The sequence below is a fragment of the Dermacentor variabilis genome, chromosome 10, assembly GCF_050947875.1.
Source record: "Dermacentor variabilis isolate Ectoservices chromosome 10, ASM5094787v1, whole genome shotgun sequence".
Lineage (NCBI taxonomy): Eukaryota > Metazoa > Arthropoda > Arachnida > Ixodida > Ixodidae > Dermacentor > Dermacentor variabilis.
This window is the reverse complement of record NC_134577.1, coordinates 62,132,343-62,276,521: the sequence shown is the minus strand read 5'-3', so window position 1 is coordinate 62,276,521 and position 144,179 is coordinate 62,132,343. Positions and strand designations below refer to the sequence as shown.

At 45.2% G+C, this 144,179-nt stretch overlaps 2 protein-coding genes across 2 annotated transcripts; one reads left to right on the top strand and one right to left on the bottom strand.

Moving 5' to 3' along the window:
• Nucleotides 1–33,579: 33,579 nt before the first annotated feature.
• On the top strand, nucleotides 33,580–38,131 carry LOC142559568 (uncharacterized). Its single transcript, XM_075671149.1, has 3 exons — nucleotides 33,580–33,793; nucleotides 35,999–36,113; nucleotides 37,883–38,131. Exons 1-3 carry the CDS (start codon nucleotides 33,618–33,620, stop codon nucleotides 37,976–37,978), a joined length of 387 nt encoding a protein of 128 aa, XP_075527264.1. The 5' UTR covers nucleotides 33,580–33,617; the 3' UTR covers nucleotides 37,979–38,131.
• Nucleotides 38,132–50,650: 12,519 nt separating this feature from the next.
• Nucleotides 50,651–129,132, bottom strand: LOC142559567 (uncharacterized). The gene is made up of 8 exons (XM_075671148.1): nucleotides 128,944–129,132; nucleotides 119,824–119,963; nucleotides 117,440–117,611; nucleotides 116,066–116,167; nucleotides 112,447–112,620; nucleotides 105,376–105,548; nucleotides 84,754–84,922; nucleotides 50,651–50,886 (listed from the first exon to the last, which is right to left on the bottom strand). The coding sequence occupies exons 5-8, from the start codon at nucleotides 112,526–112,528 to the stop codon at nucleotides 50,822–50,824; spliced, it is 489 nt and encodes a 162-aa protein (XP_075527263.1). The 5' UTR covers nucleotides 112,529–112,620; nucleotides 116,066–116,167; nucleotides 117,440–117,611; nucleotides 119,824–119,963; nucleotides 128,944–129,132; the 3' UTR covers nucleotides 50,651–50,821.
• Between the last annotated feature and the right edge of the window lie 15,047 nt (nucleotides 129,133–144,179).

Sequence of the window (144,179 nt, the reverse complement as noted above, 5' to 3'; positions counted from 1 at the left end):
AGTATTTGAAAGTCACAATCTCAACACTAGATTGCACAGAACCACACATAATATTACATTTATATTATAATATAATATATATATAATAATATATATATATATATATATATATATATATATATATATATATATATATATAATATAATATCATTATTGAGTCTGTCGGCTCAAAAACTTCCGATTCGTTAACTGAAAACTAATGTGGCTCCTACTTAGTCAAGTCTCTCTATTGTAGCCTCGTATCAAAATGTGCAGCTTGAATTATATAATGGTCGATGGCCATTATATGTGGAAATATGAAGGACGCCATGGTAGGTAGCTGCGGACGAAATTTATTTATTTATTTATTTATTTATTTATTTATTTATTTATTTATTTATTTAAAGATGTCCTTACAGGCCTCGTATGAGGGATTGTGTAAGGGGGGCGTTACAGTAGGATTAAAACAGTATATAGCGCATATAACAAAACATAATAGACATAAATTATTAATAGACAATGGAAAAATGTATACACATCTTATACGAGCATTAGATAATTGTACAAAATAACTGGGTCCGTAAAGTACAAATTAGAAAAAGACAAACGATACAGTTCCTTCAATAAAGAATGAAAAAAAAAACATGTAGCCACTCCAGTACGAATACTAAACAATGCTAAAACAAATACAAGAATAATAAGCAAAATTATGAGCTCATAAAAAAAAGAGCACATAACTGGAAAAAGAAGAAAAAGCATCTTGCACTTTATTGAAGTTAGGCGGTGTAATATTAACTGATCAGCTGGCGGAATTTATCGGGATTAGGTTCGGACACGATGAAATTAGGAAGAGCGTTCCACAATCGAATGGCACGAGGAAGCGTCGACCAGTTGAATGCATGTGCGTTCCCGTAGATGCGTGTGAAGCTGAGGTGATTATATAATCTGCGAGATGTGAATGGCGCAACTTGAAGCCGTAAAGAAGATTTCCTATCCGCATGAACGTACTTGTGAAATAATGACATGAGCGCAAAATCACGCCGAGTACTTAGTGGCTGAAGTGAAATATCAAGTTTTATTTGTGATATGCTTAACTTGTAGGTGTAGTTACGTGAGATAAACCTGGCGACCCTATTCTGAATTGATTCTATTAAGCTCATTAGGTTGTTATGATGGGGTGACCATATTGGAGAGGCAAATTCGAGTTGGGGACGAACAAACGCTTGATAAGCTAGCTTACGGATGTTAGAGGGCGAATTATGTAGGTTTCGGCGTAAGTACCCCGGTGATTTCGAAGCATTAGCACATATAGTAGTAATGTGATGGGTCCAGGAAAGGCTTGGTGCGAGATTAATGCCTAAGTATTTGTAGGAAGTAGCTGTAGAAATCGGCTTATTAATTACGTTATATTGGAAATAAGAGATTGAGTGTTTTGGAATGAAGGACATTACTTTGCATTTAGACGAATTAAGAGTTGTTAACCAAGTGTTACACCAATCCAAAATAAGATGAAGGTTGTTTTGAAGAATGAGGTGGTCATCGGGGCTGGTTATAGGGCAGTAAATAATGCAGTCATCTGCGAATATTTGCACTCGAGATGCTAAGTTATTAGAAAGATCGTTAATGTATATTAAGAATAGTAGCGGCCCATGAACGCTATTTGTGGGATGCCGGAAGTGACATAGGAAAGGGGCGAAGAAAAATTGTTAACGATTGTAAATAAACGATTGTAAAGTTAACGATTGTAAAGAAAGTTCCGAAGCCAAGCTAGTGTCAGTGAATCCAATCTTAGTGCGGTTAACTTTGGAATCAGGCGGCAATGGGCTACGCGATCAAACGCCTAGGAAAAGTCAAAGAATATGCTATCAATCTGTACATTATGCTCCATGTCTAAATGTACGTCAGTCATGAATGTTAAAAGCTGTCTCTCACATGACAAACCCTTCCTGAACCCGTGCTGATTAGTGAAAAAAAAAGTTGTTTGATTCCAGATGGTTGTATATGTGAGATGTAATTATATGCTCGAGCATTTTCCAAGAAATACACGTGAGCGAAATTGGCCGGTAGTTATCTGGTGAGTTTCTGTCACCGTTTTTGAATATTATAACTACTTTCACAGTCTTCCAATCTGACGGGAGCGCTCCTGAAGGTAGTGAGTGTCTGAGAATGTGATATAGTATTTTGATAAAGTCATAACGGTGTTCTTTAGTATGTTGAAATTAATCTCATCAACGCCACAAGAATTAGATAACTTAAGATTGTTTATAAGAGATACAATGGGGCTGTCGATATTAATGTCGATGGGCGTTATGTACTGTGATCTTCAGTACTAAATATAGATGAAAAATATCCGTTGAGGCATGAAGGACACTCATTGTCTGGAAGGGGCACGTAGTCACTGTCATGAAAAACAAATGTGATTAGTGTCGTGGTTCGTTGAGATAATCTGCCAGAACTTCTTAGGTTTATCATATAGGGTTAGCAATTATATGGCGAAAAAGCGAAGTACGTCGAGAAGATGGATTATAATGCTGGGTTGCCTGTGTAAAATATAGCTATTGAAGCATAGCACACAAATCACTCGTGATAAGCGAAAGATTGTTGGAAAGGCGCCTCAAATGCCCGCGCACACGGTGAACAACGCAAATGATTTAGCGCTATTTTTCGGGGAAATTTCAATTGTGCGCCAAGGCACGTCTATTTTATTCGGAATGTGTTCCTCTTGCGATCCTCGTGTGGATAAGTTTTAATTCACCCAGTTTGTATTTTTTGTAGAGATAATATTACTGAAGTAGCATAACTGTGGCTGCGCTAAGTACACCTTCGTATTTATAATAGCGTCTTCTTCACACTTGAGTGCTAATCGTTATAAGAAACGTTGAGATACTCGAGTTTATTAAGCGCGAAATTGTTTTTTTTTTACAGAATTCTCGTTACAGAGCAAGAGGCAATGGAAATATTAACTTGCAATAAGTAACGTCTTCAATGCACTCACTTTGCTGGTCTGGCTGCTGCACTCGGCTGCCGTGCTGTCTCTCAAGCTGGCCCTGGTGACGATGCCCCGAAAGCCCAGCATCGTCTTTGCTTGACACACGGGTGCCCGATACGACGAGGTCGTTCGTTCCCGGCTCCGTTGAAAAAGAAGAAAAACACGTCGCGCACGTAGCTCAGAAGCATGGTGGCAGAGATGGAGACACGAAGCCTTGTGGTTCCATTCTGGACGCCGACAAACGCCGGCATGGCCTATCGAACATTAAAATTTATCAACAGTGTTGAGTCCTCCAAGTTGAACTCCTGGCTCAAAACACGCGAGAACGCCTGGTCAGGTACAATGACATATCCAAGCAATACCAGCTAGGCAGGCGGTTGCTGCCCCCACCTCACCCCACGCTGAAACGTCGCCAGGCAGTCATCTGGCGACAATTGCAAACACAAACATTCCCCAGTCCGGTGCGATTGCAGCACATTTTCCCCGCGCAATACCCGACTGCTCTTTGCAAATTATGTCAGGAAACTAGAGCGACGCTGTCACACATGTTGTGGGAGTGTCGGGTTACATCAGCTACAATGGCAGTAGCTCCGGAGGCTCTTGCGTCGAAGTGGGCCGCCGCTCTGCGCAGCTCCAACCTCAAGACACAAGAGTGGGCTGTCCAGCAAGCCCGAGAGGCGGCGACGAGGCAAGGCCTCGAAGTCCCCTCATGGGAGACCTGAGTCCGGGTTGTCAAATTTGCCGGATTCAAAATAAAGTTGTTTCCATCCATCCATCCATCCATCCAAGTTGCAAAACTCATTAGGACATCCGTCGCTGTTTTGAGCGGGAGAGAAAGACATCGACGCGTCTATTAGCACATCCCTCACGTATGATTGCATAAGAGCAATATATTAAATGAAATGACCGGACAACCAGCCCCGCTTGTGCCCACCATTGGCAGTATGTCTTTACTAAAGCAAAAGCTTTAAGTGGCTAGTTGGAATGGCTCATACCCGCAAAAAGAGTGGCACCTAGTTCCGTGAAGCAAAATATAATCAGGAATGGCTCATGCCACCGTAAGCAAGCAAACATGCAATGGCTGAATAGTAATAAAGGAACGAAAGAAATAACGAATTAAAGAACGAAAGAAAGAACGAAGGAATCTCTGGGTAGTGCATTAGGTGCTGGCATATGTCGTTCCGGTCGACACACAGCATTATACGTGTACTTCACACTGTGGCTTGTTATGCCATGCAAGATCTATGACCCGGTCGTATAACTTAATGCACTACCACGTGTGCAGTGGGCTTTCCCTCTTCACGTGTTACAGGCATCTAACACGGTGCCTAATTTTTGTTCTGTTCTGGCCGTTTTGCAAAAGTAGTCGGTTATTCTTGAGCGGTCACTTACGGAGGTAGTTTCGCAAAATTTCGTAAAACTCAGCCCCGGACTCAATGAAGTATAAGGCTGACCCCACAGCCCTCCACTACTATACTATTACTTAACTGAGCGAAAAAAGTTAAACGCAGGAACAAAGCCCAAAATAGGTTGTGCGGCAGGGCCAAGCTCATGATTCCGCAAAGGCCCTTTGTTACCCCATTCCTGATGCGAGACAACCGAATCCATGCGACGCTAACACACGACAAATGCAATCACAGGAGTGTTTCCTCTGTTATATCTCTCGTCTTACTTGATTATTGTGAATGTGCAAGAGGCTACTTTCTTTGAACTTTCGGCGATGACTCTATGCCTGGAAGCCGGACGCCAACATAGTATTCCTCTGACATTTGGCGCATGCTCATTCGACCTTCCCTTAAGGCAGCGTGCGGATTTGCGTACATGATGCCTGCGAAGAATTGTCGAAAGTAAGATTTCATCTTCTGCCCATGCCATGGCAGGAATGCGGTGCTTCTAAAGAGTTTTGCTAGGAGGATCAATTCTCGGTTATAACCTTACCAAATTAGTTGTGCCGAAATTATAGCGCTTATATAACTGCCCTGTACATTCTTTCTTTTTCAATTACCGGAATTCTTAAGTAAATTATGGCTACTATGGTATGACTGAGCCGCCAGAGCGTAAGAGTATAGTTTAAGATTAATATGCATAACATTAAAGTAATGTTTTATGGCTTAACTATGGTGGCTCATCATGGCAAGCAATATTATAGGAAAATAAAATCTGTTGGGTCCTACACGGTGCGCATTATCAAATCATTATCGGCAGCTTACCGCGAATCCTTGGATTTAAAACACCCACGTATCTAATTGCGCAACCTGTGGAATGTGAACATCAAACTTGCTAATAAATATTTAGGTGCCTTACTATGCGATTACGCTATCTGTCATTGTGCGAGCAGCGGCCTACTACTGTATGTGCGCGCGTGTGCGCGCGTGCGTGCGTGCTTGCGTGCGCGTGCGTGTGTGCGCGCGTGCGTGCGTGCTTGCGTGCGCGTGCGTGTGTGCGTGCGTGTGTGTGTGCGTGTGTGCGTGCGTGTGTGTGTGTGTGTGTGTGTGTGTGTGTGTGCCAGAGAGAGAGGAAGAGACAATGAGAACACAGTCGCACGACAAGGACCTGCGATAATGTCACTAAGACGACCACCATAGAACGACTACACGGCCACAATAGTGATGATGGCCATGAAGTTTTATAGGACATGAACATAACTGCGATGACACAACCACCATAGTCGTCCGACAAAGACAGAAAAATAACGATGACACTGAAATACGGAAACGACGACAATTAGATACGGAAACCACAACGATGGCACGGAGACACGTAGATGACACGTAGATGACACCAACATGCATGCTGAGCACAACAACCATTAGATTAGAAGACGAAGGTGATATGACGACTATGTGATGATTGTGACGACTGTGGCATAACTACTTCAGTTCTGTGGCAAGAAAAGATTGAGCAGAAATCACCGATGATGATTGGCAATGTAAGCCAGTAGCACAAACGAAGCAACCATACATTGAAGGAACGAACGAACGCTTCTCTGCTGAGTACGATCACCGACTAACCACGAACACGAGTAACAGAGGCTAAAATAACCACTCGCTAAGAAACTTCCAATTATAAACAGTACCCGCTGCTTAGCATTATCTTCAATGACGATGCACGCGCTGCACACGTTTAAAGTTGCAAGTTTTTTCCTGCCGCAGCAGTTAGGTAATCCCGCCACCGATAACACAGTCATAATGACCTCGCCAGGCCTACGTCGCTGTCTCGTAATCTTTTTGACCTTAAGGATGCCGCTGTCGTTTATTATTATTATTCTGAGTATCTGATGGTAAGACACAGCAAATTACCTGGGACCCACAATTAACTCTTAAAGTTTGGCGGGACAAAACTAGTGAAAACCAAGTTCGCGAAAGCTACAAACAGAAGTAAACAAAGAAAGAGGCGGTGCATATTCCACACAAAGCAAACGTTCAAGGAACAGAAAACAACAACAACAAGGCAGACAAGGAAAGGGTAGAAACAGAACGTTATGTGATATACCGATATAGTGCAGCATAGGCAAGGGAAACGCGTTTGTTTCTCATTTTAGCAACGTGATTTGACCAGCGCCGAAGAATTCCCCACATTGATACAATCACTGATGAGATGTGCTCGGGGACATAAGTACGTAGCCATCAGAGGGCACATGGCCCTTGGTGAACGTCTACGCAAAGTAACCAAACAGCGCTTTCTCAACATTACAGCTGGCTCAAATAAGCCCTAAAATCATATTATTCCAAATCTGTTCTACTTGTCTGGGCACACGCCTGTCGTCAGGGTGCTTTCCTCGACACCACATCGCCATAGCCCTCATGACATCGCTACGCAGATATGTCACACTGTGTATCCTCTCGATTTGGTGTTTCCTTTTCGGAATAGCTTCTGAACTGCGTAGAGCACAAATCCGAGATTGTCTGAAACGAAGCTTGTGCATAAACATTGCATAAGTTTACTCGTTGCGTAGGATGCAATCAAACAATCGTGTGCACCACCGTTGGTTGTATGTCGTTTACTAAAATCGCTTCGCTTCAAATAGATTATAACAACTGCGTTGGATCAGCATTATTCTCCACTGATGCTGCCATGACAGAAACGATAAAAAACAACGGGAAACTTCAGGAATGGTAAACTTGCCTGCATTATTTCTTGACTGCTCTATCGGAAAGTCTAAATTGAATTTAGGAATAAGGGACGAACAGGTAATTCTTTTAACTACGTGACATGAATTCCATAATACGCTGCAGCGAACAGGAAACTGCAGTACATTTGTCTAACGACAGATATGCCTACTGTTCGATCACGAAAGAGAATGCAGTTGCAGCAAAAAGCAGCGGATGCGACTTCTCGTGGCTGTTACACCAAAAGTTGATTGAGCTTAATTCAATATAGTCGCAATCATTGTGCTCACCCCCTCTGCCTGGAAGCGGAACTCGGCCAGGCTGTCCACCCCTGCGCTGCTTGAACCAAAAGCCATGGGATGGGCCTACATAAACGAGCAGCCAGCGGTGATCCAGCCAATTAGTGATGTCTTCAGGAAAAGGGGTGCAAGTTGGGTTCGCACGTTATAGCCTAAAGGGATTCACAAAAGCAGTTGAGAACTCGTTCTCACAACCACATGCACCGTCAATGACAAAATGACAGCCAACGCGAAAGAAACCCGCGATATTAATTCAGGCTACATCATCCGTTATTACAGCGAAGGCAATATATTCAAAGAAACGGCCGAAATCAAACAAGGTTAGAAGAACGAAAGTAGCAGAAACGATGATTTTGCACATGTTAACCAACAACCCCGCCAACTTGTCTTTTAGGTAAAAGCTCGTATAGAAGAAACTTTTGCCACCTGCGATTCCTTAACGCATGCACGATTTTCTGATCAGCAGCCGAAGAAGCCACGAGAACAGCTGACCACCAGATCCACAGCGGAGGTGGACATCAAGACACCAGGCTGCTAAAACAGCTGGCCAGCAGGTCCTCGGAGAAAGCAGCACGACGACGGGCCGCTAGAACATCCCAGTGACCCAAGATAGCGCAAAACGTTCACTGAAATGTGGTGGATACGCCAACGGCACATATCCCTGAAGTTACGGAAGTTGGCGTCAAGAATGCTTACTGAAAGGTAGTAGGCCCCCAGCAGCGCACAAAAACTTAATTCTGGGTCTTTACGGGCCAAAACCACGTTGTGAGTATGAGGCGCACCGTAGTGTGACACTCTGTAATAACTGACCACCTGGGGTTCTTTAACGGACACTCAATGGAGGGTACACGGGCGTCTTTGCACGTCGCCCCCATAGAAATGCGGCCGCCGCGGACGGGATTCCATCCAGCGACCTCGTGCATAGCTGCTTAAAACCAAAGCAGCTAGGCCACCAAGGTCGGCTCGTGACTGGAATTGCCTTTCCATCCATATCGCTGCAATCGCCGACCCTGTAGAATTCAAATCCGCCAATGAAGAAATCACGTGCACCGACGATAACACAAAGGATCATCGCATATGTTGCTATACGTCATTATATTACTTATTGTGTGCTGTTTTCGCTGATTTCTTTGAATTTTGACCTGTATTCCCCTATTTTTCTTCACTGTAATTACGTCATTGTATTCCCTGTACACAGCCCTCATGTAATGCCTGTCACGGGGCCTTGGAGGTGCAATAAATAAATAAATAAATAAATAAATAAATAAATAAATAAATAAATAAATAAATGGTTATTCCATGGCCCATAGACTGGACCAGTTGGCTATCATAGTCAGGCCGGAAAGAAGACATCTAGTATCAGAATCGGTAGTTTTTCCCTAAAATTGCCACACTCCTCAGCACAGAGTTTAACGTTAGAACATACGTATCAAATTAGGCCGTTCGTGTTATATCACGAACAATAAGGGACTGAGAACCGATGCATTGGGCACACCTGAGTCAACACAGCACATCGAGAAATTATAGCCGTTAGCAGTAACGTATCTTGAGCGATGGAGTAGAAAACATTTCACCTATTTTAAAAGATAATTGCAAATATTCAAGTGGCTTATTTTGTGAAATAAAATCATGTCATATTATTTAATGCTTCCTAGAAATCTAAAAAAAGCCATTCAGCGTATATGTACGATTAACAGTCAAAATTCCGCACGTATTATGTGTAAGGGTACGAATTGAGCCTTGCATAATTAAATCTTGAAGCGATACTGTGCAACTGAGCACGAACAAAGGGTTAAAAAAAATTGACAAGGTTTCTCATTACACCGTTCTAAAAGCTTGCAACATGTGCTTCTAAGAGAAATGGGGAGGTAGTTGATAAATTTTTAGCAGATTTGGGGAAGTTTTCATTCGAAATCATTCAAAAGTTTTGGTTAGTATAATAGGAATGTAGGCGAAAGTGTTTTTGAAGAAGTTGGTGTTAATATAGTCGAAGCAAGGTCACGATTGGTAATCGAGTTTGTAGATAGTTTAGCAAGACCAGATTTGTCGACTTTCACAATAAATGTAACTGAAAATTCAAATTTACATAAATTAAGAACTCTTTTAAGAGTTCCCGAAAAGGTTTTGAAGAAGGTTTTGTCACGGTGAGTTTCGGAATAACTTTTGGAATATGGCTAAGCAGAAATGTCCCCCAATAAGGTTATCACAAAGAGGCTTAATTACCTTAAAATATTTTTATACTTCATTTAAGAATGGATAGGAGAGTAACAGTAAGAAAATTTAGAGTAGCAGTAAAACGATGTTTTAACGGCTGAATTCATTCTTTCGAAGACGCCTTCTATGCCTTCCAACGACAAACACTGGAGGACAACTTGGCTTAGCGGTTAATGCGCTTTTTTTTCCGTGGTATATATGTATTTGGTGTATGTATTCGTACATGTGAGATGGAAATTATTGTATAGCTGGGAACATCCTTGATCCTTAGTTCATTTACATTGTCGGTAAATGTGTGCCACCTAACTTGAGCTTAGTGAGAGGGAAATTGTTTTCACGCAGATGCACGGAAATAGATATGTGGACGCGAAGCCTTGCAGTTCTATTCTGTGCCCCGTCAAACGCCGCCGTGATCTAGCGAAAATTGAAATTTATCAACAGTCTCGAGTACTCCAAGAAGTGTAACTCATTATAGTATACGATGCATTTCTGTGCGGGAGGGAAACATATCGACACTTCTTTTGGCGTTTCCCTCGCCTATGACTGCGTCCGGTCCAAGTAAATCAAACAGCAGGACAACTATATCCGCTTGTGCCCGCTATTAGTGGTATGCCTTTATTTTTACGTTTGCGACGTTTCGTAAACCTAGGCGGTTATTCCGGGGCTATCACTCACGGAGATAGTTTCACTTGCGCGATATACTGAGAGACTCGCCACCGGACTCAATGATAGCGTGCTCGGCACATCGCCAGAAACACTCTAGGTTGTATACAACAAAGAAAGAGACAAACGTATGCGAAGCACACAAACAAAGCGCAACCTCCCAACAAAGGAATCATTCTGGAAAAGGAGAACATAAATACTACGTCTTATCTGAGAGAGAAAGCCAAACCAGAGAGCACCACAGTAGGTTGTGCAGAAGAGCCTAGGCCATGACTCCGCTATTCTTGACGGTAAACAACGGAAGACCTGCTGACGCGTGGCAAACCCAACCGCCATAGTCTTTTACCTCAATTATTTCTGCCATCTTATGTGATTGTTATGAATATGCAACATGCGCATTTCTTTCAACTTCTGGCGAGGGCTGTATGTGTGAAAGTTTGACGCACACAGCATATTCTCAGTCATTTGGCTTCTGCTCATTCGACCTCTGCTTAACGCAGCGTGTAGGTTTGTCTACGTGATGCCTAATGACTTACTGCCAACTGTCAGAATTCACCTTCCATTCATGTCACATAGGGACTGCGGTGCTTGTAATGAGTTTTGCTAGAAGGCTGAATTGTCGGTTGTAACCCTACCACAGTATTGGTGCCTTAATTATAACGTGCGCACCCTTACATTGCAAATCTTTTTTCGATCATGGAAATTCGTAAGTAACGTGAATGCAACTGTTATTATATGACTGAGCCAACAGACTTTACAAGTAAGGTTGGAAAATAATATGCATAACATTTAGGTAATGTTTCATACCCTAGCTAAGGTGACTGATCATGGCAAGCAAATTAACAGGAAAATAAAATTGGTTCGCCATCATACTTCACTTTTATTTCCTTTAAGACCCCTAATTGGGGGTATTACATAAGGGGTGGGGTTTAGAAATGTTTATTCTAATTAGTGGCCACATGAGTTCAATGAACAATATTAGTATTAAGCTTATCAGAAAACGTCGATGAACGAGTGAGTTCGGCTACGTGACGGGGCAGGCCGTTCCACTCGGTTGATGATCGGAAAAATAAAGATGCAGAGAAGGTTGTAGTATCGCTGCGCGGATGAGTTACTAGCAAGGCATGCCCTATAGGCAGGGAACGGCTAGGGGGTGGGGCCATAGAGTTTCATATTAGTATAACTAGAGGGAAATCTGGCGCTGCGATCGTTCAACCATCATAGGAATGATCGGAAGTACAGGCTTCGGATTATCATTCTGTTGACTGGCAAACTAAGCTACAAGTACTTTTTGGCAGTTTTGGTTTCGCTCCGAACGAAATTACTATAACCTGCAGTGGGACAGTGCCACGGAAAGCTCTCTGCCTTTGTTCTGTTGCTCGAAGTGGTGATAGCGCGCTGGGTCACCGGCTGGGATGATGTTTGCGTCGCGGTGTGGTGTCGAAGCCCTGACGAGAAAGCGACGGCATCGTGAACGTTGAAAGAACATGTTTTCACCGCTCGGACCTTGGTTTGTTAAGTGTGTGAAGTTGGCGCTGTAGCGTTACGTGCTTTATGAAACTTCAGAATAGGAAAAAGAAGGCACTACTGATACAAGACATCGACAGTTGTACTTCTAGTGGCTTGACAATCAAATTTTATTGAGGGCTTCATTACGCATTGCAAATTTATGTGCTCATTGAAATGCGTGTTTTAGGACTTTGAGAACACAAACTTACTTGTGGCAGGAAAGGTTGCTGCTTCCAGGTTGTAGTCTAGTGTCGCAAAATGGGTAAGTGCGAAGCCACGTCTTAACGATTCGGAAGCGGTACGTCAACGTAAAATAAAATGAAGCGCACTCGTAGAATGCCTCGAGCATCCCTGCTAGCAGTGCAGCAGATGTGCTTAAAGTACTTGAAGACGCTCAGCAATCGTGACAGACGACGCAGCCTTTCGAAAGAGCGAGAGTGTTCGCAACTGCCTGCCGTCTGCGAGAAAAGTATCGCGTTCGCAGCGAGCAGGCGTCGTAGCAGACGACACTTGTAGCATTCCTCTCGAAGGCGCAACATTTTCTCACAATACAAAATTCTTATTTCCATAAATACTTGAATATTATTATTTAAGTACATGCACGGTTGTTATTGCTGCTGTAAAAAGAAATAATTATTCTCCGGCGTTAAATCGGGAACAGAATTGCACAAAAATGCATACTCTGGTGTGTCCTGGTGTAAACCACAGTCAACTGTGCTTCAATCACAATGTCACACAATGTTTATGTAACGTGTTGTGCATTATGTAAGACATTGCAGAAATAAAATTATATTTGACGCGATAATATTTAAGTACAGCTTCGTTTACTGCGCCGCAAACAAATTCCACTGGTCTAATGATCGAAGTCAATCCGAAGCATGTACTTCCCATCATTCCCATGTAGGTTGAGGCAACGCTCATGCGCCACATTTCCCTCTAGGGTATTTATTTAGAAACTATGGGTGAGGCCTACACATATGGTGCATGCTGAAGCGAGCTGTAATAAAAATTATGAAAGAGGATTAACGAATCATGCAACGCCGTGATTATAGCGTATTTAAGGTAGACCGTGCTTTTAGTAGCGATACGCTGGTGATATAAGAATACGAAGAATGAATGAATCTTGCCGCACGATTCTGAATTCTTTCCAGTGCATTGATAAGGCAAGTTTGATGTGGCGACGACACGGAGGATGCGTATTCAAATTTCGGATGTAGGAGCGTCTTGAATGCTAGTAGTTTAACGTGATGTGGTGCATGACGTAGATGACGTTTTAGTAATCCCAATGTTTCGTTCGCGGAGACAGTAATGCGCGTTAGATATTATACGGTGAGTGTAAGGCTGATGGCGGTGAGTGAAGCACATTACATTTATTGGGGTTAAGAGTCATTAACCAGTCGTTGCAACAGTCTTGCACTTTGTTAAGGTCATTTCGTAATATACTGTGGTCAGAGTCGTTAGTAATTATGCGGTAGATGACACAATTGTCAGCGAACATACGGATTTCAGAGGAAACAAGAAGAGGAACGTTGTCAATATAAATAAGAAAAAGTAGGGGGCCTGTGGGACGCCAGATGTTACAGGGAGGGGCGCGGAAGTGTAATTACTGACATGTACTCACTGTGATCGGCTAGTGAGAAATTCAATAACCAAATGAAAGAGGTCAGGGTGCAGGTTCAGCTGGGAAAGCTTGAGTAATAGGCGTTGGTGAGGTAACTTGTCAAATTCTTTAGCATAATCCAGAAAAATGGCATCGATTTGGGTGTTAGCATCGAGATTTAATTGTAAGTCATGGACGATGATAGCAAGTTGCGCTTCGCACGACAGACCCTTACGGAAGCCATGTTGGGATGGATGAAAGAAGCTGTTAGTGTCAAGGAAGTGCATAATTTGGGTAAAAATGAAGTGCTCCATTATCTTGCAGCGTATGCTGGTTAGGAAAATCGGTCGGTAGTTAAGAGGTGAGCTTTTATTACCTGATTTGTAGATTGGAAGAACCTGCCCTTTCTTTCAGGCGACGGGGATGGTACAGGAGAATAATGACTGCGAGAAGATTATTCCGAAGTACGCGGCGCAGATGCGTGTAGTATTTTTTAACAGTTTAGAGTTGATGCCATCCGCCCCTGATGACCGTTGAGAGTTGACAGTGAATTCGATGAATGACATAACAAAATACACAGGTAAAAGTGCTATAGGTTACGGAGTATCAGGTTAAGTGATGAATACCGATGAAAACACGTGGTTAAAGGCATCGGCCCACTCTTGTTCGGGGATTGCTATATCGTTATGGTCGGCGATAATGATAGCATCCGGTGGCTTGGGGTTTAGAAATTGCCAGAATTTCTGGGGGTTACTGTTTAATACACGAGACAACGTGTCATGTAAGAAGGAGTGCTTTTCGCAACGTATAGCTGAGAGATAAGCTTTCTCCGCCACGTAATATTTGTCCCAGGCCACATCAGAATTGTTTTGATTCGCTGAACGTAAAAAAAAAAAAAAATCGACATTTCTTGTTTTCTAGAGCTGATAATTTTTGTGAACCAAAGTTTATTGCTGTTAGTCTGTACTGGAATAACGGGATTGTTGTTAGTAGGAAGGTCAGTAATTTTTTGTGGAAGATCTACCAATTTGCTTGAAGTGTGCGGTTATGGAATTCAGAGCTGAAAGCGGGGTAGAAGGACATAAGTTCGTTGTTAATGTCATCGTAGTCGCCTTTGTCGTATAAGCGTATTATTTTATTCCATGATTCTCGTTTTGGAAAGGTAAAGTTAAAGACAGTGTGGATTAAATTATGGTCGCTAATTTCGCGGAGATAAGATATAGAAGATAGGCTAGACGGATTATTAGTTAATATAAGATCTAAAATACTGACAGAGTCCTTCACTGCGCGTGTTGGTTCTAAAACTAGCTGGGTTTAGTTGAAATTAAAGCAGTCTTCGAGGAAATCATTTTCGATTCTATGTGACGAAGGTGGGTAGCTACGCCAATTGATATTAGGGAAATTAAGGTCTCCGAAGAGCAAAATCTGAGCGTTGGCGTATTTTTTCATTAGTACATCTAGAACGCAGTTGAGTTTGTCACTAGAGCTAGTGTCTACTCGCGGGGCGCGGTAGCAAACGCCAAGTAAAATAGTTTGCGGGGTTGCACGAAAGAGTAGCCATAATATTTCAAGGTCACTTGGGTTGTAAACAACGGAGCAGGGTATCGTATCACTAACGGCGATGAGCACCCCGCCGCCTCTAAAGTGATCGTTACGGAAAACATGATAACCGGGTAGGTCATCCATGACCTCCTCGTCGGATACGTCAGCAGTTAGCCAGGTTTCGGTAAGTGTCAACAAGTTACATCCAGATGATAAAACCAGATTAGATACAACGTCCCGTTTGAAAAGGAAGCTACGTATGTTACAATATATTGCTGAAATAGTAGCGTTAGGGTGGGTTTTCATTATTGAACGCTGTGTTGAATGACGGTAACGTAGCGATTGGTACTGGAATACAGTACGATTTCGTAATACAGTACGTATTACGAAATCACAACCGGCAGCTTGCCGCTAACCTTGAAATGTGTGCAATCATGTTATTCTACGGGTACCAATATATGCAGCATACACTTGCGGACTGAGAAATAAGCTTTAGAAGAAAAAATGTAATGGTTAACAGAGACAGGAAGACAGCGATGTGGACTAGTGAGCAACACAGGTGGTCGATATTCCAGTTGACATTAAGAAGAAAAGGTGTAGCTGAGCACGCCGTGCAATGCCGAGTGCCGATAAAAAAAGGTGCATTAGAGCTGCATAATGAGTGCCGAGGCAAGTGAGGAACAATCGAGAACGGCAAAGAACTGGGTGGCACAAAGGTGGCACGCATAAGATTGAATCACCAGGCGCACGGTAACGGTTATGGAAATCGCCGGGAGAGGACATAAGTAAGCTGGTGGTGATTGCGGCCGTATTTTTTTCCCTTGGGGCAGCTTACTGGGATGTGCATTGGGTAACAAGATGAATCGAGTTGGTCGGTTTGGGCAATAAATAACTGAAGCGACAAATACTCGAGCAGGCGATATACCGGTTGGTCTAGTCGTGCGCGAGCATGGCACGGTTCTTGGATAAGGAGTTATGGTTATCTCGGAACGGATGAAATAGCATTATATTTCTCCTAGTATTGAGTTTATTTGCCAGTAGATGGCGCTTTTCTGGCTTGATTCGTTGGTATTCGTCCATTGTTGCTTAACTCTGTACATCAGTATATTATTACCAACGAGTCGAAGTCGTAACGTTTTCAACAACAGCTTTGAATTGACAGGACCGCAATCAAGTTGCGGGTGACAGAGCCCAGTATTGCATGACGTCATCATATTTGTCGTATAGATAATATAAACCGTGCCAGCGAAAAAAAATCCTTTGTTTCATTATCCTAAAACGTCAAATGCACATTTTCAGTCGTGCTATTACTCACCTGATAAACTTCTACGCGTAGGCCCTGTGACTGTTGCCATTGCTGCCGCTAATCATCTCTCATTTCAAGAACACGAAGTCGAGAATTAAGTAGGATGTAACGTAGTTTCCGGAGTCGCTTTGATCCCGCGCCTTCGGGATCAGTATGAAAACGCCAAACCCACTACGTCACCAGGGCGGATGGTCGTCCATAACCAAAGTTGGTGTAAAAGAGATTCATTAATGAGCAGAACATACACGCTAACCGAGAATGGCGCGAAAAAAGTTCACTGAGGAGCGGCACGCACCATCGGTTAACCAGTCAGCCAAGTTGGTCTGAAGGATGGCTTCGAACCCCGTCCCCAAAGCACAGCAGCCCGATCTTCTACTTCGAAAGCATATTTAGCGCCAGCAAACAATTACAGAAGGGCGACGACACCACAGTGCGCTGTGCATCTTTTCAGTCCTTGTTTGCTGGCGCTAAATATGCTTTCCAAGTCAGTTTACCAACACGCCCAACCAGTGGCAATGCCGATCTTCGACTTATTAGACCGCGGTCTACACAGGGAACCAAGTTGGCGTGGAATAGGTTAGGTTTTGACAAACAAACAACCAGTAGCCAGGCAAACATACCACAAGCTAAGTGAAGTTGAGAAGGAATAGCAACTTCAATAATTAGAAGCTACACAGCGAACGTCCGCGGCCATCTAGAGAGATGCCTTCGTGTTTGTCTGCGCGTGCGTGATAACGTGCTTGTTAGTTCAATTAGTAAGAGAATGTTCACAGCAGTTTATGCGACTCATAAAACGACTAACCTTCGTATATTTTAGTGTGTGTGAAATCCGTTTTATAGGGAATTGGAAGAGCGAAAGGCGATGGAAAGATTACGACGCAACACGTCACGCCTTCGATGCGCTCACCTTGCTGGCCTGACTCGTACAGTCGGGCACCGTGCTGGCTGCCACGCTTGACCCGGTGATGACGCACGAAAGGCCAGCATCGCCTCTGTCCGACAGATGCGTGCACGACACGAGCATGTCGATCTTGTGCCGTTCGTTCTCGGCACCGATGAAAAAGAAAAAAAACATCGCACGCGTATGTGAGAATCACTGTGAAAGGTTATGATGACACGAAACCTTTAACTATTCCGTACAGCACGAGACAGCAATCTTAGCACAAGGCGAGAAACGCTTTCCGCCATATACTCCGTATACTGTCACAGACCCAGCGTGATTGCCTGCGAAGTGATCGCCCTAGACACTGCTCCCGAACCACTGGCCGTGCGCGCATGAATGATAGTTTTTTCTCTATTATTCATGTACCCTAAAGGTCCTTTTGCAGAAATTACAAAGGGGGTTGGAAAAAAAAGCAAATAATGAACAGTATGCATAGCCCCGCAAGTAATTGTTCTTTGCCATACTGATAAGATTGTTATTCAAAGGTACTCACGCACGTAAGCACGTAGCAGCAACAGCGGAGGGCACAGGTGGGTGCACTGCTGGAGTGTAGACAAGGTAAATATACCTGGTAGCGAAGCTTCCATAGGAGCCCATACGTTCAAAACATGGCGGTCCATCTGCGGTTCATGGGGCTTAGCGCCATCTGTATGTGGTGGGAACACTTCCGGCGGAAGAAAAAATAATGTGACGCCATGTCCGTTAAAAGCAGAAGTGACGTCATTTTGTTTTCGAAGGCGCGAAATTTGTTTTGTTGTCCTTCCTTTGGAGCTATATATTCAAATGCCCCACCATTCGACTTGATGTGCGTTCCGAGCTTTCAGCGTGGAAAGCGATGCAGGAAAAGGCCACCCATACGGTTGTCGAAATCGCATCCCTGCACAGAACATACTTTCTTTGGAGGCCGACGCAAGCTTTAGGTGTAGAGTGCTGATCCTATTGTCGGATGCCAAGCCCGTCGGCCGGCCAGCGCAATCGCACGAAAACAACCACACAATTATCTGGCGGTCGTAACTCACAACTTTTGACTGAACAGATTAAGAAGCGATGAAGCTACCCGCGCCACCAAATTCACACCAACTTCGACAAGCAAGAAAGCACAAACTGTGAGGGGGGCGTATTTCAACAGGTGACTTTTACGAGTGCGCCTTTCAGCCCATTTCAAGACGTACATTGCATTGCGAGTGATAGTGGCGTCAACGCCCCCTGTAGCGATAGGCGCTGAAAATAAATGCATTTATTAATAATAATAAAAGAAACTTGTATTTTCTTAACTCGTCACGAATATATAAAATTGACTAGGAATTTTATTTTCGTTGAATGAATCTAACTATGTCTCGTTTGAATTAAAAAACGCGTTTTTCTTTCCCAATGTTTGTTCCCTCCAAACATAGTCGCGCTTCAATCGCTTCTCCCATAACCCCCCATGCTGATGTCGGTGACAATCTGTACTGAACCGCTTTTCGCCCGAAGCTTCGCGACCCATTTGAATCGACCTTGGTGTAGACGCGAGATCTTGGCTCATGCTCAACGCAGCGTCAGCTACAGGAAGCGGCGAAAACCCAGCGCACGCGCGAAACGGCCCATTCCGCACGTCGTCTGCTTCCGCACCACCCCTTCGCTTCGCCAGCGCGCGGCGTTCGCCCTCACCTCTCGAGCCGCGGTTGCGATGAACCTGACGAAAGATAAAAGTTGCGCTCGACTAAGGGCAAGCCTTCATCGCAATAAAAAAAAAAAGTCTTGCCAGCCGTCTGGACGGTAAGGGCGTGAAAATAATCGAGCTTTCAGAACAGCCTCGGCGACGTCAAGCCCCGTTTTATTGTAGGAAGCTTCGCGTTCGGACGTAATCGCGCGACAGACCAAAACGACTTCGTTTCGTGGATGGAGCATGGCGCATGACTCAGCGAAACGAGTCGCACTAGTTTCTTTTCGGCACCGCTGTGCACGGCATGTTTCGGTGATGTCTGCCTACGTCGCACTCAGTCTGTCGAGTTGCTCGAAGATAGGTAACGCCGTACACAGCTAGCATTAATGAATCAGACACGTTATACCTTGCTCTACCGAAACGCAAGTGAGGTATAGACAGAGAAAAAGGTATAGACGCCAACGTATACAAGCAACCTAAGAATACGTTTCCGTCTGCAGAATGTTCGCTCCAGACGCAGCATAGCGACGTCGTCTGGCTTCTCCAAAAATACTGTATGAAACATGGCTCTGCTGCTGCTTATTCGCATTCCACACCACTGCAGCCGAAGTGAGTATTTTTGTGCTTTCTGTGTCTCACGCGTCGCAGTACACGAAGTGTTTATCCGTTAGGCGTTGGGCTGGGTGAGCTCTTGACAGGATTTCAGTGCAGGTTGACTTCGTGCAAGAAAAGCGAAGGGGCATTTCGGTAGCAGACGACGCGCGGCATGTACCCACTTTGCGTCATTTCCCGCATGGTTTTCGCCACTTCCTGTGCAGGGCGCGAACACTGGAGCAAGTGACTTTCTGCACTACGAACGCTGTTATCCGATGTTTCACAATATCCGAGCCCTCGCGCGGTATGTTCCCTTCAAGCGCATCAAGTCATCGGAGCGCACGTTTGTCGCTTGCCAGCTGTTTTTTCCTCATCGGTGACCGCCTTATGACTGAACGCAATTGGGATGCTTCCAGTTAAGACAGTGTATTCCTACTCCTTACAATTACCCTAATTGCTAAGCTCCCCGTCTTTCTATTCCTGCTTCCTCCCTAATTGACAGAAAATCGTTACCCAGTTATTTTTTTCTTTTCTCCAGGATTCTTTGTCACATAATGCAGAAAAAAGCAACGACACACGAGCATCCAAACTTTTATTTTGCGCACTTTTCAAGAAATGTTGAAACACTTTGAGAAGCGACAGATGTAAATTGCCTTTATTTGCTGCTTGATTTTCTTTATAGTATTTTGTCATCACCTTCCTCAGCAACAACTGCTGCCTTTCCAGACGGTATCGAAGAGTACAGGGCAATCGCAAGGCTACTTGCTTCTCTAAGAGTCTCGCACTCTTGGCAAACAGCTACCCACAGCTCGTCCAGAGTAACCGAATAAATCAGGTGTCGCACCATTGCTGCTGTTATGCGCCCCCCAGATATTTTCCAGATGTTCTTGTCAGCACCCTTGGCCGGCCAAGAGTGCAGTTCGACTACCAGTTTCTAGGTGCTCTTTAACAATCATCGCAGTGTGCACCGGCGCCTAGTTATGCTGGAGCACAAAATCACCATCGGGAATAGCGGTGTGGGCCTAAGTGGGGAGGCTGTCGTCCAAGATTTCGCTACAGTAGCGCTGCGAAGTAAAAGCGCCCTCGATGTGGAGTGGAGGCCCGGGACCACGCCTTGAACACCGCGCCCCCCACGTCCACGCAGATGCGTCGGCTCGCGGCGACTACCTGCACATTGGCTGGCTCGTAACTGCATGGAAATCATATCAAATTTAGTCCTTCACACAAAGTAAAGACCGGCCGGAAAAAAGAATTCTTACCGTGTCCCTCTTGCTCGCCGCACTAGCACGCGTTGGTTCTGACGTGTTGAAAAAGCTGGCTCGTCCGAGAAGAATACTCGACCCCAGTCATCGAAAGTCCACAAGGCGTTCCCTTCGGCAAATTGCACTCGTGACGCCTGGTTCGAAGCATGTGAGGACGGGATCTGGCGCAGTCGCAGAACTTCGTTGTCCAACGCTCCAGAGACGTCTCCGTACAGCAACAACCGAAGCGTCCACATGCAGCAGCTCCCGAACTTCTCTCGCGGACTGAAACAGTTTCTGCATGATTGCAACTACCACGAGCGCGTCCTCTTCATCCGTCGTTGTACTTGGTGGACGCCTATGGGCGGCGTCGGATATGCGGCCTTCCTTGCTGAATGCTTGGATAATCCTATTAACTATATTTAGCGGCCTTTGCACCAGGGCGCAGATAGAGCGCTGAGAATATCTTCCTGAGCGAAAGTTTGACTATGTTCTAGCTATCCTTTGGAAAACGCGCTGAGGTGCAATAGTTGATCTGATCAATGAACAAATGCACATACGTTCCTCGAAGACAGGAGGTTACTGTTACAATACGCCCAAGAATATAGGCATGCGCGGCAACAACCTAGCTGAAGAACAACGAATAATCTTGGGAACGTCGGCAAAAGATAGTTGGTATGCATTCATACAGTGTGTGGAATGCAATTGCAAGTGTTCAATATCGTTACCACTCTTTAAGCGTACGCCTCCCTTATTGCGCTACGCGTGCAGCAGACGACATGCACATGCTTGCATGACGCACGGCGCATGCGCACTGCTTCTCGGTACTAAACCAGGCTGGCAGTACGGAAAGCCACGCGCTCCCATGTTCACGCTCAAAAAGATCGCGACTGCACATTGTCGCGGTGACCCTCCACGCGGAACTGCTGGACCGCACTTTCTTTCAAGATTATTACTTCCTCGAATGTGTTCCGAATACGTGCGATTACAAATGTCTCCTACTTCTCAACACACACACACACCAGTGATCAGCACTCTTTCCTCAACAAGCATCACAGATCACCTTCGCAATCGTGACATCGCTTACACTCTAAAAACAGTTGCGCCCTTTGGGGTGTATATTTGTCCCACAACAATAATCGTCATCTGTCTTGCCCGCGTTTCCTTTCTTTAGCGCTGCGAGCCCGGTACTTCCCGGTCACGAACGGCATGCGCGTTATCAGTGTGACCCAGCATTCTCGACAGGAAAGTAGCGAGCGCTGAGTTTTCAGGAAAGGAAACGCAAGCAAGGCAGATGACGATTATCGTTGTGGGACAAATATACACCCCAAAGGGTGCAAACTGTTTTTAGAGTGTAGCAGATGGGCCACACTGTGCATCCGCCTGATATTGTGTCTGCATTTCTGAATAGCTTCGGAATGGTGTAAAGCACGAGTGTGTAATTTGCACGAAATGACGGTTGTGCATAAACATTGAAGTTGCTCATTGTATAGGATGTCATTAAACAACTACAGGCGTCGCCGTTGCTTGTGTAGGATTGTAACATAAAGCTTCGCGTCAAATAGATTCCAACATGTGCCTTGAAGCAGCATAAAATTTATCTTTCTGCACAATTTTTTGTTCGCGGCGTATCCCTGATTCGGCGAGTTCTCCACCGACGGTACCGCAATATAAACCAGGAAAAGCACGGTAAAACGTAAAGATTCTGGCAATAGTCTTTAAATGCACTTTCAGCAAGTTTTGAATTGCGTTTCGGAATATGTAACGAAGAGGTTATGTTTTCATCGAGCCAACATCAAATTCGGCGCCATTCTGCACTTAACTGGCAGCTGTAGGGCACTTTTCTAACGGTTGATACGCGTACATTTCGAGAGCAGGAAAAGAACGCTTTTGACAGCGAAGCGGTACATATCGCATAGCTTCTACATAATAAGTCCATTCAGCGTAATTACGTGCCTCATAATCAGAAAGTGGTTTTGGCACGTAAAACCCCAAATATTATTCAGCGTAATTACTTCGCTTCTAATCAATAAAAAAGAATTGCGCTCACCGTGTCTCTTGAGAAGCGGAACTTGGCCCGGCTGTTCGTTCCCCCATTGTTCGAACCATGAGCCACGGGGAAACCCTGTATGCACGAGTAGCCAGCATACTATCAGTCAAATTGTGGCGCCTTCGAAAATGTTGTGGCCTGATGGCACAAGCTAAAGTTATTCACGAAAGCAGGTGAATGCTTTTGCGCTCAATGACAAGTACGAACAAATGGCAAAATGGCAGCCAACGTTCAAACAAGCCGCGTTTTCATTGCCGACTACCTCTCCTGCTACTGCAGCAAAAGCAACGTTTAAGTTCGAGGATACGGCCGAAGTTATACAGTATGATAGGAACCAACTAATTTTTTTTTCAGCGCATTGACGTCAAATTCCGTAGCGTCCTGCACTGGAATGGCAACTGTATTGCTTTTCTCTAACGGCTGATACGCCTACTTCGCGTGCAGGCAGAAGAAAGCGTTTTACTACAAAAAAAAATAATGAGTGCAAGGCACTTAGCATAGCAGCCACGCGAAATATTGCTGGTGCGGAGTAATTTCAACACTGTTGCTAGAATCGGCCTCACCTCTCGATGCTGAGAAACGTAGCTTGACCCGGCTGTCCGTCCCCGCGATGTTCGAATCCACGATAAACGAGAATATCCTACAAAAATGAGCCTCCAGCAATCTTTCGGTCGCGCCGTGGTCCTTCGAAAAATAGCGGCGTTAATTGCAGCTTGACGCCACATGCTAAAGGTATTCACGAAATCATGTGCGGACTCTTACACGCAACCAAACCTACCTACGTGTACGGCAAAATGGCAGCACAGGTCAAAGCAAGCCGCGATATTATTGCAGGCTACATCGCTTGCTATCGCGACGACGCCAACGTTCAAACGCTAAGAATGGGTCGAAATCGAATGGCGCGAAATAAACGGTAACAAAGACGCCGATTCGGACGACGTTAGCCGACCAACTCGGCCAACTTGCCGTTCTGGTGCACAAATTCCGACAGACAGAAAGAGACAGAGGGAAACAAACGTTTCCCAGCTGCAATTCTTTAGCTTCCGCATGACCTCGGGAGCACCAGTAGAACGGGAAACCTAGGCCTTATCTGGCCTTTTGCAGTACGTACAATCGTCATCTTTGGGAAAGGGAACACGCGAGTGCGTTGGGGATCACGTGCCGCGCGGAGCCACGGCGAGGCGCGAAGTTCAAAACGCGAGGAAGACGCCATTCCGTATTTAGGTTGCACCCCCGTACGTTGGTTATAATTGATGGATCATTGAGCTTTTATTTCGGCAGTTCCTCTGTAATTCTTTACGACCATGCTTATACTAATATGGTACGTTTTGCAATGTTATATTTATCAGTTCAACCTCACCCGAACATGCCTATGCATCTCTTTTTTTTTTCTTTGCTGTTGATACTGGGAGACATTAAGGTGACTGTTTGGGCATGGTGGTAGGACATGAATGCAACTTTTTGCGCACATGACTATTGCGAAGAAGAGGCTGAGACACAGGGGCGCAGACTTGCAACAGCGTTTATCTTGAACCAAGTGACCACATATATAGCAGAATGTGTGACACATCATGTGTCCGCCGCCCGCAGAAAATACCTATCTCTACGCAAGAAGAATAGCTCCCTGCTGGAAAGGGCGATGGACGGTTTTGACAGACAGTGTAACCACACTTGTCAATCAATTCCGCTTCGATGATTTCTCGGGCTAATTGATTATGATTTTTGCTGACAATTGAGCATACGCTCTATTCCGGTTCACAGGTGACCGTATTTGTGGCGTCTGCCTGATTACGCGTACGATTTCTACAGTGGGAATTCTATCATTCATTTCTATTACAGTGTAGTGATGCTCCCGTGTCCTGTCATTAAGGCATCGTCCGCTCTGACCAAAATAGTTACACTCACAGTTCAAAGGCAGATTATAAACTATTCCTTCTTCACAGTCAACGAACATTGACTAACGTCTCTTCTTGCAAGCATGCTTTTTAGGGGCACAAGCACTGGTCAATCTGCACAAAGGTTGCAGTTTATCGGGAGCGGGAAAAACCACTTTTACATTGGCCCGCTGGCCAGAACTTTTCAGTCGATGTGATATGCCGTGGGTATACGGAATAACCGCGACTTTTTTGTAAAGCGTGGAAGACTGAGAGCATGTTATCTATGGTGACATGCGCTTCAACAGGGCTTCAGTAACGCTAATGAGGGCAAGTTTGGGGTACCCTGTGCTCGCGAGGCGAAGTGCCTGATCAGAGAAGGTGTCGGCCATGAGCTCAGGGCAAGACTTGCTTAAAAAACTGGACAGGCAAGCCTTGCCAAGAGTTCACGGTCCCGCTAATCCACCTCAAAGGAGGAGAAAGACTGCATATCGGAGCTGATCTAACCTTTCATCAAAACCTGGAAGGGGGTATACACACCGTTTAGTTACCCTGTTCAGTTTATGGTAGTCGACACAGAATCGAAGTGTGTTATATTTTTCTTACCGAGCACTACGGGAGATGCCCACGGACTGTTGGAAGGCTGAATATCGTCACCTGAAAGCATCTCCTCTACTTGCTTCTTGATGATCTGCCTTTCTTTTGGGGAAACTCGATACGGGCGCTTACATACCGGTCTCGTGGCGGCCTCTGCTATAATTTTGTGCTTTCCTACAGACGCCCGCCTTCCCTTTGAGGAAGTGGAAGAGCAGTCAGAAAAATCCTTTACCAGGGAATATATCTGTTTGTTTTGGGCTTCCGGGAGTCTCTGGTTGACGGTAACTGATCTGTCGACGCTGCTGGTTCCTGACAGAGCAGTTGACGTCGCCGTTAGGTTACCAAATATTTTTGTTCAAAACGAGCCCTATGTTTCCGTCCGCTATACCTTCGTGGTCGTAGAATGTTTTTCTCCACAAGAACCATTAGACTGCAGCGTGGAAGCACAGTTAGATCATCATCAACGACGCGCAGTGCAGCAAGACGTCGCTCCTACGATTCCTCCACACGTACAGTTTGTTCTGTAGACAATGACTCACTGGACCTAAGTAGGTTAATTATGGCGCGATTAACGTTTCAGAAAATCCATCCCTAGTATGAGTTCCGACATTCTGGTTGTACAACAGTCTTAAACGCAAGTGAAGCCTCTTATATTAATTCTTCCGGTGCATCTGCAAAGGGGCGTGATAAGATGACCGCCCACCATGCCGTTTCTGCGGTCCGATCCACTGCATCATAACCTTTTTCAGTTTCTTGGCTATTTAGTAGCCTATTGCCGAATAATCAATGCCTGTGTCGACTAAGGCATTCCGATCGCATCCGTCTACTATCAACCCCAAATCTGACGTAATCTTTTTGTCACTGCACATGTTTACTGGAATTATCTCGTCATCGAATTGGAACCGTGCTGGAGGATCTTCATAACTGTGGTTATTCGCCGCCTCACCTCCACAGGCCACTTGCTTCAGTTTTCCTGGCGTGGGCTTAGTGAAGGACGCCTAAGCAATTTTGGAGACGCGCGTGGGCTGGGCGATCGGTAGGGCATGGGCGACGGGGACCATGGCTGATGTTGGCGAGGACTAATGCAGCTTTGGCGCGTGGACAAGTATTCTTCAATCACGGTTGGTCACTCACCGTTTCGGGAGCATAGTGCAATTAAGGTAAAACCCCTTAATCCAGCTTGACGGCACGGGCAGAACCTATACAGGTTACCCGCATCTCCGCAATGAAAAAACAGAGGCCTGCGCTCGTGGTCACGCAAGACGTCACTTTTCTGGGGCATTTACTCCACAAAACGAGGTGCACTGCATGCTGTAAGCGGGTAGGCAGCCACTGGTTGAACCAGTGGCTGCCTACCAGTGGCTGCCTACCAGTAGAAACTGTGGCTGCCTACCCGCGTACTGTAGGCGGGTAGGCCGCCACTGGTTCCAGCAGACGAGGTGCGCTGCGTGCATTCGGCGGGTAGGGAATGGTAGTCTCAACTGCTGCACTACTGCGTACCGCGGGTTGCCTCAGCACGTCGGCGTACGTTGGTATGCACCACATCGGCTGTGGCTCATGCTCTGGATCCCGTATGTCCTGCCTCAGTTCGTCCCGGACAACGTCCATTATAGATAGTGCAGTTGGAGGCTGAGGTGTTCGACGAAAGGTCGTTCGACACGCCTCTAGAGAAGACATGGGCAGGTGCACAGCTTTTCTGACGGTTGTGTTGCCGAGCCCGCTGTTCCAGATTCTTTTCTGTAGTCGTTGCTTGTGATCTGAACTCCACGACAGTGCGCGGTGGGTTGCGGACGAGAACTGCGAAGAGCTCTTCCTTTACTCCGCGCATGGGATGGCGCAGCTTCTTATCTTCACTTATGTTGGGATCAGCACGCTTGAATGGGCTGGACATGCCTTCGATGTACATCGCCACGTTCTCGTTTGTGAGTTCGTTCCTTGCTTGAAGTGCAACTTCCGCGTTTTCCTTAAGATCCGTGCTGGCGTATGTAGCTACCGGTTGTCGTCTAAATTCCTCCCAAGAAGACAAAGAGGTTTTGTGCTTTTGATATCACATTTTTGCGAAGACCTCTAAAGCTTCTGTCCCTCATCCCGTTTATTAAATTTCGCCACGCTCTCGAACAGTTCCAACCAATCTTCTACGTCTTCGAACAAGTCCCCATGGAATGTTCGTGGCTTACGAGGTTGGCTTACGACCAGTTGTGCCAGTGTTACCTGGCTAGTCATAGCGGCGGCGCCCTTTGTCCGAGTTTCCCTAGGCGTGAAGAGAAAAGGGCCGAATTTACTCGAGTCACCTGGGAGACGGCGGCTGGCCCGCTGGTGCACAGGTGTCCGTAACACGGGATCGCATCACTGGTGGTCGGGGCAACGCTTCCATGCGTTCGTGGGGCATTGGCTAATACCCCGCACCTCGGATCCACCAGAAACGTAGCGATGTTGAGGAACACAGGTTAATAAGAACGATACTTATTAAGGGCAAACCCGTGCCCACAACTGAAAGTCATTACAGTCGGGAAAACGCCCCTCACTCGCTTTCCAAACTGGCATCGAACTGACTTCTAGTCTCCCCTACAGCGTGATCTCTCGTCGGCGTGGGGCAAGCGAACCGGCATCGGTGCCCAATACGAAGGGCGATGGGTGCGCTACTTGAATGTGGCGAAGTTACCGCGGTAATGAGATGTCGGGGAAAAAAGGGTGGAAGCCTCATGATAATGAACAGTTCACAAACGAGCAAACTGCATGTTTAAAATGTAAAAGAGGTCTTACTTTATGTCCGCGATGTGGGACTGCTGCACCTGCAAGTTCGCGTGTACGAGCACCAAACGAGCTGCGAGAGTAAGAGCAGCGCATCTCCAGTGAAAGGATTGCTCGCGCGAGCGATGACATCGGCAAGTCCAGAGCAAACACTGATGCTGAAGAGTTTGTGAACAAGAGGGGCTGACAAGCGAGTTGCTATCTCCTGAATCAGAACGTGCACTGTTTTCACGTGCAATCCCTGGCTTCGGCTGCCAAATAATATCTCAAAAGTCTCGCGCAAAAACGGACAGCTTGGTTTTTTTTTACTTTTCGAGAGGGGATTAAGCGATAGTGGCCGGAGCGTGGAAACTGCGCTGAAAGGGACTGTCGTTTCGATGGCGTAAACTTCAACTAATAAGTATATCAGCTCATCGAAAAAGCGTCTACTGCTTCAATTGTATCATGCAAGGGAATAGCAAGACAGACGAAAGAGAACCGCGGTGAGGGCGACCAGAACAAGAGATCTGGTTTGCCACCCTACGCTGGACGAAGGGGGAGGGGGAAAATATGAAGTAGAGAGAGGCGGAGAAAGACACAGGGAGAAAACTATCACAGCCTGTCACAATCACCGCGCACTATCAAAGCACGGGATCATGTGGAGAACATTGAACACCAAATCAGGCTGAATCCGTTCGGGCAAGTCTGTTGACCTTAAGAACTGTGTAAGGAATTCTCAGGGTAGTTATGGGAACTAAATTTTCGTCCTTTGCGTTGGAGGGCGAATGACGTCATTTTCTGTTGCTCTCTATTATGAGAGAGCAGCCCGCCCGCGCGCGCACACACACACACACACACACACACACACACACACACACACACACACACACACACACACACACACACACACACACACACACGCACACGCACACGCACACGCACGCACGCACGCGCACGCACGCACACGCACGGGCACGCACGTGCACGCACACACACACACACACGCGCGCGCGCACACACACACACACACACGCGCGCGCGCGCACACACAAAGGCACACGCACACACACGCACACACGCACGCACACTCACGCACACGCATGCACACGCATGCACACGCACGCACGCGCAAACGCACGCACGCACACGCACGCGCACACACGCACACACACGCACGCACGCACGCAAACGCACACGCACGCACGACTAAACATAACAATTGTGAAGAGAGCAAAGCGTCGACGCTAGCTGTCATTTTCTGCTAGCTAACAAAGAAGATGAGGAAACGATATGTGGTGAAAAAGATTAAAAAATGATCAAGAACTTCATTTTTGGCTCCCACATAGAAACTCTTGATCCAGCACTGGCTATGAAATAGACCAGCATTAGACCAGGCTGCACTTTCATCTTATGCCACTATTTCCAAATTATATATGTGATTAGCGTTGCCATCATACTTCATGCACTTCCCGGTATCTTGCTCTTGTTCCTTAGTGAAATGACGCAATCCGCCTGGGAGATTCCATGAATCGGGAGGTGAAAAAGCTTATCAATTTCTTTTTGAGGAAAAAATATCAAATAAATATTTACCTCGTAAATCTGGAATAAAATGTCTACTCTTACAGATATGAATGATCAAACATATAAGTATTACTGTAAACATTATGTTAGCGCATGAAGTAAAAAGAACAATTTTAGTCTGGAATTCCTTTTGCCTCGCGCAGAAAGGCGCAGAGGGCTTCACAAACGTTCCTGTGGCTGTAATCCAGTGCGGTAGCCCCAAACGAAAGAATTACCGCCAGTCAAATTCAAGCCAAGGTTGTGGAAGGGTTATTCTAAAAATATTTTCCTTTGAATAATGAACCGGCGACGTGTCAAATAGAAATGTTACAGTAGTTAACTGTCATTGCGCAAAGTACAGAAAGGTGATATAGCTTGAACAGACGTGTGGTGGTAAAAGTTCAGTGGGGGGATCCGGCACCGTAGTCTCGTAATCGTAAATTTTTTTCTATTTCAGCACCATTTGTTGTTCCAAGAAAAATTGAGATGCGAGAAATAAGACGTTGACAACGATGGTTTGGCGAAGTTATTTGTCATAGAATATTTTCTGAATTTCGCTGGTATCTATGTCTGTCTGTCCCAAATTTCTTTCACATCTACTTGGGTTGCTGGATATGTCCCACTGGGTATTTTCCGTACTTCAACAAAAAAAGAAGCGAGCGCGACAGAGTAGTCCGTCCGTTTTAGGTGCTTCATCAAGCTCTTTGATAAACACCCTGCACTTGTCCATATCACAACTCAGTATCGTCACTTCCATCATTATAGTCATCGCAATGATGATAAAAATCATAACGTATAAAAATATGTCACATATTACAACCAACATGACAAATATTAATAATCGCACTCATGGTATAGTTCCCTCCAAATTCGGCACACCTTACAGGTGGTGGGGACGTCAACTCTTCAGAAGCGCTCGGATTTAAAGGGTGTAAAAGCTTTAACTAGTTACGCGACCGTGATAAGGGGGAGACGTTTAGAGTATTACCGGAAAGACTGATTGGAAGGCGATTCGACCTCTAGTTGAAGTCGATCAAATATGTAATGCCTTCCTGAGTGAGTTCGCGGGGTGAACATGATAGAATTACTGGTCCCGGTACTCCAGCACCTCACTTTTGGCGCAAAGGGAGTAGGAGGAGCGCACGACTCATAATTTTTTTTTTCCTAGCCTTCAGGATCGGTCCACGAAGGAAGCCGGAAACACCTGATAAGGAAAAGCAGGGGGTAACTCGATTAGAAAGGCATTGTCTTTAAAAACAGGGAAGCGACCGATAAAGCCTACGGGTCGTTACAGGCATACGTAACTGTACAATACAGATACATCGGTTTTTAACGAAGAAAAAAAGATCTAGGAGCGATAGCCAAATGCTAGACTGCAATAGATGTAGTAGAACCTGATCAGCTCCAGCACGGCTAGGTGTTTATTTGTTGCCGGCCCATTACGATGGAGATGCCAATAGAAATCTTCGTCGCAATTGGCATCATCGTCAAGGCTATTCCTTGTACACGTACTCAAATCCGAAAGAAAGCGCACGGCAGGATGGTCGATGCAGTGTCACAGTCGGCAAAAGCGACGCACGAGCAATTCGCGGGATGTGGATTCGAATCTCTCCCGCAGTGTGTTATTTTTTCGTTCATTTGCGTTTCCCTTTACCCAATTACTTCCACAAATGAACGCAAGTAGTTTCTCCTATGCTTCCTCGTGCTTCATTGTTTGTTCTCATGGTTGTGACTAACAAATCACCGAGCTCTTCGAATCGACCCATTCTGCTCGCTCTGAGACCGGTCAGGTGTTGCTTACGTGCTTGCTTAACATGTTTATCTCTACGAATAGCGACCGTCCCTCGCACTCGGACGCAAGGGCAATGGAGGTGGGTTGTAAGGGTTGCAGTTTCTTTTTCTTTTTTTTAGAGACCGCAAGCTGAGCCGCTCGTGCTTACATACAGAACATACACGCTCCCGAAGAATCTTTCTTGGATGGACGGGTTCAAGTGAATGGTGCTGCCTACGATGACCTAAGTCAGCTATATTCTGGACCTGCCGGCTCGCACTACAACATAGCCGACGCAAAGCCTTCAGTATGGCGCCAGCTAAACTCAAACGCATGGAGCTGCGGGTAAGCTATAGGTGCTGTGAAGCGATGACATTGTAAGTTGTCCATTCAGAATCTGACAAGGACAACCGAGGGAGAACACAGAATTAACGGCGTTCGTCCTGTGTTATATTATCTTCCTTTGCTTCACCTAAGTCGTTCTCGTCCTTTTACCCGTTGCTTGTAGAATGCAACGTATTCTTTCAAGCTTGATTATTATTTGTCAGCATCTGTTATCATTCATTTACTTGAAAGTGGTGAATTTCTACGGGAGGAAAACGAAGGTTGAGCTTGCCGTTCTCATTTCACTTTAGCGCGGAAGACCTCAGCACCTGTAACGTCATTGTGACGCCATGGATTTCAATTGTTATGTCGACACCTTGGCCGTTTTTCGCCCAAGAAAAGCTTTCGAAACCTGTGCTGCGGAGGAGTGTTTGCTTCATTTAGAACTCAATACGATGATAAAGCAGCTAGGCACGAGAAAACGCTGCCAAAAATGATGATGTGGCGACGAGCTCACACGGGAACTTCAAAGCAGGCGTCATCGGAACGTCTTTCGCTTTACTTTTTGTTTGGCTTACGTGAGGATCCTAGAGAATGAAAATGGGCGTTTTGTTGTTACAGGAGCATAACTTAGTTACACAGCTTAGCTTAACACTTCTCCTTGCTGCCCCATTAGGGGCTGCCGAAAATCGGCTGTAGCTGGCCCGACGACAACGACGACATAACGGCACACCCATCGCAGAAACGAGACGGAATCGTAAGTGAAAACATAGATTCCTATTTCTTTTTTTTCTGTTCTGCTTATTTCTCCTGGTAATAAAACGTGATGATGAAACCTGCGACAGATACAACAATACCAAGACGTCCCACCCCTTAAGAGCTATCATTGCAGAAAATAAAAAGAAAGCTTTTAGAAACAGGAGAGGGGGAGTGGCTGATAGGTTTGTTTTTTATAGTTTCTTTTCGAAAGCATTCTAAATGAGTTGCGTTATATTTGTATCTTTTTTGCAGAGCATTTCATTATATATTTGTGTTAACTTATGAAAGGGTAGTTCACCGTCTTTTTCCCGTTCATTTCAACCATCATACTTAAGGTTACCTCCCCATTGTGGCTTTGCGCCAAAGACAAGGCTTAGCAAGTCTCCGGGCAGAGTAAAGAGTGAACTTTCCGGTGTCTCTGATGTGTGAGTCATCAGAAAAGAAACTTATCTTGTCAGTATCTATTAAGCAAGAACAATTTAGTTACTTGTTTTACACGCTACGAATGACAAAGTAAAAGACGTCTAACAAGGCCACTTATCCCATGACTCTGGAAATGCCCATGCCTAATTATCGTAGGTGCTACAATGATGTTGAGTGATCGGTTTAACAGTGACTGACCAGGTTAAATAAAAGTGAAAAAAAAAACCTGCCAGGACGAAATCTTAACGCCTGTTTCACAAAGATAGAGCTCTGTCAACGAGAGCACCTGGCGCTTGCGTCACGAACGGGACCTTCGCTTCGGTGTCGACACGCATTGTGATCCCGACGGCAACACAGCATTTCCTGTTTAAGTTTAGTTCCGGATGCAGACCAGATTTCTGCTGACACAGCACTTTTTCTTTTCTTTCACGAGCAGTATTTCCGAGGGCGCGTCCTTGAGTATTTATCCTTGTTCTCACACTCGTCCTCGATAGAGCGTCGGTGCCAGACAAAGAGCTTTAGACAGCAGCACTACTCGATTTCGAGCTCTGACGTCATGAAAGAAGGCCGAAAAATCCATACATTCCAATAAGAGCGGCGGGAGGCGTCTCAGGTTGCCATTTTTGTTACAAAGCACCATAAATTAGTGGTCTACTGTCGATGACAGAGAGAATAATTATGATAGTGAGTGCACAAGCGTAAGTTCACCTGCTATAGACTCGACGTGCCCTCTTCTCCTAGCCCCTTTTCTCCCTTCCCCAATGCAAGGTGACCAACCTGGTTCAGCCTGCCAGCTCAGAAAGCTTTCCTGCATTTCCCTTATCATTTATCTTGCCTTCATTTGTAACAGGCGGAGCAATGACGTCCCATTTCACTCCGTGTGATTGATCTCGTTTATGTCGCGAGCGATGTGTCAGACCAGCTTCCACGTGGTCTGCTTGACGTCTGGGCGCCCAAGCTATGCATGGCCGACGTCGCGGACCTGCTCGAACCCTACAATGCCGGTATCCTTCAGCGTTTTGACGAGTTCTTGTCCGGCACCCGCCGGACAAGAAGCTGAAGCTTCCACAAGGTAGGTGGCATACCCTCGCGAAATTGCAACTGGGCAACCTTGAGGAATGTTTCCCCTTTCTAAAAGGCTGAAGCTCGACTGGAAGAGTTGGCACGTATTTTGCTTTTAAATGGGCCTTTCTTTCCTCAAGTTTATGGGTAGCAGTGATTCTAAGATTTATCTCCCTACAAGCCACAAACGAGCGGATAGTGAACTTTTGAAACTGATTTAGAATATTTATCAGCGGATTAATAAGCCTGTTCAACAAGCAGCCTCAAAGCACAGTTGGAGATATACGACCATGCTCGCTGAGCTGCACCCGGAGGCGTTTCCCCGTCCCAGTCACAAAAACTTTTTATTTAGAGTGCTTCTCTTTGAGAGCGTATGCTTATGAAAGTTACAACGAACACTTGGTTCCTGCATCCAATCCGACCAAGTTCACTTCGTAAAACGGGAATGTTTTTTCCCTGGTGAAGGCATTTGTTAACCACTTTGCGGAAGTTGCAAACGGCCCACCAACAAAATTCGGAAGTCTGGAGGTGTCTTCCTAGCATTCGCAGTTCGGTTGTCATTGTAATTGATACTATTCAGCTACTTAAAAAAACTGTCCACTATATTCTACCCCGTTTCTCGCTCATATTTCTCTAAACGGATGTTTAGTGGATGCTCACAAACATTAAGCGGGTTCAAGCGGATAGTTAGCATTGGTAAGCGAAAATTTTTCCAAGAAACATTGGTGCTGCTGGGCAGAATCGTCTCCCATGAAAAGCTTAACTACCCGTCACGGTAGCTTGGTGGCTGTGGCATTGCTCTTCAGTGCTCGAGAGTTCGATACCGAAAGCAGCTGTCGCACTTCAATGGGGCGAAATTAAAAAAAAAAAAAACGCTCGTGTACTTAGAGTTTGGTGGGCGTTGAATAAACCCAGCTGGTCGAAATTAGCCCGGAGTTGCCCCACTACGGCATAATTCCGTAAATCCGTAATTTACTTTTTCTTACTAACCTGAACTACTAGCGAAGGCGTACGCAAACCGTAAAGGGGGCTGTTAGTTTCCAGAAGGTCTAGTTCCAAGGCGCGCTGATAGAGCCCATCCTGAAGACAATACCAGCGCAGGTGCGCCGCAAAAGAAGAATGAACATGCGAGATAGAACACTAAAGTCTGTTAGAGCGACAATTATAAGAGGATCCAAGGGGCTCCGTGTTTTGTTAGGCACAACCGCTTGATGTAACAGACAATGAAGCCAGATAATGCGTAAGGGAATGTTATTGTTATGCCTAACTGTAATGTAACAGCAAAAGTTAAGTCACTTTAGCATATGTGAAAGAGAATGGAGGCGAAAGCCAGCGGGCTCACGAGACATTAATTAAATTACTTGACATTCTCGTTGGAATGCGTTTTTACTTCCTATTACTTGTGTTCTCCCACGAAAGTTACTTGGCCCTTATTAACACCAAAACTTGTGGGTTCGACTCCTACCAATTGTCGTGAGTTGGAGTGATCTAGTTAACCTTATTTTAATTAACTGTGCCTTGTTAGTTTTGCCGTAGTTAACGCCCAAGGTCCTTGGTTCGACACCCACAAATGGCCATGCGTTCGACTCCCATTAATTTTGGTGCCCATAAATTTTGGTGCCATAACGCCAGACGGTCAATTTTTCGATAATGCCTGACATGGTATTTTTCGACCCATGAGCCACTTCGGGCTTTTGCCCTAACAAGATAAAGTGAAGTGAAAGTGTACGATTAGCTAACTCTATGTAGGTGGGAATCGATCGCACGCCTACCCATTACGCATGCGGTACTTTATCGACTGAGATAACGCGATGGCCATCATCTCGTCCACTTTATTTGGTTTTTGTATGCGTGTACAGGATTGGGTACCGGGAGTGTTACCCGGCGCCTCTCATGGCCAAGGCAGTACTTCCGTGAGCACCTTTATTTCGAGAGTACAGCCATTTATACACTTCAGCAACATCCCTTCACGTGCAGGCTTCTGTCACTTTCAGAAACCTGATAGTCTTTCTCACACAAAAGGAACTTTGCCTAGAACCGTCTGCTGCCTTTACGACTTCACGCGACAATTTATGTTCTTACTCACGACAGCGCATGAAATAGAAACATGTACGCATGATTTGCCCAAGTGCTCACCAATGTGAATCGAGCCCAATGCTGCTCAGTACCGGAGTTGTGTGTGCGTGTGTTTACCGTTTCGTTTGACACTGCCTAGCTCCCTCAGCACAGGTCCGAGGGGGCCAGCGTTCCACCAGTCGAGCTCAGTCGCGCCTCTTTCAAGCAACACGAGAAGTAGTGATGTCAACACGTTCGTGGCTTCCACCAGTCACGTAAGTAAAACCGTATGCCTCATACCTCTATACTAAACTGTGTCGCGCACACAGCAAGAAAAATTGCCTCTCGTGGAATCGGCTTCTTCCTGGCTCCAACTTCCGCTCAAGACTTTAGTGTCGTTTGATACCAGCGGCCATAGTTGTCCCTGTTACAGTAGTCTGTGGAATTCAGAGACCCTTCATTGGAAAACCGTTTACTGCAGGTCTGTTGATTTGGCCATTTTCGCCCTCAGATTCGTCAAGTTTGCGCGGCGCCTGGATATGCTAAATGTTAAATACAGGTTCCCGTTAAAACTAAGTCAAAGGAACCATGGATAGGTGCTCGCCGTATTGAAAGTTCGTCTCAACAGGAAGGATCTAAATAACAGAACTCATTATTCCTGGCAAACGACACAAATAACAAATGAAAATGTGCCAAAAGAAAAAGTGCGCGTGTAAAAAAGAAAGTCACTTGTTAAGATTTCATGATGCTAGACATTGCTTTCATAACTCTTAGGCTATGCAGTAACTGTTACGTGCCGGCATTTGGCAAACCTGTGCTCTGTCACAGGAGCCGAAATTTTACTTAGCTTGCAAAAAGTTTCCTCATTCTCCTCATGTTGCTAAAAAAATGCACCAAAAGATCCAGGCCACTATCAGCTACATACTGTGATAGCACCACTGAGCGGTGTCCTCACCATTATTCTTTGACCGCAAGGGCACATCGTGGACCTTTTTAATCACCATTTTAGGTGTCAGCCCTGCGGGTTTCACCTGCTTGTCGACATTTGCGTAGCTGTTTGCGTCTACGGAATCACCATTTGCTCCTTAGGCAGCTAGCATCACTTACTCCAAGTGTGCCGATAGGGGCCTCTTGCTAAGCCTAGCAGCAGGCGTCAGGGACGACTGCGGAAGTTCGATTTAACCGAATTAGCGTTTCGTTTTAAGCAGATTTCTTTCGCGTTGGGCCTACCTGAAACCAACCAAAGGTGCGGTGTTCCTCACACCCGAAAGCTTGCCTTAAACTAGATCGTCTTAATAGCAGTTTACCGTAAAAGAAAATGGTAGGGGTTGGAAAGTGAGGAGTAGAAATCGCCGAATATGTCTCAAAAATAATGAAGGCGTTGACAAATCGCTCGTACGCGCTCTAGATGTTCGTGACGTCGGGCCACATCTAAGTTTTATTTCTGCATGCATGCTTTTACTACATCTACCGCCACTCAGTCTCAAAATCATAATTAATTATCGTAAAACGTAGGTCGTAACAGCTGCACACTGGATTGCGTGATAGTTGAGCGTGACTCCAGTGGCCCCCCCCTCCCCCCTGCTTCTACCGCGTACTGTGCAAATGGGAGAACAGCGCTTAGCAATACGCAGAATGAATGAATGAATGAAACGAAATGTTTCAATTTATAATCGAGACTCTAGAGAAGCCACGACTTGCTTGGTGGTGTTCGCATTCGTATGCTTGCACCTTAACAACCCTGAGGCCTTTCTTTTCCCAAGTGGATACTTGTCCTTCCTCGAGTGAGCTCTCGTAGCCTTACCAGAGTTTTTCAAATGCAATAACCAATTTACGCGACCATAAAACCGCGTTTCCGCTTCAAATGCTTGTACCTCTCGACAGCCTTTACGCTCGACACCTTCCGCTATTTGTATCACTTCTTGCATTCCCAACTTCCTTTCCCCATACAGTGCTGATGAAGTGACCTCCTAGTGAGAGACAGTTACAGCTCTGCGTTTGTGTCTTCAAATTTTCTCATTTCAAACTCACGTACTACTAACAGACGCTGGTCGGTGACTACATCACGAAGGCCACAAAGCAGCAGCGCCCATCGAGATCCAGACCCGCATCAAGTGCTCCACCCGAGGTCCCGTACTGAGACACCATGGCCGAGGAACATCGGGAAATCTGCGGACAGCGTTTAGGGAGGAAAAAGAAGGCAGACGGCGTACAAGGCGCCAGTCGCCTAACTGGCACGTAGTGACACGAACTTGATTTTAAAGAAACAAAGACATAACACTCAGTCCAATTGTACTAGTAGAGAGCTCTTCCAGCCCATTGATTTTATTTAATGAAAGGATAAAGCATGATTATTACAGCGGATGAACTGAAGGGCCAGCTTCTTTTCTATATATATATATATATATATATATATATATATATATATATATACAGAACCTTAGAATCTCACTATTTTCTCGTTTCTGGACCTTTCATTTATTTGTTTTTTTCTTGGCCAGAGATTTACGAAAGTTGTGAGTACAAGGCTCTGACTCAGTTAGGAAGAAATGTTATCCAGTTGCTTGCCGATAAACAATTATCCCCAAGTAGGCACTTTCAAACCTAAGAAGCAACTTTGAGCTACTGACGGATCTCCAGGGGAGCATTTCCACTAGTGTTTACTGTCTGAATCTTTCTTGCTTAGGAACCTCCACTTACTTTAAGACTAAAGATTAAGGTATTCCACACATACACAAAAACATTAGAGAGAAAATGTTCGCTCTGCCACTCGCCAGCACGCGCACATCACTGCAAGTATAAAGGAGAACTCACAATAGGAAGTGACTACAGCACTAGTCTGAGTCGCACTTGTACAGAGTGGTCGAGTGGCCGCCAGCATCAGCAGTAATTACTGTGACGTAATTTCAAGGTTCCACTTATGTTCATCCTATAGCGCATGGCCCTAGCATGCGAATCGACCATGTGTGGCCTCACTGTGGCGTCAGCCTGCGTTTTCATTTTTCTTATTTTATAAAGACCACCAAGCAGACCGATTCACCACTCTAGACAAGTGTTGTTTAGAGTGTACAACAAAATCGACACGAGAACTTAGGAACACACGTCCTTATTAACAAAGAAGTATCAAAGAAAAGAAAGCCACCATTTCAAGGCAGGACTACAAACAAGGTAAGTACAAGATCGCCCAAAAATAGCGACGGACACCCGATCAAGCGCGAAGCTCACTGCAACCTCTGTAGAACGGTCAGACGAATCAGACGAGCCTCCACGATCTTCCAGAAACTCTCGAACCTCGGAGAAAGGTAAGAAAAAAAAAGCTACGACGTCTCTACATGGCAAACATTCATCACATTTTACGGCTGGGACCTGGTACTCGAGATATCGTGCACAAGAGGCTCAAAGAGGCCAGGCCGAATCTTTCAGAGGATATCACCTGCTGGAAAGAGGACAACAAAAGGGCGCCTCCGCCATGACGTCACTTAAATGAGCGAACGTAATTGGCGGGGCGTATACAGGGCGTTTCGCGTAACTTGAACCAAGCGTTCTGAAGAAGTGCTAACCGCAGCTAAATGAAACCACAATATATGGTTTGCTGCCACGCGGCGCTCTTTAGAGCATCTTCTTATACTACGTGTAATTTCCTAATTAAATAAGATAAATTATGGAAAATCTTCAATATTCACTTTAGGCAGAGTGCGTGTCGTTGCATTGCAGAAGGGATTCAGAAACGACCGATCCAATTTTTTTGCGGCTGCGTAAACGCTGCGTGATGATTTTTTTTCGGCGTTTTAAGAAAGTTCGCGAACTATGAAATAAAGTCACGTGACCGAGCTCGCGCGCTGTCCTATTTGAGCGCTCTCAACCGCGCGTCGAACCTATCGCTTATCGGGGACGACCGCGCTTCCTGTCCGTGTGCCACCGCCAAAGGTGCTGACTCACTGTGAAGGTGACGGCCACAGGCGCTCACCTTCGCCATGGTCCGCGCGCACGGTTCTTTTGCACGAAGTGCGGCTGGGAGCGCTGCATACGACAGCGCATGAGCGAAGTCACGTGGTATTTCGTATTTCGCGGGCTTTCTTTAAGCGTAGAAGAACATCATCACACAGCACTTACGCCGCCACACGAATTTAGATCGGTCGTTTCTGAATGCCCTCTACAGCGGAGCAATACGCACTTGGCCCTCGAGTGAATAGGAAAATAAAATTGCATAATTCACCTTAGTTAACAAACTAATCAACCGGAATACAAAAATATTCTATAGAGCACCACATGAAGGCAAACTATATGCCTTTGGTTTCATACAGCAGCGGCTAACCACGTTCTTTTTTAAATACTTCGTTCAAGTTACGTGACACACCCCGCATGCAAGTAGGGCAGTAGTGTCCTTGCCGCTTAGTCTTAGTATGTCTCTTTGTGGTAGAGCGTCACAAAACAATTTGAAAGGCGGGCCATGAAAATGTAAACGAATGGCTTTCGAAAAAGAAAAAGTGTGACAGGGGCGTCGGCATAAGAGCTTCGATGAACCATAAAGTTTCCTGGAAAACCCACTATAACGGAATCTAGAGCTGGTGTATCGTCATCGAAGGCTGACTTGCGGAGATTAGCTGCCTGACCTCATATAACCTGTCTCTTTCTTCCCGATTTTTTAGGTTGTCTTTATTTGTGCAAACGGAAAGCGTCAGAGGTAACCTGTACTTCTATGTCTATCCCCGCAGCGAGGGGCACCGCGCGCGTCTCAATGGCAGCAGGAAGCCCACTAGCCTAAAGCACAAGATCATCAAGTCGTCGCGAATGCCTCAGCTCCCGAAGGAACACTGGAAGATTATCGCCCGCCCCAGGGGTGGTCTGGATGTTCAGAAAACGGGCTCCGCTCGGCTTGGTCGGGCCGTTGCCGCCGCGGCAGGACTCACGTCCGAGCAAGCTAGCCATGACATCGTCTGCCCCAACGCAACACAAAATATTATCGTCCTCAGCACCGCGTCTCGCGATAACGCAGATGCTTATCTAAAAATGAATTGCATCACCCTGGGAATGAAACAGTACGAACTCAGCACTTACGAAGCCGCGCCGCACGCCACGTGTAAGGGTGTCATACGTCAAATTGATGTGTCGGAGAGCCAGGCCGACCTGGACAGAAGCATTCTCAACGAGAGAAATCCGTTAGCCCTGGGAGCCAAGCGAATCAAGAATAGCGAAACGGTAGTAATCGTTTTCGACGGCTACAAGGTCCCCAACTTCGTGTTCTACGGCTCGGCGCTAGTCAAGTGCTCCTTGTACCTCAGGCAGCACGACTGCTGCTATGCCTGCGGTAGACTAGGCCACAGAGCCGACGTCTGCCCATCGCCGGAGGACAAGCTATGCAGGAAGTGTGGGGCCAACAACCCCGACGACAACCACACCTGCTCGCCTACTTGCAGCCTCTGCGGGGGCCCGCACGCCACAGCGGACAAGATTTGCAAGCAAAGATTCCAACTCCCGTACATCGTTCGGCGGAGGAGAAGGGAAAGAAATCCGGAATCCAGGAATCGAGACCCGTCACCAGCACAGACAAGCGCCGACAGCGAACCGGCTAAACCTTCCAGCAGGCGCTCCCGCTCGAGAAGCCGCTCGAGGTCCAGGAGCCGTTCCAGGTCCAGGTCCCGGGGCCGCTCAAGATCGGGAAGCCACTGCCGGGGCCCACAGAACAGGGTCCGGTTCGAGGAGCCAGCCTGTGCTGGGAAACAAGGCGCCACTTGGGCAGACAGGGTGCGGAGTGGAGGGAGAACTGCCGTAAAGGTAACTGGGGGTGCGGCGCCAGAGCATGGTTCGTCTGAAATAGCCCAGCTTAGGAAAGAAAATGCCGAGATGCGCAGCATAATCTTGTTAATGCGAGCCGAAATAGCTGAGCTCAGAAAGGCTAATCAACCTCACCACGTTCCAGTCCATAATTCAACCCCCTCAGGAATCCCTTCGGTGACCCCCTCTCCCCAACCCCCTCGGCGACCTCACGCCGCTCCAGTCCCTAGTTCATCGCCCTCGGGGACCCCCTCTCCCGAAACCGCAGACGTTCCCATGGTCGTGGATGCGAGCCACTCGGGCAACCCTGCCAAAAGAAAGGCCGTTCCCAGCATGCCCGAAAATGTACCGGCTAAAGCCAAGTCCGAAGTCAGAGAAATGTTGAATTCAATCTGCTACGAGATCAAGAAGATCACCGAACGACTATCTGCAGTGGATCAGCGACTCTTGGTCGTGGATCAGAAGTTAGATGCGCAAAATGTCAAAATTCAATGCTTAGAAAACAGAATGCCAGAGATAGAGTCCAAGGTGCAGGAAATGGACATCAGGACGTCGACCCACGTACGTCCCGTTTACTTCACGGATGCCACGTTGGTACCTACGCCGCCACCACTGCACATGCCCGGACCGATTAATAGAACCATCTCCCTCGAGACCCTAGTAGCAACGCCGGAAGGCACTCTATACAGCAAGGATGGCGCCAAACACCCAATTTAGGATTTGGCAGTGGAACTGCAGGGGACTCAGCCATAAAAGATGCACCCTGCAGCAGTTTGTTCGCACTCACACAGAAAAGCCACATGTTATATTATTACAAGAAACGATGACTGATCAGGTTTCACTCCAGGGATACAAAGCTCTTGCTCTCCGTGAGGACGGCAGAGGAATCTGCACATTAATCAGCAGCAAGTTCACCTTCGTCGCACACGATCTAGGGGTCCGGCCTAGCAAGACGGAGACCTCCCTAGTAGAAGTCATCCCAAGCCAATCCAACATCTCTAGCATTTTTATACTTAACGTATATAGCAGCCCGAGCGATCACAGACAACGTTTCAAAACCATCATCACTAGGGCGACGAAACTCGCCCGAAACTCTCCACTGGTTGTGGCCGGCGATTTCAACGCCCCCTTTCACGCGTGGAACTACACGCACGACACGGTCAAGGGCAGAAGCCTGTGGCAGGAGGCGGGAGATGCGGGACTCTCTCTATTGACGGACCCAGCCTTTCCCACCAGACGGGGCACCTCCTCGACCAGGGACTCTGTCCCGGATCTCGCCTTTGTTAAAAACGCTGGCTCAGCCACGTGGTCGAATCTGCTCATAGACCTCGGTAGTGATCACTACATCACGGTCACGAGCTTACAAGTGGAGCAGAAACGAAAGAAGGCGTTCTCGGTGCCCGACTGGGACAAATTCCGTGAGATTCGCAAGGCCCGCGCCGCCTGTGGAGAAAAGCCGGAGAGTCTCGTCCAGTGGTGCGCACTAATTGTGCAAGATGTCTGCTCCACAACCAAAACCATAGAGACGGATCTACAGACAGACAAAATGGATAGCAGGCTAGCGCACCTTCTCGAGGCTAAGCAATCACTTCTCGAGAGGTGGAAAAGCCAACGCTTGAATCGCAAGCTCAGAAAAAAGATAGCCGAGATCAACAAGCAGATCGGCGAGCACTGCCAAGCCCTGTCTAGGCAGCAATGGGACGACATTTGCAATTCAATTGATGGGCAGATGCGCACGGGAGGGAAGTGGAATCTTCTCAAACACTTGCTCGACGACTCCGGCACCAAGTCAAACCAGAGAAGTGTCCTCACTAAAGCGCTCCACGAAGCCAAGAAGTCGTCTTCGGAAAAGGACATGCTGGAGATGCTGGCTAAGAAGTACCTGCCGCTCAAAACTGTGGCCGATGAGGCGGCATACCCAGTATACAAAGGGAAGCCGAACTCCGCGCTGGACGAACCTTTCAAAATCAGTGAAATCCGCCGCGCCCTACACGACCTCAACGGTAGGTCAGCACCCGGCCCGGATCACATTAACAACAAGGCTCTCAGAAACCTGGAGGACGCATCGATCGAGTTTCTTACAGATGAGATAAATCGGATTTGGGAGCAGGGAATTGTACCGGAAGAATGGAAGTTGGCGAAGGTCATACTAATCCCAAAGCCCGGTAAACCGCCGAGCCTGGACAACCTCCGGCCAATCTCACTGACGTCATGTGTAGGGAAGGTGGCCGAGCACGCAATCCATAACAGAATTGCCGAGTATATCGAGACCAACGACCTTTTCCCTCACAACATGATAGGTTTCAGGCCAGGCCTCTCCACCCAGGACGCCATGAAGCTTATCAAGATCCAAATCTTGGAACGCTGCACTCGGGACACGAGAGCCATCCTTGGTTTGGACCTGGAGAAGGCCTTTGATAACATCCGTCACGAGTTCGTTCTCGACGCCATCTCCAAACTCAACCTGGGCTCGTCCTTCCATGCCTTCGTCAGGTCTTTCTTGAACAAACGATGCGCCATCCTCAAGGCTGGAGATTTGGAATCGGAGAAAATGGAGCTGAGCAGAAGAGGCACCCCCCAGGGGTCAGTCATCTCACCACTCCTCTTCAACATCGCAATGGTCGACCTCTCAAGGTATCTAGGCAAGGTCCAGGGCATCGGTCACACGATCTACGCGGACGACATCACTGTCTGGTGCGCGGGTGGCAGTGACGGTCAAGTCGAAGCCGCTCTCCAAGAAGCTGTCGACACTACAGAGCGTTTTCTAACCGACACGGGACTCCGGTGCTCCCCGAAGAAATCGGAGCTCCTACTCTACAGCCCAAGTAGAAAGGGCCGCAAGCCACAGAACTGGAAACCCCCCTCTGAAATTGACATTCATCTCTACACCAATTGCGGAGATCCCATTCCCAAAGTCGCGTCCATTCGAATCTTGGGAATGACACTCGAAGGGGCGGGCTCGAATAACATCACCATTCAAAAACTAGCAAAAAAGACGGACAGCGTCATCGGTCTAATCAGGCGGGTAGCTAACAGAAGGAGAGGCCTGAGCGAAGAGAATCTGTTAAGGCTAGTCCACGCTTTATTGTTGTGCCATTTTACGTATGTAGCGGCCATGCACGTCTGGAAGAGGGCCGAGCGAGACAAGCTAAATGCCATGATAAGGAGGGGGATCAAGAGCGCGCTCGGACTACCCAACTACACACGCACCGACCGACTCCTGCAGTTGGGTATTCATAATACCCTGGAAGAGATTGCAGAAGCACAAGAAAGGGCACAGATTCTCAGGCTCTCGGGCACCAGGGCGGGCAGACGACTCCTAACTGAGATGGGCGTCCCCCCGGCCACTGTCGAAGATGCCTACCAGGGCCTTCCGAAAGAGCAGAGAGATAACATCATCATATCGCCCGCCCCGCGCAATATGCATCCCCAGCGCAACGTGGAAAGAAGGAAGGCCAGAGCGGTAGCGCTCCTACGCCGCGCAACCGAACTCCCTGGCGGCAGCTGCTTCGTTGACGCGGCCCAGTATGCAAACAGCAACAATTTCACGGTAGTTTCAATCAACCACAGAGGTTCGACCGTTAACGCCGCTTCGGTACGAAGCACGTCGTCGCATGCGGCCGAGCAAGTGGCCATTGCCTTGGCCCTCCTGGACGACGGACATGCCAATATCTTTAGCGACTCCAGGGCAGCCATCCGCGCCTTCAGCGTTGGCGCCGTGCGTAAGGAAGCCTGTCGCATCCTCGAAGGCAAAAGCATCGCCACCCACACTCTCACGTGGTTCCCCGCTCACATGGGATCCATCATGGGAGGCCCCACAAACCTCAACGAGCTGGCCCACTCCAAGGCGCGAGGTCTCGCTTTCCGCGACCATGGAGAACTCCAACGCCGGCCCGCAGTGGTGGAGAATAGAGATCAACCGACCACATACAACGAAATTGCGCAGCACTTTTATCTCGGCAGGAGAGACTTTCCCCTTCCCCACAAGAAGTTAAATAGAGCGCAGGCATTGACCCTCAGATTATTGCAAACAGGTTCATATCCCAACCCGGCTTTATTCCACAAAATTTATCCCGACACCTATGCCACTAGTTCTTGCAGGCACTGCAATGACATCGCTAGCCTAGACCATATGCTCTGGCGTTGCCCCTCGTTACGAGGCACGGAACAAATCAATGTGGACAAGTGGCGCTCCGCTATCAAGAGCCCCGATGCTGGGGCGCAACTATGGGCTGTCCAGAGGGCCCACGATGCGGCGGTCGGGCAAGGCCTGCCTGTCCCAACGTGGGAGCGGCCCGCAGCGCGCTGAGTCGCGTACCTCAGGACCTTATTAAAGTTTTGCATCCATCCATCCATCCAAACTGGCTTACAAAGTTTGAAATCTGGAGGGTATAGGAAAAGGGTACATCGGTATTTACAAGAATTGTGAGCAAAATAAATAAATACGAATTTAGAGCGAACTACTGTGCCGATTGCAATGTTGTAAGGTCTTCAGACACTTCAAATGGCTTAGCTGCAACAGCTACTCACGAAACGAACGAAAACTTGTTCAAAAATGTTCGGCAGAGACACTTAAGGCTGCTTACGTGGGAATGCGAAAGCATTGTAGTGGCGTCGGGGAAACGTTTTCGATCACGTATTCATCGGCACATCGTCGTGCACGTCGTAAACTTGCATGGCCTTCCTATTTGACTTCCCTTGCTTCGTCTTCTGCACGTGCTTCCGCGGGCGACGACACTTCACAGATGACGCCGAGGTACACGCTTCGGAATGCATGCCAGTAGACACAGCACCGATAAAATCTGTATCGCAAGTGACACGCGGGAGGCAGCGACGGGACGTATGTAATGACGCACGGACTAGGCGCACCTACTTTTTGCACGCGCTCGAATTGACGTCGAGAGGGCATCGCCGTATCACCGATGAAAACCGAAGAGCAAGTGACACGTCAGAGGCAGTGACGCAGGCAGTGACGTGACGCGTGCAATGACAGACGCATTAGTCCCAACTTTAATTACCACTTTAATCAGCCGTGGCCGTGGAGCAACCGTGGTGTCGGGGCAGCACGCTCGTGTCGCATCCCGGAGGCCCGGGTTCGATTTCCACCCGAATCCCCACAAAATTTTCCTTTTCGATTTTTATTAATTCACTTTTTCACAGAAAGCTGCCTGACAAATTTGACGTTGCTCCGAACGTTTTTGACGCGTCCTTAACTCTTTGCGCCGTCGGCCGTGTTGAGCACCGTCTTACGGTTACACCGCCAAAGACAAGATCCAGATTATTGCGTAATGCACCATATAATGTTTTCGTATTAATATTGCTATTGTGGTAACTTGGTCGCAAAATCAAACGCAGGATTGTCGATATTATCCAGTTGGTGCGGCCATGTATCAATTCAGGTCTTCGACGAGTGATTTCGACGAACGTTGATCATACTGTCAGATAAGATGATTCTGGCGCTTTGGTTACTTACTGTTACCTTATTTTTGTAGTTACACTGATATTTATTTATTGGCTACACAGGGTGATAGCTGCACCAAAAGTTCCCGGTCAATAATTGCGTAATGAAGCTCCAAAGCCATGCAACGCCTCGCCATTTCACAGGAACGCTGAAATCCTAATGAAAGTAACGCTCACAGTTATCCTTCGCTTGAACACACTGTAGCAACATTGAATAACCGTTATCACTAAGTGTGTCTCCAAGTAGACAAATACATACGCCAAGTGTTGGTTCGGGTTATCGCCTAAAATATCAAGGCCTGAAGGTTAAAACGTGTATTCAGGTAAAATAGTTGGGGATCGTAGTATTCCGAATGCCGTCACAATAATGTTAATGACATGTGAGAGCACGCGTAGTTCTCACGACAGTGTGTATCATAAGGACGGCGTAAAAATGTTCGTGTCATTTGTGCGAAAAGTACGCTTCCGTACGTTGGCTGCCCCGCAATACAAAGCGCCGCAAGAAGTAGGCTTAACCACAGCACAGACCGTGGGAAAATTTTTTCAGGCCGATTTGGGCCCTTCTGAAGCCCCTCAGTGCGCACGCAATTCCATTCTTTTAAACTTGGCGCCACTGGTCCTTCCGTCTTTCTTGCTCATACTCCCGCCACACGTGTTCCTATTTTGCTCCTTCTTATTGGACTACAATGGTCACGTGACGTAGCACCCCCTTTACGCCCGATTTACGGCAGGTAGTACGATGAATCGTGTCCACGCATTGTGAACTTGCGCTGCGCCCACGACCGGAGAGGCGATTAAAAAAGAAGGTTGTGGCGACACGTGACGTAAAGTGTCGTCCAATAGGAAAGAGGCGAACGAGAGGGCGAGCCCTGAGGAAAAGAGAAAGACGGGGAGAAAGTTCGACGGCGCGAAACTTTAAACGATAGCGGCACTTATACAGTGCGAGGCTTATCTTTTGCGAAATCAAGCCTCAAAATTTTTTCCCACGGTCTGTGCTGTAGTGAAGCCGACTACTTGCAAAGTCTTGCTTTGCAGTGAAGCCAACGCGCAGCATAAAATGTACGTATTTGTATTGTTTATAAGTATAAAAATAAAATGATAAGGAGGGAAAGCGTGAAATTACTGCATACCACGCTGTACTCCTCTACCGTACGGCTGCTGACGCTTCAACGACTGTCCCTAGAGTGCGCGAAAGAGCGGTGAAATGCCTGGTGTATAGGTTATAGCACATATCGTATACTTATTCATGGCGAGGCGCACCTTTCGACGAAACCGGGCTACATTATTTTTCAAGGTTTTCCCTGTAGTGAAGCCAACAACTTGCAGTGTCCTGTTTTGCAGTGCAGCCAATGGGTGTTATATAATGTGCGCATTCGAATAGTTTTACAAAATACAAAAATAAAAGACAGGGAGACTGACTGAATAAACTTTATTGAAACCAGCAAGAGATGGTGGCTGGGCCTAGGCCTCCCACGTGGGGACGTCGAGGTGTTGCCTCCTCGCCGCCTCGCAGGCCTGCTGGGTCGCCCAGAGTTGGTCGTCAAGGTTGGGGCTACGCAGGGCAGCGTGCCATCTCGACGAGAGGGTCGTGGGGTTAGTGTCGGGGTATTGGTGTGTACAGTCCCAAAGCATGTGTGGAAGTGTGGCTGGCTGTGTCTTGCAGATATGACACGTGGGAGAGCGAGAAATTATTGCCGACCACCCTGTAATTATGTACTGCAGGCCTACTGATAGCTAAATGACTGTCACCAGAGTGGTTGATAGAGCCGGGGAATGGCTGGGATATAGCGGATAGCAGAGATCATAGATATATTGATTGTGACGCTTACCTTTCGACATAGTCGGGCTAAATAGTTTGATCACGCTCTTTGCTGTAGTGAAGATGACCACTTGCAGTATCTTGTTTTGCATTGAAGCCAATGGAAAGTACAAAAGGTACCGATTTGTATTGTTTGTTTAAAAATATGTATTAAAGGCACAGAGAGCGGCAAATTACTGCAGACCACGCTGTAATCTATCGTAGCGCTGCTGACTCCTGAACAACTGTCCCCAGAGTGGGTGACAGAGCACTGAAATGACTGCTGTACAAAGGATAGTAGAGATTATATACATTGTCATTGCGAGGCTTACCTTTCGATAAAGCAGGGCTAAAGTTTTCTTTCCACAGTCTTTCCTGCAGTGAAGCCAACTACTTGCAGTGTCTTGAATCGCAGTAAAGCCAATGCGTAGTATACAATTTATTTGTAAAGTTTATTAAAATATAAAAATAAAAGGAAGGGAGAGCGGACAATGCTGCAATACTCTACCGCATGGCTGCTGACACCTGAATGATTGTCACCAGCGTTGGTGATAGTGCAGTGAAGTGACTGGTGTAAAGAGCACAGCAGAGAGGGCATTCAAGGCGAGGCTTATCTTTTCACCAAACTGGTCTATTTTTCCAATGGTTTGTGCTGCGGTGAAGCCCCCCTCTTGCAGTGTCTTGTCTCGCATTGCAGCCGATGCGTAGTCCCGGTGAGCAGCACTACTCTGCGCATCGCGTTGACGATTCTCGTGCATTCACGACTACGTATGCTGCCGTGTTTGCCTCTTCTTTCCGCCAGTTCTCGTTGTCACGCTGTCATCGACACCAAGGCAGGCAATAGAAGTGGCTAATATGCAAAATTTGGCAGAAATGCGCAAGCACTGCAATCTATTACGGAACTGGCTACCTTGACTCAGATGAACACACACACACACGCGCACGCCCCCACGCACGCACGCACGCGCACAAACACACACACACACACAATAATCAACCTCCTTGGCATCATTGCTTACTTCATCTGTTGAGACCAAGACAGCTGTCACAGGGCAATGCACCCTGAAGTACGATACGTACGATTCCGCGGCCCGTTTTGTCAACTGACCACGCATAGCACTGATACGACAGTACCTCTTGAATGCGGCCATCTTACTATGGGCGCGGTGCTACCATCCAATAATTGCTCTCCTGTGTGACGTGTTGTTTCAACTTTACAACAAAATACTTACCCGTGTGCGTGTTAAGCAAGCCCAGCAATGAGAATACCATCGAGCTAGAGGCGAGCGCCCATCAGCTGCCTCTCACCGATGTTCTTGCGAACCGACATTCTGCTCACCATTTCACGTCAACTCCAACAACAGCACCCAAACCCCAGCGTATCGAACTCGAAGTTGCCCGCGGTCACCGCATGGAAGAATTCGTGGCAACAACGGGTGGGATTGCTACAGTTCATGTGTTAGGTTAGTCTGCACTCCAGGTGAATATCCGTCATTGAGCCACTACATAGATGCATTAGCCGCAAAGATTCATGCCTGCAGTTTTCAGTGAGTGAATACAAGGAACCCTACCTTTGAACAAACTCCTCTTCGGATAGGAATGCTGCAGGGAGTTTACAAACTTCAGTGAATCCGCTTCCACCTCGCTCCAGCAGCAATTCAAGAAACGACGATAAAGTTCTGATGTCTTTATTGCGTATCACTTTATTTGTTAAGGTACACAACATATATGCGTTCCCATAGCCAAAGGCTAGTACGGGTACAAAAATGCAGTTTGGAAAATTGTCAGTCCAACGAGGCAGCGAAGAGAGAAACAGTAGTTAATTACAAGGAGATACCAAAACATGTCGCACAGTATAGAGAAAGAAAGAAGGAGAATAACATTACCTTACAGAGAGAAAGAGAAAGAGGGAGAAAGAGAAGTGGTTCTTTATGAAGAAGGGAAAGGTTGTCACTGTCCTTTGCAGCCTTTGACGGAGCATGGCTCAGCGCAGATGTCGCGGTGGGGGTCGTCAGCTGGAAAATATAACAGAGCAGCAGCATATCACACTTGAAAATAAGCACAAGTCTACAAGGCAAAAAGAATTTCACAAGAACTGACAGAATCAAAAGACAAAAACCCATCCTTCACTAAGCAGAAAACATTAGTTAAAAATAATAGTTTTTTTCAGTTATCTTAACAATATCTGTGAAATACTAAGTTGATGAGCTATGCTATTCTATAGTTCTGACAAACACTAGCGGATGCTTGCCATATATACATTTTATTGGTGGGAGATTTCAAATATAAAAGCTTGTTTGCTAGTGATACATTGTGGAGTTCGCGGTAAGGAAACATGAAATGGTGTGTTAAAACATTATTAACGCCAGTGGCTCAACACAACTCGCGTAAAAATCGAAAGTTAAAGTTTAACTGGAAAACAGGAGCTTACTTGGTTCGTAACATCGCGAGAAAAAGTTTGAATGCATATTGCTCGTCCTTGCACTCGCCGCACTGTTGTTTCAATGTTGCTGTTTTCACAGCGGGGTCTCCAGATCGAGCTCATCATGCCTGCTGCTGATCCGGAGTAATTGTTCCAGCTGTAGTCGAGTGGTTTCGGCGAGCTTTCATGAAACTATCTGATAAGGTCAGGGTGAGGTCACTGGTTCGATTCCAGCACGTCGCGTATTTGTTCTACGTGTATGTTCGATACTATTACGCGTATTTATTTATTTGTTTATTTTACTGCAGGTAACGGGCATACCGGGCTAGACTTACACCATGACTACAGGAAACGGGCAAACATGATTGGCCCATTTCCAAGCCCGTAAGTGTCGTTCACAGTGAGAGAGATAGAGCGAGAAAGGAAGAAGGAAAGGCAGGGAGGTTAACCAGACTGAGTCCAGTTTGCTACCCTACTCGTGGAGAGGGGAATGGGGGAGTGAAAAACCTACAAGTGTTACTGCGAGCAACCACTTTATCAGCTATTGAATGCGCTTGATCTGTCCGCTCGCGCGCACATTTAAATAATTAAATAAAAAACATTAAATAAAGAAATAGAAGAATGCACTTTGATGTGGCGAATCAAGCCAGTGCTAACGTGACTCGAGGCCTTGTACTATAGTACTACACGCTCACCTAATCAGCAGTCGCTAGCCGCGAGATAAGCTCAATGCGTCCCTCTCGGCTGAGTGCGTTTACTGAGCTGCGCAGAACGATGCGCAGTACGAAAGGGCTTCGGCATGGTGAGTGGGAGGCTAAAGACGAGCACAAGACTTAAAAAATGTATAGTAAGAAAAACGATCCTCATTCCACGAAGTGAACTCTTATTTCGTGTAAGCCTACTTTCTCTCATTAGTTTCCCAGCGCCGATACAGAACTGATTGCGCGTCTTTTTGAGCGCCGAGTTATGTCAGGCGCTTAAGCCATCCGCTCCAAGCGGTGCTACCTGTGTGAGTTGGCACCGCGGTAGACAGAAGCTTCGAACTAGCACGTGCAATGACTACGGTATGCCACCAATGAGGAGCACCAAGCATTTGCATTCGCACAACTGTTGTGCGCAGTAATTGAGTTAACGTAATCATAAACCGAGTGTTGTGTTTTTCCCTTTGTTTCTTTCTTTTTTGAGAATTGCTTTAAAACACACACGCGTACCGCCGCACGCGATAGGCTGCGCAGACTAGTGCGCATGCGTGCCACATACTTCTAAAAAGAAAAAAAGGCCTGCCCGCCGTTCGTGTGCATATGTGTGCTCAGTGTATGAATTGCGCAAGATTCCATGTTTATCTACATCTGCGGAACTAGCTGCTCTTCGCGCAGCACTTTGTTTCGTCAATCGGGAACCACCTCGACAATGGTCAATTTTCAGTGACTCAAAGGCAGCCCTACAATCTGTGCTATCAGCTCTGCGTCGCGGGCCATTCGAACAGCTCGTGCTCGATATTAGATGCCTACTTCATACATCACATGAGAAAGGACATCACGTGACGTTTCAGTGGCTGCCAAGTCACTGCGGCGTCGTAGGAAATGAAGACGCCGATAAAGCCGCTCGGACAGCTCTTGAAGACACACAGGAAGAAGCCATACCACTTTCACGGTCCGACGCAGCCAGAAGCCTTCAAGTGCTTGCACGGGAGATCACGCTCTCTCTATGGTGCACACCAAGCAGCCAGACCAACCGCAGCAATCATCAACACGACCTGCCCTCATTGATGCATCTGTGTATGCCAACTGGACTCCGCCGAAGTGAGGCCACCCTGCTTTATCGCTTATAGCTAGGGGTGGCCTTTACGAAATCCTACTCGTTTCGCATTGGAATGGCCGACAACCCTCTCTACAATGCCTGTCTTTGCGAGGAGACGCTGGAACACATTCTGTGCGACTGTCCTGAATATAATGTTCCGAGACAGTCCATGGCGTCCGTTCTAGCGCACCTGGACAATATACCATTGTCAGTTGCAACCATTTTCACATATCGCCGACAGAAGACATCGCAGCTGAAGGTGACGAAGGGACTACTTCGGTTTATGAAGGATACGGGCTTGGACAAGCGGCTGTGACAGTGAATGTCGCGTACCGCGCAAGAGCGACGGCCTGTAACTGACGATCTGTTCGCTGTGTTATGTGCTCTCTCTCTCTCTCCTCCCATCTTTCATCCCCCCATCCCGCTCCCATGTGTAGGGTAGCAAACCGGTTAGGCTACACTGGTTAACCTCCCTGCCTTCCTTCTCCACTTTTTCCTTCCTTCCTTCCTTCCTTCCTTTCCTAAGTTTTTACAAAATTCCTTTCGCCATTATCCTAGAAGCACTCTCGAATGTTGTTAGTCAGTGGATAGCAGCGAAGCCGTACTCGCTACACATGAAAGCAGGGGGAAAAAGTGAGTGTGGATTGAAACGCTCGGTTACAATCTTGCGCGCAAATCGTTGAAGACGGCACATCGTCGGGTGGCCAGAACAGCAGGTCCCACGCCAACAAATAACTCCCCCAGCTCAGGATGGCCTTTACGAGCAAACATCTTCTTCAGTCAAGTGGCTGCCGCTGAGCGCGAGGTCGCAGGTTTGATTCCCAACTGCGAGGGCCGAATTCCGTAAGGGCGACTTTGTGAAAGCCCACGTATCCGTGTTTTGGGTCCACCTCAGGTAGTCTAAATTATCTGACATCGTTGCTTGAGAGTTTCTCGTTTGATTCTGTTGTTCACATTATACTTTTAAGCGTGTCTTTCTAATGTTGTAGTGCTATTTTCACTTTCATGTGATAACGTAGCCTTGTTCCAACTGCACGTTAATTTGAATGTGTTGTGCGTTGAAACTGTGTGCTGTATTCAAGAGCGAAGAAGTCGCCTCCGCCGTACTCGTGCGCCAACATATTAGCTGACGTGAATCAGAAAAACTTCAAGAATCGCGAGCCTCCCTCCTTATTACTCGTCGCGGTGTAGCAGCGCCCAGGCCAACTGGTAACTGTCACCAAAAAGCCTAAATGAGCGCGGCTTTTTTATCCACCTCGTTACGGCTGTGGCTAAGCCGTTCCGTTGCGGACCACAAGGTACCGGGTTCGAATCTGGACCGCATTGGGGGGCACTGGGTTCAGAATTCAGTGTACCTGGCAGTGCGAGTATGGTAAACATGCTGCGAAAATCCATCCGGTATTAAACCTTTGAAAGCCAGATTACGGCTGTGTCTGGAGATCACTTTTTGAAACAACAACAAAAAATCGCGCGTTTATGTGAGTAATGCTAAAGTCCTTATCCGCGTTCGCTTTCATGGCGCCGCGTGGACGTTACTCGGTGGTATTTCGCAGGACCGTGGTTCAGGCCCTAGCAAAACCTACGATCTGCTCTTTTATTTTTTTCAATACACGGAGTACACACTGTCTGTCGCACATACCGTAACGATATGTGTTTAATGGGACGCCAAAGGCCAGTGCTAAATAAGTTTAAAGGGAGAAAGCATTCATAAGAACTATCTTTCATTTACTTTTGCGGTGTTAGGTGGGTTACTAGAAGTGAAAATGAAGTTCGAAGTTAATTTATTCATTTTGTTTTTTGACAAATTTCGTGCCACCACCATCAGCGTTCATCAGCGTGACATCTTGTGAGCAGCGTTCCGGGCAAGTTGGCAATCCTTTACTGAAGCATTACTGCGCAACAGAAAAGACATGGAAGTAAGAGAAGAAAAGACACGGGCGTAAAAGAAGAACACATAAATTTCAAAATATCGTTTTGATATTTGGATCGTTCTGACTCAATAAAATGGTCTTAAAACTTGCTGGGTTCGCTGTTTGACACCTTTGGAATGCGATATAGTCCGTAATTACCGACGAAAACGTTAACTAAGCCCGAGCACATGGCATTAAAAGGTCGTGACGTCACGACGAGCTGGCGCCCGCCCCGCAACCGTCTTTTGGCTTCGAGTCCCTTCTGGCTCCGCAGGCTGCTCTCCTCACACAAGCGGTGTTTCTTTTTGTTTTGTATTACGGGAAGATAATTTACTAACAAAGCTCATGTTGTTTGTACGGGATGTGGCGTTATTAGTACGGCCTCGGGGGAACGCTTGCGCGCATTAAGCGTGCTTCTTTGGCTTCTGCGCCATAATGACAGTAATTGATAACGGTTAACTTAATCACCACAACAGAAAAGTATACAGGATAGCCATTGCCAACAAATAAAAACGGGAGGCGCACCAGTGGCACTAGCGCAGTGGTTAAAGCGCTACGCTGCTGTGCAGAAGGTCGCGGGTTCGATTCCGACGGAGCGGACTGCATTCCGACGTGGGCGGAATGCAGGAAGGCTGGTGTCTACCACGCATAGCATGCACGTTGATGAAACGTTGCACGACGCTGGTAAAAAATAATAATATCGGGACGTCCGCTACGGCGTGCATTATGACAACATGGTGTTTTGACACGTCAGCCCCGCAGAATTACTGTCATCTCTTCTTTTTTTTTTTTGAGCAAGCTTGCCGGAAGTTGGGTTTGCGTGATTGCCAACTTCCGTCCGCTCACATTGCAAATGGCGTTCGAACAGTGGAGGGCGTCGGTCCGCAACCTTGCCTTCAGGGATGCAATATTTTTTTTTGTTCTTTTCTGCGGGTGTATAGGTGTTTTAGCGCTGTTTTACGAGAAGACAAATCGGCAGCGCAAGACGAAACGAGCATTCTAAAAGCTGCGCATTCTAGCCTGCGTTCGTGTAAGGGCCTGAGCACCACCAGCCACGGGCGGAACAAGGACTTCGACGGCGAGTACCATTCCAGTCTTTCTTCCATTATTTTTGTGGCGTCTCACTTCTAATACCGTGGTTGCTAAGCTTTGCCACTTGTTAATCTACTCGACGCAAGAATATGAGTCAGATGCATTCGGCGCCTCTTAGATTTGGGGTGTTGTGCGGTTGCAAGCCTTCGTAAACTTGACGGAATGTGTTGCGCATGTCTGCTCAGTTAAAGTTTGAGGACTATTCAAACGAGTGTGGAGTGAAATGAATGCGAGAGAGACAGTGCGCTTGTAAAAAATAAAACTGCTTAGTGAATTTGTCGATAAAACATTGTTCGCTGCCTCATTTCCGTGTTGTTCGGCTACGCCTGCCTCAGATTCGTTATAATAAAAAAAAATGAAGCACAGGGCGGTTCCTGAGAAAATAATTATTACTCGGCACACTTCGTAGGAGTGGTGGAAATACTAATTTAGGCAATAAATGTTGGTGCAAAAAAAAACTACAGTTTGATACAAAGCAGTGGAAGCATATTCCATCTGTAGAATAACTTGTTCATTTAGCTCGGGGAGCGCAACTAGAGAAGCAGAATTTCACTAATGAGGATCTTTTTCATAATGTCTGGCTTAATTGCAGAGTTGATTAGCTAGGTCTGAAAGTGCTATCCTCTGCCGTAAATTGTGTGGCCGCGCCAGCTTCGAGAATCGGAATGGGCAGGGAAATGCTTTGCTGTTGCAGTGAATGCGTTCCCGCAGCCAGCGTAACTACACACAACGAAATAGTTGCTGGGAAAGCGGTGCATGTCGTCGCATATAATAAAGTCCGCTTTTCGCGAAAGACTACAAGACACAATGCTTCTAATAAACGGCTACAGTTTAAGCACTGGCTTACTGTTGTTGCGAAATTACAACTTCCCCTTACAGTCACTTAAATAGCAATACAACATTGAGTTAAACAAATTTCGTAAATTAGTTGTTACTCCTTAAAACAAAAAAACGTGTTGCATACAAGCAATATCTTGCAGTTTAATTAAACCCATAATGCCCAAACGCAGTTACTTATTAAGGCAAATAAAAGCTACTCGCTCTCCATTTTTCTGGGCACGGAGAGTACATATGTACAAAAAAAGGTAGAATAAATTATTTTAGTAAAAGCTTTAGTAATGATTTATTCAGTGATTACTGTTTAACGTTATCCACGGCTGAGACCTCGCTCCAGAGTATTAAAGCGCCAGTATAGGCTACGAATTAGGCTCATTTGCTTAAATTTATTTTTTGAGCTCTGAAACTCAGCGTCTAGTATAAGGGATGCGTTACGCATTACAGGGCTAAGGCTTACCTTTACGAGATAACTGCACAGACAAGTGTTACGAGATACGACACCCACGAGCGCACAACTGTACCGCACACTGGCACGATCGAAAAGAAGAGTTAACCGCTCGAATTGCGTGAGACAGATATGATGTTGACTACGGCTGACAAACAAGTAAGGCCCGCGAGCGTGCCTTTCTTTTAAGACGAAAACCTTAAGTGGCTCATAACTCCGGTGGTCTGAAATACGCGGTGCGCGGTAGAAAAAAAAATTTTGTGAGCTCTGGGCGACCCAGCAGGCCTACGAAGCGGCGAAGAGGCAAGACCTCGACGTCCCATCATGGGAGGCCTAGGCCCAGCCGACTGACCTGCTGGTGCTCATTAAAGTTCACTCTCTCTCTCTCGCCTTGCACAGGCACGTGCTCGTACCACTGGTTGCGTGTTCGTCTCTGGCTCCGATGCCGCATCATGCAGAGTAATTAATCATCAACATCAGCCTACTTCATGTACACTGCAGGACGAAGGCCTCTGCCTGAGATAGAGTTCCTTCGGGCACGCCAAACCACGACCTTTGGTGCTAATCAAGGTGAAGTTAGTTAAGGAATAGTCATTTAAGGTAGCGACAATTCAGGCACTCGAACGCATGACCTTTCGCGGGAGAAAACGAGTAATAAGTGACAACGCGTTCGAACGAAAATGTGACGCAGTTTAATGATTAAAATATACTGAGCCCACTGTTAAGGCTTTATTTACTCACATATAGGGGCGCATGTCTTGTGTCATTCGCGTCATTATGGCCGCAGTCGTTGTAGAGGAGAGTCGGCCGCATATTTTGCCGGCGTAGTATCTTACAGAAAACATATAAAGCAGACAGCGCTGTCGGTGCTGTGTCGCTTCTAGCTGTGTTCCACTTTCCGTGGTTTAGCAGCATTCGGTTCCACCTACAAGGCAATAACAATAGCACATAACTCAATTCACTAGTGCGGCAAAAAGTTGTCGCCATATGTGCGACGTTAAAAGTCTTCACGCCAGGCCTTCAGTCGCCGTCGTGCAACTGGAACGTCTTCGTCGGCTTCCCGGCCTTTTAACCACACTGACTTAAATATGACAAGATGCGTGCAAAGATTTCGTAAGAGTCGGTTTCTTGAATCAATTAGGCTTTCGGAATTCTAAATAAGGACGTTGTTATATATTGAACTAAATATATACTGCAACTAAGTACTGTAACATACAAACAAGGCCTCCATTTTTAGTTCTGCTGGTAAGGACAAGGTAAAGCGCACGATAAAGGACCACAGGTGGCAAAAGATTGTTTCCCTCTCACCCTATCTTTCTATCGCAATTTCTTTCTCAAAACGGCAAGTTCGGCGGATTTGTAGGCTACCATCGTCTGCCTCTCTTTTTCTTTTCATCTTTTTAGCGCCCTCTGATTTCGGCAAGTTTATGGCACTGGGACGTTGCCTTCGCCGCAATAGGGAGCGAGGTAGCCTGCGCCGATATCGCAGCTTGCTTTGACCCTGGCTGCCATTTTGTCATGTCTGGGCGCATGTTGGCGCGTGCAAGAGTGCTCACCTGATTTCGTGCACATCTTTAGTATCTGGCGTCAAGGCGGAATTCACGCCGCTTTTTGAAACGACCGCACAGTAACTGAAAGAATGCTGACCACGCTGGCTGCTCATTTTTGTAGGACATTACCGTGGCTTGCGGTTCGAACAACGCGGGGACGGCCGGAAGGATCAAGCTACGTTTCCAAGCCGATGAGGTGAGACCAATTCTTGCACCTGTATTGAAATAATTCCGCACAATCAACATTTCACGTAGCAGCTATGCCAAGTTCCTTCCACTCCTTTTGCCGTAAAACGCTTTCCTTTTTCCTGCTCGCTGAGCAGTCTTATCAACCACCAGACGAAATCCATACAGATTCCAGTCCAGTGCAGCATTCCACTGAATTTGATGCGAACGTGGTAAAATAAAAATTAGTTCAAATCGCCCTTTCTGGGTGCGGCCATTTCCTCGTGCTTCAACGATGCCTTCGCCACAGTAGCAGGCGATGTAGCCTGCACTAATATCGCGGCTTGCATTCGCGTTAGATTCCAGTTTTCTATTCGTCGGAGCATGTGGTTCAGCACAAGAGGGTTTACCTGTTTTTGTGAATACTATTAGCCTATGATGTCAGGCCGCAAATTTTTTCGAAGTCGCCACAAATTGGCTGTAAGAATGCTTGCTGCTCGTGCTTGTAGGGCTTCGCCGTGGCTCATGGTTCGAACAACGGGAAAACGTACTGCGGGGCCAAGTTCCGCTTCCAAGGTAACAAGATGAACGCAATCCTTTCCATTGCTTTGAAGTGAAGTAATTACGCTAATATATTTTTCGTGTAGCAGCTCCGCGATGTGTACCTTAGATTTTTGCTGACACTATTTTTCCCTGCTCGCGAAGTAGGTGTATCAAGAGTAAAGCAAGTGCGTTATAGCTGCTACTTCAGTGCAGCACGTCACCCAATTTAATGACGGCGCGTTTAAAATATGACTTGTTCGTTTCATATTCCGAAATACAATTCACAATTTATTCAAGGTGCATTCAAGGACAGCTTTACGTTTCCCTACGTTTTGTCATCGTTTTTTTGTTAGTTTCTGCCATGGTACTATCGGCAGAATACATGAGGAGTCGCGGTCGTGCCAAGAACGATAGAATTCTGCCGAAAAAAAAAATTATGCAGGTCCAATGCACATGCTGGAATCCATATGAAGCAAAGCTTCATGTATAAATGCCACACAACTAACGGCGATGCTAACAATTGTTTCATTTCATCCGGTGCAACGAGTAAATTTATGCGATGTTTATGAGAAACGTTCACGTGGGACAATCTTTATCATTGTGAACTACGCTATTAAGAAACCATTACGAAATCCAAACACCTAATCAGGCGGATGCACAGCCTGAGATGCCTCTGTAGTGACGTCACGAGGACGAATGCGATGTGTGATGCCTATCGATGGAAGCATGCTGATGACAGGTGTGTGCACAGGAAGGTAGGACGCATTTGTAATCACGGGAAATCTGGGCACAGTGAGACACATGTAATCTGAAGAAGGTGCAGTTCGGCAGCTTTGCGCGTATGGTCATGGAGGGCCATGTACCCTCGGTTGTTGCAGCATCGTGCCTCGCTGCTTGTACCACAGTATCCGAGGAGCAATTTTATCATTATGGGAAAGACCAGTTTCTTCGGCGTTTGTCAACGCACCAGGGAAAAAATTTTCAACACTCGAGATTGTGTTACCTATGCTTCAATGTTATGCTATGTTGCCTATGCTGCAATGGCTTTTGTGGACGATACTTCAAGGTTTTCTTCGTGTGTTATATGTACCTTCTCTCTTTTGTTAACTTCTGTTGGCGACTTACGGCCTCGTGAAGTCACATTTTAGAAGTTAACTGCTGGTCGCAGTTATCTGTGTGATTATTTAAAGACCAATAATAATGATGGTAATAATAATTAATCAGCGATAGCGATATGCTGTACACGACAAAAAGATTACGACACGATGGCGTTGACATAAGACGATGGCTATGTCGTTGGAGGCATGACTACTTAACTGCTGTGGAAGGAAAAATTTGCAACTCTAAATTTCTACAGCGCGTGCATCGTCATTGAAAATGATATTTAAACCGCAGCGCAGGTGTGTGCACTGTGGAATGTTTGTTGTTGAGTCTTCTAGCGAATAGATTTTTCTTTTTTGCCTGTTTCACCCATTTTCATGGATGGTCGTTGGTCGGGGTTAGGACTCGGACCAGAAAATGCTCGTTCATTCGTTCGTTACCATAGTCATTCAGTCGTTCATTTGTTCGTTCAGTAGTTCGTTCGTTAGTACGTTCATTCGTTAGTTCATTGTTTAGTTCCCTCTTTCAGTGGTTCATTAGTTGGTCCATTGGATCTTTCGCTCATTCAGGATTTTCGCTTACATTGGAACTATTATGTGTTAATTTCTGCAAAGTACTTAGTCATGAAGTGAGGTCATAGTCACCATCACACCGTCGTCCCATCAGGCCCAGCACACTCTGGAGTTAGTGATCACCCCAGAGAGAAAAAAATCAACCGCGGTGTGTTCCAGCATGAAGTGCCTAGATGGAGCTACTGTAATTTGGTCGTATGCTTCAATTCGTACTTCTTCTGTTAGGCACGCCCAACGCGGCTCAATGTTTGATCTATAAATGTGCATATGCAATCCAACAAGCGCAGTTAACATGTAATTTTTTACAAAAGTAGGCCATTGATGTTAATGGAGTTCTGCTATTAAAATCTGTGCTTTATTACTTGCATAAATGTTTGAGATCTCACTGACGTGCAATGAGCAACAATCCAATGGTATCGATTGTAATGCAGGTCATTTATCGATTCAAATTGTACTGCGGTAACATTTTCGAATGCGCTGGTCGTTTCGTTAGAGCAGCAGCACGCAGGTTTGTTTTTAAAACAGCATTCCTTCGATAAGAAAGGTATCAGTCAATTTATGCGTTCAACTTTCGATAGCCGCCATAAGCGAAAGTGTTTAAAGACGGTGAGTATTATCAGCTGCGATGTTTCACAGGCATAACAGCTGAACGACTTCCCTCGTTAGTGATCTGGCGCGCATGGGCGCACAATGACATGTTGCTAGAAAAAAAAAAGCGCACTACCTGAAGCGAGAATTCATCACTCCAACCGAGCACAGTCTGCTTGGAGTCTGCCCATGAAATCGGATTACCCTGCAGCCTTCGGCCCCACGTACCCGTGAGTAAAAACCACTGCTTCGCATTTTCAACTTTGAATTTTATTTGTGTGCAAGGCGGATGACACAGATTCCATCAGTAATTTCTTATTATGGTGGTTGTTCTTCAAATTCAATTCAAACGAGGCTCTTTTTGTTTTTTCCACGTAGCTAAACTTCCTAATACGAAGTATAGCATAAATAATAAAGTTTTGGTTCTTTTTCTGCATAAATGATGCACCGCAGTAAATTCCCTGCTAGTTAGGGGCCAATGTACTTCCGGCGAAAGAGTTAGATTTGTTGCATTAGGGAGACAGAAAAACATTGCTAGTATCTGGTGTAAACAACTGTCATCTAATCTAGGTTTGACTATATATAAGGACCACCGACAAAAAGACACAATTGAAAAAAAAATGCACACGCAAAACAGTGTCGTGTGTCTGTCTGCTCTTTTCTGTCATGGAGCGTTTTTGTGCACTGTTCTTAGACATGAATAAAAAATTCACCCACATTTCCAGTATAGTAATTGAGGTTTTTTTTTTCTTTTACCTCCAGCCTCCAAGACGCTGCTCAAATTTTTTTGCACCCCTTTGTATTATATTGTCTCTGGACGCACAGTTCAACGGAGAATGTGTCAACACCGGATGTAATACCAAGGGCCAGGATCCTCACAAGGTACGCTTCTGAACACTTCAACTAGAACCGTGATTTGTTCATTTATTGGACAAACTTTTGTTTCACCATTTCTGGCTTGCATGTTTGTCGTGGCTTCATCATTTCTCTTTTCAGGAAGACGGACAAAAGAGAGATTACTGGTGCGCAAGCTGCCAACGCCAAGCTATAAGAAGCTCAACGGTTGCCATAATGACAACAAGTCCTCTTGAACTAGGTGCCTCCCCATGAAAAGTTTGCAAATTTGCCAGATAGCGGGGTGGGAGCCCTAACAGGAAAGCAACAGCTTAAAGTTTTGTATCGTACCAAGCGGGAATGCCAAATTTTGACATACTAGTTACTTGATTTTAAGGTCATTTTATGACAAATGGAGAAGTAACATGTTGAGTCCCAACTTGTTCTTTTCTGGTCATCAGAACCATAACAACACGAACAGAACAAGATTAAAAGCTCGTACTTGGTAATGTACAAACTCTGTCATCTACTCTTTGCCAATCAGCTTCGCGGGCGATAGCACCATCCCATGCTCCCTTACAACGTTAATTTGCTGCAAGAAAATGCAAAGAAATTTAAAACGATCAAAAGCGCTCAATAAAGCTCTGACAAAAATGACACTTTATGGTGACTCAATCTCTGACAATCACTCGTACATCGCTCAGGAACAGTTGGCAAGAAATCAATAACTAGGCTAGCCCTGCGCAGCAATAAAAGACATGTTAGAAAATGCAAACTCAAACTACTGGCCCACTCCACATTTAGAAACATGACGGACTAATACAATTTTTCTGTTCAAACAGCAGATGAAAAACCTGAGCACAATGTGTTCCCACAAAATTCTTGAAATATACTCGCTGAATAGTAAATTCGGCTTAACATTCAGATTATCAACAGTGGTCGACCAAGAGGAGCCTCAGTGTGGGAACTTCCCTTCGTCACGACCATCAGAAATATGTTTACTTGTTGAAACCTCAGCTCCACGCTGAGGCTTCCCTACCTCACCTCTGTTACTCGGTTGACGTTTTCATCTCCTTGCAAGCTTTTTACGTTGTACGAATAAAGAGTTTTGTCGGGCGACATGAAACCGTTAATTCCCTTTTCAAAGGATACGTTAGCATTTACTGTGCTTGCTTATAGTCTCCTTGTTTATTTGCTCAATCTTTGCAGAACATCCTTGTTAGCACTGTTGTTTCCACAGCGTTCCTTCCATTCCTATGAGTACTCCGCTTGTGTCGAAACCTTTACTGCCGCACCTGAACACTAAATGTGCAGCGGAAATATCAAGATCAGACAATATGCACTGTAAATGTCACCATAACGTCTTTTGTATTGCTTTTTGCTACACTATGTACATCTTGCCGATCTGTTATGAAAAGAATGGGACATTGCAGGGCAAGCTTGCTGACACTTCAACTTTGCCGAGCACTTTTTTTTTTTACTCTAGCCTAGATCACAGAACGCAGACAATATACGTACAGTTTGGAACATGCCAAGCAGCACTGTACGCAACTACAGTACGAGGATAGCCAAGCATAAATGTCGTTCTGAAGCTTCGTTCTACCTGATTTAAGCGGCGCGCCTAACATGATGAGAACAATTTGCCCGGTTTCAGCTTTCCATTCTACTAAATAGATGGCTGTCTGTATTTGTGTATGTTGCAAACTAAGTGACTGACAGCATGAAGCCCACCTGACCTGTACGAAAATTGTGATAATATAATGCTTCCTTCACTATTAACAATAAACGATGCAAGCTTATTTGTTTGAAAACTTTTTTGCCAGTTGAGGCCTCTCGGCCACCTGGCGACATAATAAAAATAGCTCTTGTCATATTGTGACCACAGTCAGTAAGCAGCTATCTCGCGGCGCCATGAAACAAGATGATGTTGTGGAAGAGAAGGTCTGTGATGTCAGTGGCGCAATTGGTCGGGGAGAGCGCGTGTGATGGGGGGGGGGGGGGTGTCGTATCAGGTGGCGTAATCAGTTGCAACGGCTACCCATTTGTTGCCAGAGGATGATGTGGTAAAGGTACCGAGGAGATCTAATCCGACACGGAAGAATGGTTCCACAAGGACGGTGATCGGCAGGAGATGACCGGAAGACAACACCTAAGGCGTTTTTAGATGCTGGCAGGAATCGCAGGCAGCAACATAGCGTCGGACGGAGCGAGCTAGACCGGGCCAATAGAAGCGACGGCGAACGCGGTCGTACGTGCGAGATATCCCAAGGTGCCCTGCCATGGATGCGTCATGGAGCTCGAAGAGCACAGCGCGTCGTAGGTGCTTCGGCACGAGAAGTTCACATTCGTCAGGGAAGACGTTTCTTCTGTACAGAATGCTCCCCTGGAGCATGCATCGGCGAACAGAGGCTTCGGCAGTTTGTCTAGTTTTCCGGCTCCGAGCGTCCGTAGTGAGTGGGGTATACGAGTGACGGGTCTGGGGTGAGCGAGATTGTCGGCGTTGGGGCGAAGGCGACCGTAAATAGGGGCGGTTCTGTGCAGGAGTTTCAGTTGCTGCATATTCAGACCGTGTGGCATAGGGACGAGAAGGGCAGCTCAGGTGAGAGGAGCCAGTATAGGTGGCCTAGGCCGGAGAACTCCAGTGACTGCGACAGTGGCGAGAAATGTGCCCGATTCAACGGCCGTGAAAATAAATGGGCTTGTCAACAGTGCGCCATAAAGACGGGTTGCGTAAACGTGGTGATTAATAAGATCTGGGCCGGCGTGGAATCGAAGAATGCAAGCAGACGTCAGAGCGACTGACCAAACAGACGTCAGAGCGACTGACCAAACAGACGTCATTCTTTTCCTCGTCATTTCGTAACCTTGTGGTTGTCGTGCTCAGTATGTCGGTGTCTTGTTCATCTAATTGTCAATGTCGCCAAGTCGTCGACGTCGTCGTTTTCGTATATTTGTCGTCATTATTGTGCTGTATTTGTCCCACCACTGGAGTGGTGATGTCTTCGACGTCGTGTTGCTGCCACAGTAAAAGCGGCATCTCCGTGTCGGGAATTTCTTCGTTAAACATTTCTTTTCAATTTTTGTTTCTTTCGTAATCCACAGGTCGCGTAAATATATAGGTGTGTAGTTTAAATCGAAGTTTTCTGCCCACCCGGATTCGGCCTGGCTGTTGCTGGCTCGGTCAGCACTTCGCCCGATATATATATATATATATATATATATATATATATATATATATATATATATATATATATATATATATTCTTTAGTGCACTTCACTTTCTTTGAATTAACCATTCAGTAAGTTTCACTGCGTGTGTCAGCAGGATACCACAGGTACAGAATCCTAAATGTATCTGGTCATATCATACTTCTCGGGTCATACACTCGACATCGCCATTGTTGCATCGACAAGCATCATAAGTCGCCTTTCTTCACGTCACATCGCCGCGTAAATTTCTACTACTGAGTAGCCGCCTGATTTGGCATTTGGGTCTGGTTATAGCTTGTGAACGATATCGCCTATAAGCATAAAATATTGCACGAGATTGCAATTGCCACCATTCTGGTCGATGAATATAAAGTATTTGGGATTAAATGGTGCACAGGTTGAAAGAAGTTTTATGCATCGCCATTTGATGTATAGCATTTATTTACACCCATCACTTAAGCTTCCCTTCATATAGATATCAAAAAGTCCATCGGATCTGCATATTTTATTCGTATGCTATGCATCAGACATTCCAGAGTGTAAATTTGGGCCGACTGGTTCATTGAAACTTCTACAACAGCGTCACCATTCAGGAAACAAAGATAGACTCCAAAAAATTGATTTTTTTGTATTTCCCTACTTTTCATCAGCAGTGATTTGTTTATTTATAAACCTATGACATTTACTCTGCACCGTTATGACTAAAACCATCAATTCCCAGTCAAAACATGCGTTTAAATCCTGCTGTTCTTGCAAATCGAGACACCATTACTCGTTATTCTTACGACCAGTGTAGCCAAGCCATCGTAGTTTCGAAATTTGGACAACCGGACGCGTAAAAATGTGCCAGAGGAAAAAAACAAGAATGTGCGTGTGCTCATCCCGTTTTGTGATATTGCAAAGGAGAAACCTTCTCCTATACATTAGAGCAACTTATACGATGCGTTACAGTTATCCTGGCGAGTAATGCAACATAGGACTCTCTATTCGTGAAAGTTATCAGTGCGTCACCATTCTAAACTTGTTGAATAAAAACGTTGCGACTTTGCTAGTTGGTAAAGTAATACAAATACTCTGACAGTGCAAAAATGGGCAAATATGTATAAACGACTCGCGCGAACATTGCTGAATTTTCAGGCAAGTAAATGAAAAAAAGAAGCGATATAAGCCTATATCATCATTCTGGAATACCTTTACTAGTTATGCGCTAGAGCAACCTTCTCCATGCTTACGCACGACAAAACCAGTTACAAAGTTACCCCGTCCTTTCACCTGGTTACCCATTGCATCTCATAGCGCCAGTAGCCAAAGGCGACCTTAAAAATGGGAGCAATATATATAGAAAGCCAATCAGCAGGAAAGAAATTATAGCTGTCATCATCCTCATCAATATCACCATCAGCGTACGTCGTTCTGCTACCGAATTCCCACAATCCTTGTCTTGCGCCATCTAATTACATGTAATGTTTGCAAACTTCCTTGCCCTACTAATTCCCTGCCGTAAAAGACATGGCGCTTGAATTTGTCATGCGTTAGTATCGCATGGGTTCGCTTATGCTGTCACCTCAGGAATATCGGTATCATGGAATGAATGACCTAAGTCATTCTTTGCAACCTATAATCTCCCTTCTTCTGAGGCTTTAGTCGTTTTCCTCGCCGTTTCCAGAATTGTTCATTTCGTTGGAGTTGGCGTTACGTTCGTGTGCTTCACTAGCACTTATCTGTGTTTCCTCTACTTTGCATCGTTAACCGTCCTGCAGCATATTAACGTCTAACGTCTTGCCAGGAAGTATCACGGCCCGCACTTTCGCATTCGAGCTGGCCTTGCTGTACATGATCTTACGTAGGTGAATAACTATCATCGAAATGCGGACAGCCAGGAGTCCGGGAGCAACGTCTGGGGTGATCACTTTTCGAGCGATCACTTTCAGAGGCGATCACGATACCTCTCACGCCGTAAGCCGGAAGTCTTGAAAGAAATATGTTATTCTTATTCTGTCAAACGCTTTCGAGAAATGTACAAATGTTCTTAATACAAATGATTTGTTTTCTATAATAAGAATAAGTTCTTTTTGTTTGAGCAATGCAACTTCGGTAGAACATATTTCTCTGCAACCAAACTGATTGCTGGTTATTAAACCATATCTTTCAAAAAAATTAAAAACGCACATAGATATCTTGCTCTAATTCCTTGGAAAAAGATTGGTGAAATGGATATGAGCCTATAATTAGTGGTAACTTACTTAGCGCCTCCTTTATGAAGAATGACGACATCCGCTTTCTTCCATCTGATGGAAAAATACCGATACAGAGAGAAAAATTATAAATATAGGTTAGAATTTGACAACTAACATATTAGAGCTTGAATTCTCGATCCAAAAGCATCTACACATTTGCTGACTTTCATACGCCTTAAAGCGGCTACCACCTCATCGCAATCACACGCAATAAGAACCATGGTACCATGTACCTGACTTTTCAGGTAATCGCGAACACTAGGGTCATCTTCCCTTTCAACAAGAAAGGTGGAATAGCCGTTAAACTTGTCACTTAAGTCTCTACCAGCATAGCTGACACAGTCACTTGTAAGACAAAAAGGTGAATCAGATCGTCCAGAGCTTAAGAGCATGTTTACTCTACACCAGAGGGTGTTCTAATCAGTAACCCCTTCGTATTAGGGTAAGTGACATTGGTTCTTAATTTCCTTAATGTGACGTTTAGTTTATTGCGGAATTTTTTCGAAAATTATGAAATAAAGGGAGCCATGGCTCAGCAATAACTACTGGCATAGCTTGTTCTTAGAAATAATCTTATAGATGCGGGACGTTGTCCATGACTTACGAGCTTTCTTTGGTTTACGAGCTTCCTTTGGTACTCTTTGAAGTATGATGCTGTACAGAATAGATGGTCCAGGTGTCGTGTCCTCACCTCCTTCACCGTGCTTCTAACATAGGCATGTGATGTCCTTTCTTTTTTTCTTTCATTGGTGCCAAAAACGAACCGCACGAAATGGACATGGTCGTGTCCTGCACGCATCTGTCATGCAAATACGATGCTGGCCTTTCGTGCGTCATCACCGAGTCATGCGTCATCGCCGAGTCATGCGTCATCGCCGAGTCATGCGTCAATGCAACACGGTGGCCAAGAGTACGAGTCAGGCTGGCAAGGTGAGCGCATCGAAAATGGGACGTATTGCGCCGCAATCTTTCCATTGCTTTTCGCTCTTCGAATTGCCTATAAACAATTTCACACGCACACAAATCAAGTATGCCAATGCTTCTTTCACACTTCATTTCATAGCAATGAAGTGTGAGCATCATCATCAGCATCAGCTTATGTTATGTCCACTGGGGGACGAAGGCTTCTCCCTGCGATCTCCAATTACCCCTGTCCTGCGCGAATAGATTCCTAATAGCGCCTACGACAAAATCCCATAAATGTTTATTTCGTTATTTTTTATATAAAGATTAAGCAAGCAAAAATTGGTAACAAGCGATGCCACAATTATTCTACATGACAGATGGTATTACTACCAAAAATTGCAGACATGGAGCTCATCCAGTGAAGCAGTGCATCAAGACCACGGCAAGAAGAACGTAGCAGACGCGCGCAGCTTAGTAACCCAAAGTTCATCTGAAAATAGCCTGAAAGCATCTGCACGCTTCACAGCTTGCATGTGGCGCTGCTTCCCGATTAACTTTCACTTATCGGCAGACGATCACCTTGTCTTCCTGTTTCGGGCGCGTCGCTTCAATCGCTACTTTTATCGCCCCAGAATCCCCGCAGTGAAATTCGTCTTGTCCAGGTAATCCGCTTTGCTGTCGTATAATCTCTGGTGAAAATTTGTCCGTATTACCCACTGTGGTATCTCTCATAATCTCTGAGTTTCTTTCGTATATTATACAGTAATTTAAAGCTGCAGCAAAAGGAAACTCAATACGTGTTTCCAGGCTCCTTCGTGATCGGCGGTAACCCAAGATCATTCGGCCTAAAGCTGCAACCATTGCTTGCCATTGGGCATTATACTCAGTGAATACGCACATTTAAAAAAAACAATTAAGAGTACAAGATTACGGCGGTCTGGGGCCCAGAGTAGTATTCGGTACGGCGCGAAAATCGTTGAGCCCACCGTCTCACTACTGATAGTATATTAAATATGACAGCACAACGAAACGCCTTGACGCAAGAACCTTCCCGATAGCTGCGCTCTACTTGTCTCAAATTGTACCTTCTAAATATTGTCCTTATCATTCCTTGGGAAGTTAACCCAGTTTTGGATATGTTTGTTTCTCTGCTGGTTTGTTTATCCGTATCTAACCTGTTTTACACCACCTTGGGTCACGGTATTCCGTGGGTAGGACAAATCGGTGTTGAGGGAATGTGGTTCGAAAGCAATCTTCGCACCAACGTGTGTCACTGTGGCTCTGTTCTGAGTGGCCCTGTATGTGCCGCTCATCGTTGAACCTCTTTTACATCAACCTTGGTTACTGGTTACGTGCCATTAATCGCCCGGGTGGCATACAATGGATTTGGCATTGCGCTGCTAAGTCCGAAGGCGTGGGATCAAATCCTGACAGCGGCGACCGTGTACAATATCCTTGATGCCAACTTGGGCAACTGCAGGGGCATAGAGTTTCCAAATAAATAACCTAGAGGGAAATGTGGCGCTAGTGTCTACGGTTATTCTCCTGAGCGTTGGCTCAACCTACATAGGAATGATGGGAAGTACAGGCTTAGGATTTGCGTCGATCTTTGCACTAGCGGCGTTTGCTTGCGGCGCAGTAAACGAAGCTATACTCAAATATTATAGCGTAAAATCTAATTTTATCTCTGCAGTATCTCATATAATGCGGAATGCATTACAAAAGCTTTGTGTGACTTTGAGATCGAAGAACGATTTACTACGGTTTTCACCAGGACACACCAGGGCATGCATTCTTGTGCAATTCTGTTCCTAATTTAACGCCAGAGAATAATTATTTATTTATTTTTACAACAGCAATAAGAACCGGTCATGTACTTATAGAAAAATACTGAAGTACTTATGGAAATAAAAATTTTGTATTGTGAGAAAGTGTTGCGCCTTCGAGAGGAATGCTACAAGTGTCGCCTGCTACGACGCCTGCTCGCTGCGAACGCGAGACTTTTCTCGCAGACGACAGGCACTTGCGAACTCGTTCGCTCTTTCGAAAGGCTGCGTCGGCTGTCACGATTGCTGAACGTCTTCAAGTACTTTTAAGCATATCTGCTGCACTGCTAGCAAGGATGCTCGAGGGCTCCTACGAGTATGCTTCATTTTATTTTATGTTGACGTACCGCTTCCGAAGCGTTACGGCTTGGTTTTGCACTTACCCATTTTGCGCCACTAGACTACAGCCAGGAAGCTGCAACCTTTCCTACCACAAGTAAGTTTGTGTTTTCAAAGTTCTAAAACACGCATTTCAACGAGCACATCAACAAGCAATTTCCAATGAAGCCCTCAAGCAAACTTGATTGTCAAGCCACTAGAAGTTCAACTGTCTATGACTTGTATCAGTTCTTTGCTCTTCTGAAGTTTCATAAAGCTCGTAACGCTACAGCGCCAAGCTAACACACTTAACAAACCAAGGTCCAAACGGTCAAAACATGTTCTTTAAACGTTTGCGATGCCGTCGCTTTCGCGTCAGGGCTTCTACAGCACACCACGGCACAAATCGTCCCAGGCGCTGGCCCAGCGCTTTATCGCCACTTCGAGCAACAGAACAAAGGCAGAGAGCTTTGCGTTTCACTGTCCCACTGCAGATTATAGCAATTGTGCTTGGAGCTAAACCAAAACTACCAAAAAAATACTTGTAGACTAGTTTGCCAGTGAACAGAATGCCAATCCGTAACCTGTACTTCCGATCATTCCCATGATGGTTGAACGATCGCAGCGCCAGATTTCCCTCTAGTTATACTAATATGAAACTGTATGTGCAGGGGTATTTGCCACTTGGAAGTCGAGGAAGTTGCTGCATCTCAGTAGACGTATGTCACGCCTGCTTGGGTCACTGAGCTGTTTCAACGGCGCGGTGTCTTGCTACCTGCCCTGCAGATATGGTGGCCAGACCTTCTAGCGTGATAGTGTCTGACAGCCCACGCCGCGGACCTGTTGGCCAACTCTTCTAGCAGGCTGATGTCTTGATCCCCACCCAGTCCATTTGATAGCCAGCTGATGTGACGGCCTGGTAACTTCCTTCCCGGCCTCATGACGGGATGGTCAACTGCTCTAGGATCCACGTGCCTTGATGTCCGCCCTGAGGATATGGTGGCCTGCTGATCTAGCGACCTGGTAACCCGATTCCCACTCTTAGGACATGGTGGTCAATGGTTCTAGAAGAGTGGTGTCTTGATGCTCAGCCAGCATGTTTAATTGTCAGCTGATCTAGAGACATGGTATCTTGGTGCTCGCTCTGCTTACCAGTTGTCCAGCTATTCTAGATGTATGACATCTTGCTGAGCCCCCTGTATACCTGGTGACAAGTAGTTCTTGTCTCCTAGGCTGGTGATCACACGATCACGCGCACATTAAGAAATAAGAGGTGTCAAATGTATTTTTTTTTCTATGACAATTTCATTAAGAAAAAGAAAAGTTGGGCGAGTTGTTTAACATGCAGAACTTCAGCGTTTGTGTTATCCTCGTAATTTTTGCGCTTTTGATTCGTGCCATTACTTTGTATTTAAAGATTGTTTTCGCCTCAATAACGGGCGATGTATGCTGAATCGATACACCGGGTAGAATTCGCATTGCCTGCTATTTCGACACGAACTGTGCATGTGTTTGCAAGAAGGAGTGCTCACATACTCTGGTGAATACTTTTAGCCTATAACGCGCGAACGCCACTCAAACCGCTTTTTTGAAAATACCTTGAATTGGATGCATCAATGATCGCTGCTCTTTTATGCATGACACCTCCATGGCTATTGGTTCAAACAATGCGAGGACGCACAGCCAGGTTGCGTTTCCTAGAAGAGAAGGTAAGCAAAATCCTTGCGACTGTATCGAATTATGCTCTGATAAATTTTGGCGTTGAGGCCACGCGAACTGCCATCAGCTAGTTTTTTTTTTGTAAGCGCTTCCATTTCTCGTGCTTGAAAAGAAAGTCGAATCTGTGGTTAGACAAATGTACCACCGCTGCCTCTTCAGTGCAGCGCGTACCTGAATTTGTTTTCGTGTAGATGAAATACACAACCTGTAGGAGCCTTATTCCCAAACGCAATTCAAAACTTGCTGATAGTATTCAGGACATACTGCAAGCAGGCAGCATTTGGTGATGCTTAACCTCGTTTTTTATCGTTTCTCTCGTAGCAGCATTAGTAAAGAAAAATGCGCATGTTCTATTTCAAGTAAGGCTTTTCTTAATAAATGCTTTACAGCTAACAAGATTGTTCGATTTCATCCTATGCAATGCTAAATCCATGCAATATTCATGGACAGTCTACTGCTTGTACAACCTTTAAAATTGTGCACTACACCGTTCAGAATCACTCCAAAATTTAAACACCAAATCAGGTGGATGTACAGTGTGGGACGTTTGTGTAGCGATATGAAGAGGGTGAAGGACACGTGTGGTGCTTGTATAGGGAAGAATGCTGACGACAGGTGTGTGCACAGAGAAGTAGAACATGTGCACACCAGTGCTGTTATTGTGTTACCACTTGGTTTGTTTATGTACCTATAGGATATGTTTCCCATTCCTTTTACGTGTGTTCACTCGTCGCTGAATTGTATAGTCTCTGCGTATCCTTTGACATGATAATTCTGCCGACTGTCCTAATTGTACACCTTCTCATTTTCACTCTATAATGCTCGCTCATGTGTGTCGCACACTTCGTGTGCTTTCATTATGTAATATCTCCCTTCCCCCTAATCTAATGCCTGAATGGGCGAAGTGTAGGCATACTAATAAATAAATAAATAAATAAATAAATAAATAAATAAATAAATAAATAAATAAATAAATAAATAAATAAATAAATAAATAAATAAATTAATAAATAAATTAATAAATAAATAAATATGCAGAGAAATGGCAATTTTCAGAAAGCACCTTTGCGCAAGGGGTCATTCATGGCCATGTGCAGTCTGATTTGACGCACAGGGCACATAGCCATTGCCCAGATTCGTCTGCAACGTGTACTTTCGCTTTTTTGTTCGCTTCTTTTTCCAGCTTTCGGGAACTCCGCTTTCGCTTTAGTTGTCCCGTCAAATTTTAGATGTTTATTTTATTACACGTTAACCAGTAAATATACTAACAATAGTCAATTACAGCTACATTCTACGGACAACAAGATTATGAGAGAACGACGTTGACGTGACGACGTGATGATGAATCTGTTGATGGTGGCGTGACTGCCTAAGTGCTGCGGCATAATGTGGTTGCAACTCTAAACATCCACTGCGGGTACGTCGCCATTGACAGTTTCCATTGACAGTTTCCATTGGCAGTTTCCATTGACTGTTTCCATTGACTGTATTCGTTCACTGTTTCCATTGACTGTTTCCATTGACTGTTTCCATTGACTGTTGCCATTGACTGTTGCCATTGACTGTTGCCATTGACTGTTTCCATTGACTGTTTCCATTGACTGTTTCCATTGACTGTTTCCATTGACTGTTTCCATTGACTGTTTCCATTGACGGTTTCCATTGACTGTTTACATTGACTGTTTCCCGCCACCGCTGTTCGTCCAGCAGCGGCGTCAAAAGCAGCAGCGCACGTTTTGGAAGGTTTACGCTGGTAAACTTCTAAGCGAATAACTTTTTTTTTACCGCTTTTGCCCGTTTTTTGTGGTTGGTCGGTGGGCAAGGTTTGGTGGTCGGGCCCGGCACGCAAACCGTTCATTCGTTTGTTCGTTCGTTCCTTCATTACTTAGCGACCCGCCGTGGTTGCTCAGTGGCTCTGGTGTTAGGCTGCTGAGCACGAGGTCGCGGGATCGAATCCTGGCCACGGAGGCCACATTTCGATGGGGGCGAAATGCGAAAACACCCGTGTACTTAGATTGAGGTGCACGTTAAAAAACCCCAGGTGGTCAAAATTTCCGGAGTCCTCCACTACGGCGTGCCTCATAATCAGAAAGTGGTTTTGGCACGCAAAACCCCATAATTTTTTTTCATTACTTAGTTCTTCGTTAATTCCTTCTTCGGTACTTTCGTTTGCTCGTTCAGTCATTCGTTATTTGGTTAGTTCAATCTTTCGTTTAGTCAATGGTTGGTGCTCTCCTCCGTTCGTAATTTAGCATATCCGTTCCTTCGCTCGTTCGTTCGTTTGTTTGGCAATTATTATCAATAGTATATGGACATTTACATTTTTTTCTCTGCAACAGCACTTAGGTAGTCATTCCACCACTGTCATAGTCACCATCGTATACTCGTCATGTTACTGTCGTTTTGAAATTTTTTGTTTGTCGTACTCCGCATGTCGCTGTGATCGTTTACGTGTCACTGACACGTTGAAGTCATTGTTGTCGCCTTCGTATCTTACTGGTTTCGTTACTGTGCCGTCTTCTCCATACTCCTGTAGTTATGTCATCGCCGTCTAGTCGGTGTCACAGTCAACCTTGGTCGCATTAATGACCGTTGCGGCCATGTCGCCGTTTTGCCGTGGTCCTCTTCGCGACATCATCGTACTGTTCGTGTTATAGCTAGCACCATCACGTCCTCGCCTTTTTTGTCGGGCTTCAACCTTGAATTCTCATCGTATATTGTCTTCTCAGTTTCTCTCTTTCGCACGCACTCACGCATGCCTCTGAACGGACTCTCACGCAAAATGTTTTGCATGGCAAAGGAAATAAAACACCTCATGAAACCTTGTAGAGCTATTGCTCTGCTGAGAGATAAGCATGCAAGCAGATATCTAGACACAGTGGCAAACAGCGTAACCATAACGTGAGCTATACGCACAGCGTAATAGGAACAGCTTCAAAAGCGCACGCTTCTGCTTGCTCAAATGTTAAAATATGTGTATACGTATATATAATATGAAGCTTTCTATATATACTATAAAGAGTGTGTCCCAGCTAACTTTAGCCGGAGTTAAAAAATATGCAAATGCCACGTAGTTGGATAGAGTGAAGGTAACTCTTCGGCTGAGCCCTCGAGTGACCAGTCGCATGGCAATATTGCGTGTATTCGCCGGGTTCCTTCACACTCGGTAAAACACTTTTATGAAGGACGTGATTAGGAACAGAAAGCTGTATCGGGAGTTTTAACTGTCGCTCTACAATTTTCTCATTGGCACTTTTCATCGAATTATTTTATTTGAAAAGTTGATAAATGAAAACTAATTACCTAATTAGGCTTGTGCTAATGTGTGTTTACGTTACGTGTGCGTGCCGTGAAAGTGCCAGCAAACGGGGTATTGTGTGACCTGTGTGTGAATACCTGCAAATTACTGTCGGTGCGCACCTCTGTTCTGCGTAAGGAACAATACGTATATTCCTACATGAAATGTTATCATACAATATCTGCACATGAGGATTCCAGAAGCAGACAGAAATCCCAATAAATTAACAAATCATAATGGATTGATTCTTTAACGCACTTGACTGAATTATCCTGTCGGCACGTTCCACTCGGTGTGCGACACTGTGAAACCCGAGGGACAAAACTTCGAAACGCTCACAGACATGTGTCATACTTATCTGTGAGTGCACCTATCACCGCCATTCTTGCATCAACACGCATAAGTTGTCTTTACCCTTGTGACATTGCTCTGTACATGTCCTAGGCTGTGTATCCGCCTTATTTATTGTTTGGATTTCGCCATAGTTTGTGAACGGTGAAGTCTACAAATATAGATTACGGTTCCATGAGGTTAAAGTTATGATCTTTGTGCTGAATAAACATAAACATTCTATGCTTTTACACGCTCAACAGCATGAAGGCAAACACATTTGTACGCGTCGTCGTTAGTTGCACAGCTTTTCATTGTAGCCTGTGATTAAGCTTCACTTTGCATAAGTTGCAAAATATTCTGAGGATCCGCATAATTCAGTTTTCGTGTGGCGTGCGTCAGACATTTCGAAGGCATAGCCTGAGCCAACTTGGAAGTTGCAGGATGTATGGTAGCGTGATCATATGTAAAACAACATTCTACTCTGGACCATTTATTGACATTGCGTACTTCATTATATTTCATATGCGGTGTTGGTTCTGCATAAGTCAATTATATATATATATATATATATATACACACACACACACTGTACCGTTTAGAACAATATAAGAAGCTGATAGCCTATGCAAGCATTTAGCCTCTGCTCTTCACCTTACTAATCCGGTAGCCACGTAACCCTACACATTTCTTTACTCCTTATCCTTACAATGTACTTCTACTTGCCTTCTCGCGAATATAAAACATGCTGAGGAAAATATTTACGATTTGGCCTCGTTGGCAATATAACGCCATTATACTCATACTGAATTAATGAGCTATTGGAAGCCAAGTCCGCAAAGCACGGCGCGATCTCCTAACAAAATAAATGAAAATAGAAGTGTAAATGCTATATAATATTCATTACAGGGTACCACAGTTCTTTGCGATAGCGCTACGAATTCCACGCTCATTCTCTACAAAAAACAACCGGTACATCAGTAATGCATTGCCCTACTGGGGCAACGCATTATTTATCAATACATCTATCCAAGAAGGTGACCGCAAAAAAGCAACGCAATGAAAATTAGGCGAACTCCGAAGGAAAACATACAGCTGTTGTCATAATCACCATCAGCCTGTCTTGTCCTCTCCCAGAAATTTCCAATGATCCTTGCCACGCGCCACCTGATTGCGCCACCTGATGCCTGACAACTTCGTAATATTATAAAACCGCTTAATTTCCTGCCGTCCTCGACTGCACTTCCTTTCCATTGACACCCATTGTGTAATTCTAATAAAGCACTGGTTACTGCCCTACGCATTGAATGTTCCACCCTGCTCCAGCTCTTCTTTCTAATGACAGCTAAAATATGGGCTACCACTGATGACTTTATAATCCACATCGCTGTCTTCCTGCCTCTGAACGTTATATTTAACATTTATCTACTGAATATTACTTCATAATCTCTAACTCCCACGGTCTGACGTTACTACCTGCAGAATGCAATGGTTCTATGCATTTCGAGGAGCTGTAAGCTGCCGATTCATTGTAAGGTTACTTACAGCGCAACACAGACACGGACAAAAGGAAGGTATAAAACGACGACACGGCCCTGTTTAATTTCTTTGTGAAAATAATTTGCATGCGTTAGTAGCAGAAAAAGAAGGGTACTTCGTTGTCATGAATTCTTGTGTGTATTCACAAGAATCTGAGGATGCAATTCGGTAAATTTTCAAAGGTATAAAGGTTAAGGCTGCGAATGTGAAGCAGCAAGCACTATCTTTGTTGGAAGGAATGAATTTGCAACGTTAAGCGGCTAGCGTAAAGAAAGCAAAAGTTCTGGAACTACACGTTGTTTTTTACTGTGAAATCACACAAGGATGGACATGCCGTTCTGGGCCATAGTCTCGGAAAAGGGCAGCTGGCAGTTAATTGTGTCGCCATTTCTACCAAGGAATCTTGTGTGCTTAACAACAGTTGATCATTTCCGGACAGCCAATTCGGATACTGTGGGCGAGTAGCTGGATGAGAGTTCGTTGACCATACTTTGTGCCTTCAGCGTAGATGTGGAAAACTTACATTACTCCCTTCCACATGCCCAGGTTATGAAATGTGTTAGAGATTGCATAGTCTGTGACAATGAAGAAGCCTTCATCAATGGTTGCGGTAACTCATTAAAAGCCTTTCTTGAACTTTTTTCCTTTTACTTGGAGCTACCTTTGTTTCATGGAGAGGGAGTCTGCATATATAAAAATAAAGGTATGCATTGGCTCGTGTGTGACATTAGCAACATTTTTCTGGGTTATATTGATAGGCAGCTAGAGGGCCACCTTGCTAAGTTCTCCAATAAGGTTCTCCACGATGTTGACGATTTCTCTATATTTTTTAGCAGTGACATTCACCCCGAGGGTGTTGATGAAAGTTTGATGGCATTCGGGCAGCATGGCATCGAAGTCCCTAAAGATCATCAACTGCAGTCTCTAGACCTGAGATTAAGCTTTGGTAAAAATCATGTGCACTCGAAATATGATCCCAGGTCGGTTAAGCCCATTTAGAACTATAAATCCGGTTATTCTAATGTAGTGAAGCGGGCTATAGCGAAGACTATCCTAAATGCTGCATTAAAGAAGTCGCGTTTTCATGTGTCGAATGCTGCCTTTTCTGATCAGGTAAATCGTGTACTGGACATTGGTTACCCTGAAGTGATCGTTTCATCTGTGAACGAATGTATGGCTCGTGGTGTCAAGAGCATGAATAACCAAGGTGGTAAAACTAAATTAGAAGAAAAAAGGAAAAAAAAAACGCAGTAGTACTGTATGTACAAAAATTCGCGCATGGGCTTAAAGACGTTGGTCCAAAGTGTAGTATTGATGTTCGTTTTTCTGCGAAACATAAGACAGGTCGCATATGCCCGTTAGTTGATAATATGTTGAAGGATGAGCAAGTAAAAGGAAAATGCACTGTTAAGCATCTGAACGGGTACATCATTTTTCCTAAGCAGGTTGTATATGCCGTTCCATTATCTTGTGGTAGAGAGTAGGAGGGACAAACGAAACGCTGTCTGAATGTTCGACTTATGCAGCATGAGCTATCTCTTCAAGGGGTTGCGCCACTTCATCTCCCGGAGCATTGCAAGTCGTGCGGTTGTCGCCGCTATTTAAAAAAAAATACCGATGTAATTTAGAAACACGCGAGCCAATCGACAAGGGAAATCGCTGAGGCTTAGGATATGAAGATGAAGGGACAAGATATGAAGGGACAAGGCATGTATCAGCAAACCGTCTATCGCTATTCATGACAAAGAACCACCTTACCAATGCCAATTTTGATTATGCGTCAGTTGGTCGCAGTTGCCTCGATGTATCTCTGTGTCTCGTGCATGTCATGGTTATGAACGGGCACTTTTATATATGTTAGACGTATCTTCAATAAAATAATCAGTCGAGAGTCAACGCCATGTCGTCGTTTTATACCTTCCTTTTGTCCATGTCTGTGCTGCGCTGTAACGAACCTTACAATGAATCCTAACCAAATGGCCCAACTTGCAGTCTTGATGCACGCTGCCGAGAACGATCTTTTAAGGCGTGCCGTATGCGATGCAACCGATTTCACTTTCCTGTGTGTTTCCTTCACTTGATGAGGATCACCTATGAATAATTTGCCTTCATATGTGTTATTGTTATTGAATCCGTCCAGAACCGCGCAGCACGCTTCATATCGTCGACATACCGACTTTCATTCCAGCGTAAGCTCCATTAAACTATCACTTGGCCTCACTTCCTTAGCTCTCAGACGAAAAGTTGCACGCCTGTGTTTGTTCCATGAGTTATATTTCAATTTGCCCTATCTGCGTGGTTCCCTTATATCTCGTCCCATTCGTACATCGCGCCGCCTATTCAATTCAAATAGCGTCCAACGACTTCATGGCTCCACTAATGCTTTTAACAAGTCCTTCTTTCCAACCGCAATTGGAGAATGGAACCTGCTGCCCGATTCACTAACTAATGAGCACGGCGCTACAAGGTTTAAGGCGATGTTGTTAAATCATCCGGGTTGACATGTTTCTTTTTGCTCCGATTTGTATTCATGAAATTTTATCCCTTTTCTTGTATTGAGTTTTTTTTCCCTGTAACCATTGTGTACTCGCCCTGCTGCCCTAACCTTTCGCCGACATGTGTGGCGCTTGTGGCTTCAAGGCAATATTGGCAAGCACCGTGTTAACTATCGCGTTCCTTGCTTCTTTTTATGCCCCTGTGTTGATTTGTTATATTTTTTTACCTTTCTTCTTATTATCTACCTTGTATACGCTCCCCCCTTATGTAATACCCTGACAGGGGCCTTTAAGGGTCTATAAATGATGATTATGATAATGATGATGATCGTAGAAATTGATTACCAATCTAGAATGCTGTTCTCGTGCAAGACAATTCAACATTACCTTACAGTCCTATGTATACTAATCTTTCACTTTAGTCTTTCATTCCTCAGGCTTAGTCATACGATAACAGTCATACTTTACCTTTAACACTAATTCATATAATAGAGAAAAAAAATTTTACGTGTGAGAATGTCTGCACCAAGGTCCTGGAAGCTTAGAACCAAGAACTGATCCTAGTAGCAGAGCTCATCGCATGCACAACGGGCCTTAAGCGGAAAGGGTGGAAGGTGAGATCTATGACATTCGACAATCAGTAGGCAAACATTACATAGGGAACTCTGCATGCTTTGTTAAGTACAGGCCGACTGAACATAAGCCAAATGTCAGGAGAATTTTATGGCGGCGTCCAACTTCCACGCACATGGTTATCGCCGAAAGCTCAAGGAAGCTCAAATCTTGCATTTTCATAAAAATTTGCTATAAGGAGAGAGATACTCGAGCTAAAATAAAGATATATGGTGTTTGGTTTGTTATACGTTATCATCGCATGACAACGATGCCTGTCTCATGCCAAGAGTTGCGGTATCATGGAGTGGCTGGCCTAGGCCATGCTGCACAATCTAATTTCGCGCTTCATTGCTTCGTTTTGATTTGTCGCTGTGGTGAGACGTAGCATTTATCCTAACCTTTCACAGAATGACTCATTTGTTGGAAGTTGGCGCTATGTCCATGTGGCTAACTTGCCCTAACCTGTTTTTATTTTCCTGTCCATCATTTACTGCCCATCAGGCTAATAATGTATTATGATAAAACACCACAAACTGTTTCAGCTGGCGTTGCTGTGTCTGGCACTACGTAGGAGAATAACTATCATCGAGGCGCTGACCGCCAGTGGTGCGGAAGCGCCATCTAGGGCGATCACTTCTCAGACAATCACTTTGCGAGGCGACCACATCGTATTTATACACGTATACGGCCGAAAGAGTTCCTGAATCTGCCAATCTCGCTATCTCATAGCGTACAGACTAGAAGGTCAAGGTTTCATGTTCTCATCTCTTTCAACCTACTTCTCACATATGTTTGCGCTGTCTTCTTTTTTTTCTTTTTCTTCATTGGTGCTGAGAACGAACAGCCCGAGGTTGGCCTGGACATGTCCTGCATGCATATATCGGGAAAAGACGATGCTAGCCTATCGTGTGTTGTGGGAGGCTGCAGCATAAGTGTGGCGAGACTCTGCAATCTGGCCAGAAAGGTGAGCGCATCGAAAACATGATTTCCTGCTGCGTACTATTTCCGTGCCCTTTCGTTGCACTGCAAAAATGCTTACACCCTTATGGTTGTTTTCTTGTCTCGCTGGTAACACCCTTACCATTAGGTCCTTACAGAAATGTGCAGAGGCCCTCAACGGAGCGCTAACTAGACGTGCGATGACAAAAGACGTAGCTGAAAACTATTAATTCGTTCTGACAGCCTTGGACGCACAGACATATCCGACAAAGGAATTTCACAAGGAGGGATGTGAAACTCACCTTATTGTATATATACAGCACCGTTTTTAACAAACTAATCAGCTCACGGGATGCGTAAGCATTTAGTTTTTGCTCTTCACCTTGCCGTTCCATATACGACGTTATCTTGCTCGTTTCTCGACTCCATCTATTTACGATGTACCTGTACTTGCCTTTCCGCAAATATAGAACTGCTGAAAAAAATATTTACTTGAGCTCATTGGTAATGTAGTACGTATATACTGACAGTGCATAAATGGTTTATTAAATCGAAGTACGCAAGCACAGCGCGATCTTCTGACAAAATAAATAAAAAAACAGGACAAACATAATAGTATATATCAGCCGTTCTAAGATACCATAACTGTTTACGTGACAGCGCAACTAATGCCGAGCTCACGCATGACAAAAAAAATCAACCGACAAATCTGTAATGTAACGCCTGATCCGTATCCTCAAAGAAAAATAAATGATATCTGCCTTCTTCTTGAGCAGTTGTCGGTAAATTTTGTTCGTTATTGTCCAAGGTCACAGCGTTGCTTCGTCTCCTTACCTATTGAACTTCACTGAGCCTACCAGCGAACGTGGTCGTAAAAAGTTGTTTAGAAAAAAAAAAAACTTTCATCAAGAAAAAATAAAACAGAGATTATCATCACCAGCAGTTTCCCAGCACGTCACCTACCAGCAGTTTCAAATAACGCTTGTCTTGTGTGAGCTCATTTTATGTTGTCCCTTCCAAATTCCTATTTTTATCGAACCACCTAATTGCCTGCCATCCTCGATAGCACTTCCCTTCGCGTGGCACAAATTGCATAACTATAATAAAGCACCGGTTATAAGCCCAACAAATTACATGGCCCGTCCAGCTCCATCTTATCCTCTTAATCTCAACTTGAACAATGGCCAGCCCTGAAATTCAGTTTACGGTTTTGATGTTCTTGAACGAGAGGTAGTACACTTCTCATTTCAAGGTTCATTGTTGATCCCAAGGTTTCTGCTCACTATGTGAGCACACGCATAAAACAATGATTTTACACATTTCAAAGATATCGGTAAGCTGCCCCTTAATTATTACGTAATGCGTGCCGTATGCGTTCCAACCGATTTTATTTTATTGTGAAGGACATTCCCGTGATCACGGCTGCCTTTGACTGATTGGCTTCGATAAACATTTTCACTCGCCGAATCTTGAGACTGAATACCAATCGCGAATGGACATTGTCTTGCTAGGTAACTTAACGTTACTCAAGCCTTCTTTATATTAACATTCAACCTTACTATTGCATGTTGTCAGCTCGGTCATACGTTGCGAGTAACACGACATCTTATAATCGCAAAAAGTTGTATAGCGCATTCGGCATGTTCCACTGGGTGTCTGCCAATTCTTGGCCAATCCTGCAGAATGGTTATTAGCCAGATAGGATATACATGTGCTATTGAATATACATGGCGTAATTTCTAAACCAATATTCATGTAGGCTTACAACAAAAAATTTATCTTGCTAGCTGAACTCATCTCAAGCACTGCAGCCTTTGCGAGGTATGGCCTTAAATGCAGTCTATGGCATTCGACAATACGTCATCAGGCATGACTCAGGAAAAACTGCATGCTGCTTTAAGCAAATGTGCAATTAACCTAAGCCAAATGTTAGAATATAGTGTTGGCGTACAGTTTTCGGGCTTATCGGAATCGCCGAAGGATAAGAGAAACTGAAATCTCGCATATAAATGCGCATGAATTCACACGAAAGAGATGAGGTCAAAAATATATGGACGGATACGTTTGTGATGCGCTAGTAGCGCACGGCGCCCCTTGTGCTATCATTAGGATAATTGCGGTACCATGGAGTGGCTGGCCCAAGCCCTTCTGTACAACCTAAAGTTGCGGTTCTTTCATTTTGCTTCTGCCCTCTGATGAGACACAGTATTTACCCTCGCCTTTTCCAGAATGATGCATATGTTGGAAATTGGCGCTATGTTCATGTGCTTCGCTTACGTTTATTTTTTTTTACTGTCAATCATTTAGGCCCATGACGTTATTAATGTCTCGCCAAAAAACACCACGGCCCGTACATTTGCAATTCAGCTGGCGTTGCTGTGTATGGGACTACGTAGGTGAATAACTATCATCGAGGCGCGGACGGCCAGTGGTTCCGAAGCAAGGTCTTGGGCTATTGCTTATCGGGCGATCACTTTCGGAGGAGATTACACGGGATCTGTGCGAGTGTACGGACGAAAGCCTTTGTGTTTCTGTGGCAGGCTGGCTACCTTTTGATGTACAGAATAGGTCAAGGTTTTTTTGTACTCACCCAATTCACCGTGCGTCTCACATGCGTGCCCGTTGTCTTCTCTTCCACTGGTGCCGACATCGAACGACACGATATCGGCTTGGTGGTGCCGTGCTCTGTCGGGCAACGACGATGCTGGCCTTTCGCGCGCCATCACCAGATCAAGCGAAGGAGGCAGCGCGGGGACTGGCTGCACGAATCATGCAAGCAAGGTGAGCGCATCGAAGGAGTGAATTGTTGCGTCGCAACTTTTCGGCTGCCTTTCGCACTGCCAAATTATTCACATATGAAACGATTTCAGGCAATTTAAACTCGAGTGCGCCAATGCTTGTAGTTCTTAGCAATGATGTGTGGACAAGACGCTACAAAATATTATTTCAGTATTTTCTTATATTAAGGAACAATCAGAAAAAAAAATTTCACTAATGCAGTCCACAATCCCAACTCAATTATGTTATTGTCGTTTAATTTTATTTCTTATTGCCCAGCATGACTCAACAGAATGAAAATAAACACATTTGTACGCATCGTTGTTAGTTGGATAGCTTTTGATTGTAGCCTTTACTTAAGCTTCGCATCGCATAAAGTGCAACATATGCCGAGGATCCGCATAATTTTATTTTCGTGCGGCATGCATCAGATATTTCGACGTCATAACTTGATCCAACTCGTAAATTGCAGGATGTACGGCAGTGTGACGATATGGGAAACAAAATCCTACTCGGGACCATTTATTGACACTGCGTATTTCATTGAGTTTCACATGTCGTGCTGGTTCTGTATGAGTCAGTTATACATATGCTGCACCGTTTTGGACAACAACATAAGATGATACACAGCGCTACCATTTCTTCTCTGCTCTTTGCTTTGCTACTCCAGAAAGCACGTAATCCTATCTAATTCTTTACTATTAGTCCTTCCAATGTACTTGCATTTGCCTCTCGCGAATATAAACCATCCTTATGAATACATTTACAATTTGGGCTCGTTGGTAATACAACACAGTTAGACTCATAGTGAATAAATGAACTAATCCAAGCGAAGTTCGTAGGCATAGCGCGATCTTCTAACAAAAGAAATAAAAAATAGGAGAAACAGAATAGCCGCATGTCATTCACTTCGGGGTAACATAATTTCACCGTCCCTGCCACAACAAATCACCGCGCCTTCCAGTCTGTTCTTCCACATGGTCGAACCACGAAGCTGTATTATTTACATCCTTGCACCACACAGGTCATACTTGGCAAGCAGCCTATATTGTAAATCTTTTGTTTCACTATTCTTTCACCTCATTTTTCCTTTTGCGCGCTTCGCGTGGTGAGCATGCTTTGAGTGCTTTTTTTGCGGTTCTCCCAGTTTTTTGCGCGTGAGGCAGGCACTACGACGGCGAGTTCGTTCACGAGCCAACTCTCGGTGACTCTCGACGTAGGCAGCTTCTTCCTCGGGAGTATGCACTACTGGTGGTCTTCCCATAGTTGCAGCTGAGATTGAACATGCGGAAGCGCTAATCCAAAGCTCCCTATATTGGACGCAAGGCCCACCACTGCAGATGCGTGCATTGACGATTGACATCTTTGTGTTCCCTGATGAGGTCACACACACGTTCCGCTGCGACGGACAAAACGACGTCAGTGACGGTATGCCCGCAGTCCTCCGTTGTCGCTTGCGTTCGATGTCTGGAGTTTGCTCGGTGGCGTGGTTAGCAGCGTCCACCCGGCATTGCCGCTTTTGATTCTTCAAAATTAAATCGCGTCAAAATTAAATCCGTCCGTCGCGTAAGAAAGTGAATGGCTCATACCCGCGTGAGCAATGGCTCATACCCGCTTGAGCAATAGCTCATACCCCCGTAAACGCGGCCTCCCTATTACCACGAAAGAAGTGGAATTCCGCGCTGGGATGACGAGCGGTAACGGAGCCGTTTGTGCAAGACGACGACGACGCTAGAGCCATTGCTGATGATGAAAGTTTTAGTGAACTGTGGCAATCACGGCACAGGTTCCGCATAAACAGCTTCGCTGTAAAACAGCTGGTACATCTGTAATGTATAGCCCCTGTGGAGCGCTGGGCCTATACGAAAACATACAGCAGCCATCATCATCCCTATACGCCTATTTTGTCCTCTTCCAGCGATTTCCCATAACCCTTGATTTGCGCCAGTTGATTCCATCTTATTCCTGCTAATTCACTAATATTACCGCGTCACCTAATTTCACGCCGTATTGGACTCCACTTCCCTTCCATTGGCAGCCAGTGTGTACCTATATTTAAGTAGCATTTATCTGCCCTACGCTATTTGCTGTATTATATATGCACATAAGAATCTCCGAAGCACACAGACGTCCAAATGATTTATCACATTCTGTGTGTGTGTGAAAACTTTTATTGTTATGAGGTCCGGAGGCTCGACTTAAGCCAAGGCGGGCCGCTCCCACGTTGGCACCGTGAGGCGAAGCCTTTCAGCGACATCATGGGCACTCTGGACTGCCATTAGTTCGTCCTCAAACAATGGGCTTGGAATTCTTTTCTCCCATTGTGTCCATTCTTCAAGGAGGTTGGGGAGAGTCGCGGGACACCCCGCCAGCATATGTCTGATTCCAAATTTTGCCATTACAATCGTTGCAGTACATCTTAATCTCCCTCTCTGGATATATTATATTAATGCTGTACGGTGTGGGATATGTATCCGTTTGCAATAAGCGCAGTGAGACTGCCCGAGCCCTGTTCAGTTTTGAATGTGGCAATGGGAATTCTCTGCGTCCTAAATTGTAATCAATTTATTATGTAGTGCCCTTCACATCCTTTTATTTACCATTCCGCACGTTCCAAGAGTGTGTGCCCAGCCCCCACTTTTACTCTTAAAGTCAACTAGAATAACGGCTAAATCTAACAAACCACTCCGCTGACTCCTATGTACTATCCTCTCGAGTATTTGTAGCATAATTTTGTTGCTTATTTTCCAAACTTACCGGGTTTGTTCGTCTGCTTGCCTATTGCATTTCATTACATATATCATCAAGCGTGGCCTTAAAAAGATAAGCAATGAAAAACAAAGCTAACCTCAAGGGAAAAATAAGACCATCATCTTCATCACCAGCAGCCTGTTTTGTGACCTGCCAGCAATTTCCAACAACCTTTTGTCTTGCACCAGCTGATTCTTAGGCCTGCCAACTTCTTAATTTTCATACCATACCATGCCTAATTGCCTGCGTTTCTCGGAAGCTCTTCCAAACACTCCTTAATCAGCCCTACGCACTAGATGGCATGCCCAGCTACCTCTTTTACTCTTAATGTCAACTAGAATAACGCCTAGCTATAACAAACCACTCAGCTGTCTCGTATGTCCTGTCCTCTCGAGTATTTGTAGCGTAATATTGTAGGATATTATCCAAACTCACCGCGTTTGTTCGTCTGCTTGCCTATTGCATTTAATTGCGTATATCCGGGATCGTGACGGTAAAGAGTTAGGCAATGAAAAAAAAGCTAACCTGAAGGGAAAAATAAAACCGCCATCGTCATCACCACAAGCCAGTTCATGTCATCTCCCATCAATTTCCAACAACCTTTTGTCTTGTACCAGCTGATTCTATCTTTCGCCGGCCAACTTCGTAATTTTCATACCATACCATGCCTAATTGCCTGGCATCCTCGGAAGCTCTTCCAAACCAGCCTTTACCTGCCCTACGCATTAGATGGCCTGCCCATCAACCTCCTTTACTCTTAATGTCAACTAGAATAACGCCTAGCTCTAACAAACCACTCGGCTGTCTCCTATGTCCTGTCCTCTCGAGTATTAGTAGCGTAATTTTGTAGGTTATTGTCCAAACTCACCGCGTTTGTTCGTCTGCTTGTCCATTGCATTTAATTGCGTATATGAGGGATCGTGACGGTAAAGAGTTAAGCAATGAAAAACAAAGCTAGCCTAAAGGGAAAAATAAAAGCGTCGTCGTCATCACCAGCAGCCTGTTTATGTCATCTCCCATCAATTTCCAACAACCTCTTGTCTTGCACCAGCTGATTCTTTCGCCTGCCAACTTCGAAATTTTCATACCATACCATGCCTAGTTGCCTGGCATCCTCGGAAGCTCTTCCAAACCAGCCTTTAACTGCCCTACGCATTTGATGGCCTGGCCATCAACCTCCTTTACTCTTAATGTCAACTAGAATAACGCCTAGGTCTAACAAACTACTCGGCTGTCTCCTATGTCCTGTCCTCTCGAGTATTTGCAGCATAAGTTTGTAGGTTACTGTCCCAACTCACCGCGTTTGTTCGTCTGCTTGCCTATTGCATTTAATTGCGCATATCAGGGATCGTGACGGTAAAGAGTTAAGCAATGAAAAACAAAGCTAACCTGAAGGGAAAAATAAAACCGCCATCGTCATCACCAGCAGCCAGTTCATGTCATCTCCCGTCAATTTCCAACAACCTTTTGTCTTGCACCAGCTTATTCTATCTTTCGCCTGCCAACTGCGTAATTTTCATACTTTACCATGCCTAATTGCCTGGGATCCTGGGAAGGACTTCCAAACCAGCCTTTAACTGCCCTACGCATTAGATGGCCTGCCCAGCTCCCTCTGTTACTCTTAATGTCAACTAGAATAACGCCTAGGTCTAACAAACCACTCGGCTGTCTCCTATGTCCTGTCCTCTCGAGTATTTGCAGCATAAGTTTGTAGGTTATTCTCCAAACTCACCGCGTTTGTTCGTCTGCTTGCCTATTGCATTTAATTACGTATATCAGGAATCGTGACGGTAAAGAGTTCAGCAATGAAAAACAAAGCTGACCTGAAGGGAAAAATAAAACCGTCGTCGTCATCACCAGCAGCCTGTTTATGTCATCTCCCGTCAATTTCCAATAACCTTTTGTCTTGCACCAGCTGATTCTATCTGTCGCCTGCGAACTTCCTAATTTTCATACCATACCATGCCTGATTGCCTGCCATCCTCGGAAGCTCTTCCAAACCAGCCTTTAACTGCCCTACGCATTAGGTGGCCGGCCCAGCTCCTTCTTTTACTCTTAATGTCAACTGGAATAACGCCTAGCTCTAACAAACCACTGGGCTGTCTCCTATGTCCGGTCCTCTCGAGTATTTGTAGCGTAAATTTGTAGGTTATTGTCCAAACTCACCGCGTTTGTTCGTCTGCTTGCCTATTGCATTTAATTGCGTATATCCGGGATCGTGACGGTAAAGAGTCAAGCAGTGAAAACCAAAGCTAACCTGAAGAGAAAAATAAAACCGCCATCGTCATCACCACAAGCCAGTTCATGTCATCTCCCATCAATTTCCAACAACCTTTTGTCTTGTACCAGCTGATTCTATCTTTCGCCTGCCAACTGCGTAATTTTCATACTTTACCATGCCTAATTGCCTGGGATCCTCGGAAGGTCTTCCAAACCAGCCTTTAACTGCCCTACGCATTAGATGACCTGCCCAGCTCCCTCTTTTACTCTTAATGTCAACTAGAATAACGCCTAGGTCTAACAAACCACTGGGCTGTCTCCTATGTCCTGTTCTCTCGAGTATTTGCAGCATAATTTTGTAGGTTACTGTCCCAACTCACCGCGTTTGTTCGTCTGCTTGCCTATTGCATTTATTTGCGTATATCGGGAATCGTGACGGTAAAGAGTTAAGCAATGAAAAACAAAGCTAGCCTAAAGGGAAAAATAAAACCGTCGTCGTCATCACCAGCAGCCTGTTTATGTCATCTCCCATCAATTTCCAATAACCTTTTGTCTTGCACCAGCTGATTTTATCTTTCGCCTGCCAACTTCTTAATTTTCATACCATACCATGCCTAATTGCCTGCCATCCTCAGAACTCTTCCAAACCAGCCTTTAACTGCCCTACGCATTAGATGGCCTGCCCAACTCTCTCTTTTACTCTTAATGTCAACTAGAATAACGCCTAGCTCTAACAAACCACTCGACTGTCTCCTATGTCCTGTCCTCTCGAGTGTTTGTAGCGTAATTTTGTAGCTTATTGTCCAAACTCACCGCGTTTGTTCGTCTGCTTGTCCATTGCATTTAATTGCGTATATCAGGGATCGTGAAGGTAAAGAGTTAAGCAATGAAAAACAAAGCTAACCTGAAGGGAAAAATAAAACCGCCTTCGTCATCACCAGCAGCTAGTTCACGTCATCTCCCATCAATTTCCAACAACCTTTTGTCTTGCACCAGCTTATTCTATCTTTCGCCTGCCAACTTCGTAATTTTCATACTATACCATGCCTAATTGCCTGCCATCCTCGGAAGCTCTTCCAAACCAGCCTTTCTCTGCCCTACGCATTAGATGGCCCGCCCAGCTCCCTCTTTTACTCTAATGTCAACTAGAATAACGCCTATCTTTAACAAACCACTGGGCTGTCTCGTATGTCTAGTCCTCTGGAGTATTTGCAGCATAACTTTGTAGGTTATTGTCCGAACTCACCGCGTTTGTCCGTCTGCTTGCCTAATGCATTTTATTGCGTATATCAGGAATTGTGACGGTAAAGAGTTAAGCAATGAAAAACAAAGCTAACCTGAAGGGAAAAATAAAACCGTCGTCGCCATCACCAGCAGCCTGTTTATGTCATCTCCCATCAATTTCCAACAACCTTTTGTCTTGCTCCAGCTTATTCTATCTTTCGCCTGCCAACTTCTTACTTTTCATACTATACCATGCCTTATTGCCTGGCATCCTCGGAAGCTCTTCCAAACCAGCCTTTAACTGCCCTACCCATTAGATGGCCTGCCCAGCTCCCTGTTTTACTCTTAATGTCAACTAGAATAACGCCTAGGTCTAACAAACCACTGGGCTGTCTCCTATGTCCGGTCCTCTGGAGTATTTGCAGCATAACTTTGTAGGGTATTGTCCAAACTCACCACGTTTGTTCGTCTGCTTGCCTAATGCATTTTATTGCGTATATCAGGAATTGTGACGGTAAAGAGTTAAGCAATGAAAAACAAAGCTAACCTGAAGGGAAAAATAAAACCGTCGTCGTCATCACCAGCAGCCTGTTTATGTCATCTCCCATCAATTTCCAATAACCTTTTGTCTTGCACCAGCTGATTTTATCTTTCGCCTGCCAACTTCTTAATTTTCATACCATACCATGCCTAATTGCTTGCCATCCTCAGAACTCTTCCAAACCAGCCTTTAACTGCCCTACGCATTAGATGGCCTGCCCAACTCTCTCTTTTACTCTTAATGTCAACTAGAATAACGCCTAGCTCTAACAAACCACTCGACTGTCTCCTATGTCCTGTCCTCTCGAGTGTTTGTAGCGTAATTTTGTAGCTTATTGTCCAAACTCACCGCGTTTGTTCGTCTGCTTGTCCATTGCATTCAATTGCGTATATCAGGGATCGTGACGGTAAAGAGTTAAGCAATGAAAAACAAAGCTAACCTGAAGGGAAAAATAAAACCGTCGTCGTCATCACCAGCAGCCTGTTTATGTCATCTCCCATCAATTTCCAACAACCTTTTGTCTTGCACCAGCTGATTCCATCTTTCGCCTGCCAACTTCGTTATTTTCATACCATACCATGCCTAATTGCCTCACATTCTGGGAAGCTCTTCCAAACCAGCCTTTAACTGCCCTACGCATTAGATGGCCTACCCAGCAACCTCCTTTACTCTTAATGCCAACTAGAATAACGCCTAGCTCTAACAAACCACTCGGCGGTCTCCTATGTCCTGTCCTCTCGAGTATTTGCAGCATAACTTTGTTGGTTATTGTCCAAACTCACCGCGTTTGTTCGTCTGCTTGCCTAATGCATTTTATTGCGTATATCAGGAACGGTGACGGTAAAGAGTTAAGCAATGAAAAACAAAGCTGACCTGAAGGGAAAAATAAAACCGTCGTCGTCATCACCAGCAGCCAGTTCATGTCATCTCACATCACTTTCCAACAACCTTTTGTCTTTCACCAGCTGATTATATCTTGCGCCTGCCAACTTCGTAATTTTCGTACCATATCATGCCTAATTGCCTGCCATCCTCGGAAGCTCTACCAAACCAGCCTTTAACTGCCCTACGCATTAGATGGCCTGCCCAGCTCCCTCTTTTACTCTTAATGTCAACTAGAAAAACGCCTAGCTATAACATACCACTCGACTGTCTCCTATGCCCTGTCCTCTCGAGTATGTGTAGCGTAATTTTGTAGGTTATTGTCCCAACTCACCGCGTTTGTTCGTCTGCTTGTCCATTGCATTTAATTGCGTATATCAGGGATCGTGACGGTAAAGAGTTAAGCAATGAAAAACAAAGCTAACCTGAAGGGAAAAATAAAACCGTCGTCGTCATCACCAGCAGCCTGTTTATGTCATCTCCCATCAATTGCCAACAACCTTTTGTCTTGCACCAGCTGATTCTATTTTTCGTCTGCCAACTTCGTAATTTTCATACCATACCATGCCTAATTGCCTGCCATCCTCGGAAGCTCTTCCAAAGCAGCCTTTAACTGCTTACCCATTGGATTGCCTGCCCAGCTCCCTCTTTTACTCTTAATGTCAACTAGAAAAACGCCTAGCTATAACAAACCGCTCGACTGTCTCCTATGTCCTGTCCTCTCGAGTATGTGTAGCGTAATTTTGTAGGTTTTTGTCCAAACTCACCGCGTTTGTTCGTCTGCTTGTCTATTGCATTTAATTGCGTATATCAGGGATCGTGATGGTAAAGAGTTAAGCAATGAAAAACAAAGCTAACCTGAAGGGAAAAATAAAACCGCCATCGTCATCACCAGCAACCAGTTCATGTCATCTCGCATCACTTTCCAACAACCTTTTGTCTTTCACCAGCTTATTCTATCTTTCGCCTGCCAACTTCGTAATTTTCATACTATACCATGCATAATTGCCTGGAATCCTCGGAAGATCTCCCAAACCAGCCTTTGACTGCCCTACGCATTAGATGGCCTGCCCAGCTTCCTCTTTTACTCTTAATGTCAACTGGAATAACGCCTAGCTCTAACAAACCACTCGGCTGTCTCCTATGTCCTATCCTCTCGAGTATTCGTAGCGTAATATTGTAGGATATTATCCAAACTCACCGCGTTTGTTCGTGTGCTTGCCTATTGCATTTCATTGCGTATATCAGGGATCGTGACGGGGAAGAGTTAAGCAATGAAAAACAAAGCTAACCTAAGGGAAGAATAAAACCGTCATCGTCATCACCAGCAGCCTGTTTATGTCATCTCCCATCAATTTCCAACAACCTTTTGTTTTGCACCAGCTGATTCTTTCGCCTGCCAACTTCGTAATTTTCGTACCATACCATGCCTAATTGCCTGGCATCCTCGGAAGCTCTTCCAAACCAGCCTTTAACTGCCCTACGCATTAGATGGCCTGCCCAGCAACCTCCTTTACTCTTAACGTCAACTAGAATAACGCCTAGCTCTAACAAACCACTCGGCGGTCTCCTATGTCCTGTCCTCTCGAGTATTTGCAGCATAACTTTGTAGGTTATTTTCCAAACTCACCGCGTTTGTTCGTCTGCTTGCCAATTGCATTTAATTACGTATATCAGGAATCGTGACGGTAAAGAGTTAAGCAATGAAAAACAAAGCTAACCTGAAGGGAAAAATAAAACCGTCGTCGTCATCACCAGCAGCCTGTTTATGTCATCTCCCATCAATTTCCAACAACCTTTTGTCTTGCACCAGCTGATTCTATCTTTCGCCTGCCAACTTCGTAATTTTCATACTATACCATGCATAATTGGCTGGCATCCTCGGAAGCTCTTCCAAACCAGCCTTAAACTGCCCTACGCATTAGAAGGCCTGCCCAGCTCCCTCTTTTACTCTTAATGTCAACTGGAATAACGCCTAGCTCTAACAAACCACTCGGCTGTCTCCTATGTCCTGTCCTCTCGAGTATTTGTAGCGTAATATTGTAGGTTATTCTCCAATCTCACCGCGTTTCTTCGTCTGCTTGCCTATTGCATTTATTTGAGTATATCAGGAATCGTGACGGTGAAGGGGTAAGCAATGAAAAGAAAGCTGACCTGAAGGGAAAAATAAAGCCGCCATCGTCATCACCAGCAGCCTGTTTATGTCATCTGCCAGCAATTTCCAACAACCTTTTGTCTGGCACCAGCTGATTCTATCTTACGCCTGCAAACTTCCTAATTTTCATAGCATACCATGCCTAACTGCCTGCCATCCTCGGAAGCTCTTCCAAACCAGCCTTTAACTGCCCTACGCATTAGATGGCCTGCCCAGCTCCCTCTTTTACTCTTAATGTCAACTGGAATAACGCCTAGCTCTAACAAAACACTCGGCTGTCTCCTATGTCCTGTCCTCTCGAGTATTTGTAGCGTAATTTTGTAGGTGATTGTCCAATCTCACCATGTTTCTTCGTCTGCTTGCCTATTGCATTTCATTGCATCTATCGGCGAGCGTGACCGTAAAAAGATGAGCAATGAAAAACAAAGCTAACCTGAAGGGAAAAATAAAACCGCCATCGTCATCACCAGCAGCCAGTTCATGTCATCTCCCATCACTTTCCAACAACCTTTTGTCTTTCACCAGCTGATTATATCTTACGGCTGCCAACTTCGTAATTTTCGTACCATATCATGCCTAATTGCCTGCCATCCTCGGATGCTCTACCAAACCCGCCTTTAACTGCCCTACGCATTAGATGGCCTGCCCAGCTCCCTCTTTCACTCTTAATTTCAACTAGAATAACGCTTAGCTCTAAAAAACCACTGGGCTGTCTCCTATGTCCGGTCCTCTCGAGTATTTGCAGCATAATTTTGTAGGTTATTGTCCAAACTCACCGCGTTTGTTCGTCTGCTTGCCTAATGCATTTTATTGCGTATATCAGGAATGGTGACGGTAAAGAGTTAAGCAATGAAAAACAAAGCTAACCTGAAGGGAAAAATAAAACCGCCATCGTCATCACCAGCAGCCAGTTCATGTCATCTCCCATCACTTTCCAACAACCTTTTGTCTTTCACCAGCTTATTCTATCTTTCGCCTGCCAACTTCGTAATTTTCATACTATACCATGCCTAATTGCCTGCCATCCTCGGAAGCTCTTCCAAACCAGCCTTTCTCTGCCCTACGCATTAGATGGCCCGTCCAGCTCCCTCTTTTACTCTAATGTCAACTAGAATAACGCCTATCTCTAACAAACCACTCGGCTGTCTGCTATGTACTGTCCTCTCGAGTATTTGTAGCGTAATTTTGTAGGTTATTGTCCAAACTCACCGCGTTTGTTCGTCTGCTTGCCTATTGCATTTAATATCGTATATCAGGGATCGTGACGGTAAAGAGTTAAGCAATGAAAAACAAAGCTAACCTGAAGTAAAAATAAAACCGCCATCGTCATCACCTGCAGCCAGTTCATGTCATCTCACATCACTTTCCAACAACCTTTTGTCTTGCACCAGCTTATTCACTCTTTCGCCTGCCAACTTCGTAATTTTCATACTATACCATGCCTAATTGCCTGCCATCCTTGGAAGCTCTTCCAAACCAGCCTTTAACTGCCCTACGCATTAGATGGCCTGCCCAGCTCACTCTTTTACTCTTAATGTCAACTGGAATAACGCCTAGCTCTAACAAACCACTCGGCTGTCTCCTATGTCCTGTCCTCTCGAGTATTTGTAGCGTAATTTTGCAGGTTATTGTCCAAACTCACCGCCTTTGTTCGTCTGCTTGCCAATTGCATTTAATTGAGTAAATCAGGGATCGTCGCGGTAAAGAGTTAAGCAATGAAAAACAAAGCTAGTCTGAAGGGAAAAATAAAACCGCCATCGTCATCACCAGTAGCGAGTTCATGTCATCTCACATCACTTTCCAACAACCTTTTGTCTTTCACCAGCTGATTATATCTTACGCCTGCCAACTTCGTAATTTTCGTACCACATCATGCCTAATTGTCTGGCATCCTCGGAAGCTCTTCCAAACCAGCTTTTAACTGCCCTACGCATTAGATGGCCTGCCCAGCACCCTCTTTTACTCTTAATTTCAACTAGAATAACGCTTAGCTCTAACAAACCACTGGGCTGTCTCCTATGTCCGGTCCTCTCGAGTATTTGCAGCATAATTTTGTAGGTTATTGCCAAACTCACCGCGTTTGTTCGTCTGCTTGCCTAATGCATTTCATTGCGTATATCAGGAATGGTGACGGTAAAGAGTTAAGCAATGAAAAACAAAGCTAACCTGAAGGGAAAAATAAAACCGCCATCGTCATCACCAGCAGCCAATTCATGTCATCTCCCATCACTTTCCAACAACCTTTTGTCTTTCACCAGCTTATTCTATCTTTCGCCTGCCAACTTCGTAATTTTCGTACCATATCGTGCCTAATTGCCTGGCATCTTCGGAAGCTCTTCCAAACCAGCCTTTAACTGCCCTACGCATTAGAAGGCCTGCCCAGCTCCCTCTTTTACACTTAATGTCAACTGGAATAACGCCTAGCTCTAACAAACCACTCGGCTGTCTCCTATGTCCTGTCCTCTCGACTATTTGTAGCGTAATTTTGTAGGTTATTCTCCAATCTCACCGCGTTTCTTCGTCTGCTTGCCTATTGCATTTATTTGAGTATATCAGGAATCGTGACAGTGAAGGGGTAAGCAATGAAAAGAAAGCTGACCTGAAGGGAAAAATAAAAGCGTCGTCGTCATCACCAGCAGCCTGTTTATGTCATCTCCCACCAATTTCCAACAACCTTTTGGATTGCACCAGCTGATTCTATTTTTCATCTCCCAACTTCGTAATTTTAATACCATACCATGCCTAATCGCTTGCCATCCTCGGAAGCTCTTCCAAACCAGCCTTTAACTGCCCTACGCATTAGATGGCCTGCCCAGCTCCCTCTTTTACTCTTAACGTCAACTAGAATAACGCCTAGCTCTTACAAACCACTCGGCTGTCTCCTATGACCTGTCCTCTCGAGTATTTGTAGCGTAATTTTGTAGGTTATTGTTCAAACTCACCGCGTCTGTTCGTCTGCTTGCCTATTGCATTTAATTGCGTATATCAGGCATCGTGACGGTGAAGAGTTAAGCAATGAAAAACAAAGCTAACCTGAAGGGAAAAATAAAACCGTCGTCGTCATCACCAGCAGCCTGTTTATGTCATCTCCCATCAATTTCCAAAGACGTTTTGTCTTGCATCAGCTGATTCTGTCTTTCGCCTGCCAACATCGTAATTTTCATACTATACCATGCCTAATTGCCTGGCATCCTCGGAAGCTCTTCCAAACCAGCCTTTAACTGCCCTACGCATTAGATGGCCTTCCCAGCTCCCTCTTTTACTCTTAATGTCAACTAGAATAACGCCTAGCTCTAACAAACCACTGGGCTGTTTCCTATGTCCGGTCCTCTGGAGTATTTGCAGCATAACTTTGTAGGTTATTGTCGAAACTCACCGCGTTTGTTCGTCTGCTTGCCTAATGCATATTATTGCGTATATCAGGAATTGTGACGGTAAAGAGTTAAGCAATGAAAAACAAAGCTAACCTGAAGGGAAAAATAATACCATCGTCGTCATCACCTGTAGCCTGTTCATGTCATCTCACATCACTTTCCAACAACCTTTTGTCTTTCACCAGCTGATTATATCTTACGCCTGCCAACTTCGTGATTCTCGTACCATATCATGCCTAATTGCCTGCCATCCTCGGAAGCTCTTCCAAACCAGCCTTTAACTGCCCTACGCATTAGATGGTCTGCCCAGCTCTCTCTTTTACTCTTAATGTCAACTAGAATAACGCCTAGCTATAACAAACCACTGGGCTGTCTCCTATGTCCGGTCCTCTGGAGCATCTGCAGCATAACTTTGTAGGTTACTGTCCAAACTCACCGCGTTTGTTCGTCTGCTGCCTATTGCATTTAATTGCCTATATCAGGGATCGTGACGGTAAAGAGTTAAGCAATGAAAAACAAAGCTAACCTGAAGGGAAAAATAAAACCGTCGTCGTCATCACCAGCAGCCTGTTTATGTCATCTCCCATCAATTTCCAACAACCTTTTGTCTTGCACCAGCTGATTCCATCTTTCGCCTGTCAACTTCGTTATTTTCATACCATACCATGCCTAATTGCCTCACATTCTGGGAAGCTCTTCCAAACCAGCCTTTAACTGCCCTACGCATTAGATGGCCTTCCCAGCAACCTCCTTTACTCTTAATGTCAACTAGAATAACGCCTAGCTCTAACAAACCACTCGGCGGTCTCCTATGTCCTGTCCTCTCGAGTATTTGCAGCATAACTTTGTTGGTTATTCTCCAAACTCACCGCGTTTGTTCGGCTGTTTGCCAATTGCATTTAATTACGTATATCAGGAATCGCGACGGTAAAGAGTTAAGCAATGAAAAACAAAGCTGACCTGAAGGGAAAAATAAAAGCGTCGTCGTCATCACCAGCAGCCTGTTTATGTCATCTCCCATCAATTTCCAATAACCTTTTGTCTTGCACCAGCTGATTCTATCTTTCGCCTGCCAACTTCTTAATTTTCATACCATACCATGCCTAATTGCCGGCCATCCTCGGAAGCTCTTCCAAACCAGCCTTTCTCTGCCCCACGCATTAGATGGCCTGCCCAGCTCCCTCTTTTACTCTTAATGTCAACTAGAATAACCCCTAGCTCTAACAAACCACTGGGATGTTTCCTATGTCCGGTCCTCTGGAGTATTTGCAGCATAACTTTGTAGGTTATTGTCGAAACTCACCGCGTTTGTTCGTCTGCTTGCCTAATGCATATTATTGCGTATATCAGGAATTGTGACGGTAAAGAGTTAAGCAATGAAAAAAAAGCTAACCTGAAGAAAAAAATAATACCGTCGTCGTCATCACCAGTAGCCTGTTTATGTCATCTCCCATCAATTTCCAACAACCTTTTGTCTTGCACCAGCTTATTCTATCTTACGCCTGCCAACTTCGTAATTTTCGTACCATATCATGCCTAATCGCCTGCCATCCTCGGAAGCTCTTACAAACCAGCCTTTCACTGCCCTAGGCATTAGATGGCCTGCCAAGCTCCCTGTTTTACTCTTAATGTCAACTAGAATAACGCCTAGCTCTAACAAACCACTGGACTGTCTCCTACGTCCTGTCCTCTCGAGTATTTGCAGCATAATTTTGTAGGTTATTCTCCAAACTCACAGCGTTTGTTGTCTGCTTGCCTATTGCATTTAATTACCTATATCAGGAATCGTGACGGTAAAGAGTTAAGCAATGAAAAACAAAGCTGACCTGAAGGGAAAAATAAAACCGTCGTCGTCATCACTAGCAGCCAGTTCATGTCATCTCACATCACTTTCCAACAACCTTTTGTCTTTCACCAGCTGATTATATCTTACGCCTGCCAACTTCGTAATTTTCGTACCATATCATGCCTAATTGCCTGGCATCCTCGGAAGCTCTTCCAAAATAGCCTTTAACTGCCCTACGCATTAGATGGCCTGCCCAGCTCCCTCTTTTACTCTTAATGTCAACTAGAAAAACGCCTAGCTATAACATACCACTCGACTGTCTCCTATGTCCTGTCCTCTCGAGTATTTGCAGCATAATTTTGTAGGTTATTCTCCAAACTCACAGCGTTTGTTGTCTGCTTGCCTATTGCATTTAATTACCTATATCAGGAATCGTGACGGTAAAGAGTTAAGCAATGAAAAACAAAGCTAACCTAAGGGAAAAATAAAACCGTCATCTTCATCACCAGCAGCCTGCTTATGTCATCTGCCAGCAATTTCCAACAACCTTTTGTCTGGCACCAGCTGATTCTATCCTACGCCTGCAAACTTCCTAATTTTCATACCATACCATGCCTAATTGCCTGGCATCCTCGGAAGCTCTTCCAAGCCAGCATTTAATTGCCCTACGCATTAGATGGCCTGCCCAGCTCTCTCTTTTGCTCTTAATGTCGACAAGAATAACGCCTTGCTCTAACAAACCACTCGGCGGTCTCCTATGTCCTGTCCTCTCGAGTATTTACAGCATAACTTTGTAGGTTATTCTCCAAACTCACCGCGTTTGTTCGTCTGCTTGCCAATTGCATTTAATTACGTATATCAGGAATCGTGACGGTAAAGAGTTAAGCAATAAAAAGAAAGCTAACCTGAAGGGAAAAATAAAACCGTCCTCGTCATCACCAGCAGCCTGTTTATGTTATCTCCCATCAATTTCCAACAACCTTTTGTCTTGCACCAGCTGATTCTATCTTTCGCCTGCCAACTTCGTAATTTTCATACTATACCATGCATAATTGGCTGGCATCCTCGGAAGCTCTTCCAAACCAGCCTTAAACTGCCCTACGCATTAGAAGGCCTGCCCAGCTCCCTCTTTTACTCTTAATGTCAACTAGAATAACGCCTAGCTCTAACAAACCACTGGGCTGTTTCCTATGTCCGGTCCTCTGGAGTATTTGCAGCATAACTTTGTAGGTTATTGTCGAAACTCACCGCGTTTGTTCGTCTGCTTGCCTAATGCATATTATTGCGTATATCAGGAATTGTGTCGGTAAAGAGTTAAGCAATGAAAAACAAAGCTAACCTGAAGGGAAAAATAATACCGTCGTCGTCATCACCAGTAGCCTGTTTATGTCGTCTCCCATCAATTTCCAACAACCTTTTGTCTTGCACAAGCTTATTCTATCTTACGCCTGCCAACTTCGTAATTTTCGTACCATATCATGCCTAATTGCCTGCCATCCTCGGAAGCTCTTCCAAACCAGCCTTTAACTGCCCTAGGCATTAGATGGCCTGCCCAGCTCCCTGTTTTACTCTTAATGTCAACTAGAATAACGCCTAGCTCTAACAAACCACTCGGCTATCTCCTATGTCCTGTCCTCTCGAGTATTTGTAGCGTAATTTTGTAGGTTATTGTCCAATCTCACCGCGTTTCTTCGTATGATTGGCTATTGCATTTAATTGCGTATATCAGGGATCGTGACGGTAAAGAGTTAAGCAATAAAAAACAAAGCTAACCTGAAGGGAAAAATAAAACCGTCGTCGTCATCACCAGCAGCCTGTTTATGTCATCTCCCATCTATTTCCAATAACCTTTTGTCTTGCACCAGCTGATTCTGTCTTTCGCCTGCCAACTTCTTAATTTTCATGCGATACCATGCCTAATTGCCTGCCATCCTCGGAAGCCCTTCCAAACCAGCCTTTAACTGCCCTAGGCATTAGATGGCCTGCCAAGCTCCCTGTTTTACTCTTAATGTCAACTAGAATAACGCCTAGCTCTAACAAACCACTGGGCTGTCTCCTATGTCCTGTCCTCTCGAGTATTTGCAGTATAATTTTGTAGGTTATTCTCCAAACTCACAGCGTTTGTTGTCTGCTTGCCTATTGCATTTAATTACCTATATCAGGAATCGCGACGGTAAAGAGTTAAGCAATGAAAAACAAAGCTGAACTGAAGGGAAAAATAAAACCGTCGTCGTCATCACCAGCAGCCAGTTCATGTCATCTCACATCACTTTCCAACAACCTTTTGTCTTTCACCAGCTGATTATATCTTACGCCTGCCAACTTCGTAATTTTCGTACCATATCATGCCTAATTTCCTGCCATCCTCGGAAGCTCTTCCAAACCAGCCTTTAACTGCCCTACGCATTAGATGGCCTGCCCAGCTCCCTCTTTTACTCTTAATGTCAACTAGAAAAACGCCTAGCTATAACATACCACTCGACTGTCTCCTATGTCCTGTCCTCTCGAGTATGTGTAGCGTAATTTTGTAGGTTATTGTCCAAACTCACCGCGTTTGTTCGTCTGCTTGTCCATTGCATTTAATTGCGTATATCAGGGATCGTGACGGTAAAGAGTTAAGCAATGAAAAACAAAGCTAACCTGAAGGGAAAAATAAAACCGTCGTCGTCATCACCAGCAGCCTGTTTATGTCATCTCCCATCAATTGCCAACAACCTTTTGTCTTGCACCAGCTGATTCTATTTTTCGTCTGCCAACTTCGTAATTTTCATACCATACCATGCCTAATTGCCTGCCATCCTCGGAAGCTCTTCCAAAGCAGCCTTTAACTGCCCTACGCATTAGATTGCCTGCCCAGCTCCCTCTTTTACTCTTAATGTCAACTAGAAAAACGCCTAGCTATAACAAACCGCTCGACTGTCTCCTATGTCCTGTCCTCTCGAGTATGTGTAGCGTAATTTTGTAGGTTTTTGTCCAAACTCACCGCGTTTGTTCGTCTGCTTGTCTATTGCATTTAATTGCGTATATCATGGATCGTGATGGTAAAGAGTTAAGCAATGAAAAACAATGCTAACCTGAAGGGAAAAATAAAACCGTCGTCGTCATCACCAGCAGCCTGTTTATGTCATCTCCCATCAATTTCCATCAACCTTTTGTCTTGCACCAGCTTATTCTATCTTTCGCCTGCCAACTTCGTAATTTTCGTACCGTATCATGCCTAATTACCTGGCATCCTCGGAAGCTCTTCCAGACCAGTCTTTAACTGCCCTACGTATTAGATGGCCTGCCCAGCTCCCTCTTTTGCTCTTCATGTCAACTAGAATAACGCCTAGCTCTAACAAACCACTCGGCTGTCTCCTATGTCCTGTCCTCTCGAGTATTTGTAGCGTAATTTTGTAAGTTATTGTCCAATCTCGCCGGGTTTGTTCGTGTGCTTGTCTATTGCATTTTATTGCGTATATCAGGGATCGTGAGGGTAAAGAGTTAAGCAATGAAAAACAAAGCTAACCTGAAAGGAAAAATAAAGCCGCCATCGTCATCACCAGCAGCCTGTTTATGTCATCTGCCAGCAATTTCCAACAACCTTTTGTCTGGCACCAGCTGATTCTATCTTACGCCTGCAAACTTCCTAATTTTCATAGCATACCATACCTAATCGCTTACCATCCTCGCAAGCTCTTCCAAACTAGCGTTTAACTGCCCTACGCATTAGATGGCCTACCCAGCTCCCTCTTCTACTCTTAATATCAATTAGAATAACGCCTAGCTCTAACAAACCACTCCGCTGTCTGCTATGTCGTACCCTCTCGATTATTTGTAGCGTAATTTTGTAGGTTATTCTCCAAACTCACCGCGTTTGTTCGTCTGGTTGCTAAGTGAATTTTATTGAGTCTATCAGCGAACGTGACCGCAAGAAGTTAGGCAATGAAAAACAAGGCTAACCTTGAGAGAAAAATAAAGCCGTCATCAACATCGCCAGCAGCCTGTTTATGTCATCTCCCAGCAAGTTAAAATAATTTCTTGTCTTGCACCAGCTCATTCTAGCTTTCTCCTGCCAACTTCCTTTTTTTTCATATCATACTATTCCTAATTGTCTGCCGTCCTCGGAAACACTTCCAAACCAGTGGGTAACTGTCCTACGCATTGCAAGGCCCGCTCGCTCCATCCTTCTCTCTTAATGTCTACTAGAATAACGGCTAGCTCCAAGAAATCAGTCCGTTGTCTTTCTGTCCCTGACCGAGAGGTCTAACGTTTTTCATCTGACTGTTCTTTTTTCATCCCAATGTTTCTGTTCAGTATGTTAGCAGCTGCCGAAAACAATGATTGCAAACATTTCAAAGATACGACTAAGCTGCCAGTCAATATGGCCTAATGCGTGCTGGGTACGTTCCAGCCGATGTTAATTTATTGCAAATGTTGTTTCCCTGATCACGGCGGCCATTGACTGATTAGCCTCGATATGCGTTTTGTCTCTCCGATTTTCGACTACTAATCGCGAATGAACATTTTCTTGCTAGGCAATTCAACATTACTTTATGCTTATGATACTATAATATTAAGCCTTACTCTTGCATGTTGTCAACTGAGACTTACCTTAGAGATCCCGCCTTACCGGTAACATGAAAATCTATGTTATCGAAACTGTGAACAGAACAATGATATACATGTGATAATTGCTGCTGCAAAATTGTGGTAGGGTTATAACGAAGAATCGATCCTTCCAGCAAAACTCATCTCAATCCCCGCAGTTCATACAGGGCACGGGCACATGTGCAAACTATTACATTGAACAATCAGTCTTCAGAGATGACGTAGGCAAGCATGCTGCGTTAAGCAAATGTCCATGGCCAAATGTTAGAATATATTGTCGGCGTACAGTTCTCGGGCTTACCGGAATCTCCGAATCATAAAGGAAACTGAAATTTTGCATATTCATGTGAATAAATTCAGACGATGGAGAAGAGGTAAAAAACATACCGCGGATGCGTTTGTCATGCGTTAGTGACGCATGGCGCAGCTTGTGCTTTCACGTGGAGAATTACGGTATCATAGAGTGGATCTCCTAGGCCCTTCTGCACAACCTGAAATTTCGGTTATTTCGTTTTGCTTGTTCCCTCTGATGAGGCACATTAATTACACTCGCCTTTTCCAGAATGGTTCATATGTTGGAAGTCGGCGCTTTGTTCGTGTGCCTCTTCTGTTACTGTCCATAATTTACTGGCCATCAGCCTATTAATGTCTTGCCATATATCACCACAGCCTTTTCCTTTGCGTATCACCTGGCGCTGCTGTATATGGAACTACATAGGTGAATAACTATCATCGAGGCGCGGGCAGCCAGTGGTTCGAAAGCGACATCTGGCGAGACCACTTCTGTGGTGATCACTTTCGGAGGCGATCCCAGCAGGTCTGTTCAAGTGTGCGATTGAAAACCTCCCTGGCTCTGCGCCAAGCTGGGTTCCTGATGCTGTACGGAATGGGTCAAGGTTTCTTCTACTCACCCCATTTGCCGTGCGTCTCACATGCTTGCCCGTTGTCTTCTTTTTCATTGGAGCCGACAACGAACTGCGCGAGATCAACGTGTTCGAGTCCTGCATCCATCTGTCGGGTAAACATGACGCTGGCCTTTCGTGCCTCATCAGCGGGCCGAGAGGGAGAGGCAGCAGGGGACCCACTGCGATAGTCAAACCAGCAAGGTAAGCGTATCGATCACATGACGTGTTGGGGGGGGGGTAGTTTTTCAATTGCTTTCGACACTGCCAAAGTAATGGCCTACAAGGTTATTTCACGCACAATAAACTGGAGTACGCCAATGCTTGTAATTCTTATCAAGGAAGTGTGAACACGGCGCTATGAAATTTTATTGCAATATTTGCTTATATAAAGGAATTCATAAAGTAAATTTAACTAATGCAGTCCACAAGCCCAACTAAATGAGGTTGCCAGTACCGAAAATTGCGAATTAGGTATTCTTCAACTTATCCAGGGAAGCAGTGCATAATAACAGGGGAGGAAGAAAATTGCAGACGGTGCGATTTCTGACAAAAGAAATCGGGAAACAGCATGAAAGCATCTCCGTTGTTCACATCGAGTATGTGACGCTGCCATCCAATGAACTTTCAGTTATCAGCAAGCGATGGCCTCGTTTTGCTATTTCGTGCGCACCGCGTCAGTGGGTACATTTATCCTTCCAGAATCCCAGCAGTGAAATTTCTCTAGTCTACTTGCCTAGCTTTCCTGTAGTATAATACGTTGTATAATTGTCGTAACCCCTTTGTATGTTGTCGTATATGTCCTTTTTTTGGTCAAGTTATTCGTTATGTTAGTTCGATTTGAACGATTCGTCGTATAAACAGGTTGTATATGTTTTTCTAACCCTGCACTGGAAATGTTAGAAATATTGGGCGTCTTGTTCACGCGCGTTGCAGTGAGTATTCTTTCTGTAAATATTTAGCCTCGTCTGTGCCTTGCCAGAGTTGCTTCGTAAAACATATAAACTGGCAATGTCTTGCCATTTAGTTCACCATGTAATTCCCAAGTATAGTTTCCCTTCAAAAAACGAATGAAATATCTTGTGGGCATGTATTTCAGGCCGTATGGAGTACAGGTGCAAAGAAAAGTAACTAGAACAGGAGACCTGCGGTTGAACTGCATCACAATGCCCTGTAGTAGACTCAACGGAAAACAATAAATCAGGCCACGCATCTTCGCAGGCCAATGATCATTGTGTTTTCTTCAAAATGCCCTCTAGCAGCTTTGAGGCTGCGCGAGGGGATTGGGCATTAGAATGGAGTCGGCCGCAGCTCCCATGTTCCAATTACTTTTGAGCGCTCATTTAAATTCGTAAGAAAATTACAATCAAATGTTGTTTTAGCTAAAGCTCCATTAGTATAAGATTATTTGTTCGTTCTTAAACTATCCGCAAATGAAAACTCTACAGCATATGAAAAACGCCAAGTTTTCTTTGGTTGAATTTTTGAGCTCTGAAACTTGGTGTAGCGTAAAGGATGCATTGTTCAATGCAGCGCTAACACTCATCTGGTCTAAATAACAGATATAGGCATGTTTAATCATCACCACCGCGCCCGAGCACGCATTTGTGTGGAACAATTACAGCGATCAACAAGACGGTGTAACGGCAGGAATCACGTCAGGCAGATATAAAATTGCGCCTGCGGCCAGCGTGCGTGCTATTGATCGTGTTTTCATTGTATATATTGTGACGCAGCAGTTATCACGACGTTTATTACGCGTCGGAGATGCGGTGGTGCGGTGGTGACCACGCCCAAAGCACGGATCACACTTAAGAGGAAGCCTTTGCTCGGGTGCTCCCATCTAAATACACGTAATAGGAGAATTCGTTTTTCTCGGCAATCACTGCACGAAATTTGACAAGGTTTGTTGCATTTAAAAGAAAAACTTAAAATCTAGTGGCTGTTGGTTTCGTATTATTTATTTATGTCGTCAATTTTTTATTAAAAACTGGCAAAAATGAAAAATTTTCAGAAAACGAAACTATCAAGTTTACAACTCTCACTCAGCAACGAAAATTGATAGTACAGTTCTGTGAATTGAATCAAATAGTACATCTAAAGCGGACAAAATTCATATGTTACATATGAATTTCAAAAAATTTAGTGATGTAAAAATATAGCTTTTGCAGAACCCTTGTAAACAACGTAACAAATTCACGTAAGATATAAAATGACGTATCGAATTTGTCCGCTTTCAATGATCTAATGGGTCCCGTTTACACAACCGAGATATCTGTTTTTATGCAGCGCTATGAATCTGTAAACTTAGTGCTTCTATTTATTTCAAGCTTTCAAATTTTCGAAAATCATTTTAACAAAATTCAGAACCTAAATAGAAACTCCGCGACCTTCAGTCACTAGACTTTAACTTGCTCTCTCAAATGCAAATAATTTCGTTAAAATCGGTCCAGGGGTTATCTCATAAAAACATTTTTGCGTTTTTACATGTATTTGAATAGGCCGCGTCGGAGTTGGGCCCGAGCCTAAAGCTTCCTCTGAAGAAAACACCACAAACGATGAAGAACCCCATGTGAACCCCACGTGATGGTGATCATGTAGATGACAAATAATAGCTTAATAAAGTGTCCTGTAACCTCGTGAGGAAGCGCGTTTCGGCAGCTTTGCGTTTAGCGGTCACTCAGGGCCACTCACCCTATGTTTTGACGCACTCGTGCTTACTCCGTGTGTATCTTTGAAGAGAGATCTTATCATTACGAGGAAGAATTTCCCCAGTGTTTTTTTTATTGGACCTTGTTAAAATCAGAAACGATCGTGTTACTCTTGCCCATGCTACAATATTATTGAGACGTGAGCATCTCTTTCTACCGGTAGCGTGTTTTTTTTTTTTTGATGAACTTTGAAAGTTGTATTTGCCTGCGAAATCTACTTTCGCTTTTTGGTTTCATTCCGTTCCAAGCTGTTGCGTATTCCGCTTTCACTTCATTGTCCCCTCAAACTTTAGTTTATTTTATTGAATGTTAACCTATAGCTATGCTAACAATAATCAGAGAGCGACATTGTAAGGACAAGGTTACGAGAGAATAATATTGCCGTTACGACATGATGATGAATGTGTGATTGTTGGCGTGACTGCCTAAGTGTTGCAGCATCAGGAAAAAGTTACAACTGTAAGCATGTACTGCGGGTGCGTCGCCATTGGTGGTGATGCTTAAGCAGCAGCGCACGCTCTAGACTGTTTATGGTTGCAAGCGTCTGAGCGAATAGCTTATTTTTTCTCTCGCCCGTTTTTGTGGCTGATCGATGAAGAACGCTCGGTGGTTGGATTCGGCCAGGAAACCTTTGTTCGTTCGTTTATTCATTCTTTCGTTGGTTGGTTGGTTCATTCGTTCGTTCGCTCGTTTAGAGATCCGTCAGTCCTCTCGTTCAATCGTTCTTTCAATCAATGGTTGGGTCATTGCTCCTTTCGTAATCTAGTTTGCTCATTCGTTCGTTCTGTTGTATCGCTATTATCGTCGATGGTACATGCACAATTTCTTTCCCTGCAACAGCACTTAAGTAGTCACGCCACCGTCACCATAGTCATCATCGTATATTCGTCATTCTACTATCGTACTTAGCATGCCGGTGTCGTCGTTCACATGTTACTGTCGCGTTAAAGTCCTTGTTGTCGATTCCGTATCTCACTGTCCTCGTTACTGCGCTGTGTTCTTTCCAATCATGTATTTATGTAATCATCACCCAGAAGGCGTCATAGTCAAGTTTCGTCATAGTCACATATATTATGTGCAAACGTTAAATGTGCGTCGCATCGAAGTACCACGCAACGGGGTATTATATATCCTCGTTATGAAAACCGGCAAAGTGGCGCCAGTGCAAACCTCTGTTCTGCGTAATAAAAAATACGTATATTCCTGCATAAAATATTGCCGTATAATGTCTGCACATAAGTATCCCTAAAGAAGGCAGACATCTTAATGAATTAGCACATTTTAATTGATTCTTGAATATACTTGACTTTCTCCGAATCATCCTGTTGGTATGTTCAACCAGGTATATGACACTGTGACAACCGAGAGACACAACTCCTATATCTATATAAACATGTGTCACGCTTCTCTGTCTTTAAACGCGTCATCGCCATTCTTGCACCGAAAAGTGCAAGTTGCCTTCACCCGCCGTGGTTGCTCAGTGGCTATGGTGTTAGGCTGCTGAGCACGAGGTCGCGGGATCGAATCCCGGCCACGGCGGCCGCATTTCGATGGAGGCGAAATGCGAAAACACCCGTGTACTTAGATTTAGGTGCACGTTAAAGAACCCCAAGTGGTCAAAATTTCCGAAGCCCTCCACTAGGGCGTGCCTCATAATCAGAAAGTGGTTTTGGCACGTAAAACCCCATAATTTATTTAAGTTGCCTTTGTCCTCGTGAGATCGTTGCGTAGATGTTCGAGGCTGTGTATCCCAATTATTTAGGTTTTGAAGTTTTCCATACGTTGTGAGATGTATTGTATACAAATATAAAAAAAAGTTCCATGGGATTAAGGTCTGGTTTTTGAGGTGAACAAACCTAAACAGTGTATGGGTTTACACACTCAACAGCATAAAAGCAAACACATTCGTGCGCATCGCCATCAGTTGTATAGCTTTTGATTGTACGATTCACCTAAACTTCATTTAAGCTTCACCGCACATAAATTGCGACGTATGCTGATGATGAGCATAATTTAGTTATCATGTAGCAGGCATCAGACATTTCGGAGGGATAATTTGGGCCAACTTGGACATTGCAGGATGCACAGATGCGTGACGATACGGGAAACAAAACTTTAATCCGGCACATCCATTTACATTTTGTAATTCGCTACGTTTCATAGGCCGTGTTGGTTATTCATAACACGATTACATATGTGCAGCACCGTTTTGAACAGAATCATCAACTGCCGGACTGCGCAACCATTTAGTCTCTGCTCTTCACGTTGCTATTCCAGATACCACGTTATCTCGCTCAATTCTAGGCTCCATCTATTTTAATATACTTGTACTTGCCTTGCGCAAGTATAAAACCGCTCATAAAAATAACTGACGATTTGGGCTCGTTAATAATACAGTGCTTATATATTGATAGGGCATAAAGTCACTAATTGAAGCGAAGCACGCAAGCAAAGTGCGACTTCCTAACAAAATTAATCAAAATTTAGGACCAACATAATGTTATATGTCATCCATTTCGAGATACCATAACTCTTGGCGCGATAGCGCAACCAATGCCCTCGATCGCGGACGTCAAGACCTGACCGGTCAATCAGTAATAGAATGCCCAACCGCGGTCACTATATGATAACAAATGTTGTGTCCTTTCTTCTCGAGTATTATGTCGCTTAATTTTCTTGCTTATTGCCCAAACTTAACGCGTTGCTTCGTCTGCTTACCAATTGCACTTCATTGCGACTATCAGCGAGCGTGACAGTAAAAGGTTAAGCAATGAAAAAGAACGCTAGCCTCAAAGGAAAAAATACAAAGCCATCATCATCATCACCAGAAGCCTCTTTATATCATCTGCCAGCAGTTTACAATAACCGTTGTCTTGCACTAGCTCATTCTACATTACGCCTGCCAACTTCCTAATTTTATCACACAACCTAATTGCCTGCCGTCCTTGATAGCTCACACCAACCACCGGCTATCTGCCTTACGGATTATATGGCCAGCCCAGCTCCATCTTTTCCTCTTAATGTCAACTGCAATAAGAGTTAGCCCTAACAATCCACTTCGCTATCTTCCTGTCCCTGAATGAGAGGCGCAATAGTTTTCTTTTCAAGGTTCTTTGTTGATCCCAAAGTTTCTTTTCAGTATGTTAGCAACCGCAGAAAGCAATGATTGCATATACATCAAAGATTCCGGTACTCCGCCGCTCATGATTTCGTTAATTCGTGCCGTATGCGTTCCAGCTTATATTTATTTTTTCTGTAAGTTTGCTTCCCACGATCACGGTATCCATTGACCTATTGACGTCGATATGCGTATACTTATACTGATTTTTGAGACTGACAAACAATCGCGAATTTCCATTATGTTGCTAGGCAATTGAACATTACCTTAGTTTGCTGCTTATTATTATTCAACCTTATTCTCCTATTCTGTCGACTTGGTCTAACCAGAGAGATCCCACCTTACGTATAACACCAAGTCTCATAATAGAAAAAAAAAACGTAACAAAGCGCACTGATATACATGGGGTAATTTCGGTACCAAAATGCTGGTAGGGCTATAACGAGGAATTGATCCTTCTAGCAAAACTCATCTCAAGCACCCCACTGCATGCATGACATGGGCGTAGGTATAATCTACGACATTCCCCAATCAGTCATCATATATAGCTTAGGCAAAAGTGCATGCTGCGTAATGCAATGGTAGAAAGACCATGAGCAAGATGTTGTTTTCAGGCTCACAGCATTCACCGAAAGGCAGAAGTAATAAAATATTCCGTATTCACCGTAATAAATTCAAACAGCAGAAATTAGGTAAAAAACACATGGCGGTTGCTTTGCATGCGTTGGTAGCGCATGGCACCGCCTGCGCTGTCACGCGGGGAATTACGGTGTCGTGGATTGCATGACCTAGGCACTTCTGCACAACCCACCATTGTGTTTCTTTCGTTTTGATTTTCCCATCTGATGAGACATAGTATTTATCCTCGCCTTTTCCAGAATGATTGAGTGATTGGGAATTGATGCTATGTCCCCGTGCTTCGCTTGAATTTGCCCGTTTTTTTTTACTGTCCTTCATTTATTTCCCATTAGCCGATTAATGTCTTGCCACAAAACACGCCCCTTTCCTTTGCGTTTCTTCTGGCGTTGCTGTATACGGGACTACGTAGGTGAATAACTATCATCGATGCGTGGACGGTGGGGGTGGGGGGAGGGTGCCGAAGCAATATCTGGGGCAATCACTTCTCGGGCGATTGCTTTCAGAAGTGATCACACCGCATCTGTGCGAGCGTACGGCTGAAAGCCTTTCTGGCTCTGTGCTAAGCTGGATGACTTGTGGAGTACCGAATAGGTCAAGGACTGGTGTCCTCACCTCTTTCACCGTGCTTCTCACATACGTGTGCGTTGTCTTTCTTTTTCGTTGGCACCGGGAACAACCGGCGAGAGGTCGACATGTTCCTGTCGTGCGCCGATCTTTCGGACAAAGACGATGCTGACCTTTCGTGCGTCGCCACCAGGTGAAGCGGGGGAGGCAGTAGGGAGTCCACTACACGATTCAAACCAGCAAGGTGAGCGCATCGAAGACGTGACGCGTAGCGTTGTGAACTTTCCATTGCCTTGCGCTCTGCCAAAGTAATCACATATAAAACGACTTAATGCCCACTTAACCCGAGTGCGCAAATGCTTCTTGTTGTGCTTAGCAATAAAGTGTGACTGAAACGCTCTAAAACTTTATTTCGTAATCGTTTAATAAAAACTAACCGAAAAGTAATTATAACTAGCGATCACACTATTATCTCACATGACAAATGCTATCGCTACCAAAAATTGCGAACTAGGTCAATTGGAACTTATCCAATGAAGTAGCGCATGAAGAACACGGTATACGAAGAAAATAGTAAGGGTAGGGGTAAAAGCAGACCAAGTCAGGCTGGTACTTTCAAACAAATATGCAGCCTTAGAACAGAGAGATGATGGCCTAAAGGTAATGAATGAAACCGTAACTAGGCTAGTTTCAGAAGCAGCAACTGAAGTGGGAGGTAAGTCACCAGGGCAACCAGTAGGTAAGAACTCCCAAGTAAGGAAGGACCTAATAAGCAAAAGACAAAGAATGAAAGTGTCCAACTAAAGAGATCAGGTAGACTTCGCGGACCTTTCAAAACTGATCAACAAGGAGACAATAAGGAGACAATAACCGTAAGAAAGACTGAGGAACCAGTAAAAAATGAACGCAGCATAAGATCAGCGAGAAGGAAATTAGGCATATGAAAAGCTAAGATGTATACACTCAAAGATAAGCAGGCAATTATCATCAGCGATTCCGAAGCAATAGTACACGCGGCGGAAGAACCCTGTACTGGCCTGTACAGTACCCATAGCAGCCACGATACATGCATTCGAAGCAGTAATTAACAGGTTGCAGATGATCCTTCTATGACTAGCGATGAAGTTAGAAGGGCCTTGCAAGACATGAAACGGGGAAAAGCGACAGGAGAAGACGAAGTAACAGTTGATTTAATAAAAGATGAAGGCGACATCATGCTTGAGAAGCTGCTGGCCCTTTAATCGAGAAGTCACCCGATTTCAAGGGTTCCAGAAAACTCGATGGATGCTAACTATATACTAATCCGAAAAATGAGAATTGAAAGAATTGAAAAATTATTGACCCATTAGCTTACTTCCAGTATCCATAAAATATTCACAAAGCTAATTTTCATTAGAATAAGGGCACCACTGTAATTCAGCAAACCAAAAGAACAGGCTGGCTTCAGGAAGGGATACTCCACAATGGATCCAATCCATGTCATCAATCAAGTAATCGAGAAATCTGCCGAGTACAATCATTACGAAAAGGCTTTTGATTCCGTAGAGACCACAGCAATCATAGAGGCATTGAGTAGTCAAGAACTGGAGGACGGTTGAGTAAATATCTTGGAATATATCCACAGAAATTCTACAGCTGCCTTAATTCTAAAAAAAAGTACAAAAGTACAAAAATACCTCTAAAGAAAGGGGTCAGACAAGGCGACACAATCTCTCCAATACAATTCACTGCATGCTTGGTAGAGGTATTCAAGCTATTAAACTGGTAAAGCTTAGAAGTGAGGATCAGCGCCGAATATCTCAGCAACCTGCGGTTGCTGAGATAATCCCACTTAGTCTTCTGCCCACATGAGATACGGAACATATTCTCCCTTCGTCGACGGCACTTCCCTTCTTTTGGCACCCATTCTGTAACCCTAATGGCGCATCGGTTGTCTCGCCTACGCGTTACATGACTCCTCCGCTCCATTTTGTTCACGTCTATTAGAATATCCGCTATTCCCGTTTTCTCTCTTATCCACAGCGCTCTCTTCCTGTCTCTTAATGTTGCGCCTATCATTCTTCGTTCCATCGCTTTTTTTCACGGACCTTAACTTGATCGCGAGCTTCTTTGTCAAACTGCGAGATTGCGCACCGTAAGCGTGCACTGATTGTACACCTTTATTTTCGGGGATAATGTTTTAGCCTCCGGTCAGGATCTGGCGGTATTTGCTGTATTCACACCAACCCGTTTTCATTCTTCTATAGCTTTCCTTCTCATGATGAGGATCGCCTGTGAGTAATTGACATAGGTAAACGTACGCCTTCAAATACTTTAAAGACTGACTCGCGATCTTGAACTCTTGTTCCCTTGCCAGGCTATTGAGCATTATTTTTGTCTTCGTATAATATACTTAAACCCCACTCTTCCACTGTCTGTGAAGGTCCTGAATCATCTGTTGAAATTTGACCTCAGTGTTGTTGAACAGGAGAATGTTATCTGCAAACCGAAGGTTGCTGTGGCATTCGCCGTTGGTCCTCACTCCTAAGCCTTCCAACTTGATTAGGTTGAATAATTCTTCCAAGCATGCAGTGAATAGCATTGGATAGATTCTGCCGCCTTGCCTGACCCCTTTCTTTATAGGTATCTTTCACTCTCGTGGAGAATCAAGGTAGCTGCGGAATCTTTGTAGATATTTTCCAAGGTATTCACGTATGCCTCCTGTACTCCTTGATTACGTAATACCTGTATGACTGCTGGTATTTCTACCGAACCTAATGCTTATCATAATAAAAGCCATGTAGCAAGCTTACTTGTGTTCTGTAGATTTCTCGACTACCTGGTTGATGACATGGGTGTGATCCATTGTAGAGTATCCCTTCCTTAAGCCTGCCTGTTCTCTTGGTGAGCTGAAGTGGGGCCTGCATTCTATTTAGAAATTATCTTGAGGAATATTTTATAAAAAAAAACTGGAATTAAGGTAATGGGCATGTAATATTCTTTTTCTTTAACGTGTCCCTTTCTGCGGATTACTATAATGTTAGCATTCTTGGAGTTCTCTAGAACCCTTGAAGCTGTGGGACACTTTGTATTAAGGGCCGCAGATTTTTTAGCATGATATCTCCTCCATCTTTGATTAAATCCACTCTTATTCCATTTTCTTTTGCCGCTTTCCGGCGGTTCATGTCTTGCAAGGCCCATCTAACTTTATCGATAGGCATAGAACGCAAATTGCTCATCCGAGAACTATTCAAAAACTATTCTCTTTTCAATTACTTTCGCTTCTGACACTATTCGATTAGTATTTGCTTCGCTTTTGAATATTACGACTCACACACCACTATTGAGAGTCCCATACAAGCTAAGTACTGAATCAAGAAGATGGTGGGTGTTACGATTGTCCCCACAATACAGGAGGCGCCCATCGCGCTCATTCAAAGCTCGTGTAACGACTGCCTGTGACCTGGAGCGGCTTGCACGAACATTTAATAACGACAATACTAACGAATTATAGGACGCGTTCTCAAATGTTCCAATGACAAGTCCGCGAAAGAACGCGTTCTTAAATTATTTATTGTTTTCTTCATTAAATGTTCGTGCAAGCGGCCCCTGGTCTTCCATCAGCTTTCAGTGGTGCTAGTTTCCAGAGGCGCGAATTTCAAAATAGCAGGAGAGAACCTAGGCTTACGTTGTAGTTGTAGGGGTCCTGGAAAGCCGGACAAGGGAAGAAGTACAAAAGTAGGCCATGTCCCTTGCCGGGGTTCACGGCGACCTTTGGATATGATGGCCACTGGAAGAAGAAAGAGAAGATAGTGATGTAGAACGACTTCTTTATTTAGTCACTTCGCTTGGAACAAGCTCTAAACGTCTTTAGTATTCATCCAAATGTTCATGGCTGCTTGCGTGATTGAACTACAGCTTACAATTAGTACAAGTTGTAATACTGAACGCAATGTATATATACCGATTGCCTTGCATGTGCTGCGAGGCAAGCCTAAAATTACATCTAGGAAGAAACGTTGCTGGTAGGCAAGCCTGGCATGGTGAACAAAACTTACATGGGCACTGAGGGAAGGCTTTATATTCCAAACAAGTCTGGTGTATGTAGAGGCTGAATGCTCACTATGGCTTCAATTGACAAGGCTACTTACTGACGGCTAGTACGTATGTAAATAAAAAGGCGTTGCTGAAAACGGTGCATAAGAGTCTTTTTTATTGTGCGCTTTCTTGTTTACACATCAAGTACCAGTGATTTTGCATACCATATCAGCCGCGTTCTACTAAGGCGCAATATTAAATTTCTCATGAAGACATTGTTTGCAAATGAAGTGGATCTTTCGCTCTTCAGGCATATATATATAAAGTCAAGCAAGCTTAGGCACAATAACTTAAACCTAATTGAAAGCTGGTGCTTAAAGTGAATAATGAAGCTTAAGGTATTGAAATATAAACTTACGCAGGTGTCTCGAAAACGCTTGAACTCCATTTATACATACTCGTTGCACTCTACTCCGGTATCGCAAGTACAAGAACATCGGTACCTTGGCCTCTTAATTGCTACAAAACTAACCTGGGTAGAACACACAAAGGTTGCAGCAGACGCGTCGAGGTAACTGGGATTCGTCAAAAGAAATTTAGCTTTGTCACCACTGTCTGTTAGACAACTGGCCTACGAAACATATGTACGCACAAAGCTTGAATATGCTGCGTGTATTTGGAACCCGCACCACATTCACCTCATTAACACCATGGAAGCAGTCCGAAACACCGCAGTACGATTTATGTGTTCTAATTATGACTACAAGCACAGCATCAGCAAAATAAAGAAATCCCTAACTGTCTCTTCTGTAGCATACCGGTGGTGGTGGTGGTGGTGGTGGTGGTGGTGATGATGATGATGATGATGATGAAATGAATAAATAAATGGAGAATAAAGGGCACGAAATTACTGCTGACTGCACTGCAACGTGGATGTAACTATTTACCGCTTAGAATTAATAAGCTCATCAAGGCACGAAGGCTGCGATTCTCACTCTGGCCATGGTATCACTCCCAGGTTTACCTGGCTCCTGGAGCAGCGAGGTGAACAGAATCCACTGCCGGACGCTCTTGTCAGGCCACAGGTGCCAAATGCGAGCTACATGGACAACAGTGTGTGATGTTTTGACGCAGCCGGATGCTCCACTTTGGATGTCGGTTAACAAGGATGTCCAACAGGCTGGAACCTTCTTGCTCTGCATGTTGAAGTGCAAAAACATGTTGTTTAAGTGGCTCCGTCGCTCATAGGGGAAGGTATGTTTGTTTTCCCACATTTAGACATTATTTTATACCAGTGATGCGACGTTTCCACAATATTCAAAGCTCACAATGGGCGATCTGTCACTGCAGATGTCGACGTAAAGAAAGGAGCCGCTTTGGTCACTCCGACGCGCAAGGCTGTGCTCTAAGGCGCATTGAATATGCTAAATCTCTAGAGAACCTGTAAAAGCACGGAAAAAGTGAGTTCCAAGTGCTGAAATCTCCAACAACAAACTCCAAGACAGCCGCGTCTGCAGACGGAACTCGGCGCGCCCTTAACGGCCGCACTGGGACGCAACAGTGCGTTTTGGCTTGCTCATCCAGAGATCGGTTAGTGCGACATGGCTTCCAGGTACGACATGCTTCTCCGGAGAAGCCAATCGCGATGCACGAAACGCATTACCGACGCACACTCAACATAGACGATGGTAAAGAAATCAACGGGTGGAAAGCGCCGACTCACTTCCGAAGCGTTGCCAGCGGCATGAGAGAGAGAGGGTACTACAGCAAAATGAAAACGGCAGATTAGTAACAGAAGCATGCTGTAATCTGTAAACTATTTTCTTTTGTGAGCTGGACATTTTCGGCCTAATCCTGAGTTTCGGAATAATTTTCTAGTACCGAACTTCATAAAGCACGATCGGTGGCAACGTCAGCGTATATGTAAACGGGAACAATCCTGAAACTATTCGAACATATTGTTCACTTTCCAAGTTCACCTGCATTTACAAATGTGCTTCCAATTAAGACTTCAAAACGAAAAGTGGTGACTACTACTCCATGCTTAAAAACTGCCCACGTAGCAACTAGATTCCATGCAATTACGTTAACTGGCATCCTAATCGGTTATTCTCTGGTCACGTTTCTAGCTATGCTGATGGTGCAGGGATCCCACTGTGAAATGTAGCCGATTTGCAAAAAATAGGCCTTGATTTTAACAGTATTCAAATTTCCGTGCTCCATCCGAACCGTTTCGTTAGGCTAGCTTGATGTGTACCTTGTAATCGGAGCAGATGAGCAATCGTGTCTGTATCAAAATTCTCATACTGTGTCGATTCATTCCTTGGACTAACGCTATTTGTAAACATTCATTGCCTTGACGAAGTAGTAGTTTGCAACTCACAGGTCAATATTTGAAACCTTCAGAGTTCTGTGCAATTAAGAACACAGGCCATAATATAGATAGTTTTCATGTGACGTCATGGAGGCACCTCTCACTGGGCTAGTACCGAAAGATGGTGGCCACGATGACATCGATGCATTGTATTATCACGCGCACATTGCTTTGCTTATTGACGGTGACTGTTTTTCACCGGTTTACCACTGCTATCGCTCTGTCGTTCGACATAAGATGGACCCGTCGTGCTGTCATTCTGTCACGTTTTTTGATTGCACTCCTTCTCGACGTGCTAGTGCCTAAAGATGGCGGCCGCGATGACGTCTGTGCAAACTATCTATGGCTTGCTCTTTCTGGCTACAATCGTCCCGCATGGCGCACGGTGGTTGCGCTGCGCTTTTGTCACCGAACGCCAGCTACACGGACGCGCTCCTGCGCGAGAACATTGCGGCGATTGAACATTAAGATAATATCTTGTTGTTTAGCTTATATGAACTGTAGTACTTGTATCCTTGCGTAACGATGCGCATTGTGATTATAGGTATTTTTTCGTAGACAGCTTAGGGCATGTTGTTATGTTTCCCACGTTCGGATGCGTTGTATTTTGAGTGTAACTTCGCTTTTTACCGCACATTGTGTATCATCACTATATCTTGCAATTAACAACGTAAAGCCCCCCTTATACATTGTTTCGACGAGGAAGCTGTAACGTACTGTAAATAAATAAATAAATAAATAAATAAATAAATAAATAAATAAATAAATAAATAAATAAATTGTACTATAGTTAGTTTTGATGCTGTGCTGTGGTGCTCTTAGCGCGTGGGCTTCCTAGGATGTAAGCGGCGCTAGGAACCAGGGTCCGGAAATTTCGTCTTGCTGCTGTCCGTAGCATCGACTATCTATCGAACAGTATTCAAATTCCCGAAACCTGAGCAAAAGACGCGACAAGCTATTGTTTCTGCCGAAAGAAGTTGCCAACCTTCTCAATTTTTCTTTCTTTATATATACTTCCAGAGCAGCGTGCTCACCAGAAGTTGCGATGATGGCGAGGATTTCCCCTCACCGGACTTGGAACGACAGTACAAGGTCGGGAGCAACTTGGTGGGAGACTACCGAACAGCCGCCGACCCAGGCTGGAGAGGTTCACCTCGAACGTCAGGTCTCGAACCTGCGTCAGACAACGACGACCTGGCCATTCGCGCCATTGCTGAAAATTACGACAAACGCGTGGTTACGCACACACAAAAATAAAAAGACCGCAAACAGCGCGGGCCATAAGGCCAGAAGACGACGACGACAATGGCGACGTGCAACACCGAGGACGTGGAAGACAATTCGCACATCATTTACCACGAGTCGAACTAATTATAAGCGTTTGCGGGATAGATCCTGGGTAGCCTAAGGAGGTTGTAGGGCAGGTCATCGAAATAGAGCACCGATAACACGTTGCATTTCCTAGTTATCCAGTTGGAAAAGGCAGAGCTAGGAAGTGAACTGTTGGTGGATGGCATGAATGGCTTCAAAGACGGGGTGAATGAATCTATTTTCTAATAAGGAAACGGAGGACCGAAGGTTGCTTGTGGGAGTGGAGGGACATACGAAGGAGAGGTAGACACCCACTAAATCGTGCGAGCCGGACCGCACTGGCAACGCCGAAGTGGGCTAACATTACTAGGAGATCGGGGTTTTCGAGACTGTCGTTCTGCAGAGCTTCAATGTGGGAATGTAGAAAAATATTGCCGTCGTCTGGATAATTATTGAACGTGGGACGGTGTAAAATGAGCCGCTGCAAGTTGGCTTCGCATACCGAGTGGCAGAAAGCACACAATCAGGGTTAGAGGCGTCAATGCCCTTCTTTCGATCGGCCGACGTCTGCCATTTGTGAATTACATCAAGGGCAGTGGCTGTGTTGGTAAGTACATTACCGATATTTCCTGGGATCGGCTGAGGGCGAGCTCTTTAAACATGTGAGGAGCGAGATGTTTCTCTCCCTGTTCGTCTACCTGAAGTGTGAGTTAGCCGGTAACACCATGTAGGAGTGGTCTCCAAGACTGCGAGACCCGCGTAAGAAAGCTTGGAGACAATAAGGCAGATTGTGAGGTGGCGAGATCGTGCACCACCTCGTTAACCCCTCCCCCCCCCCCTACTCGGACTGCCACTTGTACAGGCGGCCCTAACGTCAACGCCATTCTTCGGTTTGTGCAATGGAACCTGGTAGATGCGTAGAGCAGTGCCATTTTCCACCATTGGAACCACGTGCGACGGAAGTTTGGTGAGATGTTCAGAGCAGCGTAAGCTATTCGCCTATTGTGTTTTTCACGAAGCCACGAAGGTGGTCCACGATCCTTTAAACCCTGTAAAGCATAAAGCACCTTCTGCACACAAGTCAAATTTGTGCACGATAAACAGTAGTAGCGATATTAATTGGCTGGAGGGAAGTGCTAGAGTAATTTAGGAAACGAGTAAGTAATTGTAGTGGTAATTACCTTTACTCAAATTCTATTTTCAGACAAAGTTAGCACCATGGTTAGAAATCAAGAAAATTCGTAGAATTATGTGGAACCGGGTTTAGGCATTACGGGGTTAAGAACTCTCCAATACTGCTTGTGTTAGTGTTGCATGCTTTCCACAGCGAACTCGTCGCAGTAAGCATTTGAGAACTGCCGCAATGAACAACGGAACCTAAAGTGGCACGTTACTACTACTGCACTATTCACAGTGCATATCGAAGACATACCATAGGTTGAGCACGTTGAAAAAAATCTCTGGATGATTCATCCCGCGTCATAGGCTGAGCACATTGAAAAAAAAAACTCTGGATTCATCCCGCGCCCCCCTCAATTGGCGCATGTGTATTTAGCAGGAAGAGGTACGCATGCCATTAGCGTTTTTCGTAGGCTAAGCTTTTCGTAAGCAAAGTTTTCGTAGGCTTTCCGCTCTTACAGGCGGTGTTGAAAATTCAGGAGTCGCCGCAAAGACGATCCGAAACAATTTTCGTTTTCCCGCCAGCGTTAATGAAGTGCGTACTTGCAATATACTTCCGATTCCCGGCAGCAGTTATTCTACTGATGCCTTCGACGTCGTTTCTCTTGTGAAAAATTACTGCGTCGTACTTTCGTCGTCACACATGTGCGACCATGTAGACTGCACTAACTAAAAGGCGAGAGGATTGGTTGGTTTATAGACTGTCTCCGCTTGAATTCATTTGTATATATGTGTGTGTTTTATATATGTGTGTTTTGTTTTTGTCCGCCGCTCGACGGAGAACATTGTGATAATTATTTTTAGTAGATAGCTTAAAGGGGGTATGTTCGTACTTATTCGCATATTCTGATGCGTTATATATTTGACTGTCACTTTGTATTTTACAATACCTATGTATCAAGTTTTTTTCCCTACTTGTCATATCTCCTCATTAAGAATGTGAAGGCCACCTTACATCTTGCTCCTATATATGAGGAGCCGGTAACGTACTATAAATAAATAAATTGTACTATACCTTCGTTAGCTGCTACGTTAGCGGCGCTAGGAAACTGGGTCCGTAAATTTCGTCTTCCCGCTGTCCGTAGCACCGACCGTTCACCTAACAGTGTGCAAATCACTGAAAACTGACGAAAACACGCGGCAAGCGTTTATTTCTGCCTGAAGGATATGCCAGCCCTCTCAATTTCTTTTCTTAAAGTTCCAGAGCAGCGGGCTCACTGGACGTGGCGATCTCCCCACCACGCACTTCGGACGACAATCCTTTGATTGGAAGCAACTTGCTGCGAGTCCGCCGAACATCCGCTGACCCAGACTGGTTGAGGTTAAGCTCAAAAGTCAGGTCTCGAACCTGCGTCCGAGCGCCACATTAAAAGTCACGACGACGTAGCCATTCGCACCGTTGATGAAAATTACGACAAACGCGTGGTTACGCATACACAAAAATAGTCTGAAAACACCGCAGACCAAAAGGCCAGAAGACTACGACGACGACGGCGACGTGTTACGCCCATGCCGTGCAAGACAACTCACGCTTCACGTACCCGGCGTCGAACTAACTACAAGTGTTTACGGGGCAGATTATGGGTAGCCTAAGGATAGTTTGGGGCAGGTCGTCGGAATAGAGCACCGACAATACAGCGGCTTACAGAGTTGGCAGAGGAAAGACAAAGAGTGGACGGTTTCTGCATGGGGTAAAATAGCTCTGAACGTAAAACCACGCGCGACTGCAAAATTTAGCTGAGATGTTCACAGCAGCGTTTAGTATTCGTGTACTATGTTTTCTTCACCAAGCCAACAAGGTGGTTCCAGACTATTTAACCCTGTAATACATAATTCACTTTTTGTGTACTGCGCAATTCAGCGTTCTAAGTACAAATTTGCGCGCGAGAAAAACAAATAGCTAATATTAATTGGCTGGAGCCGTGTGTAAGTTGTGAATAGCTTAGAAATGTAATTCCTAACTGCAGTGCTAATTATGTAGACCTGTGGTTGGCCATTACAGGGTTAAATACATGCCAGTACTGTTGCATGATTCGAACAGCACACACTGCAAAGTAAGTATTCGAAACCTTCAGAAACCAGCGGACTCGTGAACGGACAACGACGCCTCAAGGGACACGTGACTTCTGCAGCAATGCTCACAGTGCACCTTAGAGTCGTACCACAGGTTGAGTGCGTGAAAAAAAAATGTAGGGATGACGCATACCTTTCAACTGGCGCCTGGGTATTGATCGTGTAGCTGGAAAAGGTACTCATGCAACTGGCGTTTTGCGTAAGCTTTGCAATCGCCGCATAGGACGGAAGAGCCACTTCTATGTCGCATGTACTTTTTTCTCCGTTCTGCAGTCTTCCCGCGTGCTTTTCGCAGACACTCCACATACACTTTCTCTTCGAACGAACGGCTGCGCACGGTGCTTAGCCCAAAGCTTCCTTAAAGCTTTTCCAAATATTCTGCCTCTAGAAGCAAGATCTCCTCCTCTCTAATGCATCTACCGCCTTTCTGCTCTTACGGACCTTCTTCAGAACTTCCGAGTCTCCACTAAGACGTTCTAAACTTTTCATTTCCCTGTCAGCGTCAACATTGACGTGCGTGCTTCCGCTACAATTCCAATTCCCGCACCTGTTCGGTTAACAATGAATTCGATGTCATTTTTTTTCCCGTGAAAAATCGCTTCATTGTACTTTCGTCGTCATTGCGACATGTGCGCGCATGTGGACTAAAACTAAAAGGGGAGAAGATTAGTTCGACAGTGTCCCCCTCGATTTAATTTGTGTATGCGTTTTGCACGCACAGGGAAGTGATTTACCTCCTGTAAGAACGTTTGCAAACTTGGAAATAAACTTGCTGTCAATTAACGCCCGGAGAGTAAAGTGTCGCTTCGTTTTTCTCATGAATGACGCATCATGTATGGTGCGTTCACTACCTACAAAAAAATCATCCATACTTACATTGCCCTGCAAAGTTCTCTTTGGACGTAGAGACGCGCCAGCATAAGAATTAATTTAGTTGCCGGTTGATTAGTAACAGAGACGTGGGTCTTCTCATAAAAGCGAATGAACAGTTGCAAAACCGCACGCCAAAGCGCTACCGATCCAGGTTACGGATTCAAATTTAATACGCACTTACACTACGCCGCTGTAAAGTGGAAGCAGAGTCAAGCGTCGCGGCGCAGCCAACGCGGCTGACCGCGTTATGTGCGCATGAGCATATGGCGTGAGTGCGTGCCAGCGCGGGAACGGGGCGTGTCTTATGTCGTCAGCAGAAGCAACTGCGAAAGCGTAGGCCGCGCTAACGGCCGAGCTGGCCAAGCTACTGGTCGACGAATAAACAGCGCTTGATGTGCCGTTCCGGTAGCCGAGCGGCATGAGTGTTGTGACTCGTATCCTTCAAGGCGATGGTTCGATTCCCACTGCCTGCATCGTTGTGGAAAAAAAAAAGTCACAGCGATGCGGGTGTCGAGGCTCGAAGTGTCGTCCACGAAGGGTCGAGGTGGACGCGGTGCTGGGTCCCGGACCCCAGAGGACCACCTGCGTCGCAGTACCGCCGTACGCATGGCCAGTGCGCGGATTGAAGGCGGTGCGGACGTCGGCACTATGACGCAGGTGACCCCCTGGGAGTTACGGTGCCGTACTGCTGGGTGCCGGAACTCTCAGTGCCGGAACTGGGAGTTCCGGCACCCAGCTGTACTCTCGGCCGCCGGAATGTGGCGGATAAGAGGGAGTTTTGTGTCATGGTGCACATCATTTCCTCTCGCTATCCCCCGGGTATCCTAAGAGGGTGGATACCTGTTGCTTTTGTGGGAAGTGCGAAGCGCACCCCCAGGAGAACGGCGACGAAGGGAAGACGTAACCCAGAGAGGACGTAACACCCCAAAGCCGACCCGGCCCACCCTCAACAGAGCCCCCCCCCCCTAGAGAAAGCCGACCGCCCCACCTCTAAGAGACCAGCCCCCCCCCCCCCCCCCCCGATCTTTTGCCGCGCGACCTCTATGGAGCTGGGCCCCTCTAAGAGGTCGCGCGGCAAAAGATCGGGGGGAGCTAGTCTCTTAGAGGTGGGGCGGTCGGCTTTCTCTAGGGGGGGGGGCGCTCTGTTGAGGGTGGGCCGGGTCGGCTTTGGGGTGTTACGTCCTCTCTGGGTTACGTCTTCCCTTCGTCGCCGTTCTCCTGGGGGTGCGCTTCGCACTTCCCACAAAAGCAACAGGTATCCACCCTCTTAGGATACCCGGGGGATAGCGAGAGGAAATGATGTGCACCATGACACAAAACTCCCTCTTATCCGCCACATTCCGGCGGCCGAGAGTACAGCTGGGTGCCGGAACTCCCAGTTCCGGCACTGAGAGTTCCGGCACCCAGCAGTACGGCACCGTAACTCCCAGGGGGTCACCTGCGTCATAGTGCCGACGTCCGCACCGCCTTCAATCCGCGCACTGGCCATGCGTACGGCGGTACTGCGACGCAGGTGGTCCTCTGGGGTCCGGGACCCAGCACCGCGTCCACCTCGACCCTTCGTGGACGACACTTCGAGCCTCGACACCCGCATCGCTGTGACTTTTTTTTTCCACAACGATGCAGGCAGTGGGAATCGAACCATCGCCTTGAAGGATACGAGTTCAACACTCATGCCGCTCGGCTACCGGAACGGCACATCAAGCGCTGTTTATTCGTCGACCAGTAGCTTGGCCAGCTCGGCCGTTAGCGCGGCCTACGCTTTCGCAGTTGCTTCTGCTGACGACATAAGACACGCCCCGTTCCCGCGCTGGCACGCACTCACGCCATATGCTCATGCGCACATAACGCGGTCAGCCGCGTTGGCTGCGCCGCGACGCTTGACTCTGCTTCCACTTTACAGCGGCGTAGTGTAAGTGCGTATTACATTTGAATCCGTAACCTGGATCGGTAGCGCTTTGGCGTGCGGTTTTGCAACTGTTCATTCGCTTTTATGAGAAGACCCACGTCTCTGTCACTAATCAACCGGCAACTAAATTAATTCTTATTAATTACTCGGCTACCGGAACGGCACATCGACCGATGTCTATTTGTCGACCACTAGCTTGGCCAGCTAGGTCGTTAGCACGGCCTACGCTCTCACAGTTCGTTCTGCCGGCGTGATAAGACATGGTCCGTTCACGCGCTCATGCACTCAGGACGCCGCCGATCACGGAGGCTGCGCTGCGACGCCAGACTCGGCGTCCACTTCGCAGCGGCGTAGCTCAACTGCGTCGGGACTGTACTGCCGCGGAGCCATTGAGCACCCTCCAAACCCGCCGTGGTGGCTTAGTGGCTATGGTGTTGCGATGCTGAGCGCGAGGTCGCGGGATCGAATCCTGGCCACGGCGGCCCCATTTCGGTGGGGGCGAAAACACCCTTGTACGTAGATGCCAGTGCACATTAATGAACCGCTGGAGGGCCAAATTTTCGGAGTCCCCGATTGCGGCGTGCCTCATAATCAGAGAGCGGTTTTGGCACGTAAACTCCCATAATTTATTTTTTAAGACGTTCCAATTACATTTCCGTCCTTGACCCGGTGTGGTAGCGCTGTGACGTGTGGTTATAAGGCACTCATTTGCTTATGTGAGCAGCCCCATGTCTCCCTTTAACGGAGCAATCGATTCAGTTTCCGGTTACTCACCGTGGTTGCTCAGTGGCTATGGTGTTGGGCTGCTGAGCACGAGGTCGCGGGATCAAATCCCGGCCACGGCTGCCGCATTTCGATGGGGGCGAAATGCCAAAACACCCGCGTACTTAGATTTAGGTGCACGTTAAAGAACCCCAAGTGGTCAAAATTTCCGGAGCCATCCACTACGGCGTGCCTCATAATCCGAAAGTGGTTTTGGCAGGTAAAACCCCATTATTTAATATTTTTTGTAAGTTTCGGGCTGATTGTTGACATTCCGGCGCTTCTCCACGCTCAAAGTCGTCTGCACGGTAACGTATGTGCGATTTTATTATTTGTAGGAAAACTCGTGAGGAAAACGATGCGCGACTGGATACGCATGACATTCATTCAATGCAACTTTATTTCGAAGCCCTGAAACATACATGCGGCAAAGCATTACTCTGGGCGTGTCAAGGAACACACGTACAAGTGAAATCAAGAGGCGGCTCTGCCGATTTGCTCATCCTCAGCTTTGTCTATGTAGTCTAAATGTGCACATACGTCGCAAGGACGATGAAAATACGTTGAAGTAATGATGCAATATAAAAAAAAAGTAGAATCCCCCCCCCCAACTACCGCGAACCGGAAGTATATAAGTACGCAAGTCAACATTAACGTGACAGAGAAATGAAGTGTGTCAGAACCCCTTAGCAGCGACTCGTAAATATTCAAGCACGTCTGCAAGAGCCCGAAGGCAGTAACTTCTGAGGGAAAGATTTTTGAATGGTGTGAAACGTGGGACATGAAACTTAACACTGATAAGACCGTCCGTCTTCGCTTCTCTCGCAAAAAGCTCCGCTTTCTTTTTACAGGCTAGGTTCGTCACCTTTGCTGGAAGAGACTAAATGCAAGTATTTGGGTGTCACACTAATACATTATGGAATTTACATATAGATAGCATCTGTTCTTCCGCATTCCGTAAACTGTACTTTTTAAGACATAAGCTTAGAAATTCTCCCCCTAGCGTAAAATTACTTGCTTACAATTCACTAATAAGACGTAAACTTTAATATGCATACGTTGTCTGGGACCTATTTAATAAACACAATACCACCCGCCTAGAAAAGGTACAGAGAAAAGCTGTAAGGTTTATTTACTCTAAATTTTCCCCGTATGACTCACCCTCTGAATTAATACAGATTAACGGTATCCAATGTCTTGAACGAAGAAAAAATTTACGTTTGCAATTTCTTTTCTTGCTTTGGAATCAAGATCTAGCCATCAACCCTTCTCCATATCTGTCGCTTTCAACGTCAAGGCATACACGCCACCGTCATCCCAATTCCCGGACGCCGTATTTTGCGCGAACAGATTTACTGAAGTTTTCATTTTTCGCTCTACCTGTAACCGACTGGAATGATTCCTTGCCTTTCGCCACACTTTGATGTTTCTTTTGTTAACTTTGTTATTGTTTGTTTTGTTGCCATTTCACCCACCCCGCTGGGACCTGTAGAAGGTCTGCAGTATTGAATAAACAAAAAAGAAGATACTAGAGAGGCATTATTTGGAACGGCTTTAAGATAGCATTAAGCACAAGCACGTAATGGCTCGTTCGAAAAGGCGGAGAAAAGTACGCGATAACACATCGTCAACATCATCACCAGCCTTTTATGTCCACTGCAGGACGAAAGCCTCGTCCAGCGCCAGCAGATTCCAGCTAGCTCCTGCGAATTTCCTCATTTCATTGCCCCACCTAGTCTTCTGCCGTCCTCGCCTGCGCTTTCTTTTGGCAAACTACAAAACTGCGCGAAAGTACACGCGATATTGAAGTGGCTCTTATACGGAGACTGCTTAGCCTACGGGAAATGTAAACGACAGGTGTACGTTTTCCGGCTACACAATCAATACACAGGCGCCAATTGAGGCGCGCGTCATAAGTTAATCCGATATTTTTTTTTATGTACTCAACCTGTTGTACGTCTCAAACGCGCACTGTGGATATTGCAGTCGTAGTCTCGGGCTTGGTTGCCCATTTACAAAGCCACTGGTTATTGAAATGAACACTTACCTTGCCGTCGAAGGCATCCAAAAACATTCGCACCGACAGAACTGGGGAATATTTAACGTTGTAATGTCGAAACACTGTTCTACATCTAAAAAGCTCGCAGAATTTCCTCAGCGTTATTTCTCGCCATCCATGGCATATTTCTGCTAAAGGACGATCTATGAACAGCGGGAATTATCGCTGTCGCTAGCAGTTCGGTTCCTAAGCTATTCACAACCGACACTCGGCTCGAGCGAATATGGCTAAAGAACGGCAGATTGGCGAGTCGATAGTTTTCCCACGTTTAAAGAAAACAGCGCAGTCTTAAATGCAGAGCACCGCGTCTCCCTTTCTGCTGCCCGACGTCTATTACTTTAGCTTTTTTTTTTTTTAGCAATATGGAATATGGCTACTTTGTTTTACGTACACAATTTTCAATTTTGACGTCCAAACGGCGCAGTACACAGAAGATGCGTTACGCATAACAAGGTTAAATGGTCCGGAACTACATTGGCGACTAGCTGTGAACATCCCAGCCAAATTTCGCAGTCGTGCGCGACGCGTACTTTTCCGTTCTTCGAGCTACTCATCCCATCCACACACATTGCGAGACAACGCTACCAGGGCTAACTTTCAAGAGCGAATTTATTTCCAGAAAAGACTACATCTGTAGGCCCGCACACGGAAATGTCCCAACTACCGCATACGAAAACCGCCCGCTTGCATGAACGCAAATTCACTTGCAGTCATGGCAAGTGAAGGGGAACTAATGCAGCGACCGGAGGCCCTCGCTATCAAAGCAGCATAAACTTCTCGCGTAACTGTGTTCGGATTCAACAAAGCACTACGCAAACACGAGTTTACGTCCGAAATGACCGGCATGCACAGACATGACCATCTTAGCATCGATTCAGGCTGTCCAATGTAAAACTCCCTACACGATAACGGAAGGCGATACATTCTTTACGCATTGCACTAAAGGTGGTAGAAAATTCTTTTTGCAATCTGCGCTTTTTTTTTTTTTACAGACGGATCAGTGGCACTGCATAAGCTGAGCAATTTATCCCGAGCGGGAATTACTGAATCTACTTTAACCTCTCGTCCAAGTTTCTTTAGCGCGCAAGGTAGGTTATGCAAACAGGGCACAACGAAATTTGTTTCATATTGTCACTACTGCTCATGTGCTTGCTATCCTGTTTAACGCACTTCCTGCTACTGATTCACGTACATGGTCAGGGTAACCAGAGTTCGATAGATGCTCTTTCGGTATGTCAAAGCGTATAGGAATTTTATGGGAACATCATTTCCGGATCGCGTTGTTGAGACACAGGTTAGCCATTTCTCTTCAATAGCTTAAAACGACATGATGCTCCCGCATCTTTCATCCTTTCATGTGTGGCGATTCGGACTATATCGGTGCGCGGGCCTACCACATGCGGTTATTTTTCTGGAAATAAACGGTCAGTTAAAAGTTAGTGCTACAAGACACGGACAAGAGGGAGAGAACGGGACGATCGCTATGAACCCAATCCATGTATATAACCAATTAGAGCAGGGAACCATACTTATAAATTCCAATCCGTGTATTTCCTCTGGCTTTACGAACTCGACAACTCGGTAGGCCTCCGTGTTATCGGTACTCCATTTCGGCTACGCAGGACCTACCTCGGAAACACTCATCAGTTGGACTCGTGGTACAATAAGTACGAGTCGTCTTGCACGCCATGGGCGTTACATGTCGCCATCGTCGTCTTCTAGCGTTTCGGCCAGCGGTGTTGTGAGTCTTTATTTTTGTGTGTGCACAACCACGCGCTCGTCGGAATACTCGGCAATGGAGCCAATGACCACGTCTTCGCGACGGTAAATATGGCCACTCTGACGCAGGTTCGAGACCTGACGTCCGAGCTGAATCTCTCCAGCCTGGGTCAGCGACTGTGCGCTGGTCCGCGCGCGAAGTTGCTCCTTGACGAGGGACTGCCATTCGAAGTCCGCGGGGGGGGGGGGGGGGATATCCTCGCCATAATCACCACTTCTGGTGAGCACGCCACTAAGGAACTGTAGAAAAAAAAAAGAAGAAACATTTGAGAAGCCTGGCAAGTCCTTCAAGCAGAAAGAGATGCATGTCGCGTATTTTACTCAGTTTTCAGGAATTTACACACTGTTCGATAAAAAGGTGGTGCTACGGGAGGCGCGAAGGCGGAATCAACGAACCCGGGTGATGCAAAGTGACAGTCAAAAATCAAACGCATCATAACACTCGAAAAAGTAGATTCGAAGACGCCCGAAGCTTTCTACTAAAAAGTACTTATAATCACAAATGCTCATCGTCGAGCAAGGTACAAGTACTACAGTTCATATAGACTAGACAACAAGACTATCTAGACCTTCGAACGATACAACGTTCTCGCGCGAGAGCACGTGTGTGCAGCTGGCGTTGGGTGAGAAGAGCGCAGTGCAATCTACGTGCTCCACGCTTGACAATTATAGCCCGGAAAAGTAAGCCATTTTAAGGCCTGTCTTCTTAATTACACAGAACTCTGAATGTTTCAAATATTGACCTTTGAGTTGCATACTACTGCTTTGTCAAGGCAACCAAAATTTGTCAAAAGTATTAGTCTAAGTAATGAATCAGCACAATATGCGAAGTCTGACACCGAAACGAGTTATCTGCTGCAATTGCAAGGCACACATCAAGCTAGCTTATTGAAACGTTTCGTGTGCAGTACAGAAATTCCACACAAATTCCATCTTTTTTTGCAAATCGGCTGCATTTCACATTAGAAACCCTGTACCATCAGCATTAATAGAAACATGACCAGAAAATAACCGAATAGAATGCCTGTTAACGTAATTGCATGGAATCGAATTGCCATGTAGCCAATTATTAGCGTAGTGTAGTAAACATCATTGTTCGTTTCGAACTCTTTTTAAAATCGCATATACAAATGGTGAACTTGGGAACAGAACAATATATGCGAATAGCTTCAAAATTGTTGTGCTTTACTTAGTTCAGTACTAGCAAATTATTCAGAAGCTGAGGACTGGAGCGAAGATATCCAGCTCTCAAAAGAAAAGTAGTTTACAGTTTACAGCGTGCTTCCTTTACTAATCTGCCTTTTACGCTTTGCTGTGCTGCCCTCTACCGCATAGCGCTGGTAACGCTGGTAAGGGTCGCCCGTCGATTTCTGTACCATCGTCCATGTTGGGTTTGCGTCGGTAATGCGTTTCGTGCATAGTGATTGGCTTCTCCGGGGAAGCATGTCGTACCGGAAGTTAAAGGCGCGCGGAGTTCCGTCTGCGGACGTGCATGTCTTAGAGTTTGTTTTTGCAGATTACCGCACCTGGAACTCGCTTTTTGTATGTGTTTTAGACATTCTTCAGATATTTAGCATAATCAATACCTCTTAGATCCTAGCCTTGCGCGTTGGATTAACCAAAGCGGTGCATTCGTTTTCGTCGACATTTACAGCGACAGATTGTCAATTCTGAGGTTCAAATATTGTGTAAACGGCGCATCGGACATAAAATAGTGTCAAAACATAGTAAAACATACGTGTCTGCACATATGAGTGGCCGAGCCACTTAAACGATATATGTTTGCACTTCAACATGCAGAGCAAGAAGGTTCCAGCCTGCTGGACATCCTTGTTAACCGACATCCAAAGTGGAGAATTCCGCTGCTAGGAGACATCATGTAGTGTCCATGCCACCGACAAGGCACTGTGTCTCCTACGTTGCTCGGAACTGACACCTGTGGCCTGACATGAGTATGTTGCAGTGGATGCTGTTCACCTCGCTGATCCAGCATCCAGGTGGACCTGGGAGCGATACCAAGGCCAGAGTGAGAATCGCAGCCTAGGTGCCTTCCTGAGCCTATTTATTTATTGACTACGCCAGTTACAAGCACGTCATAGCGCAGACAGCAGTCATTTCCTGTCCTGTATTCCTGTCTTCATTTAATTCAAACAAAACAATTACCACTACGGAGCTACATTGACTGGTAAACGGTGCAACATTGGTCGCTATAGAAGCTAGTACAAAAGAGCTTCACCTTTAGGCTTGTTTATCAAATGACAACCCTTTAAACTTTTTGCTATCGTCATTAGTGTTCTATCTTTCGTGTTCATAGAGGAAACACAAAAGTGTTGCTGAGAAACTTCAGCCAGGAGTTCAAGCACATCAACAAGGGCACGACGATCGCATACATCGAGGAAATTCTGGAAACCAGCAATGCGTTTGTCCTCTCGGATTCTGCCGCATGTATCCCGACGACCGTAGTTCCCGAACCAGACTTCGACATAAATCCAAGCCTCCCCATGATTAGGCAACAAGAGCTGAGAAACTTACATCGACGATACAAAGGCTGCTTCTCGACGTCATCAAGGATTCCACAGACACCAGTCGCAAAGCATCGCATAATCATCGAGGAGTGCGCTCGACCACTCCGCCAGAGCCCTTACCGAGTTTCGACGCGAGAACGTGAAGCTATTAGGCAACAAGTAGACGAAATGCTCCGCAACGACATCATCCAGCCGTCGAAAAGCCCGTGGGCATCGCTTGTTGTACTGGTGAAGAAAAAGGACGGAACCCCACGTTTCTGCGTCGATTATCATCGACTGAACAAGATCACGAAGAAAGACGTATACCCTCTTCCACGGATAGACGACGCATTGGATCGGCTCTGCAACGTTAAATACTTCTCGTCGATGGACCTCAAGTCTGGCTACTGGCAAATAGAAGTAGACGAGAGAGGTCGCGAAAAGACTGCCTTCATCACGCCAGACGGCCTCTTCGAGTTCAAGGTCATGCCATTCGGATTGTGCTCGGCGCCTGCAACGATCCAGCGCGTCATGGACACGGTGTTAGCAGGACTGAAGTGGCAGACCTGTCTTGTTTACTTGGGTGACGTCGTCGTCTTCGCCGGAAATTTCGACTATCACCTTAGGCGGCTTGCGACAGTACTTGAGGCCATAAAATCATCAGGGCTCACTCTGAAGCCAGAAAAGTGCCGCTTCGCTTATGATGAGCTTTTGTTCCTAGGCCACGTCATCATCAAATCCGGAGTACGCCCGGACCCGCAGAAAACAGCTGCCATCGCAAAGTTCTCGCAGCCCATCGACAAAAAGGCAGTGCATAGATTCCTTGGCATGTGTGCCTACTACAGGCGCTTTGTCAAGGACTCTTCACGCATCGCTGAGCCGCTAACGCATCTAACCAAATCTGATGTCGAGTTCAAATGCCGCATGCCGACGCATTTCAAGAACTTAAACGACGCATGCAGTCACGCCAGTACTTGCACATTTCGACCAAGAAGCCGATACCGAAATTCACACTGACGCCAGTAGCCTAGGCCTCGGTGCCGTCCTAGTCCAGAAGAAAGACGGACAAGAACGGGTGATATATTATGCTAGCCGGTCGCTGTCAAAAGCGGAAGGCAATTATTCTACGACTGAAAAGGAATGCCTCGCCATCATTTGGGCTACAGCAAAATTCCGCCTTTACTTATATGGCAGGCCATTCAAAGTCGTCAGCGACCATCACGCGTTGTGTTGGCTAGCTAACTTAAAGGACCCTTCAAGACGTCTGGCGAGGTGGTGCCTCAGACTGCAAGAATATGACGTCATGGTAATCTGCAAGTCCGGACAAAAACACTGATGCCGACTGCCTATCACGCGCCCCTATCGATTCCCCGCCGGCAGACGACGAGGATGACGACGCCTTCCTCGGAATAATAAGCGCAGAAGACTTCACTAAACAGCAACGAGCAGACCCGGAGCTAAAAGGCCTCGTCGAGTATATGGAAGGGAACACCGACGTAGTAGCTAGGGCTTTTAAGCGCGGATTATCTTCGTTCACTTTGCAAAACCACCTGCTCGTAAAGAGGAACTTCTCACCAGTCCGTGCCAGCTACCTTCTTGTTCCCCTCAGCGCTGCGTTCAGAAATACTGTACGCCCTACATCACGATGCAACCGCTGGGCACCTCGGGTTCTCCCGAACGCTGTCGAGGATAAAGGAAAAGTATTATTGTCCGCGTCTGACCGCCGACGTCGCCCGTTACGTCAAGACATGCCGAGATTGTCAGCGACGCAAGACACCACCAACAAGGCCAGCAGGATTACTACAGGCAATCAAGCCTCCATGTCGACCTTTTCAGCAGATCGGGATGGACTTTTTGGGACCATTTCCTACGTCAACGTCCGGAAATAAGTGGATCATCGTGGCGACGGCCTAGCTCACCCGCTTCGCTGAAACTAAAGCACTGCCGAAAGGCAGCGCAGCTGAAGTGGCAAAGTTTTTCGTCGAAAGAGTTCTGCTGCGACATGGCGCCCCAGAACTCCTCATCACCGACAGAGTAACGGCCTTTACAGCGGAGCTCACCCAAGCCATTCTGCAGTACAGCCATACAAACCACAGGAGGACAACTGCCTGCCACCCGCAAACGAATGGTCTCACGGAGCACCTGAACAAGACCCTCGCCGACATGCTAGCGATGTACGTCGACATCGAGCACAAGACGTGGGACGCGGTCCTGCCGTACGTAACCTTTGCTTACAACACGGCGGTGCAAGAAACACAGATCACGCCGTTCAAGCTGGTCTACGGCAGGAACCCGACGACGACGCTCGACGCCATGCTGCCGCACGTCACTCACGAGGAAAATCTTGACGTCGCATTATGCAAAATAGAAGTGAGGCGTGCAGACAGGACACAAGAGTAGAGAAGTGGACAACACGAACGCCGCGTCTTATGGTAGAGGCATGGCATATCTATAATGGTGGAAGTGCGTGCGTGAGTCAGCCTTCGATTAATTTACATAAGGAAGAGATTAAGTACCTTAACAGTTATCTCTCACGTAGGCCGGCACGTTTACCCGATTGACACGTGGTGCTACCATTCCTGAGCATGCGCAGATGAGTTTTGTGCCTTCTTTCTTTTTTCGCCTCAGTGCCCCCTTCAGTTGATAGTCGGCGTTCGTGTTGTCCACTTCTCTACTCTTGTGTCCTGTCTGCACGCCTCACTTCTATTTTGCATAATGAATCCTTACCAACTAGCTCAGCTTTCTGTCGTTCTAAGCTTGACGTCGCTACCTATCTCCAGCGCGCCGAAGAAGCCCGACAGCTCGCCCGCCTGCGGATCAAGAACCAGCAGAGGACCGACAGCCGACACTACAACCTCCGACGACGCTTCGTCGAGTACCAGCCCGGCTACCGTGTTTGGGTATGGACCCCGATACGCCGACGAGGACTCAGTGAGAAACTGCTGCGACGCTATTTCGGACCCTACAAGGTCATCCGACGTATTGGCGCCCTGGACTATGAGGTCGTGCCAGACGGCATTTCGCATTCACAGCGGCGCCGCGCACGACCTGAAGTGGTCCACGTGGTGCGCCTTAAACCCTTTTACGGACGCTGACGAGCTTTCTTATTTTGTTGTTTTCTTTGCTACGAGTGCTTTTGTTTATTACTTTCGTTTGTTTGCAGCATCGGGTCGATGCTTTTTAAGAGGGGGGTAATGGCACGTGTACTTATCTTTATCGGGCGACAACGTTTCGCCGCCTAATAAATGTTATCGCACAGCGCGGGACGCACCTGCATGTATCCGAAGTTTCTGGAAAGTTATCGATGCTTCTATCCGCTGTCTGTTGTCGCCGAACCTTATGTTATCTGATTTCATCGTCTGACGCGAATGGTGTAGAACTCTGCAGAAGGCACGCGGCTCCCAACGATTAGCCTGGAACATTCGACGACTGCTCTATAAAAGCCGACGCGCTTGACCCGCTGATGAGATTTTCGACGATCGCCGACCGTGTTCGCCGCTATCGTTGTGCTATAAGTCTAGCCTCTTTTGTGGGCACAGGTTCGCCCAATTAAAGTTAGTTTTGTGTTCCACAGTATTGCTACTATGTTCTTTGACGCCACGACCACGTGACAATATGCGAGCTCTCTTCCGTTCTCGACCTCCGGCGCTCGCGTGCTGCTGCAGACTATGTCATTCAGGTGGCTCCCCTTTAGAGGCTGCACATCGATTATTCGCACGCTCTGTGCGCGCGAAGTAACTGCTTGTTTGTCCCTAACGCTTCCTCGTGCTTTTTAAAGCGATGCCTCATAAAACGCGCTATGTAACGACGAAAACGTGCTAATTTTAATACTCGAATTTGAACATCCCTCTATATTATCGTGATAACGGCTCTTAATTATAGGAAAACTGTTCGAAAAGAATTCGATATTCAATTCGACTCGCTTTCGGCACAATTTTATTCGTATTCGATTTTGTCTCAAAAATCGCTATTCCCACACCACTACAATAGCAGTATATTAGCACTATGGGCAGTCTACGCAACCCACCTATCTACTGTAGACTGGGCACCACACAAGCGGACGCCATGCAAGAGAGTCGCACGAGCTCTGGACAAAACCGTCAGTGATGCTGCACATTCGTTGACATTAACTCTCACTATCTGTTCTCAAATACTCTCCCTTTAAGAGTACTTCACACATCGTTAAGTATTGCTTTCCCAGTCTGGGCACAATGTTGAGTGCTGATACTGCCTGCTGCTCAATACACGTTTATCAACCGCAGTGCTTTTATCGTTCACGCAGCAACATTAATTTCTTAATCCAGATGTGGTATTACTAGACCAGCCGATCTCTGGTATGCACATCCACGACATGTTCTTCCAAATAGATTATGGTGTCGGATCGTCATGATGACCACCCAACGAGCCACCTACGATATCTTATCCATAGTGACACGAGGTAGATCACCGTCTGCAGTGTACAACCGCGTAGACTATACGCAATACGCGATAACGAGAGAATGCAGCGAAATACCGTGAACTGTGCTAGCGAGTGGGCTAAAAATGTTGACCATTCCTCTGTATTGCATCCACAGATAAGGCTGCACCTATGAATAAAGAAAACAGATCCTGTGCACGATTTTTGACGAAAGACTGCGTGTAATCGGTCTTTTCTGTCTGTCCATTTATGTCATTCAGAGCGGCGACTATACAAGAACCGACAGCGAATAAATCTGCTCTTGTTGCATAAAACCCAGCTAGATACTTTACCTGTTATGGTTCAGTTGCAGAAAAAAAGTGTCCTCCTTGTCTCGTGGGTCAACAAGCTCTGTGCAAAAAATTAAATTAAATTGAGTGTTTGGACCTCCTGTTTCATTGGTACATATTGGAAAATATACCAAAGAAACAAAGAATTTCTGGTACGGCCAATATCGATCGGAATTTTACTTTTGGAAGATGAAAAAAAAAGGATGACTAATTTATTCATAGTTCTCAGCCTATACACTTATTGAAAGACAAACATGCAATAACACCATGCTCACGCAACACATACACTACGGGAGCTTTTTACTGATAGTGTTGCGTAAGATTCTGATCTTTTACATCACACAGCCCAAATGACCTGAATGGCTAAACACTATTGATTTTACGCATTCTTCGTTTGCCCACCCTGATTGACAAACAGCCTCTTGCCCGACTTTTAACATGGCTACACTAGTTACGTGTGCCTAATATGATTTTAGTAGATTACTCTTCAATGACATGTAAACAAGAAAGACTTAATAAAAAAAAGAAGCACTCTTATGCACCATTTGGAGCAATCTCCTTTTTGTTTACATACGCATTAGCTGTCTGTAAGTAGCCCTGCAGATTCATTTCAGGGCCTGATCAGTCATAGTGAGCCTTGAGGATTGTCAACTAAGATGCCTTTTTCCTATGTGTAATTTTAGGCATGTGTCGATGCAAATGGAAGGCGAACAGCGTATATAGATTGCGTGCAGTATTATAACTTGTATTTATTGCATACAGCGTAGTAAAGGGACACAAGCGGCGAACACTATTAAGGTAGGTACTAAGTGTTTTATAGCTTGAGTCTAGGCGAGTGACTAAATGAAGGTTAAGATCTATATCACTTTTCTTTTATCCTTATGCCAGTGGCCATCACATGGACGGGTTGTTTGGAGTACCACGGCAGGCGACGTCCCCTGCTTCCGTATTTCTCCTGCATGGACTTTCCTTGACCGTTTATCAAGAACCCTTAAACCACTACCGTACGCTTACATTGCTTCCAGCTGTTAAAATATTTTCCTTGAGAACAAGCGCCCCTGAAAGCTGATGGCGCACTAGGTCATGTGGAACCATTGCACTACCTTTGAATGAGCAAGCTGGGCGGGTGACATCGTTCCAAGACGATCGTAACAACAACCTTCATCTCTCTCATTCAATAATTTGCTTATAATTGAATTCCAGTAGGGGTGTGTGAGCGGCCATTTTCAATACTGAATCAAATACATATCGGACAGTGTCAGCTGAGAAACGAACTGAATATGAAATATTTTTGAACAGTTCTCGAATGAGGCACTTCTGTTAACTCCGCTAACATGAAGCGGTCTTCACATCCTAATATATTCCTAACATTGCTAAATTTGTATGATTATATAGCACGTCTCGAAGTTTGGTTTAACAAAAGCAAACATGAAACAATACGAGCCCATACGCAGTTTATTTGCATTCTCAGGACTCATTAATTAATGTAAATTACAGCAGTCCAACCGAAAAAAAAGGTAGGGAATGAGGTAAATGGGACAAGACCAATTAAAGAGGCTAAAGTGAAATAATTATGCATAGAGGACTTTACAGCAGACCTATCCCACTGCAGTCGATTAAGGGACGTACGCCTGCTAGAGTACAGAGGTTGTGAAATAATTCAACAGGCAATTTAATCTTGAAAAGTGAAAGGCGTTGCAAAGACTACGAGTAAAACAGTTAAGCCTTTGATGGGCTCACCTTGCTGCTCCGACTCGTATAGCTGCGCCAGGTGATGCCTCCCATGCTTGACCTTGCGGGCATGCGCGAAAGCCGGCGTCGTCCCTGTCCCAAGGATTGGAGCAGGACACGACCAGGTCCAATCAGGGCAAGTCGTTCACCACAGCGAGGGACGACAGAAAACAAAACAAAGCACGACGTGTATGTGTGAGACGAACGGCTAAAAAAAAATAGTGATAAGAGACATTGCCTTACAAATCTGGTCAGCATGAAACTTCACGTCGTTCTCAGGCTCCACCAGTTTTCTTATTACTGCGATAGCACGCATACTGACACTAACTTTCACGACTGATAAGCGAATTTGACCAAATTAGTTATCGTGGAAATTAAATCAACCTATAGCAGGTTAGAAATTCAGTGCCCTCCTATTTGCTCAATCCTTTGAAAAGCTCATGTTCGACGCTTGCATGACTACTGCTGCAAATGCACATGTACTGTCACTAATATTCATGATTTATAAGCGTATTTGACCAAATGAGTTATCGTGGAAAACATATGAGCCTATAGCCCGTTAGAAACTCAGCGCCCTCCTATTTGCTCAATTCTATGAAAAGCTAATGTTCGATGCTTACGTGACTACCTCTGCAAATGCACACCAACTGACACTAACTTTGATTCATAAAAGAAATTGACCAAATAATTATCGTGTAAAAAATATCTGCCTTTAGTCCGCTAGAAATTCAGTGCCCTCCTATTTGCTCAATTCTATGAAAAGCTAATGTTGGACGCTTACACGACTACCTCTGCAAATGCACATATACTGACACTAACTTTCATGATTGGTAAACGAATTTGACCAAATTAGTTATAGTGTAAAAAATATCAGCCCGTATCCTATTAAGTGCACTTCTATTTGCTCAATTCTATGAAAAGCTAATGCTCGACGCTTACGTGACTACCTATGCAAATGCACATATACTTACGCTAACTTTAATGATTGATAAATGAATTTGACCAAATTAGTTATTGTTGAAAAAACACAAGCCTATAGCCCATTAGATTTACAGTGCCCTCCTATTTGCTCAAAACTTTGAAAAGCTAATTTTCGACGCTTACACGACTACTTCTGCAAATACAAATGCACTGACACTAACTGTCATGCTTTATATGCGAATCTGACCAAATTAGTTATCGTGGAAAATATATCAGCCTATAGCCCGTTATAAATTATGTGCATACCTATTTTCTGAATCCTCTGAAAAGATAATGTTCGACGCTTATGCGACTACCTCTGCATATGAACATGTACTGAAACTAACTTTCACGATTGATACAGAAATTTGAGCAAATAGTTGTCCTGGAAGAAATATAAGCCAATAGCCCATTATAACTTTAGTGCCGTTATATTTGCTCAATTCTCTGAAAAGCTAATGTTCGATGCTTAAAAGACTACCTCTGCAAATGGACGCATACTAACACTAACTTTCATGATTTATAAGCGAATTTGACCAAATTACTTATCGTCGAAACTATATCAGATTTTCATTGCCCTCCTATTTGCTCAATCCTCTCAAGTGTAATGTTCAACGCTTATACGACTACCTCTGCAAATGCACATGTACTGAAACTAACTCTCATGAGTGATAAACGAATTTGAGCAAATTAGTTATCGTTGAAAAAATGTAAGCCTATTGCCCATAAGATTTTCAGTGCCCTCCAATTTGCTCAACCCTCTGAAAAGCTAACGTTCGACGCTTACACGACTACCTTTGCGAATGCCTACGTACTGACACCAAATTGCATGATTCATAAACGAACTTGACCAAATTAGTTATTGTTGAAAAATATAAACCCGTTAGAAATTCAGTACCCTTCTATTTATTAAATTCAATCAAAAGCTGATGTTCGATGCTTACATGACTACCTCTGCAAATGCACGTACGCTGACACTTTCATGATTTATAAGGTAATTTGACCGAATTAGTTATCGTGGGAAAAACATAAGCCTATAGACCCTCAGAATTTCAATGTCGTCCTATTTGCTCAATTCTCTGAAAAGCTAATGTTTGACGCTTACATGACCGCCTCTGCAAATGCACGTATACTGACACTAACTTTCAGGAGTGATAAACAAATTTGACCGAATTCTTCATCGAGGAAATTATATAAAGCTTTGGCCCGTTAGAAATTCCGTGCCCTCCTAATTGCCCAATTCTCTGGAAAGCTAATGTTCGACATTTACACGAACACTTCTGCAAATGCACATTTACTGACACTAACTTTCATGATTTATCAGCACATTTGACCAAATTATTTATCCTGGAAAATATAAAAGCCTATGGCCCGTTAGAAATTCAGACCCGTCCTATTTGCTCAATCCTTTGAAAGGCTAATGTTCGATGCTTACTTGACTACCTATGCGAATTGACGAATACTGGCACTAACTCTCATGACTGACAAACAAATTTTACCATATTAGCTATAGTTCAAAAATATGAGTCTATAGCCCATTAGAAAGTCAGTGCCGTCATATTTGCTCAATTCTCTGCAAAGGTAATGTTCGATGCTTACATGACTACCTCTGCAAATGGACGCATACTGACACTAACTTTCTTAATTTACACGCGAGTTTGACGAAATTAGTTATCATGGAAAAATTATCAGCCTACAGCCAATTATATTTTCAATGCCATACTATTTGCTCAGTCGTCTCAAATGTGAATGTTCGACGCTTACACGACAACCTATGAAAATGCACATGTACTGACACTAGTGAACTATCATGAATAATAAATAAATTTGACGAGATTAGTTATCGTTGAAAAAATACAGGCCTATAGCCCATTAGAAATTCAGTGCCATCCTATTTGCTAAATTCTGTGAAAAGGTAATGTTCGATGCTTACATGACTGTCTCGGCGAATGGACTCGTACTGACACTAACATTCATGATTGAATAACGAATTTGACCAAATTAGCTATCGCGGAAAATATAACAGCTCATAGCCCGTTAGAAATTGAGTGCCCTCCTGTTTGCTCAATCCTCCGAATAGCTCGTCTTTGACGCTTACGTGACTGCCTTTGCAAAAGCACACATACCAACACTAACTTTCATGATTGTTAAGCGAATTTGACCAAATTAGTTATCGTTGAAAAAAATATAAGCCTACAACCCTTCAGAAATTCAGTGAAATCCTATTTGCTCAATTCTCTGAAAACTAATGTTCGATGCTCACATGACTACCTCTGCAGATGGACGTATACTGACACAAACTTTCATGATTTATAAGCGAATTTGGTGAAATTAGCTATCGTGGAAAATATATCAGCCTACGTCCCGTTACAAATTTTATGCCCTCCTATTTGCTCAATTCTATTAAAGGCGAATGTTCGATGCTTACACGATTACCTCGGCAAATGCACATATACTGACAAAAAACTTTCATGATCCTATGAATCATGACCCTATGAATCCTATGAAAAGGTAATGTTTGACGCTTACACGACTGCATCTGAAAATCCAATTAAACTTACATTAACTTTCACAGTTTATAAGCGAAGTAGACGAAAACATTTATCGTGGAAAAAATATCAGCCTATAGCCCGTTAGAAATTCAGTACCTTCCTATCTGCTTAATCGTCTAAATAGCTGATGTTCAACAGTTACATGACTGCCTCTGCAAATGGACGCATACTAACTCTAACTTTCGCGATTTACAAGGAAATTTGACATTATATATGCTAATGTTCGGCGCTTACATGACTACCTCTGCGAATGCTTGCATACACACACTAACTTTCATGATTGATAAACGAATTTGACCAAATTAGTTATCGTGGAAAATATATCAGCCTATAGGCAATTATATGTTCAGTGCCCTCGTATTGGCTCAATCCTCTGAAAAGCTAGTGTTCGACGCTTACATGGCTGACTCTGCTAATTTACAGATAGTGACAGTAACTTTCATGATCGATTAAGGAATTTGACAAAATTAGTTATCGTTGAAACAATATCAGGCTAAAGCCAGTTAGAAATTCAATGCCCTCCAATTTGGTCAATTCTATGAAAAGCTAATGCTCGATGCTTACGTGACTACCACTGCAAGTGCACATGTACTGACACTAACCTCCATGATTGACAAACGAATTTGACCAAATTATTTAGTTATCGTTGAAAAAATGTAAGCCTATAGCCCATTAGTAATTTAGTGCCGTCCTATTTGCTCAATCCTCTGAAAAGCTAATGTTCGACGCTTACATGTCTAGCTCTTCAAACGGATGCATAGTGACACAAACTTTCATGATTTGTTAGCGAATTCGACGCAATTAGTTATCGTGGAAAATATGTCACCCTATAGCCCATCAGAAATTTTGTGCCTTCATTATGCTCAATCCTCTCAAAAGCTAATGTTCTACGCTTACATGACTACCTATGCAAATGCACATATACTGACAGTAAATTCATGACTGATACAGA

Coding starts and splice junctions, on each gene's coding strand:
- LOC142559568 (XM_075671149.1), top strand. CDS start 33,618: ATGTCGCGAGCGATGTGTCAGACCAGCTTCCACGTGGTCTGCTTGACG. Junction 33,794..35,998: donor GAAGCTGAAGCTTCCACAAG/GTAGGTGGCATA, acceptor GACACTGCCTAG/CTCCCTCAGCACAGGTCCGA. Junction 36,114..37,882: donor TCGTGGCTTCCACCAGTCAC/GTAAGTAAAACC, acceptor TACTACTAACAG/ACGCTGGTCGGTGACTACAT.
- LOC142559567 (XM_075671148.1), bottom strand. CDS start 112,528: ATGTCGACCTCTCGCCGGTTGTTCCCGGTGCCAACGAAAAAGAAAGAC. Junction 84,923..105,375: donor TGAGACGCACGGCAAATGGG/GTGAGTAGAAGA, acceptor TGATTCGTGCAG/CCAGTCCCCGCGCTGCCTCC. Junction 50,887..84,753: donor TGAGACGCACGGTGAATTGG/GTGAGTACAAAA, acceptor TATATTTTCCAG/CTGACGACCCCCACCGCGAC.